We start from the raw sequence: 133,795 nt of genomic DNA, 5'->3' as shown, positions 1-133,795 counted from the left end.
ATGCGCCTTTTGGCATCATCTGCTCCAACACCATGTGAGACTAGGCTCTAAGGAAAGCTGTCTCGGGTGTGGACCAATCAACTTCAAGGACAGTGCATACATTATCAGAGTTATGTTTTTTGTTTGCATTATGACTGCAGGTATTGTGGTCTATGCAAACATGACTCCTTGTAAAAAAAAGGTGTCAGTCTTGTTGTCAGATAGAAGGGTAAAAAAACAATTATCAGCAGATGGGTCGTGAACCTTATTTAAACTGTTATAATTGTCCGAACCGGTTTTTATTGCAATCCACGTAACCGCATTGGAAAAATAACGGTTTAAACCGGTTACCGCTTTACCACACGTATAGCATTGCCAAGAGCAATTAACGCAACGTACCCCCACCCCTCCTTTCAATTGAGAAATTAATCAAGTTGCCGTTTCTGAGAACCAAAGCATTTGTGTGAATCAGGAGAGAATTCACTACTGACATTCCGATGACTTTCGTCTTAACAATACCCAAAAGCAGCTATTGTCCCAGTTTGTACTTGTGGATTTCTCACACTCTGAACAAGACCATTCTCCAATGTGTATTTGCAACAATGTGGAATGCATCTTCTTGGTTCTTTCGGTAAAGTCACGTAGAAAGGAAGTAATAAAATAATAAAAAATAATTCTCACGACGTTTCGGCCACAACACAAGCAGCCGTCCTCAGGTGAAGACCAGGTCTGTCGAGGCGACAGCGTCTAAATGAAACACCACCACGCTTGGAGCGTCTATTTAAGCTGGGTTGGAAGGGGGGGAAATGCGCACAGCAGCAGATGTTAGTGTAAATGCGTTTGGTATTACCTTAGAGTCGCGGCATCTCTTCAGAAAGGTGAGAGACTCGATTAGCTGGAATGCATCTAAAATACCCCTCTCTCTTTCCCCCGCAATAATAAATGGGCAATACCACCACAGTGAGTCGATCGGCAGGTCTGCGTGTGGCCAGGGTAAAGTGTGGGTACATCCTGTGCTGGATTAAGGGGCCGTCCATAAATGACGTCACGCGATTTTGGACGATTTTTTACCCCCCCCCCCCCCTCGTTACACGGCGTCACAAAAAGTCAGACCCCCCTTCAAATATGACGTCACAAAGCTCTGCCACCCCCCCCCCTAAATAAAACATGCTTCAAATCGCTTTAAACTATTGTCATTGTAGTGCGTATATAATGTGGCGCTGCACTCTGATGTTGTAAGAGAAAATATTTATTAAAAAGTATATTTAATTAAGTAGAACGTGTTGTCTATTTATTTAAAGTTGCGCATTTTGATGTGACGTCACATTTCTCAAACCCCTCCCCCCTCGTCACATATCGTCACAAATGTCTGCCCCCCCTCCCCCTCTAGGTGCGTGACGTCATTTATGGACGGCCCCTAAGTTAGTGCGGGCCTGTAGGATATGTTATAAAGGGGCCCTAAAATAAAATAAAACACGTAAATATTTAAACACACATTTTTTACTTGCATTGTAAAGTAATTGTATGTTTTCATTTGCTATACAGCCAGATAATACGATAAATCGCTAAGCTTAAACACCCAGTCGTTCATAAAAGTCGAAGGCGGTATAGTACTATAGTAATAGAGCAAGTGCAGAATCACTGAACCGGAATTGATAGCTTGAAAGCATGAGGCCGTTGAAAGTGCTGCGCCCTTGAAAGTGCGGGGCCCGTAGCTACACACTTTTGCTACACATGTAGCTACTTTTGCTACACATGTAGCTACTTTTGCTACACATGTAGCTACTTTTGCTACACATGTAGCTACTTTTGCTACACATGTAGCTACTTTTGCTACTGGGATAATCCTACACTGGGTACATCCACAGGCGGCCCCTGTTGGCCTTTAGTGCGGCAAACGACAATACACAACACGTGACACCCCCCCCCCCCATCATCGTTGTGCTGCTGTCAAACCCCCAATGGTTTCAAATGTGACGGCCCTCACAGTGATGTCGTATCAGCAAAAGTGGCCCCCGTCTGAAAATTAGTGAAAAGCATTGCTTTAGATGAAGAAAAGCCACGTGTATATACAACTATTAACCTGTAACGGCGGTCGCCTTTTTTTCTGTTGACTTTAGCGTCAAACTCAACGGGAGGTTAATTAATTGTTTGGCTTAGTGTCGATGGGTATCGTACATTATCAAGTGTTTATCGGGAGACTTAAACTGATTTAGAAATGTTTAGACCAGGGGTCGGCAACCAAAATAACAAGAAGAGCCATTTCTTTCCAATTCGGTACAAAATTCAGTATTTCAAGAGCCGCAATGCATCTGAGTACATCCGTACTCATCGTCAAGAAGCAGCCCGTAAAGAGCCGCATGCGGCTCCGGAGCCGTAGGTTGCCGACCCCTGGTTTAGACCAACACCGTCTGATAACTTTCACGCAAAGCCGCAATTATAATATAAATGTCCCCCCAATATATTGATATAAAATATATTTCTGTTTATATTATTGTGGTTATGGTTGTACTTTATTAATCCCTAATCTCTGCCATTACATACAATAAAACAAGAAAAGGTAAAAAAAGAAAAAACAGAGCAATGTAATACAATACACTATTAGACATTATTGTAAAAAAATTATTAAAAGTCCTATCCTATGTGTTAGTGAATTTTTATTTTATTTTAGACAGGAAATGTCAGGAAATAGTTTAGAATTTTTTTCTGGGGGGGACCCCCAGACCCCGCTGGAAGATTTGGTCCCCCCCAATGTTGACTCCATGGCTACGGCCTTGCTTTCACGAGACGCAAAATACAGTAAAAATCACATTATTATCAACGATGTATACATGATACTATATATATTTTTTTACACAGTCGGCTTTCTCAGCGTTCTAGAGTTACGAATCTCGACTCACCGGCCATATCGCCCTTACACGCACGCGCTTAGGAATGAGTCAGTTCGTTGAATTGTGCTGAATTTATCTTTGGAATCCTGGGCATTCCTGTGATACCAATCATGAATGTGCTGGTGCTGGCGGTTAGATGTGGTCCCGGTACTGATGCTGGTGATGATGCCGGCGGTTGTATTGATGGTTGTGCTGGAACTGGTGACGGTGCTGGTGGTGGTTCTGTTGGTTTTTAGAGGTAATTTTGATGCGGTGTTGGTCATGGTAGCAACGGTGAGGACTCATCTTCTTGGTTCTTTCGGTAAAGTCACGTAGAATGGAAATAATAAAATAATAAAAATAAAACATAATGAAATAATTCTCACGACGTTTCGGCCACAACGCAAGTAGCCGTCCTCAGGTGGACTCTGTCTCCTCGACAGACCTGTTCTCCACCTGAGGACGGCTACTTGCGTTGTGGCCGAAACGTCGTGAGAATTATTTTATTATGTTTTATTTTTATTATTTTATTATTTCCATTCTACGTGACTTTACCGAAAGAACCAAGAAGATGAATCCCTGCAGTCACGAAAGCTTTAAATCGAAACGGTGAGGACGTTTTGGCAGTGGTGGTTTTAGAATTGGGTCTATTGGTGGCGGGGTGGAATGGTGACTGCGGTTCACGCACAACTTTGCCATGAATTCGACCACTTGAGTTCACTACCCGATCACGGCTTTCACACCAGCTGCGAGTGCTGGCCACCCCCTTCATTGACCAGCGTGGTGATCTACTCGCGATCAAACAAACCATCATGACCGAATGGCCAGGCCAGAGACCTTCATCCAGCGGTAGATTGATAAAGGGATGCATATTTTTATTTAAATATATTATTATTGTTTCGATTTAAAGCTTTCGTGACTGCAGGGATTCATCTTCTTGGTTCTTTCGGTAAAATCACGTAGAAGGGAAGTAATAAAATAATAAAAATCAAACATAATAAAATATATATTATATTATTTTATTATGTTTTATTTTTTATTATTTTATTACTTTTATTACTTCCCTTCTACGTGACTTTACCGAAAGAATCAAGAAGATATTATTGTTGTTGTTTTTGGTGGCGCTGGTAAAAGCAGGGTGCTTTTCTCCACCACCACCACCACCAGCTCCTCCTCCACCTCTCCCTCCACCCGCTTTTGCTCTGAAGCCATGCGACCGGCCCAGCGGGTGGTGAATGGCCCCTAATGGGTCCCAATGACACGGTGCATTGCGGCCGCTGTAAAGTGGCAGCTGACCCGCATGGAGCCCTGCGGGGGGTGAACCCGTGGGGGGCGGGGGGGGTCTTCGGAATGGGGCACAGGTGCTCCTTCTTGTCCGCGATGCCCCTACTCTGATGCCACTACGCCTTCACGCCGCAATGTTTATGTTGGCCGGCCGTCACAAATGGATTGGTCACCGTGGCTGTGTATTCAGGTGGCCGTACCGGGCTCATTGGCTGTCGTTATATGTATACGAGGCTGTGGGGGTGGTGGTGGTGGTCGTGGGACGGGAATGGCTGTTGAGACTTGAAGGAGATGGGTGAGAAAGCGATGCATGTTTGGAGGAGAGGTGGGGGGTGGTGATGGTGGTGGATAGATGCTTTCACGCACACGTGGTGTCAGGACAACATGCAGTTTGTAGGCATACTGACGTGGCCGGATTCACATGTTGAGAAAAGTTTAAAATTGGTCCGATTTTTTGAGAAAAATTGGCAATGAAACAATGCGTTTTGATTATATTATTTGGCTGCTATAAATTTCCACGTGACAAGCCATTTCGTTGAGCTATCGTTTGTGACCAGGTCACTTCTGAAAAAGAAGCGAATTGCACAATGGGCTTTACCTGGTAAAATAAAATAGTTTATTTTTATACGTCCATTATTTGTGATTTCCTTGCCTTTCCCTATACTTTGCACTCCTATCGTGTTTTTGTATTGTTTGTTGTTGTAACGTTCTAACCCGCCCCTACTGGACATTTGTGAATAAGGGCTTTATAGCTCATCGGATTACTCCAGTATAAATACATATTTTGATTATGACTGGCTGCTACAACAGATTTATTTGTGTGGCTACGCAAACGCATTTGCGTTATAGGCTTGCAACACCGGGGTTAAATAGCCGCAACCATTGATATTAAACAACGTTAAATAAATGCGTGTTGCTACATGCGGCACGTAACTTGCTTAGATAAGTGATGTCTGATTATGAACATACATGTCCACTGTATACACACCATTATTGTACACATATAATTCAATGTCATTTAGAAGCCTTCTTGGTTCTTTCGGTAAAGTCACGTAGAAGGGAAATAAAAAAAATTAAGAAAATAAAACATAATAAAATAAAATTATCACGACGTTTCAGCCACAACGCAAGCAGCCGTCCTCAGGTGAAGAACAGGGATGTCGGAAGACGCTGTTTTTCCGACAGACCTGTTCTTCACCTGAGGACGGCTGCTTACGTTGTGGTCGAAACGTCGTGAGAATTTTATTTTATTATGTTTTATTTTTATTATTTTATTATTTCCCTTCTACGTGACTTTACCGTACGAACCAAGAAGATGAATCCCTGCAGTCACGAAAGCTTTAAATCGTCATTTAGAAGATTTATGGTACATTATTATACATTAACCCGCGTGTTTCACGTGTAACTAAACAGGTTATCGCGTACACATTTTTTTCTCACAATTTATCCGCAGCTGTCCTTCTGTTCCATGTCGTACTGTAGAGGCAATACGGTACACCTGGAGAACGCATCGCTTTTGTGGAGCCCATTGCACGCTCGGCCACGCTTCTCCTTGTACTGCGCTGTAATATGTATCGTCTATCGGTGTGCGAGCAAAGAGAAGGCTGATTTTCAGCAAGGTCACAGAAGGCCAACGTGTGAAATTATGGCCGTGAAATGTGGTCAAGGCACACAGAGGACTTACGCCACGAGTTTTCATTTACATCGAGTAATGCATACATCTTTTCGGCCATGGTTTTATAGCCCTTCTGTAACAGTCCCACCAACTGGAATTTTATTGTGTCTAGATCAGGGTTTACACCATTGGAACCTCATTTGCCAGTAGCAAAATATGATAATTGTTTTTTTACCCTTTAACCTGGCAACAAAACTGACACCTTTTTTACAAGGAGTCATGTTTGCATAGACCACAATACCTGCAGTCATAATGCAAACAAAAAACACAACTCTGATAATGTATGCACTGTCCTTGAAGTTGATCGGTCCACACCGATCAACTTCAAGGATTATGACTGCAGGTATTGTGGTCTATGCAAACATGACTCCTTGTAAAAAAGGTGTCAGTTTTGTTGGCAGATTAAAGGGTAAAAAAACAATTATTAGATCAGGGTTCTTCACTGATTTTCAAAGACGGATGGGGAGGGAGGGGGCATTTTCGCCGATAAGACATCAGTGCGAAGGCCGCCACACATTTGAAACCATTGGGGGGTTTGACAGCATGATGGGGGGGGGGGGGGGGATTCACATTCGTGTATTGTGGTGGGGGGGGGGGGTCGCACGTCAGAGGTCCGGACTGAAGGCCACCTGGGGTCTACCAGTGGCTCGCGGTCCTAGCAGTGAATAACACTGGTCTAGATGATATACACAGAGAGCACGGGAGGACGTCCATCGTGGAGATGGAGCGATTAAATCAGTTCATGTGCCGCTTCGAGGTTGGGTCATGGCACGGTAGGATCGTCAGATGTGGTGTTGACTTGGGGATTCCTTCATCCAGAAGCGGATTGATCACGTCCAATGATGACGGTGATAACATTGTGACGGATTTAATATTTGCTGCTTGCAAAAATAACATTGTTCAAAATAAGTGCACACACACCTATGTAGCTTATAAAATATTAAACAAATCTTTAAGCACTCTATCAGTTAAAATGCATTATTGATAGGATGCGCAGATGACTTTATACAGCAGTGGAATGACAAAGTGATTAAATTATATTTACTTTACAACAGGACCATAGTAACATATTATACGACACGACGGTTATTAGTATAACTACGTGCTATTAAACTGTTCAGTGAAGAGGATTTGCATTCATAGCATAGGCTCGTGTTTGAATAGTATGACCCGTATGCAGCTTCTTCAAATTCTTTTGTTGGATTATTTACGGGGGGGGGGGGGGGGAGATGGGCTTTACTAAAACCGTGCTATGTTTTTACGTATTCTATGTTGTGGGTATAAATATATGTATTGTATATGCCCTCTACTCGTGTATAGTAGTAATAATATAAGGTATTGCCACAAACAACAGATGATATATTCTGATTTAAAACCCACATGCCTGAAATACTACTGTACACATATGTATATACATGCAGAGTCAATGCATGTGCAATGTTAAAAATATGCAGTTTAGTACACGTAGTGCATACTAAGATAATACAAAAAAATGTTACAGCCTTTTTTGTCCGCTGCTGGATGAAGACCTCCCCCATGCCCCGTGTCTGTGGTGAGGCGGGGTGAGGGTTTAACCATACTTCACCACGCTGGTCAGATAAGGGGAAGGGGGTTTGTGATTGAAAGCAAGAGCAGTTCGGATATCACTGGCCACTGATGTTAGCCGTCGCCGAGAATCGAAAACAGATGGCCGAGTTGAGGACTCATATGTGCGCTAACCACTGCGCCACTGCTCCACGCTGTATGTTAAACTATTCGTAAGTTACTGAGTATTAAATGTGAACATTAAACACAGTACACGAACATTTTGAAAAATATATATTTCTGAACACATTCAACCCATATAGGCATAATTTAAGTACATATCTATATCTGCATAACATATTGTTATATTGTTTTTATTTAATGTATTGTATATTTGACAGTCGTGTGTAGCGTGCGACTGTGTGCACGTGGCACATCACAGTGTAGAGATCATCCCATTCGGGTCTGTATAAGCTGATTCGTTTTTTTATACCCCCACTGATTTCGAACGCCTGTCTTACTTTGAAAACTGTGAAAGCGGCGACGTGGCCTACAGCGCGTTCACCACGTGGCTAGGTCTCGCGGTTCGACTCCAGCGGCCGCCCTGATTATTACTGCGAGTGAAATAACCGCAATTCTTACGCGGCCCGTCTGTTTCACATTTGGACGTTAAAGATCTGCCGACGTCGTTCACAAGTTACCCAGTCGTCCCAAATTTTCCGAAAATTACTCAGTGGGGATTATGCGAAGCTATCATAGCTCCCCGCCGACTGGAAGACTGATGGCCCCAGGTCACTGCAACAACAGAGAGTAATCCTGGGTCTCTAGAGTTATGACCTGGTTAAACAAAATATACTTACAGAGCAGAGTGTCAACATGTTGAATGTATTGGGATTAGTGGGAGGCGTGCAGATGCTTTTAAATACAATGTTCTTTTAGTTACACCGTAATTTCTTCCAAATAGTTGAGTAGGGTATCTATGAATGCATTGCCCTGTATTTCTTGTATATAATTTAGTCACGAATTTTGTGTCTCGAGCAAGATTATTATCGGCTATACTTTGCATTACGAATGCAGTATATACACATGCGTTTATACGACATGGAGTCTATTCTATGTACATGTAAAATATCGCGTGAAATCCGAATTGGAATGAAAACTGATAATAGTTTTTTTACCCTTGTATCTGGCAACAAAACTGACACATTTTTTACAAGGAGTCATGTTTGCATAGACCACAATACCTGCAGCCATAATGAAAACAAAAAACACAACATATTATCAGAGTTATGTTTTTTGTTTGCATTATGGCTGCAGGTATTGTGGCAAACATGACTCCTTGTAAAAAAGGTGTCAGTTTTGTTGCCAGATAGAAGGGTTAAAAAAACAATTATCATATTTTTTACTGGCAAATGAGGTTCCAATGGTGGAATGAAACTATCGCGCTTTTCTCTGCCGCGTGCATACGGAGTATGCGGTGAACAGTTGCTGTGTGGATTGAAAGCAGTGAAATCAACTCGTGTGCATCGCAGGATCATGAGAGTTGGTGGCGGCTTGGGGAAGGCCTTCATCCAGCAGTGGATTGACCATGGCCGATGATGATGATGATGATGCAGCATATACGCCAGATAAAACACGCGCTCACGATACGCTAAGAAATGCAATCTTGCGCGGTTGTGACAATGACTCCTGCTGTGTTCGACAAGGGTATCCTAATTCCCTTTTAGTCGCCGATACACTTGTTTAAGTGGCATTAAGTCGACTACACTTGTCACGACAATTTACACGAACGTGTTAATTGTACCTAGCGCGTGGTCACGTTGTTTATGATACAGTACAGGCGACATACGGTGGTTGCGCAGTGGTTCGCGTGCTGCGCTATGAATTTTCTGCGACTTCAGAAGCAGAGTTTGATTCCCATCTGTGGCGAACATTAGTGTTCATAGTGAATTGAGCAATAGACCGCACGGATGAGTTTGCTCGTGTTCGCTGTGCTTGTGCACAACTGCCAAACGCGGCTGCATCACATCACCGAACAATTCGCTTCCTTAGAACGCTTTGAGTGAATGATTTGTAATATTCTATGGCGTGTGACAAGCATCGCATTCATCTTCTTGGTTCTTTCGGTAAAGTCACGTAGAATGGAAATAATAAAATAATAAAAATAAAACATAATAAAATAATTCTCACGACGTTTCGGCCACAACGCAAGCAGCCGTCCTCAGGTGTAGAACAGGTCTGTCGAGAAGACAGAGTCTGAATGATGAGGACGGCTGCTTGCGTTCTGGCCGAAACGTCGTGAGAATTATTTTATTATGTTTTATTTTTATTATTTTATTATTTCCATTCTACGTGACTTTACCGAAAGAACCAAGAAGACGAATCCCTGCAGTCACGAAAGCTTTAAATCGAAAAGCATCGCATTCGTTCAGGGGTCGGCGAAACCCGCGTCTCCAGAGCCGCATGCGGCTCTTGTAAGTTCTGCTGCTTCGTGAGCGTCATTTATTAAGGACCGCCGTCTAGGATTTTACCACACAGTGCATTGCGGCTCTGGACATATTGAGTTGTTTTTATTTACCGAATTAAAAAAAAATGCCTCGTGTTATATTGGTTGCCGACCCCTTGAAATTTCGCCCCCTTCCACAGTTGTCCATTGTGAGTGCGGCACATCATGGGAGCGGAGCACGGAGCAGAGAACTGAGTGGAGCGCTGAGTGTCTGTTTTGACAGGATTTGCATTCCACGGGCAAGGAACGTGTGACGGGGGTGTCGTGGTGGTGGTGGTGGTGGTCGCTGATGTTGGTGATGATGTTTGTTCAGCTGAAGGGGCTCATCAACGGTACTTAACACGGGGGTCATAAAACGACACACGCCGTCAGAAGCCACCGTGGATGAATTGGGCGAACTCCACTGCATCAAGGGAGACTTCATATGTGGGTCCCTAAAAGCAAGACGTAGCCTGAGATTAAATAAAAATAAGCTCCGGTAAGGCGTAGAGGTTTTCGCGCTTGTGTTGAATAGCTTCTCTGCAGTGTCTTTTGGTTGTATCGCGTGTTGGTCGGAACGATATCCAATGTGATGAGAGCATCTTTAATTCCATCATGCAGGTTTTTTTGGGTTAAATCGCGTAAATATATAAATGTGTCGTTAAACCCGCCACCACCCGACACAAACAATTAGTAAGGGTTGTCGTTTAAACAGAACATGCCAATTCGTTGCTAGTACAGCACACCGGTGTGTTGGAGAGCAAAGCCACAACATTTAAGATCTTAGTACGACGTTTCGCCAGTAATTACAACTAGCTTAATCATTATGAACGAAACGTCGGACTAATATTGTAAATGTTGTGGTATTGCTCTCCAACATACCGGTGTGTTGTACTCGTAACGAATTGGCAGGTTCTGTTTACATGACAACCCTTACTAATTATCTGTGTCGGGTGGTGGCGGGTTTAACGACGTTAATATATTTAACAGCAAGCGTGCTGTGACGGTTCCAACTGAAGACGGAAGCTTGTGTTGCCTCCGAAACGTCGTGATTTTTATTTTATTTTTTATTTTATTTTACTTTCATTAATTGTAATTTGAATTTTTTACCTACGTGACTTTACCGAAAAAAACCTAAGAATATAATTAAAACACCCTGTATTATGGATGATTTTGGTCGCGAAAGCCGACGCGTTAATCTTCAATTCCGTTCCCGAAGGAGCAGCTCCCTAGCACGTGGGGCGAAACGTTGGATATAATTCGGAACAACATGCGGGGACAACCCGAAAACACATGAGAGGACATGTGTTATCTTGTACATACTCGCCTCTTGGTTGTCCAACACGAGTTCAAAGCTTCACTCATGGGATAAATAAATAAAAACATACTCTCAAGTTATCGTCAAGATATCAGTGCCTTAAAAGTAATAATTATATAATGTCGGCCTCCCGCACGCTACGTAGAGTCACGATGCATTTTCAGTCCGTTAAGTTACTCTTGCAAGATACTCTGTCAATCCAAAGCTGGATTAAATACCTCCCCATGCCGTGTTGGTTACGGGAGTTGTTTGACCACTCATCACCAACCACGTTGTTCAGTGCGGGTTGATGAAGGGGTGGGAAAGGGGGGGGGGGATGGAGGCAGCAGGGACAGGTTCAGATGTCACTCACCACTGATGTTAGCCGTGGTCAGAAATCGAATTCAGATGGCCGGGTTCAGAGCGCAGTGCCCCCCCTCCGCCTTCAGGGACGCCACGGTGGTGAGATGGGAACTACCTCGCCTGGTATACAGGAGTTTCGTGTGCTCGATCCCGACCCTAACGCCTGCTGTACATTTGGAGTTTGCGTGTCTCTCACTCTCTCTGCCCGTTATTACGTGGATGTTTCTCCGGGTCCTCCGGTAAGGTTGCCAGTGAAAGTTCAACTCTATTGTGCCTTCAAAGGCTCAGCATCTTTCCTATGATGCAGGCATAATGAGACATTCACTTTCCTTTCTTTAACAGCATGAGTATCTTATCTAAAAAAATTCATATTGTAGATCTGTAATATTATAATGACTCTTCATAATCCTCTCAACCAGCACTTCACAATCTCTCAACTGAAGCGAGGCGAACGTGCATTAAGTCCACGAAGTTGTCATTTCTTTTCAAGACTTCAATACAAATGGGAATTCTCTGTAAATGGGAGCAGAACCGTTCCCCTGGGGTACGGCGTATCAGGGCGACCGTCCTGGGCCCCGTGCTTTGGGGGGCCCCGCGCTTCGACATCACGGTGACGGCCCTGATTGGGAGCAATTATAAATATAATAATAAATTACCCCTAAATACTTTAAATACTTGAGACGTTGCTATAATACTCTTCAATGCAAGTGGCCCAGTGAAACATTATATTGAATACTAATTATAAGTGACACATTCAACATTTTATAAAGTAGTGCGGCAGCGGCTTTGGGAGATGACCATCCAACAGCGGATTGAACGTGTTCGGTGGTGATTAAGGGGTGAATTAAATAAATACTATTCACTATGAGTGTTAAGTGGCTCCAACTGACTATAAGTGCTGTACATGTACAGCCCTTTAGACAATCCACTGCTGGATGAGGGCCTCCCCACGCTGTGTGTGTCGTATGTAATCTATGTTGAACTTCTTTCATACCCCGCGTAGCCAACCGTGAGGACAATTTGACCATACTTCACCACACTGCGTAAGTGCGGGTTGGTGAAAGCGGGTAGCATAGACGTATAAGATATATAGTACAACGGCGTATTGTGCTGCAACTCTGACAACTTTAAGCATTCTACATGTATATATGTTGTGTGTGTACGTTATCATGGTTAATTAAGCGCAAGCAAGGTGCCCTGAGAGCAGAGTTATAAAACACTTAATAAGTTATATTTCGATTTAAAGCTTTCGTGACTGCAAGGATTCATCTTCTTGGTTCTTTCGGTAAAGTCACGTAGAATTGAAATAATAAAATAATAAAAATAAAACATAATGAAATAATTCTCACGACGTTTCGGCCACAACGCAAGTAGCCGTCCTCAGGTGGAGAACAGGTCTGTCGAGGAGACAGAGTCTGAATTAATAAGTTATACATTCCAGCCGTTCTCAATCCACCAGTGGATAAAGGCCACCCCGTGCTGTGTCGGTCACGGGGCTGTTATTGATCTTACTTCACCACGATGGTCAAGCGTGGTGGGTCTGAGCCCACCCCCTCCCCCTAGGACAGATTTAGATATGACTCAACACTGATGGGTCGGGAATCCAACTCTGCTCGGCGGTGCAGTGGTTAGCAACGCGCTAACCACTGCACCACCGCCTCTACCCCCACCCCCCCTATTCTGCATACGTGCCGTGGGACATCTGAGCCAAACAATTTTTTGGACGAAGACTTCCGCACGCCGGATCCGTCGTGGGGGTGTGTGGCTGTTTGGCAACGCTTACCCCACTCTGGTTCGTGCGGATTGGCAAAGTGAGTGGTGGTGGGTGGGTGGGTGGGAGGGGGTGGTGCGCACAGAATCGGTTCGGATGATCATTGTCACCGATGACGCTCGTGACCCTGATGCGGGTATCGAACTTGGGCTGCTTGGGGTTCGTTGCTTTGCGCACTACCCCCCCACCCCACCGTGCGTTCCTCCGCTCCACCGCAAAGCTATAGACGGCGTTGGAGGAGCGTACCGAGACGTCACCCCGTGGCTGGCCTCACACACGTGTCTGATGATGAATCCACGTGGAGCCGTGCTACGCTCGCCCGGCCAGCCCCATCTATATATTGACCTCCCCCCACTGAGCTCCCAGCGGCAGTGAACGCAAGCCCTCCCCGCCACCGGGACCCCCTCTCCCTCTCTCTCTCTTCACAGTCCCTCTCTTAGAGAAAGTCGATGCACGTGCGTGCGTGCGTGTGTGAGAGTGTGGGGATAAATTCACGGCACAACCGGCGTCGCACCACGCGCACCACTCTCTAGCATCGCACCGCGGATGCTCTGTCGTTGAGATCATCGTCAACATTTACTATCGTTAACAGCCTCGTCGTTATTGTTATCACTCCCAACGATTGGCAGCAGTATCACGATCATTTGTGCCATCATCGCTGTCATCATCAGCACTGTCATTATCATCACGACCACCATCATCATCCCTCTCGCGTTTGAATGCAGCCATGTTCCGCGCCGCGCTGTACCAAAGCCCCTTGCTTCAGACCGACCTCCAGCTGCAGTCCGTGGCCGCAGCTGCAGCAGCTGCTGCTGGCTATGCGGGAGACAGCAACAGCAGCGGCGCTTCCGAGGAAGACATCGGTGACTGCAACAACCCTGGCCAAGACGACTTGAGCTGCACGGAGTCGGCGAGGCGCGCGCATCAGTGGAGCAGCACGAGCCTGCATCTGCAACACAATCATAACCATCATCATCAGCAGCAGCAGCAGCAGCATCATCATCAGCAACAGCAGCAGCAACAGCAGCAGGAGGTGATGGTGCCGTGCGGACCGCAGAGGCGAGCGGCCAATGCCCGCGAGAGGGACCGAACGCAATCCGTAAATTCCGCTTTCACGGCTCTGCGGACTCTCATCCCCACCGAGCCGGCCGACAGGAAACTCTCAAAGCTGGAGACGCTGCTGCTGGCATCAAGCTACATCGCGCACCTGGGCAACACCTTGCTGGCCGGGCAGCCTTGCGGGCAGCAGCAGCAGCACGGCGGAGGAGGAGGAGGGGGAGGCGTGCAGGTCACCCGAGCGATGCAGGGATCGACAGCATCGGCGGCAGCGACGGCGGCGAGTATCTGCGCAGGGGAGCCGCGGATTATCTGCACCTTCTGTCTGAGTGACCAGCGCCGAGTGGTGAGATGAAGCCCTCGCACGCGGTGCGGATTTCTATGAGTCGCTGTGTGCTGTCACGAGTGCCGTAATGACTAACGGGAAGAAGGGCACGGGACCGGGTTCTGATTCATATTCTTAGGTTTTTTCGGTAAAGTCACGTAGGTAAAAAATTTAAATTAATAAAATAAAAATAAAATAAAAATCACGACGTTTCGGAGGCAACACAAGCTTCCGTCTTCAGGTGGAACCGTCACAGCCACGACAGCTGTATCAAGTAAATGAGAGATTACAAGAGCTACCACTCCGTATATATAATGGTTGAAGAGGGGAAGGGCCAAGTACGGCACACTTTTTATTAATATGGTAAGGTGAGGCGTAAGACTAAGAATAAACTGCATAACAAAATACTGAGCCTTTGTTATGGAGAGGTGCGGTTTGTGACTACGACTAGCCTACATAACAAAAGTGTGAAAAAAGAAAAAACTAAACCTGGTAAAACAAAACTGGCTGTCTATCAATAACCTGTAATAGTTGTCTGTCAAATAAGATGGTCCAAATAAGTGTAGTTAAATCTTTTTTGCATGGTTAATCACATCTTTCCAATGCATTTGCCCACCGTTGATGTTGGCCGTGGTCTGGGGAATGTCGAATTCGGGTCACCGGGTTCATAGCGCACCGCGCAAAACGTTCCTTCGCGCCACCGAGTCATCCCGAATTTTTGGTGTGCGAACATTTAGTGCTTGGAGGTTTAGTAATAGGTTTTGACCCTTTCAACTGGTACAAAAACTGACACCTTTATACAAGGGATCATGTTTGCAATAACCACAACACTAGCAGTCAAAATGCAAACAAAAAGAAGCAACTCTGATAATGATAATTATATGCACTGTCCTTGAAGTTGATCCCTTGTATAAAGGTGTCAGTTTTTGTACCAGTTGAAAGGGTAAAAACCTATTACTATATTTTTCCACTGGTAAAGGAGATGTCTCATAGTGTAAATGCTTGGAGGTTGTTTGGCCATACTTCGCCACGCTGGTCACTGTGGCTTATGGGAAGTTGGGCTCAGGAGGCGTTAAGTTATCACCGATGTTAGCCGTGAACAACCCTCGTGACCGACACGGCATGGGGAGGGCGTCACCTAGCAGTGAATTGACATTGGGCTGAAAGTGAGTCGTGCTTGCAGTAGAGGCGGTGGGGCAGTGGTTACCGCACTGTGTTACGAACTCGGCGACCCGAGTTCGATTCCCCGCTACGGATAGAATCAGTGGCAAGTGATATCTGAGCAAGGTCCTGGCCGCATTGACCGACGTGGTTAAGTATGGTCAAACAGTCTAGCAACCCCACCCCAGAACCGGTGCCGCTTAAGGAGGTCTTCATCCAGCAGTCGATTGAAAAGAAGTATGCAAATTATTTGTAAATGTGTTAGTGCTCGAGGTATATGTGTTTGTGTGTTCACATGTTTTCACCTCTGTGTGCGTTTATGCTTAACTCAAAAGGTGAACCTGGAGGGCATTGCAATGGTGCACATGTTTTACGAACATTGTCTTTTACCACAAAATATACAACTCACGTTTCGAGCAATTATCCCTATTCAGATCCTTCTTGGGACTCCATAGTCAGGGCCATTACCCGATAATGTTAAGCTGTTGTTGTTTCTTTACGTTACAAGACGGGACACATCGTGTACGATTTTTAATTGAAGGTTGAGTGAACGATGCATGTGAATGCCATGTTTGTGTGTACACCTGTGTTTAAATGTTTCAATGCCACACTACTAATTGTCAGACTTTATACGTACACACATTATTATAAGGTTGCTGACCGACTTGTCTCAAACTTTATGATAAGTGTTTCATATAATTATAGTATTGTTGTTTAGTAGTTCTTGTGAATGTGTATGCAACTAACACTTCTAAGCATACACATTTCACTAATTAATACAACTGTTATCACTTGTGAACACACGTTTTTGTGAGGCGTTAGATTCGTTGTAATGAGATACATAAACCGTGTAAAGGTGCTTGAGACTCATTCGTCATTCCCGCAATCTGATTGACAGTCTGTATGTTGTCGATGGTAGAGGAACCTTTTTAAACCTATGCCTCATCACCTGCTTGCAATGATGATGAATACGATATATACACGGTCGAAACAGTATAGGGCCTACGCAAAGAGGCTTTTTGTAATCTCATACAATACATCGCTAACTAATTGTTTTATAACAGTTAAGAGGTCTGTATGTCCTATCATCATCAGCAGCAGCCATGATCAATCCACTGCTGCATGAATGCCACAATCCGTCTCGTCCCTGCACATCGCTCCATCTCCGTAGCGGTGTGACCTCAATATAACAACAATACGTTCATATAGTGAGTGGGGTTGTGTTTACGATGGACAGCCGGTAACACTTAAAATTTGGGAACTATAAAATGATCATTAGTTAATGATGTAACTTTCAATGTAGATATATATGCATCAATATACAGTACACATCGTACACCGTTAAAGCAAAACAGAAATAAATTAATTTCTCTGTCCCATCTCCCCAAAAAATAAAATGTGTGTTTAGCCTCATCGGCCTTCTAAACGTACTGTATATTAACCAGCGGCATTTGTTCTAAGTATAAAAACATGAAACATTCGACCGATTTTGACCTTCTAGGTCTCATCAGTAGTCAGGCTTCCGGAACAAATATCGCTGGTTCACCAGATTTTATTGGTCAGAGCACAATCTCTAAACTACAGGGCCCTGTCGATGCAACATACAAGCATGTGAATAGTACAATACCTACATTGTACATGCACATTTAAATATTAAAAGGGTTACGCAAAGTGTCCCGATAATTATAATTTGGCAGTCAAATCTTGACTTAAAGCTTTCGTGACTGCAGGAATTCATACTCTTTGGGTCTTTCGGTAAAGTCACGTAGATATGTTGAAAGAAAATACGTAACAAAAACTACGACGTTTCGATCGCAACACAAGCAATTGTCTTCTTTGAACCTATCTACGTGACTTTACCGAAAGACCAAAAGAACATAATTTGCCAATTTACTACATCATTTTATGCGGTTATTACAACGTTGATACATCACTGAACATATTGTCTGCTAATTTAACTTAGCTATATTCTTCACAACGACTCTAATGAATCTTTTAAGTTGTGTATCACGATGTAACTTTTTGCGCCCAACTGACAACCGGTATTGTAAGGGGTTAGGGTCAAGGCCGTAGCCATGGAGTCAACATTGGGGGGGACCAAATCTTCCAGGGGGTCTGGGGGTTCCCCCCCCCAGAAAAAAAATCTAAATTTGAAAACGAATTTCCTGCCTAAAATTTTTTAAAATTCACTAACACATAGGATGGACTTTTTATTTATTTTTTACAATAATGTCTAATAGTGTATTGTATTCCATTGTTCTGTTTTTTTAGTTTTTTACCTTTTCTTGTTTATTTGTATGTAATGGCAGAGATTAGAAATTAATAAAGTACAACCATAACCAAAATCATATAAACAGAAATCTATTTTATTGCAATATATTGGGGGGACATTTTGAGCATATTTGAATATTGGGGGGGGGGGGGTGTATGTGTGTCCCCCCCCCCAATATATATTATAATATATATTTTATAATATTTTATAATATATTATAATTACGGCCTTGGTTAGGGTCCTTGTCTATAATGACAAGCATTTCACCAGCGTTGATTCAAGCAAACCTGACTGATGAGACACTGTCGAAACCGGCCTAGAGTTTGCTTACCTTGATGCTGCTGATACTATTCACTGCTATCAGGAAGGACAATGCGGCTGATGAGTTGTTTAAGAAATACATGATTTTTTATTTACAGAGACGGAGACATACTCCGTATTTATCTTATTATTCAAATGTAACGATTATACGAACAATATAGTGTGTGTTAGTATCACAGAGCTCAACATTACATAGTTCAAATGTGCACCTGCTTAAGCGCTAAAGTTTTTAGCTTATTTCATAGGACGATACGAGGATATTCGTTCCATTTAAAAGCGCTCTTCAATGTCCCAGCATGATCATGGCAGTCGGGCTCATGACACGGTGAAGGTGCTGAGTGGTACACATGGCCACGTAACGTTTGGGAAGCCCTGTAAGAGTGTAAGGGAACCAATACGGGCTGATATAATCAACATCATCACCACCACAATATGGCAAATATCAATGTGTGCTGATATAATAATCAATTAGCAATCATCAATAATACACATTCATCTCCATCATCATTAGCGTCTTCATTAACATCACCATTATTAATAATACACATGAATTATTATCAGTAATTAAGCATGCTCAGTCATACATATTCATATTAATCATAATAATACATGACACACATCTACCATGATAATCCATCCATCATCTTCATGATCGATTATAAAAATAATTATCACACATCAATCATCGTAACACTGTACATCAACCAACATCGTTTATGAACGATTGACAATCATAAATCCGCATCATCACGTTCATATATCGATCAATAATTATCAACGTCATCATCATAACACGCAATCCAATCATCATCACGTTCATATATCGATCAATAATTATCAACGTCATCATGGTCATCATAACACGCAATCCAATCATCATCACGTTCATATATCGATCAATAATTATCAACGTCATCATGGTCATCATAACACGCAATCCAATCATCATCACGTTCATATATCGATCAATAATTATCAACGTCATCATGGTCATCATTACACGCAATTCAATCATCATCACGTTCATATATCGATCAATAATTATCAACGTCATCATGGTCATCATAACACGCAATCCAATCATCATCACGTTCATATATCGATCAATAATTATCAACGTCATCATGGTCATCATAACACGCAATCCAATCATCATCACGTTCATATATCGATCAATAATTATCAACGTCATCATGGTCATCATAACACGCAATCCAATCATCATCACGTTCATATATCGATCAATAATTATCAACGTCATCATGGTCATCATAACACGCAATCCAATCATCATCACGTTCATATATCGATCAATAATTATCAACGTCATCATGGTCATCATAACACGCAATCCAATCATCATCACGTTCATATATCGATCAATAATTATCAACGTCATCATGGTTATCATAACACGCAATCCAAGCATCATCACGTTCATATATCGATCAAAAATTATCAACGTCATCATGGTCATCATAACACGCAATCCAAGCATCATCACGTTCATATATCGATCAATAATTATCAACGTCATCATGGTCATCATAACACGCAATCCAATCATCATCACGTTCATATATCGATCAATAATTATCAACGTCATCATGGTCATCATAACACGCAATCCAATCATCATCACGTTCATATATCGATCAATAATTATCAACGTCATCATGGTCATCATAACACGCAATCCAATCATCATCACGTTCATATATCGATCAATAATTATCAACGTCATCATGGTCATCATAACACGCAATCCAATCATCATCACGTTCATATATCGATCAATAATTATCAACGTCATCATGGTCATCATAACACGCAATCCAATCATCATCACGTTCATATATCGATCAATAATTATCAACGTCATCATGGTCATCATAACACGCAATCCAATCATCATCACGTTCATATATCGATCAATAATTATCAACGTCATCATGGTCATCATAACACGCAATCCAATCATCATCACGTTCATATATCGATCAATAATTATCAACGTCATCATGGTCATCATAACACGCAATCCAATCATCATCACGTTCATATATCGATCAATAATTATCAACGTCATCATGGTCATCATAACACGCAATCCAATCATCATCACGTTCATATATCGATCAATAATTATCAACGTCATCATGGTCATCATAACACGCAATCCAATCATCATCACGTTCATATATCGATCAATAATTATCAACGTCATCATGGTCATCATAACACGCAATCCAATCATCATCACGTTCATATATCGATCAATAATTATCAACGTCATCATGGTCATCATTACACGCAATTCAATCATCATCACGTTCATATATCGATCAATAATTATCAACGTCATCATGGTCATCATAACACGCAATCCAATCATCATCACGTTCATATATCGATCAATAATTATCAACGTCATCATGGTCATCATAACACGCAATCCAATCATCATCACGTTCATATATCGATCAATAATTATCAACGTCATCATGGTCATCATAACACGCAATCCAATCATCATCACGTTCATATATCGATCAATAATTATCAACGTCATCATGGTCATCATAACACGCAATCCAATCATCATCACGTTCATATATCGATCAATAATTATCAACGTCATCATGGTCATCATAACACGCAATCCAATCATCATCACGTTCATATATCGATCAATAATTATCAACGTCATCATGGTCATCATAACACGCAATCCAATCATCATCACGTTCATATATCGATCAATAATTATCAACGTCATCATGGTCATCATAACACGCAATCCAATCATCATCACGATCAGGACAGTCGGTTGGCACAAGTGTCGACAGCTCGTTTGTCTTCACGTAACGCCAGGGGTTTACTCCCAAACAACTTCCCACAGCTGCCACCGTGACACGGGGCACCCCATTATCCCCGGGAGGGTGATGATCCAAACCCTCCCTCCCGTGCCTAACTACACTCGACCCAGATCCATTGCAATAACAATTACCCAGTTATTAATTACAGCCCCCGCCAAAGAGAGTGTGTGTGTGTGCACGTGTTTATCTCTGTGTGTATCATTCAGAAACCAGTCTATGGATTTTTTTTAAATTAGCTAATTTGTCAGACGCTGTCGCCTCGACAGACCTGGTTATCACCTGACGACGGCTGCTTGCGTTGTGGCCGAAACGTCGTGAGAATTGTTTTATTATGTTTTATTTTTATTATTTTATTACTTCCCTTCTACGTGACTTTACCGAAAGAACCAAGAAGATAGCTAATTTGTGTTTGCCTCGTCTCAGTCGGTTCTCCGTCCATTGAAATCTGAGCTCAGTCCGTAGGATGATTTACATGTGCATTTGTGTGACCTAAGGTGACCCGTGGGGGTGTGCAAGCACTGCAGTGTCAGAGGTTAGGAATATAATACTGAGCGGCCAAGAGCTGCATGCCTATAGGGATGTACATATGTTTAATACATAACACCAACGGCGAATGAAATGTATGCAGTATTATGTAAATATAACATGCATGGCGTATATAGTGTAATTCTCATTTGTTAATAAACTATTGCGTCGGTTGTGGGGGTTCCTTGACCATACTTCACCACGCTGGTCAACGCAGGTTGGTAAAGGAGGAGGCTCAGGATCTTCCCTTTGTTAATGCTACCCCCTACCCCCTCCCTTTGATGCTGCTGATCCTGCATAATGCATGGGCATAATATGACTTTGAAACCCCCCCGCCCACCTCCTACTCATTTCCCATGAATATGCTAAATTCCTCTTGATATGCACATTCTTTTGTTAAGGCGCTCTTCTTCCACCTCCAACCCAGCTTATATATAAGCTCCAAGCTTGGCAGTGTCTCATTCTTCACCTGAAGACGGCTGCTTGCGTTGTAGCCGAAACGTCGTGAGATAAATTTTATTATGTTTTATTTGTATTATTTTATTACTTCCCTTCTACGTGACTTTACCGAAAGAACCAAGAAGATCAACAGTTAGTTGTGGCCGGCAGTCAAACTCAGGTCGGCGGCATTCATGGCGCAATGCGCCAATCACTGCACCACTGAGCCTCCTATAGCGTGACATACAAAATCAAACATGCCTGGATGTACTCGTCATATTTTTCAATGTGTACTCATGCATATGGTCAAGAATAATAACGGAATGACATCCAAGGAATGGAACACGCGATACATTTAGGAGATAGAGCAATGAAATCGGCTCGTGTGTAACGCTTGGGTAGGCCTTCATCCAGCAATGGACTGACCTTGGCTGATGATGATGATGGATGTATTAATTCATATCAGTATTCTGCTTGGGGAGCGGTGGTGCAGCGGTTAAGCTCGCTGCGCGACGAACCCGGCCACCCGAGTTCGATTCCCGCCCACGGCCACGAACACCAGAGACGATTATCTGAACCGGTCCTGGGCCGCACCTAGGTCGACTCAACCTCAAACGAGTACCTGGTGCGGTGTGTGTGGAACATAGCCACTGGGGAGGAGACAAATGCGGCACTTGCCCTCGAAGTCTGTTAAGACGATGCGAGAGTTCATTGTCTTCTTTGTCATGAACATTCGGTACACTTTGTTGCGCCCGCTGCTTTGTCTTTCGTTCGCGGATCTTTCCCCTCGCTGTTTGTGAACCCCGCACAGTAACCACTATGGGCCGGGTTCATCAGGGGGCACTGACGACACGTGGGGGACACACCTTGCCGTGAGCTCCGCCGTGTACATCGTGCACAGGGCAAAGGGCAAAGCAATCGATCCAACTCTCTGTAGATCGGTGTTCTTCATTGCCATTGGCGGCCCCCTTGGTGGCCTTTAGTGCGGCCTCTGATGTGCGGGCCCCCGACAATACACGAATGTGAAAAGACCCCCCACCCCCCCATCATGCTGTCAAACCCCTGATGTCTTTTCGGTGAAAGTGGCCCCACCTCTGAAAATCGGTGAAGAACACAGCTCTGTAGGGTGTTGTGAACATTGGGTTAGTTTCAATGTTCACAGCCGCCAACATGGTCATCATCATCATCGTCGGTCGTGGACATTTGCAAGCCAGCCCTCGTGTCAGTCGTCTGGGTACTGCGGTCCCGTGCACCCTGGTTGCTGTTGCACCGCCTGCACACTCGATAGCTACGCCACTCTAACCGGTCTCCCACTGATAAGTCAACGGTGCGCATGTATTTTACGGAGTCGAGTACGGTGGTCCGGCTATAGACTGGACTCGCGTGTTTTGCGGTGCAAGACCACCCTTAGCGTAGTCTCACACCGCCACTAGACAATCTCGCATCATACACACCCCATTTTCACGGGAAATTTTATACTAACAAAACAAAAAATGATGTATTAATGACGTCTCACGGAGAACACACATTTCATGAGATGGAAGGTTTGATTTTAATGTCAAAAGCAAAAAACATGAATCTCTTTTCATTACAACACCTGTTTTAAAACAGGTAAATGCAAAATTGCTTTTATTAATTTGTCGTACAGTATAACGTTTACATAAGTACACGGGGATTGGAGCGGTGGTGCAGCGGTTGGAACACTGCAAGATTCAGATGGCGAGTGCGGTACCGTGCTACGGCTGCCATCAGTGACGAGTGAAATCTCAACGGATCTTGGCCCCTTTGCCACTTTCACCAGCCCACACTGACCAGCATGGTGAAGTATGGTCAAGCAACCCCCAAGACCGAAAATAATTGGAAAGGCCACCGTCTTCCAGTGCATTGAGAAAGGGGGGGGGGGGGGGGGGCTGTCATTTAATAATATAATTGTTTCGTAAGTGTATTGGTATCTGGGTCCTTCATTATAATGAAGATTGCGAGGAAATATGTTTTTCGTGTTTGTAGTATTCCTGTGTACATTTACAAGCTCTTTTAAAACGCGAATTAACTCGCCGTATGTCAACAACAGCGATGTATTTTGCTTTTGCCATGTGATTGCTCTTCGTGCGTGTGGCGCGGTGCGTTTGGGTCAGATCGCTTGAGCATCTGCGCTGAACTGATTGACACCGAGTTTTGTACAAGTCTTCCTTGCCAAAGGACAATTTGAAGGCCTCACTCTGAAACAATGGCATAGGAACGACAACCGATAGCACAAGAGCCAAAACGCACGTCCACGCCTTTGGTGACACAACTGCAGCCGTCGTAAAGTGTCTTTGTGTCTGTTGCATGTGTGTGTTTGTGGGTTTCTTGGCAGGGCAGGGATGCTCCTAGAAAAGGCTGCAGCCAGCGATGACCTGGACGGACGCTACCTTTCTCGGAAACCCACAGCAGTTTGCGGACGCTCGCGAATAGAGAGGAAGGTATAAAATGTTGACGCAACGGACTCCCGTGACACATGGTACCTCACCGCGGGTGATCGCGAACGCGCGTGCATCTTTGTCACCACCAAAGCGGCGTAGCTGCCGAGTGCGCAGGCGGTGCAATTGCACCGGCGCCCCGTGGGCTTGACGGGGCCCAAATTCGGAGATACGAAGAAGGAAAAATGCGGACGCGTACGTGGAGGGCCCCATTTCACTGCTTGCGCCAGGGCCCGTGCCAACCACGCTACACGCGCTACTGGGTGACCCCTAACGGTGCATGGGGTCAAGTGATCCTCCTGCCGTGGACATTTGAACCTCCGTCTGTTGGAGCCGGCACTAAGAGCCCTTCTACAGTGAACGACACTTCCTGGAGGACCTCTGACGTGCGTGAGAAACCTGCCCTGCGTACCATCGCAGACTGACGAAGTACAACAACAACAAAAACCCTGCAACGCATTTTGGCCAAGCGCTGGAACAAAGTGTGCCCGTGCACGGACGCGGATTTTTTCCTTAGTCTTCTGATTTATTTGCTGTTCCATTGTCGCCAGCAACAACTTTCCCCCGGCTTCAGCCGGTGGCGGTTATCCCGATGATCAGCTGGCTGATTTATAGGTCGCGAGGTTTTTAAGTGCTTCATGTTACCTGACGTGGAGCGATGATTGACGTCGCCGTTCAATCGTGTTGTTTTGAATGCGTTGGTTCTGGTATTGCAATGTTGTCGTGCCTGACTTGCCTCTGCAATAAAATGTACAAGTCCTGTTTTTTAGTACAAGAAGCGCTGCCACCAGCCAGGGAACACTTGCCCGAGTGTGCGAGTGGGCCTTAAAACGCCAGGTGCTCGGACCGTTTCACAGTAAACATTAAGAAACAAACTTGTCTGGGATTTTTGGCCCAACACTTTATGTTTGAGGTTTTATTAGGTTTGAGTGAAGTGGTTTACGAACAGATGGGTCACATATGCCCCTGAAGAGGCGGGACCTGTCATCATGGGGTGCCAGCTAATATATTGCGCACCGTCGATTCCCACATCATCATAAAAGTAAAAACTACCTTTTGGCGATAATGTAATCGTACACTCGGTTTAACTCCTCCTCCCTCATTCCGATGTCACAGAGTAGATCGAAGTTCACAGGTGTGCGGTTTGTCATCGCCTGCTTTGTTAAAGCAATACTAACAATACACGTGTCTTTTCGTACAGCTGAGTCGAGAAGCTTACTGCCGAGATAACTTGCAAACAGCTTAATTGGACTAACGTTTACCAATAATAAAAAAACTAACGGAATTGATGGAAAGGTGGCTGAAAGTATGGAAAAGGAGAAGGAATTAATAAAAAAAAAGATTTGGGGCGAGGGGGGGATAACAACTAGCCTCTCTTTCTGTGGAAATTTAAATACCCTTGGACCAAAGTTTAAGCTGAAAACGTTTAGTCTCCCTTGGTGATTGGGAAAAGAAAAAAAAGAGTTATGGCCCTGCTACCAAATCATCACAGCCCATTACAGCCCGGAGCAGTGCTCTTTGTCGAAAGAATTCAAGCTGAAAACAACACGAATCTCAAACTGCTGCTGGGAATCCAAACTGCGCAGTGATAAATTGTGAGGGTTCTGGGAACAGAGGGATCCGGAAAGGCTCTGCCAGTGTGGCCAAGTATCGGACTCAGTGGCACACTGTAACATAAGTTTTCCATCTTGGGCCAAATTTTGAGAGATAAAAAAAATGAAGAGATGTCCTCAAGTGTGCTGTTAATATCTTTCCTGGCTTTACAGAACATTATTATTTTTATTTGGTTAAAAAGGGTCCCTTTGGCAATATAGTTGAGGCAAATATCTTTAGCGAGCAGTCTCGCAATGGGATTTGAACTCGTTGCTTTATGTTCACGAGAAAAACGGTTTGCTTACACAGGAATTCCAAAACCTTCACCACCCGAACATTGGTCTACCTTTCCACGTTCACCGATCTTTTCCAGCGAAATTGCCGAAGGTCGTCGCAATCCCAACATCTGACAGGTGGTAAACGTGGGGGAAAGAATGTGAAGCTCGTTGAGTTGGAGAAGCACCGTGAAAATTCATCCTGGCGTAGAAAACTAAAGTAAATTGTGCACAGGTTGCACAACTCGATTATATAAAGTGATTAAGCATTCATTAAAATATATTGTGAACTCAGCCAGGCCCCCATAGTTCTTCTTATGGGATAACACAATTACATTATTTACAACAACAACAACAAAAATCCGCTTGCAACTACTTAAAACGTAACAAAAATGGATTATGATCAATTCAGTTTGTCAAATTCTTAGGTTTATTCGGTAAAGACACGTAGGTAAATTTTTTATTAATAAAAGTAAAATAAAAATAAAATAAAAATCATGACGTGATTTCTATTTTATTAATTTTAACTTTTTTACTTTTATTAATTTTAATTTTATTTTTTTTACCTACGTGACTTTACCGAAAAAAACCTAAGAATATGAATCATTGCAGTCACGAAAGCTTCAAATCTAGAATAAATTTGTCAAAGTTGATTGACAGAAATGCATGCAATCATTTCAGTGCAACACTTTAGTTTGCCTCGAATAGTTGACTTTGGAATGTCCGCGCATTTATTTGCGTGCGATGCCCTAAACCTACCCAGCGCGTCACTTCATTTCAACACGACCTCGACCGCCAACGCGGGGCTCGACGCTTTAAAATGACCCGCTTCGTCTTGCTTTTAGCGCCCGTCCCACCAAAGTCAAATGCCCTTTCCAGCGCTCACAGCTCGCTCGCTGCGAGATTTTCGCACAGCGCAGGGGGCCTTCGTCGAGCACGGTCGGTCTCCGCATCGTGGCTCACCGCCACGTGGCCAGCTTGAACAACCCTTGACCTGCCGACTTTGGGTGCCGAAGTCGATGCGGGAGTCGTTCCACGTGGTCCGCCCCGCGACTGCTGCCCCCCCCCCCCCCCCCCGTGGAGAGCTGTCCCGCTCGTCTTGAGGCCCACGCTGATCTCAGCACACACCGGCATCGTCACCGTCGCCGTCGTCGCTGCCGCGTCTCCTCTGGCGTGGTCGCGACCCCAGTTCCATTGACGCTCACGGGCCAACACCGGTGACGATTCTCTGAACCGGTCCCGGGCCTCCTCTAGGTCGACTCAGCTTCCCTCGAATGAGTACCTGGTGACATGTGTTAACATCGCCACTTGGGAGACAATTTTGACTGCGAGTCCTACGAATTGCGGTTTGGCAGGAAATATAAATGATCCACTAACTTTTTTTTCTATCACTGCAATCATCTTATCTCGATTAATTGGGTACTCGAGGGGAATATTTTTCACCTGGCATCAACACTGAGTTTCTAATGTTAGTTCAACGCTCAGTCACTTATTTTGCTGCTCGGGCCTCTTGCAGTGACTTAGAAGGGCCAGTTGCAGTAACAGAAGAGACTTGGGTGTGTGTGTGTGTGTGGTTGCCCACCAAAGGTATTTGAAAGTCCTCAATCAGCCCCTCAGCAAGGGAAATACTATTCAGCCAATGTTTAAACATTACAATGTAGCCACGGTATACAGCAAGACAAACACACAGATTCCGGGTGAGAGAAAATACATCCAGGCAATGCGGAAGGTCACAATCAACTATTGGCAGCAGACTTTACAACACCGGGAGAGCAATCCGTAGTGTGCCGATGTTGGTCAGTCGCAAACGCACAGCAGCCCTCGGGAACGACGCCTTCCTCCACACTTTCTCGGGCCACGGGGGTTATTTGACCATTCACCACGCTGGTCGTGTTCAGGTTGGTGGTGAAGGGGGCTGGAGGGGGGGGGGGGGCGCCCAGGACCGGTTCGGATATCACTCGGCACCGCCGTTAGCCGTGGCTCGGGATTGAACTGGGGTCAGCAGGTTCATAGTGCAGTGTGTGAATCATTGCGCCACCACGACTCCCCCTTGACATCTGGTCACGAGATTACATTTTTGGAACGTGTCTTTGACGAAGGGTTATTCGCTCTGTATGATGTGTATATCTGTTAATGATTGATGTTGTTTTGTTTCAAGATCATTCCTTGTTTTGATTATGCCTTTTGTTGCAGTTAAGATTATTTTGTGATGCTAATTGCTTGCAATAGCTTTCTCATTCAATGTATGTGAAATAAATAAAAAATACTATATTTTACGAATGTTGAAATAAAATCTAAACTTTATTCTCATTTGAAATTGTATATTTTTTTATTTGATTGGAAATACGAATTAAAAAATCCTTCAAAATAACAAAAAGCATTATTTTAAGTATTGTATCATTTCACTGCTACATGAAGTCCTCTCCATTATTTTCAGTAATGTGGGGGGGGGGGGGAGGGGGGGGATTGTTTGACCATACTTCACCACGCTGGCCAGTGCGAGGGGGGTGAAGGGAGGGGGCTCGGATGTCCAAAAATGTATTCATCTGCAACTTATCCCTGTATCAATATTTAAGATATAACACATTCTATCTCCATTGGCAGTCCGTACAATCCACCTGCGGTCGTGTTAAGGGCGCCATCTGCCCACGCGCACATTTCATCTTCCAACTCAACAGACGACGCCGTTTGGTCAATTCCATTTTTTTGCGGATTATCAGGACAATTTTCGCTGAGCATCCCTCAAATCACGGCAGGTTGATTTGGTTTTTCACAAACTCCACGCAAGAGTCAACGTAGTTTTGTTTTCGCGAGCACCGTCTCATTGTTGTACGGTCTTGTTCATCCTCTTAGATCAAAAGGAATATTAGCATGTAAGGCAATGTATATGAGTCATAAGTACCACCCCTCCTGATTACCACGGATGCGCCTGCAAAGTTTCCGCACACCACTTCCTAAGATCTCGCAGGCCACCAGCATGCCGCTGACCACAGAGGTCGAGACCCACTTCTCTAACCCACGTGTTCCAACTTCCCGTCCCTCGGTCGAACTCCAACCACGCGCACCTCTCTCCATGCTCGCTACCCTTGCACGCTCCTCAGCCTCGCGTTACATTTTCTTCCTCCACGTTTGTCGCGTCTTCAATCCACGTGGCGAAATGAACAACATGCGCGCAGCTCACGGGCCAGCATCGCCAAACACCGCGTTCCTCGTCACGACCGCTGCAGGGCTGACGGCAGTGGGAAAGTGTGGTGATAGCACAATGGCAAACACCACTCGCTGTCGTTGTCATTGTGCTACCACGAGGGTAAATGTTACGCGATTTAGCGCAATAAACTCCCACTTAAATTTCGATTTAAAGCTTTCGTGACTGCAGGGATTCATCTTCTTGGTTCTTTCGGTAAAGTCACGTAGAAGGGAAATTATACAATAATAAAAATTTAACATTATAAAATACAATTGTATTTTATTATGATAATAAATAAAAAAAATAAAACATAATAAAATACAATTGTATTTTATTATGTTTTATTTTTATCATTTTATTATTTCCCTTCTACGTGATTTTACCGAAAGAACCAAGAAGATAAACTCCCACTTCTCACAATGGTGGCGTGTACGCAAGCATCCAGGCAAAACAACATCTCAATATATTGTTACATATATATTTAGATATATAAAATATCATTTTTTTTAATGTATACACTTGCGTATATATTTTTTAGTTATATATGTTTTATATTTTAGGAAGCCATGGAAATACACGTTTGGGAGGGGGGGGGAGCTGTCTCTTCTAAAAGGGGCTTCCATAACAAAAAAGTTGTCACCACATCAGCGGCGTGGCGTGCCTGGCGTGGGCCCTGTGTGTGAGGAACGAAATGGGCACCCCCCGCCCACCCCCTGTCCACCTCCCACCCTGCACCACCCCCCTGTCCACCCTCCCACCCCCATGTCCACCTCCCCCACACCACCCCCCTGTCCACCCCCCCACCCCCCTGTCCACCTCCCACTCTCCACCACCCCCCTGTGCACCCTCCCACCCCCATGTCTACCTCCCCAACCCCCCTGTCCACCTCCCCCACCCCACCCTCCTGTCCACCTCTCCCACCCCCTGTCCACCTCCCACCCTCCCACCCCCCTGTCCACCTCCCCAACCCCCCTGTCCACCTCCCACCCTCCCACCCCTCTGTCCACCTCCCCAACCCCCCTGTCCACCTCCCACCCTCCCACCCCCCTGTCCACCCCCCACCCTCCACCACCCCCCTGTGCACCCTCCCACCCCCCTGTCCACCTCCCCAACCCCCCTGTCCACCTCCCACCCTCCCACCCCCCTGTCCACCCCCCACCCTCCACCACCCCCCTGTGCACCCTCCCACCCCCCTGTCCACCTTCCCAACCCCCCTGTCCACCTCCCACCCTCCCACCCCCCTGTCCACCCCCCACCCTCCACCACCCCCCTGTGCACCCTCCCACCCCCCTGTCCACCTCTCCAACCCCCCTGTCCACCCCCTACCCCCTGTCCACCTCCCACCCTCCCACCCATCCCCCAACGTGCTCGTGGCCCAGCACCTGGGCCACTCAATCCCCTGGGCCCCACGGCGCAGCTACACTGCCTGCACACCCAATAGCTGCGCCACTTTATGCGGTCACCCGTTAATAATGATCATTGGCAGCATCATCGCCATCATCGCTAAGCAAACGTGATGCGTGTATCTACTTGGTCAAGTAGTTAGCACGGGGGGTCAACAGATCTTCAGCTCCGGTGCAGCATGCGGTGGTGACTCTGCTATGACTGCTTCGTGACATTATTTAGCCACTTCCTGGAGTCGTGGAGTTCTGCTACTACTAGTACATTTCATTAAAGTGTGTTAAATAAAAAATAAAAAATTACTTATTATTATCAAGGATCACCGCTGTCTCGTATTCTAGCGCTGAACGATTTGGGGAAATATTCTTTGGGGTTTTCGGTAAAAGTCACGTAGATAGGTTCCTGCAGTCACGAAAGCTTTAAGTCAAGATTTGGGGAAAATATCTAATTGCGATTTCTATTTGAAATCGATTAATCGTTCAGCCCTATCGTATTCACCATACAGTGAAATTTTGACACGTTGAGTTGAGTTGTTTTGTTATACCGAATTCGAAAAAAAAAGTGTCCCTTCTTGTGAATTTGCTTGTCGATCCCTGAGTTAGACTAATGGACTCGACTCGCGTGTTCAGCCGTGCGATGCTCACCCACCCATCCTCACACCCCAAGCCTCACGCCGCCACTCAGCAACCTCGCGTTACGTGAGAGGCATGGCGACATGCATGCTTAAATTTCGATTTAAAGCTTTCGTGACTGCAGGGATTCATCTTCTTGGTTCTTTCGGTAAAGTCACGTAGAAGGGAAGTAATAAAATAATAGAAAGAAAACATAATACATTATATATTATATTATAATATTGTTATTATATTATTATATTATTATTTTATTATATTATTTTATTATGTTTTATTTTTATTATTTTATTACTTCCCTTCTACGTGACTTTACCGAAAGAACCAAGAAGACGTGCATGCTTATTCAACTTACCGGTCGCGACCCCATTCTCGCCCTGCTGCGTGACGGCCTCCCAAACACCGTGCGAGATGTGAAGGCCATTTGACCATACTTCACAGGGCCGGTCCGTGAGCTTGTTGACGGTGGGTGCAATATTGAATGTGGAATTGAAATTGTTTCTGCACTGCCCTCTGCTGGTCAACCGCGCGGCGTGGCACGGTTGCTGCCTATGGCAACCTGGTAGTCACCCATCGCTGTCAACGATCAATGCTGCTTAGCTTTAGTTTCAGTTTCATTTATTAGGTATAGCCCTGTGAGCCATTCGGCTCTTGAATCGGGTGCAACCGCAACAAACACAAAACAAAAACATGAACAAGAAAACATATTAAAGTGACTACGCGCAAACAGAAAAATCCAGGAAAAAACTGCAAAGTCTTCCAGAAAAAGCACCGTACACCAACGCTCTGTGCAAAAATCCCAGTGGGATGCAAGTCAAACAACAACAACAAGAACCACAAGACAACTTAGATTAAAGCCATCATTCTTACTCCGCACTACAACAAACAAACATGGCCAAACCAAAAAACTTTTCGAAATCACCAAAATAAAGCCATAAAAGCAATGTAACAGTGATCATAGGAACTGTGACTGAAATTTCACAATAAACGACATAAACAACATGTACCACCAAAACCATGTAGCCATAAATAAACTGGCTGCATGAGTCACTCCACAACAACAGGAGCATCAGTAGGAGTATCAACATTTTTCAAATGCACCTTTAAAGATCAGCGTGCGAGTTCTTACGAATATCTGGCGCCTTCTGGGTGACGCTGACAACAAACGCGAGGCTACTCCTGGCGATGGGCGCTGTGAGCAGAAGGAGGAGGAAGGAGGAGGAGGGCTGTCTTTGAATCACCTCGACACCTGGAGCTTGTGCATCACCAACTCCGGACAATGGTGCTGAAAGGCTTGGAAGGCTTCCCCTCCATTTATCTCGCAGTCTTTTATTTGGCAGCTCCTCGCCTAGATTCCCAGAGCTGCCTCGCTGGCTCTGGCGGACGGATGTATCGCACGGACGGCAGCCGTGCGATCGCTTTAGCATCACGAGACACACAAAAAGAAAAACCTCCAGCCATCCTCTGCAAGTCCCTCGGCACGCACCTGAGTCCCAGCAGCACGCGCTGCCCGCGAGCGTGACGGGCGGAATGAGCGTGCGAGCAGACGCGTGGCGCCTCCGGCCTCGTTACACTGGAGCGGTGGCGAGATCATCTTCTTGGTTCTTTCGGTCAAGTCACGTAGAATGGAAATAATAAAATAATAAAAATAAAACGTAATAAAATAATTCTCACGACGTTTCGGCCACAACGCAAGTAGCCGTCCTCAGGTGGAGAACAGGTCTGTCGAGGAGACAGAGTCTGAATGGGTCTGTCGAGGAGACAGTCTGAATTCAGACTTTGTCTCCTCGACAGACCTGTTCTCCACCTGAGGACGGCTACTTGCGTTGTGGCCGAAACGTCGTGAGAATTATTTTGTTATGTTTTATTTTTATTATTTTATTATTTCAATTCTACGTGACTTTACCGAAAGAACCAAGAAGATGAATCCCTGCAGTCACGAAAGCTTTAAACGGTGGCGAGATGTTAACTCCCTCGCCCGGTGTGCAGAAGGTTCGTGGGTTCGATCTAGACCCTGACGCCTGCTGCTGTGTATTTGGAGTTTGCGGTGTCTTTCTCTCTCTCTCTCATCATCACGGTGGCAAGGAGATGTTAACTCTCTCGCCTGGTGTGCAGGAGGTTCGTGGGTTCGATCTCGACCCTGACGCCTGCTGCTGTGTATTTGGAGTTTGCGGTGTCTTTCTCTCTCTCCTTTCTCATCATCACGGGGCAAGGAGATGTTAACTCCCTCGCCTGGTGTGCAGGAGGTTCGTGGATTCGATTCCGACCCTGACGCCTGCTGCTGTATATGTGGAGTTTGCGTCTCTCTCTCTTATCATCACCACGGTGGCTCGGAGATGTTAATTCCCTCGCTTGATATACAGGAGGTCGTGGGTTCGATCCCGACCCTGACGCCTGCTGCTGTATATAGTCTCTATACCCGTGGTCGCTTGGATTTTTTCTTCAGGTTCTCCGGTTTTTCCCTCCACATTTATAATCAATGTGCGCTTCGGGTATTTGGCTGCTATAAATTTCCACATCATGAGCCACTTCGTTGGGCTATAATTTCTGGCCAGGTCGTTTCTGGAAAAGAGCTATACAGCTCAGTAGGCCTTACCTGGTAAAAAAAAAAGATACGTTTTCGTTAAGTTATAAATGAAAGCGTCTCTCCTCTCAGTGCTTTACTACGTATCGGTGATCCTGAGCCCAGGGATGGAAATTCCACATTTCCATTTCGTGGCGAGTGCCAAAACTCCCCACATGACAACCATTTAAATAAAAAGGTGATTTTTTTTTTACCAAACTTAATCGAGATTGTGCTAAAGGCGGATTGTCACTAGATGAAGAATCTATTTAAATTGCTTGCGAAGAGATCAATTTACGTGCCTTAGTATTTGAGTAAGGCCCACGGAAGCAGGTACTGTATTACAGAACTACTTCTTAGAGCTCTTCAAGTGACCTCTGACCCAACACAGTAGGGAGTAACACGTTCCCACCCACTCTTCCTGAGAAAGTAATGTTCGTCGCATCACAGTCAAGCCGACACTTCAATGCTCAGAGCTGGAATTTAACTAAGTTACGCACGGAAGCAATGTTCATGCGTTGGTGTTTTCGCGTGCAGCAATCGGCTACTGTGCTGGGACCATCGGCTCACTGCACACTTGAGAACTGGGTTAATTCGTGGACAACTCCCTGGATTTTTACCCAGGATCTCAGCGGTGCCGGCTCTGTGCTCTGACCTCTGATCCACCCGGCCACCTCCCACAAAGTGGGACTTATTTGATCAATGCCTGAGGAGGTGATGGGGGCCGGTCGACCCCTGACCGGGACTCAAACTATCATCCTTCCAGCTGTGAATTGAGTACTCTGCCAGCCCGATACGGAGAGGCGTAGAGAAGCTTTTCTGGGTAAACACATCAACTATTATTGTAACTGTGCAAATTGGCTCAGTGGCATCCACACTGACCACCAACTATGCAGCCGTCTGTGTCAATCTTTCTAAGCCCTGCCTGCCGTATAAAAAAAACGATGCTACTATTCAAAAATTTGGCACGGTCTTAAAACAAAAAAATATGAGCACGCTGAGGCGGTCAAACTGGCATCCTCTGAGCAGTGCAGCAAGGAAGACAGCCAGCAAAAGCCAGCGAAAGTGTGATAAAGTGAGGCAGCCAACAGGCGTATAAGCAAGTGTTTGAGTGAGCCAGTGAGCAATCAAATGAGCCAGAGATGGTGAGCAAGCCAGCGAGCCAGTGAACCAATGCACGAGATATAAACAAACCAATAGGTCAACCAGCAAGTCAGTGAGCAGACAACAAGCCACTGATTTAGACAGTTATTGAGTCAGCAAGCAAACCAATTATTTAGCCAGCCATCCATTGAGCCATCCATTGAGCCATCCATTGAGCCATCCATTGAGTTAGCAAGCCAGCCATTGGGCCACTGTCCCAGCGGGTGAGCTCACCGCGTGAGGCAGCCAAATGAGCCGGAGATCCAGTAAGTGACCATTACCAGCAAACCACGGTGGGGTCTGCCGTCCGGTGAGCCGGCGAGGGAGGCAGCGGGCCAGGGAGCGGACGAGCGAGCTGAGAGAGAGAGAGGGGACGATGAGCGGGTTGGCGAGCGGGAGCGCTCTCAACGCCATGAAATCCTGACGGCACTGATCTCCCAGAGGAGCAGAGGAAGCTTTCATTTCCCATCTCCCGAGTTCCAGACAGCTCTGTGTCTGCGCTATCTCCGGCCCCGTCGGCTCAGAGTCCACGGCGTCGTCTTTTATAGTTTCTCAACGTTGGGCGCTCGCGGCTTGGCTTCCTCTCCTCTTTCTCAATCGCATTTCATTTGTCTTGTTGGAGGGGATGGGGGGGTGGGACCTCATTTCTATCGTACATGTGTGGAAATGTAATATGAATGCGCAATAATATTTAAATAATAACAACACGGTTTTGTGCCAATTTGCAAGTCAATTGCTCAATTTAATATCGATTCATTCTATGTACCATGCCAAAAGCGTATTAGCGGTGCTTAGTTGATTTTACGTTCCAAAAAAAACAAAGTCAATTGTACATTGCTCAGCTCCATGTCAATCAACTGGTGGGTAAAGGCCTACCCATGCAATGTCAAATCATGGTGTTGTTTGAGCATACTTCACCAAGCTGGTCAGTGTGGGATTGTGAAGACTGGGCCGAGGATCAGGTCAGAAATCACTCGTCACTGATGTTAGTTGTGACTTGGAATTAAACGCAAGTTGCCTGGTTCGTAGAAAAAAAATGCACTAACCACTGCACCACTGTTCCGCACTCAAATTGTATGAGAGCATAGTAATCTTTCTAAAAAGAATATTGATATTGCAATGGATTATTTCCTGCTAAATACAGTTGTTGGCAATTTTTATGATATTTAAATGAACGAGTGTCGCTTTTCCATGTGCCAGAGTGTTGCATTGGGGGTGGAGCGGTGGTGCAGTGGTTAGCGCACTCCGCTCTGCGGCGTGCATCGAATCCTGGTCACGGGTGGCATCATCAGCGGTAAGTCGTCCCTCAACCGGTCCTGAGCACCCGCCTCACCAACTTGAACTGTCCGGCTTGGTGCAGTATGGTCAAATAAGTCCTATTTCCAACAGAGGCTTCCATCCAACAGTGGATTGGCAAGGGCTGAAAACAATGTATTTTACTGTGACACAGAGTAACTGGGGTACAGCGAAGCATGCCCCTGGGCGTGAAGCTGTTGGGTAGGGGATGTAGGTCTGTTCGGGATTGGTTTCGTTGTGTCAAGGGCACACGGTGGCGAGATGTTAACGACCTCGCCTGGTGTACATGCAGTCATGGGTTCGATCCCGACTCTGACGCCTGTATATTTGGAGTTTGCATGTCTCTCTCCCTGTGGTCGCGTGGATTTTTATTCAGGTCCTCCGGGTTTCCCCCTCCATATTTGGCTGCTATACATTTCCACATGATAAGCCACTTCGTTGAGCTATTGTTTGTGGCCAGGTCACTTGCGAAAAAGAGTTATGTAGCTCAGTGGGCTTCACGTAATAAAATAAAAAATAGTTTCGTTGTTTAGTTTTTATAGTTTTAGGTTTACCTCCTGGACGGGTTCCTGGTATGCCGTGTTGCTCTGCTGACTAAAAGAGTTTCACCTCATCACGTCACCCCGAATGGCACGATCAGTCCACGTCAAACGCCACCTAATCCCAATTAAAGCCAGTGGATTTACACGTTTGTGACCTTATCCGTTTTTTTATGTACAAAAATGTACTTGGCTTCGAAATCCACCCTTTCCTCCACTTTGTCAGTTGCTCCTCATTTTTATTGCTTATTTTACTCTTGGTTTCTGCCGTTTTTTCCACTATTGATATTACGTTTTTTTAAAAAAACAAATAATATTTATGTCTAACGCTTTCAAAATGTTTTTATTTTTCTTGCGTTTATACGTCTCACGAGGGCTCGCGTGTTATTTAAAAATGGGTGAGATTTATATGGGATTACTTTTCATTCCTTCAGATGGGTAAAGTATTTTTTTTTCGTTGAATCGCTTCAAGAAGGGTCACCCATGGCCAAACGGTACTTGGCATATTTAAAAACGCTTAAAAGTTCAGACCAATGTTAAACACACACAATAGCAAATATCACGTGATATTTTGGAGCATACTCTTGCATTCAATTTGTTTTCCATTCAAGCGCTTAACGTGAGATTTGAGCGGTAATGCTTGGGTGGAGTGGGGGCGAGGAGGGGGGGGGGGGATCAGAAAGGGGCATAATTTACTGTTTTTAAACATTTAAATGAAGCAGCTTTGCAAATGTTTGGCCCCAGAGGGTTGTGGGATAGCTGCTGTTTCCTCCCTTTGAGGCAGCCGTCACCTGTCACGTGATTGGCGGAGGGCAGTGGGGGGTAATCTGGTGGTTTCTTTGGAAGTGGAACTGGTGGGGGGAGGGGGGGGAGATTTGCAGGGAGAGAAGGCAGTGGGGAGCAGGGGTGACCAGAGGGAGAGTGGTGGTGGGGGGGGTAAGAGAAGATGGGATGGGGGGGGGAGAAGGGAAGGGATGGGAGCGGCTGGGCCAGAGGAGATTCTTCTCTGAAGGAAGTTATAAATCAGTGGCTCCGTCTGCCTCCACATGCTCCCACCTGCTGAGGGCCGGATGAGTTGGCTATAGGAGGGTGGAGGGGGGTCAAGACACATGGTGTGCCGCTCCAGATTTTTTGCCGATGTACTCACACACCCGGGGCACTAAAATGACCGTCGTGTAAAAAACACACAAGCAAATAAATGAGCGGGGGCGCGCGCGGCACCGTCGCGTATATATTTATTGAAAATGATGCTTCGGGAAAAAGAAAAAAAAACTCGGGGGGTGGGGGGTGGTTGGGTGGCCCTGTTTGCGTGGCAAGCTGAGACAGACACAAAGAGAGTCCTGATTAGGCACGGTGAATCCGGCCGATCGTTTTACCCAAGAGGGGAAGTCGACACTTTTACACGCCGTTGGTATTTGAGCGAGACTTGTGAATTTCAGGTTCGCTTAAATGTATGAAATATTGCGAGGAGCGTAATTTAATTAACATTCTATTTTGCGATAGACTGTGAAAAAATATTAATGTAATCTGAGAACCTCCCCCCCCCCTACGAACTCACACACACACAGAATACTTTACAGCTTTTAAATTTGTAATATGTAATAAAACATCACGGGATCGTGGCATGTCATCGAAGATGTGCTTCGCTATTTATTTGTAACATCTGAATGGGTTTGCGGACCGTTTGTGACACCAAGTGAGACATATTCGCGTCAAAAATGTAACTTGTTTGTATTTAAAAAACAAAACACGCACGCACGTACTTGGTCTGGTGAAAACAACAATCGCGAGTTTAGCAGCAAGCAAGACAAATGTGTTCGTGTGTGTATGTGCGTTATTAAAGCACAGATAGTTCAGTTCTGTCTAGATTCCGGAAGAATTTTTCAAACATCTGGAGAACAGCTGCACCCACTCTACAGGTCGGTGGAAAAAAAATGAGAACCTGGTGCTGTGGAAGGATTTACAGAGATATTACGCAGTTCAACAAATTTTCACTGTGGATTAGGCTCAGTTCCTTTTGCACTAACGCACATGTTGCACACAAGGCCCTATCCGCCCAAGCTCACACCCATTCTCCCAGAGAAATAGTCCCCCATGAACACTTCCAGGATCACAATATCCACCACCACCCACCCACCTACTAACCGCTAAACCTCCCGTGAAATGCTTACCATATGTGAAGAATAAAAAAAAAGGCCAGGTTTGCTGTTTCCGCGTGGGGATGCTCCAAGATAAAATGGAATGGGTGAATTCCCCGCAGGGGAATCACCGAAAAAACGGTCAATGGAGATAAACGTAAAAAAATGTTTTTTATACACAAACACATTGTAGTCGAAATTACTGTTGGCCATTTTACATTGATCCTCGTCGCACTGATGGTTTTACAGTCTTGACTTTTGGCAAAAAAATCCCATGGCATCCGAGATGAATTTGATACTTTTTTTTCTGGCGTTTAAAACTTTGGATCCTTTGATAATAAATGAGGCTGACAGTTTTGACATCTTTACGCCAAAGCTTAGAGTTTGAAAATATGTTGAGTAAAAAAAAACACAAAATATTACATTACACATACATACAAAGATTACATTTATTCCACGTTGTAATCATACAACTGCATACAGTGAAAATATGTGCTTCGATTATGCCGTTAAATAAATACATATAAATATTGGCAAATGACAATCAACGGCCTCATCCAAACTGAAAATGTTTTGTGATACTGCAATGGCGGTGGTAGAAAATCACAAATAACTAAAGACTCAACACATCAGTCAATAACACAGTCTGAAAAAGAAACATGTCATAGGCGACTTTTCAGACAATGGTCCTTCTTCATAGCAGAGAGAAATGTGTTTGCTGACCTAATTGTCTGCACTGTTGAGCCATAACCCCTTCATATGCGTGGGCTATCTCCGGGAACCGAGGAATATGCAAACCATTCGCGAGTAAGACGACTTATTTGTAACATTGTCTTGAAACTCAGCGAGGCTTTCGTGAGTAGATACATAACGTATTAGTATCATTAGCATACGACAAACAAAAAAGGACATCCGCAAACGATGCTGCTGATGATGATGATGATGCACGAAGCAATGCACCGAGAAATTGGAGGCGACACGCATGTGCTGTCCCAGGGTCTCGCGGCTCACAGCAGCTGAGCGTATGACCGATCGCTGCTCAAACCTCACATTCATCAACGTTCACCAACGTCGGAGCGGAAATCCGCGGAGGGTTTCTGGCTGTTGTGCAACCCCGGCGACGTAATTCACCGCCGGCGAATTACACGCACGCTCGGGTTCGCACGCATCTGCGGGCGCATTATCGCCGTGTGAGGTTACGGCTGATATTTTACGGGGTGGTGGGGGGGCCCATTCGTTCGTCTTGCGCCAGGGCACCGAACGCGCACGCGACGCGGTGCGAGTTTTTGTGTTCCGTACACAGCGCAACTAGCGCGCGCCCGGGGAAATGTAATCGCGACGCAAACACGGGGCACATCGACTTACTGCCGTGAGTGTGGGTTGTCTAGATTTGAAGCTTTCGTGACTGCAAGGATTCATATTCTTAGGTTTTTTCGGTAAAGTCACGTAGGTAAAAAAATTAAATTTAATAAAAGTAAAATAAAATAAAAATCACGACGTTTCGGAGGCAACACAAGCTTCCGCCTTCAGGTGGAACCGTCACAGCCCGTCAGCTGTAAAAAACCTGAGAATATGTGGGTTGTCTGTTTCTGACGTGACACCTGCACGCAACAGACTGGCCACGGTGGTTGTGGCCACACTGGAAAGTCTGAGCAGAGAGAGAAGGAGCGCAGGCTAAATAACTATTGGGAGAATTGGCATACGTTGGTTAAAGTCCATGGGCCCCTGGCGTTTTGCTGGGAGCATGCCGACTTTCTGGTTCTCTCTCACTCTTCGTGCGTTTTTGAAAACCTACACGTAGCTGTATTTTTTAGGAGTAACCCCCTTTACAGATATTTAATATCTAATACAGCTCCGGAAATGAAATTTTGGCCTGCGCTCCAAGGTACATCTGTAGACATGCGTGGAGAAGAAGAGTAGCTCTGCATTTGACCTGTGTGGCATTTATGGCTTTGAGGTCAGTGCGAAAGGTCAACTTAATTCATTGTGAAAGCATTTTTTAAAGAACCACATGACAGTGCTGCACGTAATGATGTCAATACATAGAGCAATGTCCAGTTGTTGCCTATTCAGCAATATATCAATTGGATTGCCAATGCACTTATACATTCATTAGCAATCCATCTACCCATCCACCCACACATTAATTGACCCACCTACCAATACATCCATTCATTACCTTGTGAAAGACCCAACGCAGATCCCAGGATTTGATCTTCCACGAAGTTCACGGTCCGCCCTAAATCGCATCGGCACAAACCATGGCAAATGCGGATACCTGCTGCACAAATGGAAATTTAAAACTCTCCAGTGTGCGACTGTGGTCATCCAGAACAGACCGTACAACATATATCGACGCAATGCCCGATCCACAAATACGAAGCAGACATCGCAACGATAGACACTCTACTGCTTGTCTTGACGCGCTTCTCCGGCTTGACCACCTGGAAAGTGAAATCGTCGTTGATGCTCTGCATCTACATCCGCCGTGCACAAATAAGAAAAAGGCGGCTTAATCGTATTTTATTAATTTATCCACCCAGCAGCATAACAAAAGGCGGCTTAATCCTAGCTGGCTTATCTATATATGCCATCTACATTACATAGGCTCAGTTCCAGCAGCAGTACTGACCATCTCACAACTCCTCCTCTCCCGCGGCCCTTCCTGGCTCCTCCCCCCTTAACCAGTATATAAGGTCGTACCTCTTGGGATTTCTCTCCACTTGATACAGATTTTTTGCTGTGACAGTTTCACCTGAAGACGGAAGTTTGTGTTGCCTCCGAAACGTCGTGATTTTATTGCTTTTATTTTTTATTAATTTTAATTTCATTTTTTACCTACGTGACTTCACCGAAAGAACTAAGAGTAAGAAGTAGATTATGTTTAAAATCCACGCATTCACCGGTCCATGCCTTCAAGAATATATCTATTCGTCCACCTATCCGTCCATCGCGTTCTTTCATCTGCCACAGCATGGCATAACCGCCCAGAATGTTCACATTCACATTGTATTCCTTCCTTCTGGCGATACTGCCTCACACGCTGTACCGGCTTTTACCGTTCACTGCGCAAGCCCCTGGTGGGACAGACAGACAGCAACTGGCAGGAGTTCCCCGGGGCGAAAATGGTTCTCACACGTAGTGAGTTTGGTGGTGGTCCTCGTCCGTTCACAGATGGTTGCGCAACCACATCGCCACCGTACCCTACTTGGTGTTTGTACCGATGTCCATTGCCCGAGAGGCCTCTCGTCTCAAGTTGTTTTTGGCTGCCGTTTGGAATTTCCCCGACATGCAGAAAACAGCTCTGTTGTGCAACCTTTGTGGTTGATGGGAAGCACAATTTGGAAGGTTCAGTTGAGTTGTACGCACATATGTGTGTAAAATAACAACTGAAAGGTGTACAAAGAAGCATGGGATGGCATTGACAGACGTAAAGAGGAACGCGTGGATTCGAGAACATATGCCGGTTATAAACATCATTAAGACGGGTGAGAAGAGTAGCGTGGACTTGGCCAGGACGATGGCCGATGGTAAAACAAGACGATGAAGTGGCAGCCGAAGAGTTGAACATGGAAAGAATGTCCGCCGAATAGACGGAGAAATGCAATCAGCTTGTGTCCAGATGCTGGGTAAATTGTTACACCACGGATTCAGTAGCAACTTGAGAAGGTTTTCATCCAGCAGTGCCTGACCATGGCTGATGATGATGATGGTGGGAAGATGCGTTAATAAAATAAAATGTACAGAACTTTTGGCAATCCACTACTGGATGAAGGCCTCCCCACACCGTGTCAGTTATCGGGGGTTGTTTGACCATACTTCACCACGCTGGTCAGTGCAGGTTGGTGAAAGGGGGCTCAGGACCGGTTCAGATATCACTCGAGAATACAACATAATAATTTACATTTATAAGACGCAATTTACCCAGGGATCTCAATGCGCCATGCACGAAGTTAGGGCATATACATACTACAAAGTCCAGAGTCCAGTAGGTCATACATGGCAAGTGTAGGCCAGGCGAAAGAGATGAGTCTTTAGAGAAGAGCTAAACAGTGCGAGTATGCTCTCCTGTCTAACCACGGGTTTTCTGTGGCTGCAAATCTAAACTCAGGTGGCCGGGTTCATGACACAAGTTTTCTAACCACCGTGCCGCCCACCGCTCCACCACCTCTTGACATTACATATTGATACTCTTTGGTTCTTTCGGTAAAGTCACGTAGGTATAAAATAAAATTAATCACGACGTTTCGGGCGCAACACAAGCGTCCGTCATCAGGTGGGAAAGCATGACGTCGTGATTTATTTTATTTTATACCTACGTGACTTTACCGAAAGAACCAAAGAGTATGCATTCATGCAGTCACGAAAGCGTCAAATAAAGATTACATATTTACAGGAGCAAATTCTTCCGGCCAAAAGAAAAGTTAATTTGTATTTATGCTGGAGAAGCCAAACGTCATCACGCGCAACACAACATTTAATAGGCTTATGCTTTGCACATTTCGTCCGGACCAGTTCTGAGCACATCCGTGAAAGTCTTCGTCAAGTTTCCATTGGAGTGGAAACTCCGCGGCATTGTTAATTTAGTGCACTCAAGTCAGCGCGAAGACAAACATCGCTCACAGCCAATTAATCTGAGCCTCCCCGCATCCCCCCAATACTAATTAACCCTAATACCGAAATTGACACATCTGCTCACGGAATTATAGCGCGATAGTTTAAATTGATTTACAAACGGTGGGGGGGGGGGGATCCTCTTGTCGATTTCATCTGGCTCCATGCGCTGTGCATCGATTTTCATCCACGTTTACTTAGCCGAGCGATTTGACTTGATGTGATGAATCTGTTACTCGGGGATGGTGAAGCCCAGGCTAAGGGGCTCTAACCTCTTTTTTTTGCAGAGAGATATTGTATCTCAGCGGGGCTGTCGCCTGCTGCTAGACATCAGGTGAGTCAATGTAATCACTGTTTATCTCTATCTCTGGAGTTAACTGTTGTTGTTGTTGCTGTTGTTGTAAAATTACTCTGGCGTTGGGATATATATAGGCAGTGTGGGGTTACCGTCGGGATTCTGATACGTGGACTCACTAGATGATGTCGGGTCATTGACACGGTTTTAGAATGCAGAGTTATTCATACAGATGACACAGGCAGATCACCCCCCCCCCCCCCCCACCGCATTCACCCATTCATTCATTCATTGCTGCGTGCATGAACACGCATTCACAGCTCGATAGCGCAGCCACATCTCATCACGAAACAATTCAATCAGTGCACGCATTGGCTGCGGACGTTCTGAATGCGCTCCCCTGGAGTTTCCCCACCAGAGCTCCGACGTGGCTTGCTGGCTCCCCCTCGTGACAACCACCAGGAATGGGCTCTCACGTTTAAATAGCACGCCTGAGGTCCCGCCAAGCTTGAGAGAGCGCACCCCTTCTTCTTGGTTCTTTCGGTAAAGTCACGTAGAAGGGAAGTAATAAAATAAGAAAAAAACATAACAAAATAATATAATTCTCACGACGTTTCGGCCACAACGCAAGCAGCCGTCCTCAAGTGAATAAACTTCAGACTCTGTCGCCTCGACGGACCTGGTTTTCACCTGAGGACGGCTGCTTGCGTTGTGGCCGAAACGTCGTGAGAATTGTTTTATTATGTTTTATTTTTATTATTTTATTACTTCCCTTCTACGTGACTTTACCGAAAGAACCAAGAAGATAAACAGAGCTGTTAGGATGCTGTCTTTCCAACAGCTCTGTTTCTTCACCTGAGGACGGCTGCTTGCGTTGTGGTCGAAACGTCGTGAGAATTATATTATTTTGTTATGTTTTTTTATTATTTTATTACTTCCCTTCTACGTGACTTTACCGAAAGAACCAAGAAGATGAATCCCTGCAGTCACGAAAGCTTTAAATCGAAATTTAGAGCGCACCCCTGTACAGATGCAATGCGTTCATCATCACCATCATAAGTAATGATCAAATCCTCTGCTCGATGAAAGACCTCCCAACGCCGTCGCCACACGACCCACACCTCAAGATCCCACGGTGCAATCATCTACCCGGCACCTGCACACGACGAGATGATTTCACTGCGCGCACTCTCTCTTTCTCTCCGTGGTGGATGTCTCTCATCGACATTGCCCCCCCCCCCCGTTCCTTTAGCTTCAATTCCGTTGCTCTTCTTTGCCCAGCGGCCATCACTCCTTGTAGCCACGCGTCCTGCCCAAGCCCACTTACTTTCCTGAACAGTTTAAGGCAGTGGCTCTCTTTGATGTGGAGTGCACGCACGCCCTGCGGGTGCGAAATGCCCTTTCTGGGGGTGTGAGACATGGGCAGATTTTTTTTTCAGAAGGTCGACAACTCAAATTAAGCAGGGGGCGCGTTAAGCACAACTTACTTTGTTTCATCAAACCCGATGTATTTATTAACATTGCACATTTTTGTTTACGATATAGAACCAAAGGGTGCGAGGCTTGCTGTAAAGGTTAAGAAGCGCTGAGTTTAAAGGACATAATTCTAGATTTGAAGCTTTCGTGACTGCAAGGATTCATATTCTTAGGTTTTTTCGGTAAAGTCACGTAGGTAAAACATTTAAATTAATAAAAGAAAAATAATAATATAATTATATTTTTCTTTTTCTTTTATTAATTTTAAATTTTTTTCGGTAAAGTCACGTAGGTAAAACATTTAAATTAATAAAAGAAAAATAATAATATAATTATATTTTTATTTTACTTTTATTAATTTTAATTTTTTACCTACGTGACTTTACCGAAAAAAAACCTAAGAATATTTAAATGACGTCTCTAACCTGCGCGTGTTCTCTAATCCGCGTGACTCCTCTCGCCGTCTCTCCGAGTCACAGAGCCGTTTTAATTTTATTACAGCAGTTCGTTGTGGCAGAGGGCCCTGACTCACGAATATTTGAGGTTGAGAGTTCTCATAAAGGTTCGGGGGTTGATCAGACTTTTTTTTTATTTTTCTCGGGTAGTAAGTATATCATGAGCGCCAACCACCCTGTGAAACTGTGGTACAGCTGATAATTGTTTTTTTACCCTTCTATCTGGCAACAAAACTGACACCTTTTTTACAAGGAGTCATGTTTGCATAGACCACTATACCTGCAGCCATAATGCAAACAAAAAACATAACTCTGATAATATATGCACTGTCCTTGAAGTTGATTGGTCCACACCCGAGACAGCTTTCCTCATCTGGTCCAACCCATGTGAGACTAGGCTCTAAGGAAAGCTGTCTCGGGTGTGGACCAATCAACTTCAAGGACAGTGCATATATTATCAGAGTTATGTTTTTTGTTTGCATTATGGCTGCAGGTATTGTGGTCTATGCAAACATGACTCCTTGTAAAAAAGGTGTCAGTTTTATTGCCAGATAGAAGGGTAAAAAACCAATAATCATATTTTTTACTGGCAAATGAGGTTCCAATGGTGTGGTACAGCTATCAAGTGCAGAGGACTTGCAGAGCTGCGGCGGGGTGGGGGGTTGGGGGGTACAAGTCAAAGGAGGGCCAGATGCCGGGGCTAGGAAGAAGGGGGGTGGCATTGGACAGGGGGTCCCACTTTAGTTCCTTTGCACCACGGACCATGCCAGCTATGCTCCACTGCTTTCTGTGGGATATTAATAGTGGCCGACCTATGGAGAGAATGGTCGCTTCCGTAAGAATGTAGACTTTCTACTATAGGATCAGGACCACCAATAACAGAGACGAGCAATGTCCACGTTTTGTTGTGAGCCTAGAGACAACCTCTTTTCGATATGCCGTACACAGCTTTTAGAGTAGTTAATGCCATACAAATTGCCGTACATGTTTAGTAGTGGCGGCCAAAAGGAGGAATGCACCGCATAGGATGTCCACTGTGGAGATGGAGTGACGAAATAAGCTCGTGTGCACGTGCTTGGTGAGGGATGGCGACAGCGTAGCGAGACCTTTATCCAGCAGTCGATAGATCATGGCGGATGATTAGTACGTGTATTGTGCTGAGATTGGTAGGCATAATGGTTCGTCCGTTTTTCAAAAAATCCCAGTTTCTTTCCCTGTTCATCCCCTAGATTTACTCAGCCTAAAATGTTGCAGTGTAAGAACACTATGCACTAGGAACACAAAGGTTATGATGCCGCTCATACATCACTGTCTTGCGTAATAGGTGCTTGTTAACAGAACATGTCCTGACAAACACACGTTAGACTAAACAGTACATCTTTGTCGTTGTGCCTGTGCATGGATGTGTGCCAACTGGGCACAGTTAGCGCAAATGCCAATCATCTAAGTTAACCCATAACACCTGGGTCTGTCCCATGACCTCCAGCCAGCAGCAAGCCTTCGACATTTCACGTAGCCTCGGAGTGCACCTAGCCTGGCACAAGAGGTGTGGTGCCATCACTGTCAATTAGCAGCAAATGGCATCTGCTGCTGTTGATGTGCGTGTGTGGGGAGCGGTAGCACACTGCGCTACAAATTCGGCGACTCGAGTTTGATTCCTGGCCATAGGCTATAACATCAGTGGCGAGTGACATCAGACTCGGTCCCGTCAATGCCCTAGGTTGACTCAACCTTAAAATAAGCAGTGGGCCCTGTGTTGTTTTGGCCACACCACCCACTCTGTGCACTTTGCTGGACTTAATAGGTGCTCACTAACAGCACGTGTCCAAACATTTTTTTCTGAAGGCTATATGGGGGACCTTTGTGTGAGTGTGTGTCTGCATTCATGTGTGTGTGTAATTCGGGTAGTCGTAAAACTTGAGTGTAATTTGAGAACACTACCCTGAGGATGTACAGTGCTGTATTTGAGTCTGGAACTCGTTGGCGAGATGAAAAGCAGGAATGTTATGATTTAAAGGCAGGGCAGTTATCTGCCGCATGTATTTTTTTTTACCCTTTTAAAAAATATTCCCCATAATAGGTGGGACTATGGGGTGGAGGATAGAGGCAGTAGTTCGGGTTATGGTTACATCTATGAACCCAACGACCTGAGTTCGATTCCTGGCCACGTCTAACGTCGGTGATTAGTGACACATTAATACATTCTGGATATGGGCGTCACAAAGACAAAGATCTCCCCGCATAGCCTTAACAGACTGTTGGGGCAAGTGCTGTTAGCGAGCACCTATGACGGCCGGCACGGCACACGAGGGGTTGGTGGCCAGCACGACGTCCGGCCGCCTTTGTCTCCCCAGCGGCGATGTTTACACATCGCACCGGGTACCCATTTCAGGCTAACTCAGCCCAGGACCGGCTCAGAAAATCTGGACGCTAGTTCTCTCACCCACAGAGCAAAAATAAAATGAGGACTAAAACGAATGCGTACACGCATGGACGTTTCGCTCCACATGCTGGAAGCGTGTGCAGCTCCTGAAGAAGGATCCCTGCGCGTGGAGCGAAACGTCAGACATCGTCGCGACCAACACGCGGCACATCCGGAGAGCAAAATGAATCGTCACAAATTTGTGGTCGCGATGCCATTGGAGAATCACTTCCTGTTGTCTTCCTCTCATTAGTGCCATGTCGTTTGCATTGTTTACAATCCGTCCGTCTCGTTCGCACAGTTTGTTGACGTTCGCGGATCGTTTGCCTTTAAATAGAAAATTGGCGACGTTGATGGGCGCGTCTCGAGCGTAAGAATACCGCACGCTTGAATCGATTAATCCGTGCGTTGCCTCGTTGCCTCTGGGAAAACCCTTCGCGAGCGTGTAACGAAGACCTCTACGGGATCTCGTTCTTAGTTGACAACAAGGCTAAGTCGTGCAAAACCGGAAAGGTCGATTTTAAAAAAAAAACCGCTGTCGTAAAAACAGACCGCTCGCAGGAATAACAAAAAAAACGAAGATGAGAACTCACCTCCACTCCGTCTTCAACGTTAAAAAGCTTCGCTCTTTGACATTTTTCAGCCAGAGATGAGCCGAGCAATGCCGCTACATAATTTATAAATACGGATCAATATGAAGGCACTTTCACTTGATTGACCTTTTTTTTTTTTTGCTCAGACACCGTCGCTGAATACGCGCGCAACGCGATTTAACGCTGAGAGGGGCGAAAGCGTTTCCGATCGCCGTTCAAAGCAAATTCGGACCGATTCGCTTTTTCTTAATTAGGCCTTCCTCGCATTAATTGCGGTGGGTGGGGGGGGGGCTGAGTGGGGATAATTGGAAACGTGCTTCGCTCGCCCGTGTAATTCCCGAACGTTTGAGCACTCTATGTGCCCCGTGCAGTTGACCCTGTTACCAGAACGCTAAACCTGCCACCACCAGCCCCCCTCCTCTACCAGAAAAAATTAACCCGTAAAACAAAGTTTTTCACTATAAATCCTTTATATGCGTGGCATCGGTTTTATTTTATTATTAATTTCTGTTTTTCTTGAGTAAGAGTTTCATTTTTATCACATTGGTATTTTAAATTAAATATGAAAAAATTTTTTCATAAAAATTGGAAAATTTAGGAATTTTTTTTCACGAAAATAAATTGTCACGCACAACGAGTCTGTGTGCAAAATGTCAGCTCGATTGAATCACGGGAAGTGGGTTAAAAAACGACCGAAAGATTTGCACGGTCGTAAGCGCGCAAGCAAGCAAGCAAGTGAACTTAATATAAAGGATTTAAAAAGCAAAAAAGATTTCAGCGTGATAGCGTGCTCACGTGGGCTGGGTGGGCCCAGATCATTTAACATTTCGGCCACAATCATGCTTGCACGTGTAATTGTGTAGCGCAAACCAACACAGAGCCTATACGTAACGAAAGTTGTTATTTCTAATTATGTATATGTAAATATATTGCTGTTTTGTTGTTGTTTAACAAATATATGATAGATGGATGAGCGTTTGAAATAATGATGCACAAAATGTTTTATTTTGCCATGCCTTAATAACAATAGCAATAACAAAATCACTTTTAATATTCGAAGGTTTCCTTTAAATGTATTATTTTTGTCATTCGCAAAACTGAGGTAGCTAAAATAATAAAGACGTGATACAAAATGTACAAACTAAATAGTAATGTTTTTATTTGTATAACGCCGTGTTGCTTTGTTGAGTGGTTTCGTGGCATATGCGATAACAAAAACAATCTTACTTAGCAGGAAAGCGGGCCAAAAATAACTGCTACAGTTTATTCGGGTTTGGTAAAAAAACAATCTTATCAGCCAGCAGGAAGGCATGCCGAACAAACCCTGGGGTTGCCTTTGCTGGTTGCCTATTGATTGAACAGTGAAGTAATAGTGATTACCATTATATGAGAAACCCCCTGAACACACATTTTATTACAGCTTTGTGTAAATGCTTTATCTGACTAGAAATCCGCTCTGAGATGGCTTCTGTGCCCACGTAATGACGTGGCAGGTGACACTTTTGTTATAACTGAAAGAAAAAAAACATTTCACATATTCGTATTGTGCATAGACATAATGCGTTACATTAATAAAAAAAGCACGTTTGAAAATAAGATAAGGATAATCACGTAAAATTGCAATAAACCACGCGTGTGGTTATGAAATCATGATCGTGCAATATCGTAAGACGCGAAATTATATTGCGCTGTTTTACGTTTCGAAAAAGGACGTTCAATTTAGATCGAAAATTTACAGCGCACGCCTTTGCATTGCGACGTTAACTGATGGTAACGATCACAGTGTGGCGTATATTTTGCTTGAATAATTCACATCGTACAGTACATTTGTCAAACCAAGTAATGCCTCTCCTTTTCTGCTAATCAATAACTAGCACAAACATAATGTGCCTGCCCATCCTAATTCATTTTCCATTGCTTTAAAGACAATAGTCGCATACCCTTACCCATCAAGGTGCCCGGTCCGTATTTTCCCATTTTTTCTTAGATGTTCTAGTTTATGGAATTACATTTTTTTAACATAGCAATGTTTGCATTGTTCACGATCAAAATTTGTGATTTTTTTTTAAAAGCAACAACTTACGAAGAGTTAATAAACAGGCATTCTGTGTAAGCAATGTTGTTTTTGTTACAGTAAGTATATGTACGTCCCACTGCACATGTACAACAATTGTGTCAATCCACTTCTGGATGAGGGCCTCCCCATGCCTTACGGGGTTATTTGACCACAATTCCCCACGTGGGTCTGTGCAGGTTGGTGAAGGCGTGGGGCATAGTCATGGGAGCATAGGAGTACAATACAACAATGCATTTTCCTGCGTCACCCTCTGCTGCCCACCACGTAACGCCACAGCCCTATGCCAACCTGTGTGTGCATGTTGGTCACCCATCAACGCACTTTCCGAGCTCAAACTTTGCTTGGGACATGACGAGATTGGGCCTATTCACGGTCATTAGGTCATAGGTTGAGTTTTTTTTATTGTATTAGTTCCCATAAACCAATTCAGCAGTTTCACATCAGGTTATTACCATAATTTAAATAAATGTACAGGATGTGTTTTTTCCCCTCTTGTAATGTTTGCACAATGCTCTATATAAAGGAAAGGAAATATTTTTGTTTCATATCATCTATAGTATCTACACATTTTCAGTTTTCAAGATACTGCATTTGGCATTCTAATATCATCAGCAGCCTTCTGTCATATTTTATCCACCGCTGAATGAAGGCCACCCCACATTGTTGCCACTCCACATTCCGTGATGAAACTATAAATATATATGTATATTGCCTCCCCATGCTCCTGAACTAACCTCATTGCTCTATCTCTGCGGTGATTTTCCTCTTGACTTAGGTCCCTCCCCTGACTGTCATTCCATCACCAGTCTCGTCCATCGACCATCAACCCTTTCGGCCAAGTCGTGCCCAAACTCGTTTACTTCTCATAGCAGTCAATCTCACATGTCTCTGATTTGCATTAGTTCTCTGATCCACGCATTGCTCTTTATTTCTCTCGATACAATTATTTGTGAATGTTCTGATTTTGTTCCATTGCCTTTGTCAGTGCCCATGTTTTTGATGCGTGTATCAGAGCAGGTGGCATACTCAGCGGGCTAAAAACTGTCTTCTTTAGGTGCGTTACTATATTGCTCTTCGTGGGCAAATTCTATTTTTAAAAAGCACTCCAGCTTCCTCTTGCTTGCCCTTTTATTGAATCATTTTTTATCCACCTTCAGTAGTTGCCTTTAATATGTGTAGTGTAACTGCGCCGACTAGCGGCCAGAAGTGGCAATTGCGGGTGTACCGTCTGAATGGGCACCACCGCCTGGTGCTGTCTTTCCGACAGACCTGTTCTCCACCTGAGGACGGCTGCTTGCGTTGTGGCCGAAACGTCGTGAGAATTATTTTATTATGTTTTATGTTTATTATTTTATTATTTACCTTCTACGTGACTTTACCGAAAGAACCAAGAAGATGAATCCCTGCAGTCACGAAAGCTTTAAATTGAAATTTTACAAATAATCTCCTTTATTTCAACAGCCCTAAAAGTTTTTCCCTGCAATATATTCAGACGGTGTTGGTGACAATTACTCTTGTGAATGTATTCAGCCTGTGCTTTTTCACCGTTGGTAAAGTGATACGTACTTGACATTTTATTTCAAGAAGTTGCAGTGATTAGTCACAGAGAGTGCATGAAGGCTCATTAAAAATTAAACAATGCAAAGTATTATTTCTGAATTTCCAACTTAGTGTCATTTCCCATCATGAGACACCAATACGATATGTTATCGAGTTTCGTTTTCAGTGAACTTATACGATTTTTTTAAACTACCCTGCTGAATCCATCATGTGACATCACCCAGCTTCATATACCGACACGACTGACACTATTTATCTCTGTCTCGGTGAACTGCAATTTTTTTTAAAGCAGGCCAGTTGGCCAAAACATCGATACCTTCCATTGAACTCAGCGACAGCGTAAAACAAAATGTGGCATTTTAAAACAACCAAATAGTACGTGGTTGTACAACACAACAAGATGTGATACGTTACCAACGGCGCACACTTCGAAACGTGCCTTCTCGTCTCTCTTTCCTCCTCGTGAGCTCTGCCTTGGCAGCACATTCTGGCCTTAACTTCAGCATCATTGAAGCATTGCGTCTCTGACATTTTACTCAAATTGTCTAACCGGTGAAAAATGAGACCAACCATTTCCGGTGGTGGGGCAGCAATCGACATCTTTGCATTCCACAACGTGTCGCCCGCCGTACTCACGCCCTCCCACGACCGAGGAACACGCGTTCCATGAGCGGCGATAATTCGGCGGCACGCGAGGATGGTTGGAGGGAAACGATTCAGTGCCTCTTAGCAGCCGGGAATTCATTCATGCAGTGGCTTTAGGGACTGTGGCCCTGGGAATTGTGTTTTTATTTTTTAGGGGCCTCTGAAAAAATAAAAAAACCGCAGCTTTTTAATGGCTGAAAAGCAAGCCTGTTGCACGATGACAAACGTGAAGAGGTAATTTAGTGAATTAACATCATGATGTGTAACCAACGCAAAAGAAGATTTCTTCACTTTGATTTGTCGATACATCGATGTATCGTTACAATTCGTATATAAAATTGAAAAAGTACAGGACCGAAATAATCGAAGTAAATAACAAAGGATGTTTGGCATAGTGCAAGGGTGATGGTAAGACAGTAACGGGAAGAAATTAAATATAGAAAGAGCCCCCCCCCACCATCAAAGCGAATACTCCCAGAGCTCCCATCAGAGGTTGTTGTGTTTGTCCGTTGCATACGGGGCAGGCATATCGTGAGAATGCCAACGTTTACACCAAATGTTTTGGGCTAAAATCCCATCACAGTATTATTATTATTCTGCTAAAACGATGCGCTCGCCTGTTGGGCACCTTGGGGCCGGCTTCAGGTGGCCCATTTAACAAGACCTTCTGCACAAGAGCGGGACCATTGTCCGTGTCTGTCACGGATAAATTAGCAACCCGCAGAACTGGCATGCGCGTCTCGGCATCGTACAAAAAAAACCCCTCTCTTACTGCGTCTTAAAAAAAAAAGTCATCATGCTGAAGATTTGCGTTTCCGTGGTGTGGGAAAATGCACGGCATCAGAAGCCGTGGGAGCGCTATGGGGGGGTTGGGTGGCGGCTTCTTTTTTATGCCTGCGCTGCCGTTACACACAGCTGTTGGGCTAAATGCTGTTATCACGCGCTGGAGAGAGAGAGAAAAAAGGAACAAACTCTTCCTATGTTGGTCAGTCACGCACACCCCTTAAGGCACCTCATTACCAGGGGCTGACAGAAATCGGAGGAAGTCCTCGCTCCGTTTCACTCACTTGGTGTGTGCTCGTTCAATAACGACAAGGGGGGGGGGGAGGGTACTTCACAAAAACTGAAAGTAGCGCAAAAACGCCCGAGTGCCTTTGCAACCCAGTTTTTTGGTTTTGTTTAAATTGTAAAAAAAAAACAACCGCTGGCTATTGTTTGGAATGAAAGCGATGTTGTAGCTTGCGCGGATCTAATTCCAGAATGCTCATTACTCTCTGTCTCTATCCACCCTAACGAGGCGTGCGGATGTTGTGTAATCCTATCAGACACCGCTGAGTGTCAGCGCCGTTACTGTTTGCGCACATGTGCACGCGTGTACGTGCGCGTGCACGCGTGTGAGTGAATTATAACATAAGAATGGACAAAGGTTTTTTTTGGTGTGTGTGTACTTTTTAACCCTTTCACATTTGACTGCAGCTTCGGGTCTGATTATATGGTGATGCCAGTAACCAACTCACCCACAATTTGCCCGGCTTCGCAAGCTAAGCAGGTTCGAGCCTGGATAATGCATTTACGTGTGGCCACCACGAAAAAAACAGGCGCTGCAGGTTGCGGGCGAGCTACGTTGAAGGAAAACACATTGTTGTATCACACTTCTATGCTCCCGTGTCTGTGCTCCCCTCCACCAACCTGTATGTATCCACATGGTGGCGTATGCGGCAAATAACCCCCACGATCAGCCATGCCATGGGGAGGCTCTTATCCAGCAGTGGATTGACAAAAAGGGCTGTACGTGTATATTTTATGATAGATAAAGCGATGATGTATATTATGGGGGACTGTAGTTCAGTATTTAGTAAACGTCTCTGATTCCAAGGGACCTGGGTTCAATTCCTCACAATGCACACTGCCAGCGGGCACGCAGCTTAATTATACGCCAACATCCAATTTCTTATAAATTTTTATTAAAATCTTCACCGTATGATAAACAAAACTACCCCATGTAAGGAATTTGATCGTGGCTCTAAGCTCGTGGCTGCATGTGTAATTCCACTCGATGCCATTTTGAATAAATTGTCCACTGTTTTCGTCTGTCCAGTTCTAGGAAAATAAACATGTACGTGGCGGGGTTGTTTTAGCATTCCCGTAGGCCACAATTTTGTGTCTGTTCCACACATTTAAAAAAAGTATACATATATATAATATATTTTATTTTACATGCCTTATAAATATCTAAGCAGCTCAAGAATCTGCACAGGGCAAGCGTATAAGCAACACATTCAGACAAAATAAATAATGAAAGAAAATTAAAAACAGGAGCACAAGTTTGGGAATAATTTGAGCAACCCGTCGCGACACGGGTCGTCTCAACGCAGCACAAATGGTGACTTATACTCTGATCGACTGCACAATCAAATCAATGCGTTTGGTATTTGCACCGTTAAATCGCGAGGCAATTGACTAAGGCGCTATGTTTCACAGGCATCGTCTGCAGTCGTTTCACAGTAGATTGCTATGTGCTCTCCCAATTGAGTACATTTTCAAATGTAGCAAAATTTGGAGCGTGGCGCTGGCACACGGGACCTATCCTTTTGAGAATGTACTGTATGTACGTTGAACGTCTTTTGCACCGTACGTAGCCAACCACGCTAATCGGAGTTGCGGGTGAAGGACAACAAACGAACACACACAAAACAGTTCTAAAGAAATTCGTTTTCAAACTAGATTTAAAAGTGCATAGCTCCGGTGGCTTCCTGATAACATAAGAATAACGTTACGGGAACTTTAACGTGTGCTGTGGTATATATGTTTACAACACACTGCCATATTAACCAGGGCGGCTGTGGGGCTCGAACCACGAGCCCCTGCATCAAGGGGAAAAGACTCAACAGCTGGGCCACATCACCCGCCACGGCCATTGCTTCAGTGATGACTTCAGGAACATCTCTGGACTCGCGATGGCAATTGGGTTGAAGATGGAAGAGTCAAAGGGGTAGCAGTCAAAATGAATCGACGGCATCGGAGACGAGGAAAGTGTTATATGAGGGACGAGAGAATCAGGAGTGCGGAGAGCCAGGAGGAGCGGCAGCAGAGGGGAAGGAGCGATGTCCCACAGTTTGGAGGTTAATTTTGGGCTTCACAAACAGATCTAGGCCGTTATGCTGACTGTGCAATCAGGCGAGTGAGATGGTATATATATCCTGTATTCTGGTATTGAGTTCGATTTCTGGCCACTGCTACCATCAGTGGCGAGTTATGTCTGAGCCGGTCATGCCCGCCCCCACCTCCCTCCACCAACCCACATAGACCAGCATGGTGAAGTATGGTCAAACAAATCCCCATGACTAATATGGCATGGTGAGCACTTTATCCAGCAGTGGCTTGGCAAATGGTTCTCAAGAGACATAACTAACCCAAGTATAGCTGCACAGGTGTGGGCTTTTATACAAAGGCACAATTTCATTCGGTACATAAGTTACACATCCTAATAATGTAATCCAGCATAACGAGCCTTCTATTTTATTAACATAGCCATTTAACGGTTTCATGTACTGTATATGCTCACAATTACTGGCATCTGGATCAGAATGCAGGCCACTTCATCATCAATGCCAATACAGTATTTTCAATTCACATGTATGCGCCACTCTGTATACTTTAAAGTGTACGTTTGGTGGATGAAGTTAAAACCTGGCCTGGATTCATCGAGACAATGCTGTACTTGAGACACACACGCATGCAGCAGTAGCGAGGTAACTTTAAGAGGGAGTACAGCAAATTTGCTTCCCACTTATCTGTTCGGGCGTATGATTTATTTGGTGATGCTGCATTGGCAGTGGTGCACAAGCCACTTAAAAAATGCTATGACGAAGGACCATTGTTTGAAACGTCGTCTATCAGTTAGTTTTCATTTAAAGTGTTCTCCCGGTGTGTGCGTGTTTTCTCCAGGAACGCTGGTTTCATCACGCATGCGTAAACACTCGCAACGGGATTGACTGTCCAAACATCACCATGGAAGACACTCACGAAAACCGTCTCAAGACTCAGCGAGGACTTCGTCACCGTCTCATAAGGTAATGGCAATCCTTTGAGCATGTTCCATCCACTGCTGGATGAAAGCCCTCCCCAGGCCGTGTGGGTGTTTGAACGTAGTCCACCCTGCTGGGTCAGCGTGGGTGGGTGAAGGGATTCAGAGATATCACTCACCACTGATGTTAGCCTTGGCCGGTAATCAAACTTAGGTTGGCAGGTTCATAGCTCAGTTCGTGAATCACTGTGACATTATAGCACTGTCTTTGAAATAAAATTAATATAACCCAACATGAATGCACTCTGTTAGAGCAACATTTTTTTTCCAAAAGCAATTTCTCTCTATTTCTACCTATTTATTTTGTATTGCTACACAGTATACTACACAGTATACAGTATACTGTGCATACTACACAGTATACTACACAGTATACTGTGTATTATATGTTTTATGTTTGTATGCTGTATATTTTGCATCCAATATCTCACGAGAAGAAGTGGCTCAGTTCTCAGTAGCTTCTCACCTGGTTGTAAGCAGAGAAGTAAGGGTAATATAACTACATATACTTTGTTTTCCATCCACATATTATCGTCTACATAAAACGTATAACACATTTATCAATAACACTGCCTTGAAATATATAATAGGCAACGTTTCAGGAAATGGCCCTTTTTGAGAGCACATACAACAACGTAAAAAACTAATATCTATTGCAGCAATATTCACCACCCGTTTCAGCGTGATTGAGTATGCCCGACACCACAGTTTTACGAACATTTTTCCCTTATGAAGTTGGATAACCTATTTCTCTGCAATAAAAAAAAATAACGATTACAGTCCGAATTCGTCGACATTATTCTCAAATAAAACAAACACTAGTGGTTAAGCCATTTCCCACATGCTGTATTAAAATTGTCTGAAAAGTACGTCTGCAGCCGTGCAACTGTCCACAGATCACGCCTATATCCAGATCACCCTCCGTGCGCTCCCAGGTCCACATAAACTAAGCAGGGGTTGGGAGTGCACGGGAAAGTGTCTCGCAAATGCCACGCGTTGTCGGCCTGCAAGTGATAGGTAGCCAGGAGATGGTAAAAGGTAGCCAGCAGATGTACAGCAAATGGATGGTTCAGTCCATGAGAAGCTTGGTTACATCGCGTATGAACGTGTTTGCTATTGCTAATCTGATTTCTTCCCACGCCACTCAATGCAGAGCCCTCCTGCAGATGAGTCTTGAGACTCATTGAGACTTTTCTGGATAGAGGGCATTTCCGTTGACATTGCTATTAATATTGCTGTGAAGGCCGATTGCCTGAAACGTCACCTATTATAGGGTTTTTTTTTCTCTTTAGGGCAGTGCGATTGTGGAATGTTTAGATTTTGTTTTTGCCAAGGCAGTATCACAACTTTAGGGGTCATTTGCCAATTTTTTTGGGGGGGGGGATTTAATGAAATATTTCACATGGATAATCTGTTGAAATGGAATACCTCGTTTGCAAGAGTGACCCAGACCAGCATGTCCTGAATAAAACAGTTGCATTGCGTACGAACATATTATTGCTCCTCGTAAACATTTTCTTTTTTAACAACCTAAAAGTCCTGGATAAATCTGCAGTGACTGTTGTAGAGGATGATGGCATTAACAGACTAAGGTATGTAATAAACACACCGCCTATACGCATATGCAAAAACCATCAACAATTCCTGAACAACAGCATTGCCTTCAATCTCCATAAAATAAATAGATTTTTTATCAAGTGGCAACAGCAGCACAAACTTGCAGGACCGGTGTTTGTCGTCACTATAACTCATACCTACCAACCCATATGATTTACTCCGTATTTTTGTGCAGGGAAATTTAATTTTCAGGTCCATATGATGTACAGCCGTTTCAATACGGGCAAAACAATGTTTTGTCTTTTTTTTGGTGTTTCTCCCTTGTGATGGGACATTGTAGGATGGACGTTGAGATTTATAACGGCACGGGGTGACCAATACTGTCTGAATTGTTCTGTGATAAGGTAGGCACTGATAAGGGGTTGACAGGTATGATAACTTAATTATCAACTCAGTATCATCACCAATGCTCACCGATGCTAAATCTTCCCTTTGCAAACCCATATATGTGGAGTCCCCACTTTTTTTTATAATATGGGGCCCATTTAACTCGGCCAATGCCAAAGATAATGGACATCTATAAATGACGTGAAGACCATAGTTGTCAACCCATACAGTTTACCCCGTATTCTTATACAGGGAAATTGAGTTTTCAGGTCCATATGGCGTCCAGCCGTTTCAATACGGGCAAAAACATGTGTTTGTCTATTTCATTGTGTTTCTCCCTTGTGATGGCACTTTGTAGGATGAACGTTGAGATTTTATAAGGGCACGGGGGTGACCAATAAGGTCTGTAATAATGTAGGCAATGATAAGGGGTTGACATTAATAACGTAATAAGAGCGTTAATAAAAGTAGTATTAATATTCTGTTGTGATGGGTGGGGGGGGGTAATGTTTTTTTAAATATCGTAAGTTATAGATATTTAACGAGAGTTTGGGGGGCATATGTATTTGCCTATCTTTGATAAACTTCGCTTTTATTTTTTAACCCGTTCGGCCACTCCCTTAAATAAGAAAAAATAAACGACACGGGCCGTGACGTCACCTCCCCCGCTGTTTGTCCCAAAAAATCCCTCCCACCCCCACCCCCCACGAGCGGCGATGTCCTTATATGGTCAACATCCGCCTCCCACACTGAGAGCGAGAGAGGTGGAGGAGGGCTCGTCCAATAGGAGCCGCCGAGTAGGGGTGTCGAGGGGTGGGCGGTTTGAATGGGAAGGGCCAGGGCGGTGTTGTCGTGCCCACGCCCCGGACACGCGCCAACTCGGCCACCCCCCCCCCACCCCACTCCTCAGCACGAGTTGGTATCGTCCGCGTTATGAATGGGGAAACTTTTAGCGTTGAGAGCGCGCGGTTGTTGCGGGGGGTGGGGGCAGCCGCTCCGGACTGCACTCGCGCGGCGTGAATTTAACCAATTAAGCAATTAACAGCGTCGGTTGTTGCTGTTTTGGTTAGCTGCGGTGGTGGTAGTTGTGCTTGGTGGTGGTGGTGGTAGCGGAGAAGAGGCAGTGGAGACGAGGAGGAGGAGGTGGAGGAGGGCTTGCGCTTGGGTGTCAAGATGCCGCGCGTGGTTCCCGATCAGCGGAGCAAGTTCGACAACGAGGAGTTCTTCAGGAAGCTGAGCCGCGAGTGCGAGGTGGGGGGCACGGGGACACGCGGGGGGCCACTGGCGGGGACTGCCGAGACACGGGGACACTTGGGGGGCACGGGGACACGCGGGGGGGGGGGGGCACTGGCGGGGACTGCCGAGACACGGGGACACTTGGGGGGCACGGGGGCACGCGGGGGGGGGGGGGCACTGGCGGGGACTGCCGAGACACGGGGACACTGGGGGTACAGGGAGACAGGGGGTAGAGGAGAGACTGGGGGGTACAGGGAGACGGGGGGTAGAGGAGAGACTGGAGGATACAGGGAGACAGGGGGTAGAGGAGAGACACTAGGGGGTACAGGGAGATGGGGGGTAGAGAGACACGGGGGGGGGGGGGTAGAGAGACACTGGGGGTGTACAGGGAGATGGGGGGTAGAGGAGAGACACAGGGGGGTACAGGGATACAGGGGGTAGAGAGACACTGGGGGGGTACAGGGAGACAGGGGGTAGAGAGACACTGGGGGGGGGGGGGCACAGGGAGACAGGGGGTAGAGGAGAGACACTGGGGGGTACGGGGAGACGGGGGGTAGAGAGACACTGGGGGGTACAGGGGGGAAGAGAGACACGGGGGGGGGGTACAGGGGGTAGAGAGACACCAGGGGATGGGGGTACAGAGACACTGGGGGTGTACAGGGAGACAGGGGGTAGTGGAAGGACACGGGGAGACGCGAGGTGCACGGTGACACACAGCCATCAATGGTGATACAGCAACAAGAGACAAGAAGCCGTGGACTTGGGGACGGGGCGAGACACGTGGACAGAGAGAGACACGCCAGGCGGGGTGGACAGAGAGAGACACGCCAGGCGGGGTGGACAGAGAGAGACACGCCAGGCGGGGTGGACAGAGAGAGACACGCCAGGCGGGGTGGACAGAGAGAGACACGCCAGGCGGGGTGGACAGAGAGAGAGACACAGACGTGGAGACACCACGGGGAGACACACGGCGGAGTAGGGAGACAGAGGCACTGGGAGAGAGACAGGACGAGAGGGGGATGGATGATGATGGACTGTCACAGGAACGCATGGAGACCGGAGGCATATGGACAAACAAGGACGCTGAAGGGGTGATAGAGATGGGGGACGGAGAGACACAGACAGCGAGACACACAGTGGCACAAACAGAGACACATTGACACAGAGACAAATTGACACAGAGACACACAGTGACACAGAGACAAAGAGAGAGACAGTGACACAAACAGTGAGACACGGTGACACAAACACAGACACAGTGGCACAAACAGAGACACAGTGACACAAACAGAGACACGGTGACACAAACAGACACAGTGACACATACAGTGACACAAACACAGACACAGTGACACATACAGCGAGACACAGTGACACACAGAGACACGGTGACACAAACACAGTGACACAAACAGAGACACAGTGACACAGAGACACGGTGACACAAACACAGACACAGTGACACAGACGGACAGCTGTTGTCAGCAGTTGTCCGTCTCCGCTGGCTTAGACGGACGGAGTTTTGTGGCCGTGAGCGGGAATCGAACTCGGGTCGATGAGTTCGGTAGCGCAGCGCGCTAACCGCAGCGCCACCGCTCCTCACGGGAAGAGCACGTGGACGAACACGTGGACGACCATCACGACCACGTGGACAGATGTCCACATGGACAGATGTCCACATCGCTACGGCTACACGCGTGCACTGGTGCTGGGTAGCGGGAACTCGCCCCACTTGCAGAGAGGGCAGCGGTTGCGTTGTGGTTAAATTCTGCGTTCGGTTAACTTTGAGTTTGCTTGGGGTTAGTGCGGTGGTTGCCGCACTTGGGGTTAATTGTGTTGGCAGCTGATCGTGGGGCATTCATTCAACGCGGTGTGGTGGTTTATGTTGGTATCGTGGTGTGGTTCCGTGGTTGTAGCGGTCAGCTACGAACCCGGTGGCCAGAGTTCGATTCTCGCGCACGGTCACCAAACACCCAGTGGCGATTGTCTGAAACGGTCCTGGGCCCGCTCCCTCTTAGGTCGACTCAGCCTCAAATGAGTACCCGGTGCGGTGTGTAAATATCACCACTCGGCAGCCAACCCCCTCGTGTGCCATAACAACACTTGCCCCAACAGTCTGTTGCAGGATGTACACGCGGGATCTTTGCGTTTGTGGTGAACTTTAGGTGTGGTTGAGTTCAAATGTGTGGTCTGTGTGGTTGAGGATTCGGTTTCAATGAGGGGTCCACTTAGTTTGGTGCGTTTGGACACGGCAGACGTCTGACTTTGCACTTTAAATACATACTTTATATGTACTATCAAGCCATGTAAACACACGTGTAATTCAAACACGCGTCTCGAAGTTCAGGGCTTTTGTTTACACAACATCGCCCGTATTTTAAACAGATGAGATGGCGAACGCACAACCCACATCCCATGTATATATCTCTCTCTCATCCTCGTGAAAGTTCAACTCTCGAAGAGCAAGTCATTTGCAGAACAATTGTCATCACATGTATCGTAAATATATTGTTATTTACTTAATAATACGTAGTCATAAGGGGAAAGCATCCTTTTTTACCGAATGCAAAATATTGTAGTCTTACATTTACATTATGTAACATTTGTTTTTTCATCCCCTTTATTACTACGTTAAAGTATTATCTTATTATCCATTAATTGCAACACGTGTAACACAACATGATAGACGTTCAATTTCCTCTTTAATCGTGTGAAATTGCCTCGTAGATTTGGAACAGAAAACGTCAACATTTAAACCATTGGTTTCGGAATAGACAAATGTGTACATGTATCTGCGCATGTGTATTATTACAAGGTAGACTTTACCACTACATATGAAAATACATCGACAGATCCACATCTAAAAAACTTAACGGCTGAGCGATTTGCCAAATCCGTGGTGATGAAGACTTTGGCAGTTTTTGTTGCCAAAAATGTTACAACAAAAATGACAACACAAATTGAGGCCCATCCTGTTACAGCGAATGTTGTATGCTATCCCACTTATAGGCTGTTAGTATTATTTTAAAATCTTAGAATTTTTACAGTATTTTACTTACCTGTATTATAACTGGAGTGGCCTAGCAGTAGTTGGAACACGACACTATGAACATGATGAAATGAATGATGTGGCAAGTGATACCTGAATCAGTCCTCTGCGCCTGCTTCACCAACCTGTACTGACCAACATGGTGAAGTATGGTCAAACAATCCTCACATTTGTCATGCCGCGGGGTGGCCCTCATGCACCAGCGGTGGATTGATAAAAGACGTGTACATCGCAATAATTGTGTATTATATTTCCAGTATATTTATGTAAAGTGTGGAATGCGTTAAAAACATATCAATTCAAATAAATACATAAACACACGTATGCACCAAAATACGCAACTTCATTTAGCATGTTTTTGACACTACATGTTGTGCTTTATCCTAGTAAGTACTGCCACAATTAGCTACTTTAAAATCTCACATCATTAGGGGTCGATCACTCCGATTGAAGCGTTTGCGGTAGAGGCAACCGCGTTGCCAGGCGCTCGCTTGACTGCGCAAAGGGCTCATGCGAGCGATCCTCATGGCTTGTGTTTGTACGTCTGTGCATGTGCGTCTCGGCCGCAGGTCAAGTACACCGGTTACCGGGACCGGCCCCTGGAGGAGCGGCAGATGCGCTTCCAGAGTGCGTGCCGAGAGGGTCGCTCAGACCTGGTGAGTGTCGAGCGAGCGAGCGAGCGGGCACGCGGGCGCACGCGAAGACAACGGCTCCCTCCCGGTGTGGCCTCTGCACCGTTGAGGCAATTGCTGTTCGCTTGTGGTGCAGCAATGGAGCAAGCGTTTTGGTCTTGATGTGTGGGCGGTAGTGTACAACTACGTAGTAACACAAACGTAACACATTCGTCAACACTTCCCATATGAGGAAAAAAAAATATATAGGTGATACTCTCTGGTTCTTTCGGTAAAGTCACGTAGATAGAAAAAAAAAAGAACACGACGTATTGGTCAACACAAGCGTCCGTCATCAAATCTTCAAATCAAGATGTATAGGTGATGTTGAAGGCTATAACCCATCTTCATAGCAAAACTCCCATTCGCATGGTTGGCTACGTACGGCGCGAGAGAAGTTCAACGTACATACATACAAACTGTTTCCTGCAGGTGTGTTGTTAGAAAATGTGTTGCAGGAGAGGCGATGTTGTGGTTATCGCACTGTGCTGCAAACCCGGCATCCTGTGTTAGATTCCGTGCCACAGCCAACATCAGTGGAGGATTTAACAGAACCAGTCCTGGGCCTTTCCATAAGTTGGCAGTCTTCAGTAATTACTTGGTGTATTACTGAGAAGACAAAGGCGGCCAGGCATGGTTCTGACAACACCAACCTCTTATACACTGTGCCGGTCTTCGTAGGCGCTTTCTAACGTGCACGCATACATGCAAATGCATGCACAAAACACACACACCCTTTGGAACACGGTTCCCACATTATCTGTGTTGACTGTTTAGGTCCGTGCAACAAATTCTGCGCAGATGTCTTCAAGAATGCATTGCTGTACTACCATCTTCTAGCCACCTCTCAAATCTTGCCTACAACATTCGGTTTTCCAAAAATTCTCACTTCCATGCCCCAATTTGCTTAGCTTCTGAGATCTGATATGAGATCGGGCATTTTCATGGTGACTTGGTCGTAGAATTCCCAGGCCTACGTTCAAGACACCAGTTGTCAATATTATTCAAGGTCAGGAATTTCAGCCAAGTCGTATTAATTGTAGAGCAGTGTTATAACCACTTTGTCACCACTCCGCAACACGCGCGTGCAGACACGCGCACACACGTGCGCACACGCATGCTTCTGGGCCTCGGGGTAGTCAGGCACTCGCGGACGCGTACACTCTCCTTCCTGCTTCAAACCTTTATCCCACCCTGCAGGCATTGCACATGCTCTGCCCTTACCACAACAAGGATCCTACTTTTAGCATGAAAGCGGAAAGTTTATAACTACGAGGATGAAGAACCCACAAAAAAAATGTGGGCCTCTGTTTTATCACGGTAACAGAGTATTTGTCTGTGTTATTAGATCTGCGTTCGTACGGTAGATGCAGGCACACGTATTTGAAGAGTAAATAAAAGGAAAGGTTGGGGTTTTTTTTCTAACTAAAAATACAAAGAATTGTATTTTATTATGTTTTATTATTATTTTATTATTTCCCTTCTACGTGACTTTACCGAAAGAACCAAGAAGAAACAGAAAGCCGTTTAGGGTTTAAAAAAAAACATTTTGACAACCAATGTGGTCACGTGGCTCGGATGAAAAAAAATCTAATGATCATAATTTGTGGGCAAATTAATCACATTCTGTGAAGTCACTTTCTCCAACATAAACAACTTCCTTGTAACCAAGAATTACTCCATGTAGTTAAAAAAGTCCTCCACTGACAAAACAATTCTGAATGCATATTAAATAAAAACAAGTCGCGTTTAAATTATACATCCTTATAAAACACGTAGTTTTATTGTATACTGTATATGCTTTATAAATTGACATTTGAAGTGCAAAATATTTGAATTTCAGTTTAGGCTTCAATAGCACTCTTTGTTTTAAGAGCAAATATGTTTTCTTCACGAGTCATTATTGATTACGTACTTGGCGAAATGTATTTACTATTATGGCCTTTCGGTGTTTTGAGAACTGTGATGTTACGAAGCATTGTTTATAATCCAGCATTGCTGTTGAAAACACGAGCTCACGGCTAAATAAAACGACTGTACTACAACCATCAGGAATGTTGTGAATCGCACATGGGCAAGGAGTAGTGGAAACACACGGCAATTAAAATAATGATGTAGAACAATGCGAAGTTTGGAAATATATTTTGCCCAATTAGCCTTCTCCAGGCCAAGGTCAAACGGTTACCAGCGATGCTATTTAACGTGCGTGTGTCATGCCTCCTGTTTGGAGCCGGTGGAGCCCATGCCACCTGTGTGATGACGCATGGTCCTCTGATCCCCACAAAGTCCCTCTTGTGCACCTGGCAACAAATATTTTGAAATCCGCAAACGTGTTGGTAAATCAACACTTTAATATGATCGCTCGAGCCACTCGCATGTTTGTTACATTCAAAAGAATCGGCCCAAATGTATCACCAAGTTGAGGTCCCAATTTGGCAAAAAGCACGCTCCACAGCAGTTTTTGTGCAGCTCTCTTACCGATAATTGCGCGGTCCGGAGGTTTTTGCTCTTAACCTTTGCGGTGCTTGGCAAACACCGGCATTTGCTGTTCGGCATAAAGCAGCACTCGGTCCATAGCATTTCGTCTGCCGCTCTTTCTCTCTCGGTGGCATCCGTTTGGTGGCTTTCAAGTTCATTAGGGCCTCGCGTTTCGTCCCGTAATTATTTCCATTCGCCCGTTAGGAGCACGCTCGAAGCGGCGTGCCCGCTTGCATTCGCATTATTTATAGAAACCGTAAACGCTCTCTGGCAGCCCTTCTGTCATTTAAAAAGGAGACATGTGCTCGGTTCGCCGGGTCGTGCGGTTAACTTTATACGAGGTCCTCCGCCACATGGAGCAGCGTCATGACCGGTCTGCGTCAGTCGTGTGCGTTTTGTGAGGGGTTTAGAGCACGATTTTTCCCGGCTTCCTGAAACGTCTTCAGTTCGCCCGGGACTTGATATCAGAGGTTTAAAAAAATATATTTACTATAAAATTGTTTTGGTTTTTAATGGTACCGTAGCCTGCTTTGATGAGAACAGCCGCTAAAACACGTCGTCCTGTTTTCGGGTCTTCAGGATGGAGTATATGGTGTGTTATGTTCTATGCTTCGCTGTATTTGAACAACATTAATTCGACAACAAATACTGGAGTCGTGGTTCCTAAGTCTTCTCGACTTGCAGACCACTATATACCCTTGAAACATTTTCACAGAACCAACTTGCAATAAAACAGATAGGTGTTTTGTGAAAGCGAATAAATTGTACCCCGAGGTCTTGCTTGTGGCCCACCAGAGGTCTGCGGATGACAATTTGTAAGCCACCGTTGTACAGTTGCAGCATTTTAAAAATAAACAGAGAAATAGGATTTGGTAGAATTAAGAAACAGCGATTTATTCACTTTGTGATTGGCCTCACATTTTGAAATGAAACGAGCATCCATTACGTAGCGCTGCTACGCATCCACATGTGCGCTTTTTACCATCTATGACATTCTTACCCATTGTGGACCAATGAGAAAAGAGCTTTTGTATGCATGCCCGGTACCCTATGCTTCACGAGAATTCTACAATGAAGTTGCATGTTTCTGACACGCCGAAACTATTCTTCCTTGTTCCTATATTTTCGTCACTTCTCCGACATCCTACTTGTTATACTGTAGTGCATTTTTGCGGTGTTTTCGATGGGTTTTGAATGTTGAGTACGCACATTAACGGGAAGTCTAAACGGCTGGGGTACGCGACGTAACATTTGTAGCTTGCATAGCTTTTCACTCCCCCCCCCCCCCCACAATCCTTTTTCTGTAGTATTTGTAGTATTATATGGGCAAGTGCAGCGCGAGGAGTTGCGATAGCCTACTTGTGACTGCGAGGTTTAGGGTCCGTGTGTGGAACGATGTGGTTGGTGTCTTCTCTCTCTCGAGTGTTTGGTCACTGGCTTGCCGTGTTTAATGAGCGATAGGGATGGAAAGTAAGAGAGCAGCAATTATCTATAGAAGTGCCCCCAATAACCTCCACTCCCGCACTGATTGCTGCTGTTTATGACACCAATAACGGGCTTCTGGTATCTTGGTGTTTCTCCCACGACTTTGTGAGCGAGAAAAACAACGTTCAAAGGAGCGGTTTCAGATTTGCAGTGGAAAAGATGAACGCTTATTGCAGCTGGGCAGAACGGGCTGGGCCCATTAAACAATCAGGCGTGCCCTCGTTCACAAAAGGTCATCGTTAATTTCGCAATTTGGAGTCTTTCTCGGCAGAGATTAACGGTTTGAATTGTAGGTGATGCGTGGAAATCAAGACGGAGTTTTGAGGGCGACATGAGTTCACACAGACTCATTACTGTTTTTCAATATTCAACACGAACATCGCTAAACGTTTTTCTTGTGCACAAACGTCTACTGCTGTTAGATGTAACACATGCCACGTACATTATTGATATGCGTTTATGTAAATAGAAATTCTACAATATCGTATATTAGGGCTGTATTAGTCCAATACAGCATATTAGCCCTATAATAACGTATTGATTCAAATATATATTAATATTTTTTTGCATTTACAATACATGCATCAAATGTTGCATGTGTAGTGACTGTTCTTGTCGAAGAACCACGTCTCTAGCCACGCGGTTCGGGACCCAGCTTGTGGTCCGGGATCCAGCTCGTGGTCCCGGCCGGGATAGCGAACCGTGTCTAGTTCTGCCCGTAGCGTGGCGAGATGGGCATTCTAGACCCGAGCGTAGGTTGTGTTCTGTTGGCGCTGTTGCGTTAAATAAATATTGTTGCTCCCAAGTTAGCGTCTGCGACTCGGTTGGACTCGCTACATGCAACAAGTTAATTTTCTCCGATTCGCATGTTTTGTTTTTAATGAATGATGTGACTTCTGCAGCCACTTGAGGTGCTTAAAATGCACCGCGACATTTACTAACAAAAGTAATAATAACAATCCATTGTTGAATGGAATCAGATCGCCTGGGTGGCGATTTATATCCGAATCGGAATATGTATTTGGTTTGGAGAAATCCGATGAGCGATAAAGCTCGCTTTCACAGATGTCCAGTCGGGGCGGGTCAGAACGTTGCAACAACAAACAGTACAAAAGCACGATGCAAAGTATAGGGAACGTAAGAAAATCACGAGTAAAACATACAAATGAAATAACTACTTTTATTTGAACAGGTAAAGCCCACTGAGCTATTAGATTATTTTTCAGAAGCGACCTGGCCACAAACGATAGCTCAACAAAGTGGCTCGTCACGTGGAGATTTAGAGCAGCCAAATAATCGAAATAATCGACACGGTGTATACATGTGCATGCACAGTGTGTACACGGGTTTCTGAAGGGTGGACATGAATACAAACTGCGAACTGAACTGCGTGGTCCTTATCCAGCAGTGGATTGACAAAGGGCTGTACATGTATAACTTAATTCACAAGTCGTTTATTTTACCACGGTGTACCGCTATTCAAATTCTTTGCACCAGTATATATGTAGTAAAAGTATGTATATATGTAGCGGTTGCATGTAGACAACATTAACAAGAAGATGTCCAAAATACAAAAAAAATATTGTACAGTTACGGGGAAAAGTTGTTCACAGATGCTCATTATTGAAGTTGCATTGAAGATGGGTTTTTTTTGTAAATATGCATTGCGTGCATACGAGTGGGAGTAGCTTAAAAAAAGTGAACCACAACATCTGGATCACAGCGGATTTGTCAGCTGAATTCCCTTTGAATTGAGTGACTGTATGGGCACACTGAGTCACTGGTGTTCTGAGCATTGACTCCCTGCGAGACACGAACTTTTAAATATGACTCTTGTTGTTGCTTTTACTGTCGGTGGACTTCACCAGGCTACACTATGAGACCTCCTTTACCAGTGGCAAAATATAATAGGTTTTTACCCTTTCAACTGGTACAAAACTGACACCTTTATACAAGGGATCATGTTTGCAATCACCACAACACAAGCAGTCAAAATGCAAACAAAAATTAACAACTCTGATAATGATATGCACTGTCCTTGAAGTTGATTGGTCCACACCCGAGACAGCTTTTCTTAGAGCCTTTTGGCGTCATCTGGTCCAACACCAATGGAGACTAGGCTCTAAGAAAAGTTGTCTCGGGTGTGGACCAATCAACTTCAAGAACAGTGCATACATTATATCAGAGTTGTTTATTTTTGTTTGCATTTTGACTGCTTGTGTTGTGGTTATTGCAAACATGATCCCTTGTATAAAGGTGTCAGTTTTGTACCAGTTGAAAGGGTAAAAACCTATTACTACTTCACCAGGCTACTTAACTTTTTAAAATGTAAAATATGTGTTAGTGAGGTACGTTAAATATATATTTTTTAATATAAAGACGGTAATTTAAGGCAGATGCGATTAATTACATGTATACACGTGCTTCTTCAGCAGCATTCACGTGGCACGTTGTGCTTCTTGCGGCAGTTTGGCCTCACAGATTCTCCCGCCAGCTCAACAAGAAGGGATTTGGTCTCTGGCAAGCATTCACGATGGGTCGATTTAACAATTGCCTACAGATTAACAACTGTGGATAATTTCACTGGTCAACACACTTTTTCTGGCATAAGGTATTTCAACGGGTTTAAGGTAAGTTTTGGGTGCTGATTCCAAATCTGGCATCAGTTTTTGTCTATCACATCAGGTTTTTGAGATGTCAAATATTGCATTTTCAATAAAAACTGCAGAAGAAAAATATTAAATAAATGTGGATATCTACATAAAATTATATTATAAACACACTATCCTAAAATTACAGCACCATATTTTAACACTAAAGCAGTCACTGACTCACAACAACTTGCAATCATAAGTGACAGAGTTAATTTCGGGTAAAATCAATGAAAATGGGGTATACCGATAGCATAAAATGAGATGTGATAGAGCAAATCTGAGATCAGATTTGGAATCAGCACCCTGAAATTAGTCTATAACAGCTGCAAAAGTCCAGGCCAGAAAAAATAGTTTTTTTTGTTGACCAGTGTAATCATCTGACACACAACGGTCACATATCACACACATTGTCAAGGGGTGTACTAAGCTGTCTTGTGTTAGAAGGCGTGTTTGTTTGTTAATATTTAGTGGAATGATTAGGTAATTCATGAAAAGCATTCCTGTACTCAAAATGTGATTTATCTCAATTGTGTACGAGGCAGAGTGGTAGCAGTAAGAATTAGAGTTAGGGTAAATTTTTCTTACCAAAAAATTATCTCCACCCGCAGGGAGCTAGAGTTCGTACAGATCACCCATCAAATGTTGGGCAAAGAAGAATCCGCTGTAAGTGTACGTAATGCGGCAACTGAGCGAGGAAAGGTGGTGAATATATTTCCAAAGGTCTCCCATTTACCTTGGTGAGAGTTGAGGCAGGCATCGTTAGCGAGCACCCCATGTTATATGTGTACACGTGGACATATTCATGTGTTGTCATTTTTGAAAAAAGTTTTGCTTATCGGTGGGCATATCAAAACAAAACTCTTGCCAACAAACAAACAACCAACCAGCCCCAACAGCAACGTCTCTTGTGCTTCAAAGTCACGGGGCAACTTGCAGAGGCAGTGTAGTGTACGCAGTGGTTAGGTAGCTACTCTCGAACACTAAATCCAACTACATTGCCGCACCGGTAATCCATCGGGTAATCCAGAGACAAATCTGTTACGCTGCTCTGACGAGTCATGTGATTGGTCATCGTTTCAAACGTGAGGTTAAATGGAACCTGCAACATTGTTACATTTTGAATGACAGCTAGGGATGTAACCAACGTCTCGCTATTAAAATCAAATCTGAATCTCACGATGATACCTTGAATCATGTATGCCAAGAAGTGATTATATAAAATTGATGCAAATTATATGCAAGAAATATGCTAATAGTACATTTAGGCAGATGGTGCAAACAAAACTGGTCAAAGAAAACTAACCAAATTGAGAAACGCTGCAAAAATTTGATAAAAAAGGATAGATTCTTGAATGGATTCGCAACCGAAAATTGTGACAATTTATATGCACCATGGGGGCGAATTATTACATGCCTAATTACAAGGGCTGTACACCATGGGCACCCTTGCAAACGAGATGTTCCATCTCCAAGGGATTGTCCAAATAATTGTTTCTTTAACAATAAATAAACTAAATTATACCCATCAGGTGTTGAACAAAGACGTATTTCTCCCTAAGCCAGACTCACGCCCATGGCTTCCCCCGTTTAACGGTGCCACCAATTATTCGCAAACGTAATTACGATTGTCTTGTAATTGTTTGCCCAGATATACATATACAAAGATCCCCCGTATACCCTTAACAGAGTGTTGGGGCAGTTGTTCTTAGCGTGCACCTATGAAGGCAGGAACGGCACATGAGGGGGTGGGTGGCCAACACCACGCCCGGCCGCCTTTCTCTCCCCAGTGGTGATGTTTACACATCACACCAGGTACTCATTTTAGGCTGAGTCAACTTAAGGGAGACCCATGGCCGGTTCAAATAATCGTCACTGGTGTTGGACGCGAGCGGAAATCGAACTCGGGTGGCCAGGTTCGTAGCGCAGCGCGCTAACCGGTACTCGAACGCTCCCCGCAGATATCCAAATTTATATATACACACATACACACACACGTGTGTAAGGTTTGTTCGTTTTTTTTTCCTTCCCCCCCCCCACCTTCCAGGCGTTTGTCGCCACGGGCACGAACCTGTCGCTGCAGTTCCTGCCACCCACCTTCCACACGGAGGGACAGCGGCCGGCGCCCACGCGCGATTACGTGGACTTTGAGAGGGAGCAAGGAAAGGTGATTAACGCGCGCGCACACGCCCGCGACGACACGCTCGCGCACAGGATGCACGGAGACTCTCCCCCCACCCGCCCCCACCGGGAGCTGCCTCCGTTTGACCACTGCCTAAAGCTGATGTGGGAGATATCTACCCTCGAGCAATCGGGGATCGTTGACGGGCTCGAGCAGGACTTGGCTTGGATATAGGAGGACTCCCCCATCATTGACTTGTTCTTGATTAGGCCCTCTCTCATCTACGTACGTATGTACGGTGAACTTCGTTCACACCGTACGTAACAAACCGTGCTAATTGGATTAGGGTGGGGGGGAGGACAACATACTAAACACAAAAAGGAGTTCTAAAGAAATTCGTTTTCAATCTAGAATATTTAAAATTGCATAGCTCCGGTGACTTTCCTTATATCGGAAGGAAGAGCGTTCCAGGCGGCTGCAGAAGCGCATCTGAAAGCGCCACGCGATGCAGTGACCGTCTTTGTTCGCTGGGTAGCCAAAAGCCGCCACTGTGAGGATGGCCGGAGTTTATGCGACTATGTGACCTTGCCCCACCATTCCACCCCCCCGCCCCACTTTTTTCTACTCTCCTCTTTGTATTCTCCTTACCCCACTCTTTCATTCTTCCTTGCGTCTCTACTCATACTTATTTTCCGTAGATCACTGCCAAGCGCGTTATCAATGTGTGGAGACGTAAACTCCGGTTCTTTTCTCTGTTTGTGCTGTTGTTCGAAAAAAAAAAGAAATTCTAAAACGTGGAGAAAAGCCCAAGTTTATCCGACAATGGAATGCTGGGACAGGTGCTTTTCGCGCAAGTCGATTTGGATGGTAGTGCCAGCATATTTACATTCCTGCATGGCCACTTTTATCTCCCCAGCCGTTGATAGTGACCGTGCCCTGAGCAATGCAATCTTATTAAGCTTGAGGCAACATGTGAAGGGAGCTGTGGGCCAGGATTAGATGCCGGTTGCTTGCAGCATGCACGAGCACGAATTAAACGCGCGCGCTGATTTTGTTTCTTAGCGCTGCTGTGCGTTCAAACCACTAAACCGGCACGCCCCCTCTATGTAAACAGACCCACACATGCCGTGGTTACAGGAATGTACCGTGCACACCGTTTGCGCAAGGGGCAATTAAATCGTCAGTTTAATTGCTTGTGTTGTCTTGAACACCGATATACGTCAATGGTGATTCGGTTGGGTGAGAATGTGCAGCCGAGGGCTGAGAAAATCCTCAATCTCTCCTCGGTGCCATCGAGAGTATTAGCAGGGTGATACATTTATAGATACATCACCATAATTATATGGGGAAATTATAGAATAAACACTTTTTTTTAAAAGCTTCAACGTCTCTCACCAACCTCAGTACTCTTATCAAAATATGTAAACACTCTCCTCTGTAAGATATGGAGCCAGCCCTTTCACAATATTGTTCATTAAATTATCCGATGAGAAGAAAGTGTAGCACATTGATCATTATTATAAATCAGTGGGGTATCCATAATTGGGTCACCCCGTTTCCAGCTAAACGTCTCTCGGTTCAATCGAGACACAAGAGAGAGACACCCACACACGGCACACACTTAGAGCTGATTAACAACGTGAACAAATTGCTGCAATGAATGCAAAATTATTTTGACATTTCAATGCACTCGCGTTGCACATTCACGGACGGTAAAATGAGACTCTGAAAAAAAAGTGCATTGTTGCATATTCTGGGGAAATTTGGCAAATTTCCACCACACTGTTCCGGGAATTTGAAATGGTTTTCACACAGTCCGCTCAAGACCCTTTGCCATTTGACCTGCTGTATAATGCAACGTCAGCCTTTACCACTTAGCGTCAAAGCCTCTTGCGTGGGTTTTTGAAGCCTTGGGCTCCCACTTGGGCAGTATAAGGACGTCTCATCTGTCGGACGATCGGCCCTTGTGATTAGTCACGTGCTTGCCTGCAAGAAACAACTGTGTGCATTGACACATCTGTGGTTGTTTTTCCTGTTGTCAATACATCCTTCGGCACTGGTGGCTAAATAATTATAACTTAAAAAAAAATGATTTAACGAGTTAAATTGGGAATGGATGCAAGGGTAAATAGTTATTGAGGGAAAGAGTGTTGGTCTAACTGAAGCAATGATGTGTGGTGATTTGGTGGATGTATATGACGTTTCATGGGAAGTGTCTGGTAAGACTATATTGATTATGCTGCCTTCACCCGTGATTTGATGAATCGTCATAGGTGCTTTCAAGGATCAATTATTTTTGTCTCGTTTGGAGGATAGTTTATACCGTCTTACTCAAATGTCCCATCTTGGTTTTTTTTTTCCATGAGCCGAGTGATGTAATTTTCATGAATTGAGAATGATTGATTTTTGCATGCTAAATTCATCCTGTTTTTCCGGGGGATTAATAATAAGATGCAGTCAAAGTGGTGTAAAGACGATGCTATTATTGGTGTCTATCCACGGACGGCCGCGCGGATAACAGGAGTCATGTTGGGATTTACTGGTAGCACACACCTCTGCTGCCTCCCCTGTCACGTGGTGAAGACACAAGATTCACTGCTTGCAGAACTTAATGTTTGATTGTTCAATTACATGTTCTGCTGGCTCGGGACCGCACCATGAAATCTCACGAGCAGGGTCCTAAGCGCCAGTGGAGGGGAACTTTTCCCTTACTGGGGGCCGAATAGGGACCTTCAAACACCTTCCTTTGCCGGGCAACCCCACATGAACAAGCTCGCACCTCCGTATTATCCAGTAATGACGTGAAAAATAATGAGGGCTTTCTACATAACTGAGCAACACGGAGTATTGCCAGGTAACAAAAAATGTTCCTCTCGTATCCGAACAAGGTGGCTATTGCAAGGATGCTTGCAGTGACAAATAAATATTGTTTAATAATAATCATGTCAACTTGTAGCAAGCCGCACAGTGTCCGCTCTATCTCATAGAGAGAGAATGACTTGGCAGGTGTGAGGAGCCACAGACAAGCAGGAAGGCAGCCACGCGACGAGCCGGTCCCAACAATTGCCCAAGGTCTGTGGTCCCTCTGTATATTGAGATGTTGTCGGCCAATGAACGCGTGTTTACACGCGAGAGGAAACCGGGGAGGGAGGCCTCGTGTGGCCACGGGCCGTTTGAAGTGAAGTCACGGGTCTCATTCGTCCCTTGGCCCAAAGGTTCCCCACCCCTTCACTCGTGGTACCTGTACTATTGTAACAACTGTCTGGCCTTGGCCATCGGTTAAATTCGTTGCCGGTCGCATGGACGCTGCCGCTGCTGCTGCTGTTGCTACAGCTGAGTCACGGGTGGCGTGGTGCTGCTTGCGGTGGCGGTGATCGCGGTGCGGAACGGTGGCCGCCGCGCAGTCGTGCTGTGAAGTGGCGGCCGTGCTCGCGAGCGGCGGGAGCTCCAGGCGGGGAGGGGGGGGAGGGGGGGGGAGGGGGGAGAGGGGGGGGCCCCGCTTAGTCACCACCACGGAGCCGTCGTGACCGATCTCGCACGGCGGCGGTCCCAGCTGAAAACCGCCCTCTGAGAACGCGCACGCCACTGATGGAAATAATGCCCGTAGGTACGCACCCGAGTACCGCAATGGTAATAGGGTGATGTTGTGTATTCGGTCGTGGCCATGTCCGCGTTACGTTTATTAGCGCGCATTGTATATGGGCAAAGGTAAATTCAGGAAAGCTCCTCCAGACAGCTGCAGACCACCTTGTTGGGAAAGCGCACAAATGTGGCGAGCGGTGTAAATCCTTGCGCGCGTAATTGCACCCACCTTGATAGCAATGTGACTATCGTTGTACATTATTCTGTTATGGGCTATAAGTTATCACAGTGCGGTGCTTGTGTTACGCACGTACGTGGGTAATTGCAATATTTTGTTTAAAAAAAAACCACGCTCCCACTTGCAAACCGGGCCTTTGGGAATAGCGCTGATGTTTGCAAGTTATAGTCCAGACCCTCGTGGTCGTCATAGCATAACAGCCTCATGTCATTTTTCTGTTATCGTAGCACAGTGCTTGAGAACGCTTACATTTGTGGGAATATTTATGCAATATATGTTTTGTATCTAATCGTACGCATATCAGTAATGGAAATAATGTAGTTAAAATAATAAATACTATGTTATAGCAATAGTGCATCTGTTCCATGCACTATGTACACATATATTGTCAGCTGAAAACTGCCCCTTTCAAAACGATGATAACGGTGCTTACATATATAACAGTGCACTTACTCCTAGTGTAATGGTACGATTGTGTTCTCTATTACTCTACCGTGATGTTGTTTAATGTAATGCCGCTCTCAACTGCGGGAATATTGCGACAGGACAGCTCCTCTTATCCGCGACCCTATTATCCGCCACTCCAATTTTCCCCTACTCCTATTATCGGCGGCCCTATTTCAACTTGTTATCCATAATTTTACCGATCATGCACAGCAAAGCACCGTCCTCATTCCCGTTATTTTTTCTCAGATAGGAGTCGTGCGGCAAATTGTGATCCCATTATCTGTGGGGTTATCCGTGACCTTTTTTTACCCCTTGGATAAAAGGAGTAAAATTGTGGATAACCCCATGGATAATCATGTCTGTGATATTTGGTTTTGATGTATAATTGTGGATGATATGAGAGGAGTCCTTCTGTATTGAGAGATACTGTATAGCAATCTGATATTAATACTCGGGTCCTCTATAACAGCAGCACTACTCTCACTTTTATTGGAACCATGAACAATATATTCCATGAATATGATGTAGGCAATTATGCCCGATGCTTAATTGGTGCTAATTGTCATAACCACCCCACAGTGCCTACAATTCAAACAAATTTCCGACTGATTTAAAATTGTATTTACGTGGTGGTATTGGCTTGAGGATGCCTTCATCCAGCATTGGAATGATCATGGCTGACGATGGCTGCTGCTTTCAAATCCGATGAGTTATGAAGCTCTTTTTAATGGCATTCATGACACGAACTAGAACTAGCAATCGTGTCCACTCATTAGCAATGCCGTGAAAAACGCCCACGTTCATGTGCTGCGTAGGGTCGTACATATTTGCGGCGGTGACATGTCCTCGCGGGAGCGCGTTCATCACTTGCTGCAGAGGCTCACGGTTATAATCCAGCGGCAGCCCTGGTTATTATCGGGGGGGGGGCATTAAGCAAAAAAAAAATACACCGTCTGCTTCGCGGTGGGCGTCAAAGGTCGCGTGACGTCATTCGTAAGACTAGGCCATTGTGTGGCGGTGTCGTGGTCCAAAATTTGCAATATGTGAAAAATTACACTGGAAATTGGTCAATTGGTATATTCATTGTCCCCCAATACAAAAACTTGGCAGACCCTCCTCGTGAGGTGTTTCTGGGTAAAGAAGCATAATAATGATAATGTAATCGAGGGAGAATGTGAGCAGCTCCTTTCAGTTCTTAAAGAAGCTTCCATCGTGTCAAGTGAAACGTCAGACATGCCGAACGGCACGCAGATCCCTCCGAAACCACATCTGAGAGCTACGTGAGCACATCTGGGAAAACCTGTACAATGTGCAAAAAAAAATAATCCTGATTTGTTGTTTCTCTCTTTGCGTGCTGTGTCACACAGATGCAGAGAGCACACGATGAGTATGCTTATTGTAAATTATGAAATATGCATTGTGAGTGGGTTGGCAATGCGTGAATCATACAACAGAATTTTTTTGGGCGATGAGTAATGTGCTTTGTTGCTCATGGGAGTCGTCGGATTGTGGTATCATTGGATGTGCAGTGAACCTCAGTTTGTGTGATGGTGGTCGTTGAAGAGGTAACGTAAGAGAAATCGGAGCGCACTTGTGCAAATTTAATTGTTAGTGTTGGAGGAACACAACAGAATGTTTAAATGCACAGCAGTTAGAGAGCACACCTGGAGCAAAATGATGAAATTGGCGGGCGAGAGAATTTGAATGATGTTGGACAGTTTAATATGATAATAAAATGCACTATACCACTGTGCCTAATGCAGAACGTTGGCAACTGGTGCCCATTACCTGCAGGGACGTGGATCCGAAACATTGTCATCGAAGAAAATTGTACAAAAATTCAAAAGTGTGCAAAGAAGCATCATCAGTAGCATGGAGTGGGAGGACCCTGAGTCCACCGTTGAGTCCACTCAGGAGACACTCGGTGACACGGATCTGCCACTGAGCACAGTTACATTGCGAGACAGACAAAGGTACACGTGGATCAGAGGACACCGCAAATTAGAGACATCGTCGTGGCTGTGATTGAATGTAAGTGGGGCTTGGCCAATGGACGAGGATGCTGATGGAGTGACAGCCAGTGGGGAGGGATTTGTGCCGGAGAGGTACAACGATCCGCGGAGATGGAGCGATGAGGTTAGCTCACGTGGAGTACCGCCATCACGGAATTGTGGGGAGTCGCGATACCGCGAGGAGACCTTTATCCAACAGTGGCTAGAACATGGCTGATTACGAACAATACTGCAGGCGTATTTACCATAACAATATGTAACGTCTGCTTTACAGTGGACATTAACACCCCCCAAGATGTCATTCGCAAGAGTAGGCCATTGTATGCCGGTAGCACCTTCAAAATTAGAAAAAAAAGCCGCAAATTTCTCGATTTGGGATATACATAGCAATCATCGCCACATATCGCAAAACCTTGCCAGGACCCTCCTGTGAGGCGTTTGTGGGTAAACAAGCGTGAAATAATAATAACAGTGATGATTCATAGTTTCCTGCTTGTATGCAGACAGGATGGATCGCAGACAGGACAAATCACAGGCAGGATTCGGTCATCGGCCTTGCTGTTTATTAATAAATGCTCAATGTAAATGGTTGGACGATCATCAGATATGTTCATCGTGGCCCAAGAAAAAACTTGGCTTCGGTGTGTAGATTCTGGCCACCCAAGCCAGACTTGCTCCCCAATCAGGGGCCGATTGCCGTGTAAGTGGTTACAATAGATTAGGAAGCAGAGCGTAATGCTGCTGTTGGTTGTGGTTTATTCAGATGGTGCACGTGTGTCCCGGCTGACACATTGCATCCAGGTCGGTCGGTTGGTCTTTGCAGGTGTGATGTTAGGTATTATTGTACTGATCATTATTATTAGAATAATTATTCTTGTTTGTCCCAGGAAAGCCTCGCTGAGGCTCGTGCCTCTTTCAGTAGGGGGGCTCCTGTAAATTCGATTCGATATAATAATAAACTACTGTAAATTCCGTTCACTGATATGTAATTTTATAATGTACGTGCAATGTATGTACACTCATGAATCGCATAGAAGATGCTAATTATGCCATCTGTTAAACCAGGAAAGCCTCGCTGAGTCTGAAGACTTTTTTTCAGGAGGGGTCCTGCTTGGGGATGTTTGGCCAATACCGTGAATGAGTGTTTGACATGTGGAAGGAAACCAGAATACCCGGAGAACACCCCACATACACGAGAGGGTGACACCCAACACTGCCACCTCGAAGCTAAAGCCACACAACTGCTTACCTAGATTAGCTTCAGAGATCTGGTGACATCAGGTATGTTTGCAGTGATTGGTTCGTAAGCATGTGAATGCTTTACAAAAAATAGTTGGCTGCACACATGTTCAGGAGTGTTTATTTAACAATGGCTAGATCACAACACGACAAACTTGGACTCATCTTCTTGGTTCTTTCGATAAAGTCACGTAGAATGGAAATAATAAAATAATAAAAATAAAACATAATAAAATAATTCTCACCTGTTCTCCGCCTGAGGACGGCTGCTTGCGTTGTGGCCGAAACATCTTGAGAATTATTTTATTATGTTTTATTATTATTTTATTATTTCCATTCTACGTGACTTTACCGAAAGAACCAAGAAGATGAATCCCTGCAGTCACGAAAGCTTTAAATCGAAAATTAAACTTGGACTCATTGTTGGTGTTCCCAACACCCTGTATCTAGCTGTCTAAATGTAACTAGTGATGCTTGCAGACACCATGGGAGTCCAACCAATACGACGGAGGCCAAACAAAACAATTTACAAAATGTTTCCTCTTCATCAGACATGGTCAATCCACTGCTGGAGAAATACCTCCCCAGGCCATCACCATCTCTCTCACCTCCTCCAATGTAATACATTCACCTGGCCACCTGCGCACGGGTTGATGTTAACGTTCCATCTCAGACATTTCTCATACATCATGGGTATTGGAATAAAAGGCAGAGCGGTCATTGTTCTGAGTACAAGAGCCAACCGTGTTGTGTTAGCACGCTATGGGAGGTACAAGAGATAACCATGTTGTGTTAGCAGCCTATGGGAAGTGGACCGCAGTCGTACACAAAGTCGCTATGCTTGAACGAAGCCCTGTGTCGTACATCGGTTTCAAGGAAAAGCACGTATGCTAGATTCATTTTCAGAGTTTTTTTGTTGGGTACCATGTTTCCACCATAACCACACTCTGGTAAAGATTAAGGATTGAGCTTTGTTTAAAGCTACGACTGAATCGAAACAAATGAAAATAACCAATAAGCACATGGATAAATGAACTAAGCCAACGTTGATTATTACGGACGCATTTTTATTGTTTTGTTTGACTTTCTCGGAACGGTCGTGTTTAGTGTTTACATCTCGGAGCCAAGTCGGTGGTGACTGCCCTTGGGCAAAGCAGTGCTTGTCATATTAAAAATAGCACTTGAATTCTGGGAGACTAAAACGTTCTACAAAGCTTATTGCTGTGCATGCATCGTCCATGTACGTCTGAAAATGTTTGCGTCTAAATTTTATAGCCCTTTGTCAATCCATTTCTGGGTGAAGGCTTCGCCATGCTGTATCGGTCAGTGCGGCTGTGTTGACCAGCATACGTCACAATGCTGTTCACTGCGGGTCGGTCAAGGGATGTGGGGGTGGGAGCTTGAATCGGTTCAGATGCCACTTCCCGCTGATTTTGGCGATGGCTGGGAATTGAACTCTGGTGGCCTGGTTCGTGTATCTATGTTGAACTTCTTTCGCACCATACGTACAGCACAGAGCCTTCACCACTGCACCGCCGATCCACTTGAGCATATTTGCGTGTACGCTATACAGTCCGCACATGTATGCTGCGCCAAATGCAAATGCCCTTCTTTTGGTAAAATGTGTGACAGATTGGATGACGGCAGGCTGGTATGCGTCTCTAAACTTACAATGGAGATACTTTTACAATAATTAAAATATTTTATATAGTCAATGTCTGTTCAGGCAAGAGCGTTTTTGTTCCCTCTCCCCTCCAGCCCCCCCCCACCCCCAATGAATTAGGGCTGCTGCCGTGGTGTCACGGTTGGCACGCTGGACTCGCAATCCCGCGAGTCCACTGGTTCCGTTTCATCTCCCGGTGCAACAGATCCACCTATGAGCATGTTTATTTCATTACCGCCTCCTCTTCTGTGCGCCCAGCAGCAGCAGCAGCGTGAAAGGGTAAAGTGTGGGTAACTCCCACCGTTTTAGAGACGTCCGGCCAGTTGGTAGAATAGGCCCTGGTGCCCTCTCATCGATCCCTTCTGCAAACAGTGGCGTTGAGTGAGTGATTGCAGGGCGGCACCTCTACCGTTCGCAGTTTATGGAATTGGCGAAACATCCAGAACTAGAACCCTTGTGAAACATAGTCTTGAGAGTCTTGAGATTTATTCAAGTGCTGTTATGATCCACATGCACTGAACCCGGCTGAACTTTTGGCCCGTGGTTAGTCTTTTTTTTTTAGTGGAAACCGAAAAAAACATTTTCCAACCGCGGTTAAGGGCCGCTTCTTTTCAATTCGAGCGATAGCTGGAAATTAAATTACTTGCCTGTGCGTTTCCAGAAAAGTGGCTCAATTAGTCTAGACTGTTGCACTGTGCGTAAACAATTTACTGCAACGAAACTCGCATTGCTACTTGCGCCCTTGCACACATTCTGGACAGCACGCGCACAGTAAGCACGGCTGTATCTTCTTGGTTCTTTCGGTAAAGTCACGTAGAAGGGAAGTAATAAAATAATACAAATAAAACATAATAAAATAATTCTCACGACGTTTCGGCCACAACGCAAGCAGCCGTCTTCAGGTGGAGAACAGGTCTGTCAAGTAGACAGTCTACTTGACAGACGGCTGCTTGCGTTGTGGCCGAAACGTCGTGAGAATTATTTTATTATGTTTTATTTTTATTATTTTATTACTTCCCTTCTACGTGACTTTACCGATAGAACCAAGAAGATGAATCCCTGCAGTCACGAAAGCTTTAAATCACGGCTGTATCGTTGCAGTCATCCAAACTGGGAGTGTGTTTTGTAGACAAAAGCCCTTTTTGGCATTTACCTGATGGGGCTGCACCACCCACGTTGTTCTGTGCATGTTTGTGAATCCCTACAGACTCGTTTTGTGCTGCTAGTCCATGTGGTGTATTTATTTATTGCAATGTACATTAGCCTGTTGTACGATTTTATGTAATATTGTCAGGTGTTGTGCCCCTAACTCGGCATCTTATTGTCTTAATGGATCACCTGCATGGGAATCATTTTACGTAAGTCTCCACAACAGGATGGGGCGCTTCATCTCCGCTTCTGTACCTATGGTCTAGAACATATTTCCGCTTCCATCACGAACAGTGCAGTACCTTTAACACTTTGTAACTATCAAATTGCGTCGCAACATTGAACATAGGTTTTTTTTTAAACGTGCCGGCTGTCCGTTCAAGAAAAATCTGAGATGGATTGTTGACATTGGTCCTTCATTAAAACCTTTCCGGACAGCCGTTGGTGATTAAACCGGGAAATGATAGTCTCACCCCGGCCATCAGTGACTCATCAAAGTACCATCACGATTGATTTATATTCTGCATTTAATTTGCTTAAATTCCAGCTCTGTTTGACTATTATTCCTCGAACTTTGCTCTCGGTGGCAGAGCAGGTGGGAAACTGCAGCCCCCTGTTCATGTGGGGGCAAAGGTCACCTGAATGGATCTCAAGAGAAATCTCCCCGATATCCGCTATCACAAATGGTCGCACTGCCCTGCGAGACTTCCGAGTGACGCAGATAGCACGATTGAGATAGCATTGAGGGGCAAAAGATTATCTGAGCTGAGTTCTGCAATCGTGTGCTCACGAGACTGCTGGAGGAACGGCCCTTGTTAGAGGGCAGCTCTTGGGAGCACCTTCAGAGGATATTTGGCCTACTCTTCCACGCTGGCCAGAAATTTTGAAGCGTTGGGAGTACCCACATTTTATCCCATCACACAATTTTCGGATAGGCTGTGGTGTCGTGGTGGCGAGATGTTAACTACCTCGCCTGGTATGCAGTAGGTTGTGGGTTCGATTCCGACCCTGACGCCTGCTATATATTTGGAGTTTGCATGTTCTCCGTGGTTGCGTGGATTTTTCTCTGGGTCCTCCCATTGTCTCCTCCACATTGAGAATCAACGTGCGCTTAGACTATTTGGCTACTATAAATGTCCACGCAATAAGCCACTTAGTTGAGCTAAAATTTGTGGCCAGGTCGCTTTTGAAAAAGAGCTGTGGGCCTTACCTGGTAAAATAAAAAATAGTTTAAATAGTTTAGTGTCCCGAATTTCTACTGCAGGGTGGCGGCGGGGGGGGGGGGGTGATTCAAGAAACGTGGCTCATTGTTTGAACTGCCGAGCGTTGCGAGATCGAATTCAAACAATCCGACCCCTGGAGCAAGTCCAGTGTTGCTGAACCGCTGTGACATCGTCGCCGATGGTAGGTGGCCGTGAGCTTGCCCCGTCAAACTCGTCCCCCGATAAACTCGTGCCCCGTTCACGCGGCGGAGGCGGGGGCGACGCGAGCAGCGGCAGCCTCCATAGAGTCGTCGTCCCCCCCGCCCCCCAAACGCGTCGCGAATTTGGCACGGGCGCGTGGCGGCCGTGAAAGTCGCCGCTTGTCTGCCCGTGCGCGGGGCGGCTCTCCTCTGCGTGCTGGAATGCTTCGGTCGCGATGGGCCCCCCCCCAGTCTCCTGATAACAGGAATTTCTTGTTCCTCGTCAGCGGGTTTTAATGAGAACAAAAAAAAAATCACCGAATGTACACGCGCGCGTGCGAGCGAAACGTATATAAAATGAAATAAAAATTGGAAGAGAAAACAAAACGCGAGTGTGGAAGTTTCCAGGGCAGACGTCGCAGCCATGCACGTGTGCAAAAATACAAAGGCGGTGGGGTCCGTGGGGTGCCCGCGGTTCTTCCGCGAACAAATGAAAATAATTCTCTGGCGCGTGTGTTTTTGTTTGAATGATCTTTAGTTGTTGGCACGTTGTCCCACCCCCCCCCCCACCTGTAACTGTTGCTCCTGAAATGCCCGCCGTTGTATTCGGTAACGCGAACATCTGGAAAGGTGTGGGGGTCTGTGCGATTGACGCACTGCGCTACACTCACCCAGCCACCCGAGGTTTGAGTCCACGTCACGGCTGACATCGATGGTGCATCGAGTGACATCTGCACCATCACTGAGCGACCATCCCACCCCCCCACTTCACACAATCTCTCACAGACCAAGGTGGTGAAGTATAGTCAAACAACCTGTAGATTGGCGAGGCTCTCATCCAGCAGTGAATTGAAAAACGGCTGCAAAAATATTACTTCGTTATTTTCTAAAGTGCACCATCTCTAATGCTTTAGGCTGTAGGTAAATTTTATGACCTTGACCGATTACATTTGACCTTGACTGACAAATTGGAAATACTTCTGACTCGCAGCGGAATGAGGAGGAGGAGGTTCTCTACAAAGTGTCTTCATCGTAACCTCATTATTATTGCTGAGCATTTGTGATTATTACCTTGATCTTCGCAGACAAAAGCAAGGGGAGGGTATATTTGCTTAAGGCGTTTCACAAAAGCCACGTGTGTGTGTGTGCGCGTTTTGTGTTTGGAGTTGGGGGTGAAGGGAGTTGGTGCATAAGTTGGGTGTCGGGCGTGAGACTGGAGACAAGTTGTGACATTCATGAATGGCTCGCTCCGTGGCCAGACAATGTGTCACTTTGCAGGCTCTCGCTATGTCTGCTCGGGGGAGGAAAAAAAACAAACAGAATCCGAGAGCGCTCCAATCAAGAGCTAACGGAATAACATAAAACTCCATCCTTGGCCACAACCCGCATGGGGGGCAACGCATAAATTGTCTCTGCAATTATGATGAAACAGTTGTATGTCGGATTGAGAATGACTTGACGACACGAGAGAGATTGGAGCCAGAAAGATGTGGCACTGCTTTGAGCATATTGGCACAAGGGGGAAAGTGGAAACAAATGACGAAATGTGTAGTCGACACCTACGGGTCATCTGCTCATGGATCGTGATGATCATGATGATGTAGGTTTGGTGATAGGGTGGGGGGTTGGATTTAGAATTGCTATACTGTACGAACTCAAAAAAAAATATGGAGCTCCGTTTTGCTGCGAAACTTGTTATACGAGGTCATGGTGACACCGCAGGGAAAGAAAACGCAATGTCGAACGTCCGATGCTTTTTTTGAGACATCCACGGTGCGATGAGGGTATCCCGTCCGTCCAATACGGTATCACCGTACCTTTACATTGAACACCGGTCGATCGTCGGTTAATGCCGATGTTCGAAGGCTCGCTCGTTCGCTCGCTCGTGCAAAGTGTGGAATGCAGTCGGAGCAATAAACCTCCAAAGTGCCAGCCCAGCGTTTAAAAAACATTCTGCCGCAGGTCGTCGTTGTCATCTGCCTGAATGGTCAAGTGCCTCTTACAAAGGACACCCCGATCAGAGCAGCCACAGAGGCTGCTATAGTCCACGGGCTGCCAATGCATTAACACATTTGTCATCGTGATAATGAAATATCATGTCGATGCAATTGAACATTTGAATGTAGGGAACGAGTATTACATTATCTCTATTGATCCCGGCCGCCGGTAATGTTGCTGTAATCCTTTTCTCATTGATATCATGTATTTATAATATATATATGTTCACGTGTATTATAAACTCATTTTTATATATGCATGCATGTAGTATACCCATGTGTATAATGTATGCAGACTTGTGCAGAGTGTCTCGTCCAGGGCATTGATATCACTCCAAACCTCCTTATTTAAACATCAGCCTTTAATACAACTGAGCCATTTATGAAACCCAGCAGGCCTAAAAGAAATGTTGTGAGGACAGTCCTCCCCCCTCAACGACTCTAAACGAACACACGTGCTCGTATGAAAACAAATTGGACACTGCAGTCCTTTAGAAGAAGTTCTATATGAATTTCAAAACCCTGCTTTGCACTTTCACGGCCGTCTGGAACGCTCTTCCATCCGACATGAGGAAGCTACTGAAGCTGTGCACTTTTAAATCTAAATTGAAAACTCATTTCTTGAACTGCTTTTTGTGTTTAGCTTGTTGTCCCCCCCCCCCCCCCCGTACCTGCGTTTAGCACGGTTGGCTATGTACAGTGCAAAAGAAGTTCAACGTACATTTGAGTGTTCTAACCTCCAAAGTTTTAAAACCCGAAGCAGGGTTTGCACGATTATGACAGGGCATGACACCCTGTGCACATGGAGAAGTGGGTGTAGTTGAATCGCGAGCGTGTCGGTGCGTGCCATCGCAGTTTAATAAAAATGCCAACATGCAAAAGTGAACCCCCGTTGCTCGTGTGTCCGAAGGAGCCAGAATTTCCCTCCAAGTCGAATCGTGGTTATCGTTTCGCAAATCCCGCAGCCCGGGAGTTTTTTTTGCTTTCACGCAAGTGGTGAGTCTTATCGAGCGTTGTCATGCTCACAATCTGCAGTTGTGCACCCAGAATAATTTGCTTTCAAAAATAACCAACGCCATTGGCAGTAATTTTTGTTTACAAAAATAAACTTTTACTAAAATGCACCCACTCGTCTGTTTTTCCACACGGTACTGTGCGTTTTGCCTAAATTATTATTTTGCTGTTAAGCAATGTAAATTGAAATAAAGAATTATATAGTCATGTGGTGGATTTATTAAGCCTAGATTTTCGTGACTTAAAAAATAACTCTAGAAACTAATCCTGAAATGTGTTTTATTAATATCTAAAACTGATGCCCAATAACAGATCCCTTTCTCAGTCTCAATTATGTTATATAATGAAGGTAAACGTTTTTCTAGTGGGATAAGATTTGCAAATTCGCACTTTGTGGTCATGATACACTCCTTGTAATCCACCGACTTGAAGGTGGGGTTGGTGGACCACGCAGAGATTAGAGCCAGCTTGAGAAAATGCTTGCAAAGTAGCAAGCTGGTGCCGATAAGGAAGCAGTAGAGCAACGAGGTCCCCACCCTAACTGTTTAAGTTTGAATGATATCCTCTCATGTAGGTGGGGTTTCTCCTGCAACTCTGCTTTTTCTCTCTCGCATACATTGACCAACCATCCCAAAGCAAAATGCTCCTTTTCGACGAGCCTTGGCACTCGGTGATACTTTCGTGGGTAAATAAAGGAGTCTATGCAACAAACGAGGTATCTCATGGGACCTCCTTTGCCAGTACCACAATATACTAATAGGGTGTTTCCCCTTTTTTTCTGGAAACAAAACTGACACCTTTTGCAAGGAATCACGTTTACATTAACCACAATACTTGCAGTCAAATGCAAACAAAAAACAATACTCTGATAATTTATGCATTGTCCTTGAAACTGATTGGTCCAAACCAGAGACAGCTTTCTTTAGAGCCTAGTCTCATATGGTGTTCGACCAGATCACGCCAAAAGGCGCACAGTTCAAAGACAACGCATTATCAGTAATGAGAGCTCGGGGATGAGCAGCTACATCATGGGACCTCCTTTTGACAGTACCAAAATATACTAATAGGGCTTTTCCCCTTTTTTCTGGCAACAAAACCGACACCTTTTGCAAGGAATCATGTTTACATTAACCACAATACTTGCAGTCAAATGCAAACAAAAAACAATACTCTGATGGAGCTGCTCACCCCGAGCTCTCATTACTCTGATAATGCGTTGTCTTTGAACTGTGCGCCTTTTGGCGTCATCTGGTCGAACACCATATGAGACTAGGCTCTAAAGAAAGCTGTCTCTGGTGTGGACCAATCAGTTTCAAAGACAATGTATAAATTATCAGAGTATTGTTTTTTGTTTGCATTTGACTGCAAGTATTGTGGTTAATGTAAGCATGATTCCTTGCAAAAGGTGTCAGTTTTGTTGCCAGAAAAAAGGGGAAAAACCCTATTAGTAAACGAGATATCCTTTCAATGCATGTTCAAACGTAGAGAGATGCATTCTCGGATCGCGAGAGGTTGCGACGGCTTGATGTAAGGCCTTCATCCAGCAGTGGATTAACCATGCCAGAGATGGTGATGACGACGACGACGATGAAATGTGGTCGGTGTGCTGAACGTTTCGTTTGGCCTCCGCGGAGGGAGGAGGGTGACGTGGCTTGCAGTGCAGCTTGACGGATTCCGCAATTCATTTCCTGCGTTGTGTGCGATGCAAAGCGGCGGGTGCTCGTAAAACCGAGCCGAGCTGTGTGCGTGCGGAACAAAATGAAAGCCGTCCTATTCATTGACAGCAGCACCGCTCTTACTGTTGCCTCACTTACACGCATAGCAGGAATGGCACATTCTACGTAGGAAAAAGACGACGCGCCATAAACGTGTGCCTCGTGTCAATAAACCTGGACGCGCACACAAGCACCTAACCGGATTATAAGATACACTCTCCAGATTTTTGTTTTTAAAATAGAAAAAAGTGCACGATAATCAGCAAAATGCGGGAGTAATAAAAAAAAAAGTCGACCCGTAATTTTTAACCATCCCCAATATATAAAAATAACTATTAGAGATTTATTTATTTACATTTAAAAAATATTTGCCGATGTGAATTGAATGAAGCGCTTCTGAACATCTACTTGCCTTTTTTTCCCTTCCCCTCCCCCCCCCCCCTCTGCGTTGGAAAACATTGAGTCGCGCGTTGGAAAAAATGTTGTGTCCGCATTAAGGCGCCCCCGCCAAAGCAGCAGCAGCAGCAGCCGTCCTCGATCGAGAGGGAGGCAGGCGTGTGTCCGCTCCCACCGGGCGCGTTTTAACGGAGGGGGACGCGGCATTCGTGCGCAAAAGCCCTTTTGAACGAGCGGTTGGCGGAAATTACTCTGGGCTGCAATTGGCGCCGTGTTGAGTCCAGTACACAAAGGGGGCTTCAACTTTCTTCCGGAGGGCTCTACACCTCAGTGATCGGTTGCGAGAGATCGGTTGCGAGCGATCGGTTGCGTGTGACCAATCGCTTACGCATGGACGTCTCGGCGACCGGGAGAAGTCCACGTAAAAGCGGGCAATTAATTTGCGTGATTTCGTGAACGGTTACCTATGTGCAGTGCGGTGGCTTCTGAACCTTTTTTTTCCCCACTCCGGCGGCACTCGAATTTGGGCCCGAGTGGTCTGGATGAAGATCGTGGGGGAGGGGTGGTGCTGACGGGCCTGTCTTTTGTTGCACTGTGCTGTGACCAATGGGGAGGGGAGGGTGGAGGTGGGGGGGTCGATCGGCCACTGAACGGCACGGGGGAGGAAGGTTTGTCTGTCCCAGCTTGCGAACAGCGAGGTTCGTGCCTCTCCTTTAATTCCAAAAGCACCGCGGCACATCTGGCATACCGGTGGTGAAGTGCTGACATTGCACAACTACTTTTTTTACTAATTGATTGTCAATTTAAGATGCTTTATAAGCTCGTATAATACCTTCTAAAGTCTCATCACCATCCGCCCTGGTCATTCCACTGCTAGATGAAGGCTTCCCGAAGTCAGTGCCACCTCTCACGATTCTACGATGCATTGCTTGTACAATGTCTCATCTATAATATAAAAAAACAGGGCACAGTAGCTGTAATAATAAGTAACATTTTTACGGCAAAGGATGTGTAAGGATGTGCATTTTGTACTATTCCTCGTAACCTCAGTTTAAAATTCACACTGAAGTTCTCTGTTCCATGTTTGTGCAAATTCTCATTTTTAAACTAATTTTGTATCAGCCACGTAGAGGCACCCACGTGTTTGTTGCTTGGACCCACTATGAAAACAAAAATTATAACTGCGCACAGTAATTACAGGCATGGGTGCAGACATTGGCATGATTGTTGTTCTTAGTTACAAAGCAGATAAGTGCGTGAAAAGCAAAATGCAATACGGAAAAGGAAAGTTGCTGATAAAGAAGAACTTCTGGCCCAGTCCATCAACCGCTACCGTCTTGGGTCGTGCAACCTCCACTCGCACAACACCCTCGAATTCTAGATTTGAAGATTTCGTGACTGCAAGGATTCATATTCTTAGGTTTTTTCGGTAAAGTCACCTCGTACACGTCCCGGCGAGAACACACGTGCAGTACAATACCCAAACTGCGAGGGAGACTTTGGGTTCATGCATGTTACACTTCACTGCTGGATAAGGGCCGTTCCTGTGTGTGTGGATGGATCATGATCCTTTCCTGTGTGTGTGGATGGATCATGATATTTGACTATACTGGTCAAATACCGGTTTGTTCATTGGGGGGTGGGTGGGGAGTACAGTACAACAACGGATTTCGTTTCCTTGTCCTCTGCTGCTCACCACGTGGCATCGTAAGCCCCATTACAACCCGGAGCTCACCCAATCTAAGCCCTATCCAGTCTCAACCCCGCTTGGCGTCCAGAGATGCGGTCGTCATCGGACCTTGGATAGTAAACCTTGTATTGACGATATTCGGTGTACAATACAGTGGCTTTGTTAAAATAACCTCTGTGGCCCTGTCAACTTATTAGCCCTTAAACTTCGCTAATTCACAACCCACCCCCCACACCACACACGCACCAACCCCCCACCACTCCCCATGTTGGCTGCTTACGGATGTGGCGAGGAGTGATGGGGGCTGCGATAAGACGGGGTGGGAGCCAGCACAGGAAGGAAGTTGCCCTATGCCTGCGCTGTTGTTGGTAATAAGTGCTGTTTGGACGGGTTTCTAAAACAAAAAAAAAATTGCCCCGTAAAAAAGTGGAGCTTCGCAAATAAATTTAAAAAAGTAGGAAAAAGAAACGCACACCCAAATGAAAATCTCCCAACCCGTGGCTCGCAATGACAACTCATCTTGAAGACGACGGGCAAAACATCGCGTTAAACATTTCCCCGTGCTCAAGCCATTTGTCCCTTTGTGCGATAGCGGTGCCGTGTTTTTTGAAAATCAAAGTTTCCTTATTAAGAAAAGCCACAATAGCATTAATATTGTACGCCACGCGCGTGCTTGCCATGTTGGAGCTCGGCATTGGTGGCAATAGACCACTCGATGGTTTAAACGAGGACTGCACGCGGTGCGTGAACATCGCAGCACTGGGGAGACAAAGGCGGCCGGGCGCATTTCTGGCCACACCATTCCCCCGAGCCCCGGGCATTGTGCCAGCCTTAACATGTGCCCCCCAACAGCACATGTGCTCACCAACAGCACATGTGCCCCCCAACAGCACGTGCCCCCCAAAACAGCACATGTGCCCCCCAACAGCACATGTGCTCACTAACAACAACAACAGCCATTCGCCACTAAGTGGCGGTGACGTCACCACGACGCTTGTGCCAGGCCATGTGCACCTTGAGGCTACCACGTGAAGTGTCGAACGCCCGCTGGCAGGAGGTCACGGGGCAGACCCAGGTGCCTCGGGTCGACTGACTGAGATGACCGAGATGACTGGCTCACCAACAGCACATGTGCTTACCAACAGGTTATGGGGCTATACGAGGAATCGTTGTGCGTGTGTGCGTACTATGTGTGTCTACTATATACACACATCTCTCTCGTACCATTTTTTCTTTCATTATTTGTTAATTTAATCCTTTTTTAAAATCCTTTATATTAAGTTCACTTACTTGCTTGCGCGCTTACAACCGTGCAAATCTTTCGGTCGTTTTTTAACTCACTTCCCGTGATCCAATCGAGCTGACATTTTGCACACAGACTCGTTGTGCGTGACAATTTATTTTCGTGAATTTTTTTCCCCAAAATTTTACACTTTTTAGGAAAAACAGAAAATTATATTAAATTACCAATTGCTTAATGGTGGCAGGCAATCATCTGACCCATAGGTGGCAGCCATCTCAAGCCAGAGGACGAGAGGACTCTAGCCGTCACGCATATAAAGGATTTCGAGTGAAAAACTTTGTTTTTACGGGTTAATTTTTTTCTCTCCCTGCAACCGGCGCTCAAGTTGGTAATGAATCATGATGTACTCAATTCTGCCCCATCCTTTTCCCTTGTCGCTGCAACACGCGTGGATGCCGTGGCGACTATTATTTCTCTTTTCATGTTGTCGCTTTGCGAGAGACCAGCAGCGAACAGGGCAGCCGCGGGTGTAAGACGCTTGGCTTTTTCGATGGCACGCCAGCGGCGATATCTCGCTGCTGATGATTTTTTTTAGTTTCCATGTCGCGGAGGCTACTTAAGCTCACGGCAAATTGCGACAGCCTGGATTTATATAGCTCTTTGCGACGGGGCCTTTTAAATTGTGTAAATACAAATGGAAGAGGGATGGGTTTGGTGGGTGGGTGACATTCCATTGTTTATTAGTTTACAGCTGCACGGGAAACTTGTATTTCATTGGGTGGGGAGGGGGGGTTACTCTTCTTCCGTTTGCCTGTTATTGTCGTGCGAGATGAGAAACGGATGGCTCAGCCGAAGAAGAGGCCGCGGCAAATCGAGACCACGGGTGGCGTGAGATCTTTTTGTAACTTTCGGTGGCTCGCGCGCCTCCTCCTCTCTTTGCTCGACGTTTCGAAACCGGGGTCTTAAAAAATCCACACCGTCGCCGACAAAGGAGAGATCGGCCGTCGCGACTTTTGGTGGGGGGGGGGAGAGTCCGGCCGATGTCCGTGCCAAAGAAATGATTTGGGGAACGCCCCGTTGCTGCACGCTGCTGCTGCTGCAATTTGAACCGTCTGGCGTTCCCAGCCACTGAATCATATAGACGAAGAGAGAGAGAGGCGCCTTCAATTTGCCCCACCCCACCCCCCACCACCTTTAAAAAAAACGCGATGCTCACCCCCAAGAAGCGTGCACCATCGCGAACTCTACAAAGAACACTTCACGGCTGGATAGGGCAGCGTCGTCGTTGAATAATCAATAATGGATTGGGACGCTTTGAAAACGCACGTGGCTGCCTGCAAAGCACCTTTTAATAAGGGCAACTCCTTTAATGTCACAATGCGCGCCTGGGGTTTTTTTTTGGGTGCGCGCGTGCGTGTGTTCGCAAACGGCTCGCAAATTGGCGCTAATCAGATTAACGGGAATAAAATTTAATCATCGCTGTTGTTAGAAGGAGAGAGATGTGTAGAGGGCTCGGGTGGTGGTGGTGGTGGTAGTGGTGGTTGGGTGGGGGAGACACCGGGTCGCTGTACCCGGAGGCTTACTCATGCCCGCTCGCTCGGCTTGTAATTACCGTCTAGACCGCGCGTGTGTGTGTGTGTGACCGTGGTTCCGAGTGGCTCTTCGCTCGTTAAGCCACGTGCAGGAGACGGGACGTGGGGTGGGTGGTGCCGAGGTTGGGCGCGTGTTTGCGCCGTGTGACTCAGTGGAGAGCAGGAGATCAAAGCGGCCGCTGTGGCGTTTGATGATGATGATGGTGGTGGTGGCCTTTAGTGTGTGCGACTACGGCGGATGGACGGGATCGGAGAGGCAGGAGTTTGGTGTGGATGCGTGAGTGGCTGGGGAGGGTCATCGTCTTTGTAAGATGCTCCACTCCCAGTGGCAAGACGGAGCGATGTGATGGCAAAAGAAACGGCGCTCCCTCGTTTAGTAGGAACGGTGCTGCCTGCGAGCTTTCAACTCAGCATCGCCAATCGTGGTGGATGTGAGAGCGAGTGGGGAAGTCTGCCGAAGCAATTTGAGAATATCGAAAAGCATTTGTTAGCGGTGGTCGACCAACTTTACAGGCCTTTGGTTCTTTCGGTAAAGTCACGTAGATAAATAATTTTAAAATATAAAAAACAAAAATCAGTACTCTGGTTCTTTCGGTAAAGTCACGTAGGTATAAAAAAATATAAAAAACAAAAATCCATCCTCTTTTGGTTCTTTCGGTAAAGTCACGTAGGTATAAAAAATAAAAAATATGAAACCAAAAATCCATCCTCTTTGGTTCTTTCGGTAAAGTCACGTAGGTAGAAAAAAATAATAGATCACGACGTTTAAATCGCCACACAAGCAATCGTCTTGAGGTGGATTGCTTGTGAGGCAGTCGGAACGTCGTGATCTATTATTGATTCTACCTACGTGACTTTACCGAAAGAACCAAAGAGTATAAAAACCAAACACTCACGACGTTTCGATCGCAACACAAGGGGTCGTCATCAGGCGGAGGTGATGACGGCCGCTTGTGTTGTGATCGAAACGTCGTGAGTTTTTAAAAAATATTTTGTTTTATTTTTTATCTGGGCTCTATGGAGGCGCGTCCTTAAGCGATGAGTCGCTAACAGGGCTGGTCGTTAAGAGGGCTTCTCCTGTATGCCTGAGATAATATTATTGGTTCTTTCGGTAAAGTCACGTATAAAACATAATACAATTCTCACGACGTTTCGGCCATAACGGCTGCTTGCGTTGTGGCCGAAACGTCGTGAGAATTTTATTTTATTATGTTTTATTTGTATTATTTAATTATTTCCCTTCTACGTGACTTTACCGAAAGAACCAAGAATATGAATCCCTGCAGTCACGAAAGCTTTAAATCCTGAGATAATGTTAACGTGGATATATAGCGCAAACTGTAGGAGTAGAAGTGGTGGAGAGGGGACACGGACTGGGTAGGTCGTGATGATGTGCGTCATCAAGGGTTTCGAGTATAAGTTCAAGAGGTGTATTGTGCTCGTAGAGAAGGGTTTTTTTAAAAATGAAATACGAAAACCACTTAGGAAAATTAAAGAGGGACAGTGTTATTAGATGGGCGTTTGAGACGGCACTAATGGCTGCATTACTGTACAGATCAGAGAGCTGGGTCCATCATACTCTTTGGTTCTTTCGGTAAAGTCACGTAGGTAAAAAATTAAATAATCACGACGTTTCGATTGCAACACAAGCAATCATCATCAGGTGTGAAAATCACAGCTAGAACATTTTCACTTTCGTAAAAAAAAATTCACTTTAGTAAAAAATTTCTAGCTGTGATTATTTTATTTTATTTTTTACCTACGTGACTTTACCGAAAGAACCAAAGAGTATGGATCCTTGCAGTCACAAAAACGTCAAATCTAGAATGAACAGAGAGCTGGACTTTTAACGGAGCATCCAGAAAAATAAACTTTGGTCCTTTCAAGAGAGTTGCGTTCGATGTTTGGGAACCGAACGGCAGTATACGTTACACAACTTTCAAGTTCTGAACGAATGCAAATGACAATAAAGCGTTGTTGACGTCATTAGAAAGAGGAGGTTTGCGATGGGTGGTGGGACACGTGATTGGCCTAAACATTCAAGAATAATCTTTTGTTGACAAGTCTGGAGACTCGGGAGATAAATGAATAAGTTTAACATGTCTCTGCAACTTCTGCGCCATCATTTCATGTCAGAGATGAGATGCGTTGGACGAGGTTTCCGTTCTAGACCTGCAAGAAAAACAAAATTTAATAAACTGCATGAAATCAGACCCTAACCCAAACCATGCTGAGAAAATAGCCATAGCTCAGGCCAAAATTACCTTGCAATAAGAGCACTGGCTATTTACAAAAATTATACGTCTCCAGTTTATTTTCTCAAACCAACAGTCGACGTGCAATAATTCAAGAGATCTGTTGACATATTTGAGCCAGGGATACCTCTGTAAGAAGAAAAAAATATCAGTATAATTTCATATCACACGTGTGATGTACATAAATTATCTCACATTTTTAATCTGGGTCGATCGGAGCATGAGGCTCTGCAACGTTATTGTCCGTGTTTCCCATTGTGCAGCTCATCAAGGTCAGTCGGAGTGTGAGCACGTGTGTGTGCACTCTAACTCACGATCATCAGTGTAATCGCTGTATGTGGAAACTTCTATAGGCCACCAGAGGTACAAGACCAAGGCATAATTAAGGCTTATGGGCTCTTCCCATTGATCTCATTAATGGCAGTTGTAAAGTAAGTTTGTATGTTTTATGGGGCCAAATGATTTCCGCAAAGTGAACTCGCATGTTGTATTCCTTGTACCAAGCCTCCTAGAATTCTGCGTCATGCTAACTCTGACGAAAAATTCTGCCGTGCGTGCGAGTCTTGTGTGCACGATGAGGCTTAAACATATCGCAACACATCTGCAACAGCAGAAAAAAACACATTAGTCACGAAATAGCAACAGTGGAAATGATGATCACCAAAATTTGGGTAGAGGATCAGCTCAATGAGTGTTAATGTTTTCTTGCACACGATGTATTCCTAAACTGATGTTTACATATTATGCAATTAAAAATGGTAACTATTAATATAACGAATATAATAATATACATTAGGAAACTCTATAATAAAATGTGAATCCAGTGAAATTACTGAAATATTTTTGTTCTTCATTGGCATAAATACATTTCTGTAAATGTTTAAAATAAAACTGGCTATTCAATATAATGCAATATTACACCGTGAATAAAGATTTTTGTAACGGTTTTATTGCCCATGTTATTTTAGAGCAGCAATTAACCAGTGTCTTTCCTGGATCGACTCAGAATGATTTCTTGCATCTGGGGTCATGACCTCCTGAACGTTATAATTTTCCGTTGATACGAAACACGTCAAGCCGTGGCTTGTAATTACACTACCCTCCAAACTAACTGCAATCAAGTGTCCAAAAATTACGATAATTATCATGAGTTATTCGACATTTCCTGGCAAAAATAATGCATTCCACTTTTATGTTTCCTACATCCATAGCTAACCTCAATGTTGTTTATATTGTCCGTACTGCAGTTATTTATTTAACAATTACCGTCGTTTATTAAATTATAAAAGATCCGGGAAATGTCAATTTTGCATCTTGTGCATTTCTACGGAGGATGACCCTAAAATTGCAAGAATAATTATTGCACATTAACATAATCGGCTATTTATAATTTCAGAATCACGTCCACCTTTCACACGCGGAGCAATGTCGAGCGGCTAGCTCGCTGAACCGCTAATCTCAATAGGCCCGGTTTAATTCCTGTCGATGCGCACCCATTGTTCACCTGTTCTGCGTCTCTTTTCGGCCAGCTCAGCCTAAAACGAGAGCCTGTTACAGTGAGCAGAGCATCAGCAATGTGAAGATGTACGTGGCTGAGCACACCCCTGCGTTTGTCTCCACAGTTCCGCTGCTTACATGTGCTCGCCTTAATAGGCGCTCGCTAGCAGCACGTGCCACCTAATTTCACCTCTGTAAAAAAAATGGCATCTTAGTCCACGTGTAAATCTCGGTGCGTTGGTTGCTGCTTATCCGAGGTGCCGTTCCTGACCGCAACCGCTCTTCAGCTTGTATCAATGTTGGGTAAACACGATTTAATTTACTACTTTATTTACCCAAGAATGTCAGTGTGTAATGCGCGTGACGTCACTTCACATCGACCAGCCCCCCTCATTAATAATCATGAACAGGTGACGTTTACTACATCGAACACCCCCCCTCATTAATAATCATGATCAGGTGACATCCTCCAAATGGACACCACCCCTCATTAATAATAATTAGCGGGTGACGTCACTCCACATGGGGGGGGGGGCGAGGCGCCTCCTCCCCCCTCCTCGGCGTCAACTCACAGCCCTCTCTACAAAGGCAGAACCCTCACGTCACGATCCCCGTAGCGCTGTTGAGGCATCGAAGTAAAAAGGACGTCGTGATGAACAAGGGATTATAACCTTTAAATGCAGTAGGTCTGTGTCACCGCGGCCTTACAAATTGCACACGAATTGATGCAATGAATATATCAAGTCGTGGTCTGCTTTTCGCTTGCAAGTTTCAGATTTACTGCAATACACCCGTCCTTGGACGGGCAAAAGGCGAGTTTATTATAAGAGTGTACCTTTGGTCGCCACTGTTAATTGTCCGCACGATTAATTGGAAAATGTATCACAGCTCATAGTTGCAAGGTGACACGAGGTGCGTTCCTGCTGCTATACCCCCCCCCCCCTCAGTGCTGGATTTCTGAGTTTTGGGTGTAAACGTTTGAAAACCCTCAAACCCTAAAGGTGCCCGAGTCTGGAACGCTGTGACTGTTAATGCCTTCATACACATTCGTGTCTATGATGTAAACGTCAAAAATGAAACGGTAACAATATCTCCCATTAGCAGCAGTTGCACTTTAACAACTCTGGCACCCCCCCCCCCCCTCAGCCAGTCTACATAACAAAGGCTCAGTCCTTTGTTATGTAGACTAGCCGTAGTTTCAAGCCGCACCAACCTTACCATAATAATAAAAAGGGGGCCTGTCCTGGCCCATCCCCCCCTCAACCAGTATATATACGGGGTAGTATATCTTGGAATTTCTCATTTACTTGAAACAGCAAGCGTGCTGTGACGGTTCCACCTGAAGACGGAAGCTTGTGTTGCCTCCGAAACGTCGTGATTTTTGTTTTATTTTTTATTTTACTTTTATTAATTTAAATTTTTTTACCTACGTGACTTTACCGAAAAAACCTAAGAATATGAGTCCTTGTGGAAAGCCAACGGAGGCAGTCAATCAAAAGTGCGTGTCCAGATCCCTCCCTTTAGTAAATATTACGAATGTCCTCTCGTACCCCAGGTATCCCTTGCAAAAGAAACAGCCCATTGTATGTTCAGTGGCCCTCAAATGCTTCTGTTTCGAGTGAATGCAATCTGTGCCTTAAATGAAAGTTTAACCGTACAAGTGATAAGAAAATCTGACGCTGTAATTTTATCAATGGTGGTAGGGTTATTGGTGGACTTTGTGGTAGGCAAAGGTAGGCCCAGTGAAATAAACACTTTAGTTTATCTACGGTGGTATTAAACCGTGATAATTAGTCAATAAATAAATAATTCGCCATCCTGCTGGTCGTTGCGGGTTTGTTGAATGGGGCCCGGCACAGGACCCGTACAGATATAATTCGCACGTGGCATCCTTGACTGGGAATCAAACTCAGGTGGCCGTGTTGATTGTGCAGTGCACCAACCACTGCGCCACCGGCTTCCATTGAAAGAAAATAATGTTATCACGTTGGAAATTAAATAATTGGCTTTATCTGTTATCACAATTGAGTCCAAAGTACACTTTTCATTTTCGCGTGGGAGAAGCTGTGCAAGTCACAGTCGCAGCATTCACTGGGGATGGTGACATTTTCTTGGTTTTTTCGGTAAAGTCACGTAGAAGGGAAGTAATAAAATAATAAAAATAAAACATAATAAAATAATTCTCACGACGTTTCGGCTACAACGCAAGCAGCCGTCTTCAGGTGAAGAATGAGACGGCTGCTTGCGTTGTAGCTGAAACGTCGTGAGAATTATTTTATTGTTTTATTTTTATTATTTTATTACTTCCCTTCTACGTGACTTTACCGAAAGAACCAAGAAGATGAATCCCTGCAGTCACGAAAGCTTTAAATCGAGATGGTGACATTGTTTTACAGGGCAGTACTTGCATAAGCCACTTCTAAACCAGCCTGGCACGTCACTCCACGTCGCACACATATGGTCAGCTCTCGCTCCACACATATGGTCAACTTTCACTCCACACATCGGGTCAACTCCGTTTTTTGCGGGTAGATGATCCAGATTGAAATATGTGCTTGGGGAAAAATGTATAAAATCTCTATGCACGCCGGTATAATTATTAGCAGCTCCTGTCTTATTCTTTGGTTCTTTCGGTTAAGTCACGTCTAAAGATTAAATAATAAATTAAAATAATAGCATATTACGACGTTTCGATTGCAACACAAGCAATCATCATCAGGCATAAAAGAAATAGCAACAAAAATCTAACTAGAAAACTATAGACAGACATACAAGCAGACAGACATCACAAGGACACACAGAGAGAGGACACATATCGGCACAAAGAGAGGGGTCGTTTCTGTGACGGTCCCTTAAATATAGAGAGGGGGGGGGGGACGGAGAGAGGGAGGGGGCAGAGAAAATTAGCATATCAATGAGTGGACGGCAACGTGCTGCTGCGCAAGTAAGATGATGACGTGGCACGGCACGCAAGCTTGAAAATTAGGAGAAAGGCACACTAAAATTAAAAAACCTCGCAAAATATCGAAATGTGATGTAATGCAACACAGAGAATCGGTCAACACACAATTAACGCATAGCCTGGTTGATTACGTATTTCAAAGATTGCTAAGTTAGAATTTAAGTGTGAAAATTCCAAAGAGAGGACACAGGCAGAGAGAATAAATAGCCAGAGAGAGAAAAAAGATAAGCTTAAAACTTCCCCGTAGAAGTGGTTCAATCTTAAATTCCTGCAGTCACGAAAGCTCCAAAATTAAGCTCCTGTCTTGTTAAGGGTCAGTGACCACAAACGGCCACAGCTGAAACGATGACTTTACGGAGTTTTAAAAACGAGACGGGACACTCCTGGTGTCGTCTGTACTCCCATTCTGTGTGAAAATAAAAATAACGATATACGTTTCAGCCTAATTTATATGTGTTTTGCATGATTCGAGTTGTGTTATCTGGACCACCCCTTCACCCCCCCCCTCCACTTTCACCAGATAACTGAGAGATGCCTGTAGTTGGTGGCTGTGTGGATTGATATCGCCAATACGCTGGATAGTTGTGAGCGACTTGTGCCAGTCAGTGGTTGATAATTAAAACTGTTTTGTTCAACAACCGCACACTAACCACACGGTTATCTGCTGCAAAGAAGCAAAATAAGTGTGGGTTTAATCCTCTGCAATAACAAGATCACAAATGTGACGTTTGGTTTTATTCGCTAGTTTTTATTTTATTTCAGCGTATTACTTGATTTCACTTGTGTGGGTTTAATTTAATCCAGCAGCAATGCATAGAACGTACAATTTAATATGTGACATATAGGCTGGAGCAATGGTGTGTATATTATGTATGCAAGTGTGTGTATTATATATAGTACTGCAGCAGTGTGAGAACTTAAACCGATGTCGTCTCCGGGAAAGGTCACAGAACGGAGTGACTTGTTTCTTTTAAAGCAACGACTGTACAAGGTTTTCCTAATTCACACCACCACGACCCTGTGTTTATTTAACAGATATACTGTACGTGTAAGTCAAAAAAAGTTATTTAACGCACCATCCAAAAATTTCTGGGCAGTGGAAAGATTACCTTTTCAGAGTCAGAATATTCATTTACGCTGGAGGAATCCGATTAGCTATGAAGCTATTTTTCACAGGTGTCCAGTAGTGGCAATCATATGAGAATAAGTGCATTGATGTTAGGTTGGTTGTACTGAAAAATTAAGAAATACCGTGCCCGTGTGTGCAATAGTGTCATAAAAAAGAAAGTCCCCGTGTAGCCTGTAACGATGTTGGGGCAAGTGCTGTTAGTGAGCACATATGAAGGCTCGGAACGGCACACGAGGGATTGGGTGGCCAACACCACGCCCGGACGGCTTTGTCTCCCCAGTGGCGATGATTGCACACTGCACCAGATACTCATTTGAGGCTGAGTCGACCGAGGGGAGGTCCACGATCAGTTCAGATAATCGTCACTGGTCTTGGCCGTGAGCGGGAATCAAACTTGGGCAACCGGGTTCGTCGCGCAGAGCGCTAACCGCTATACGACCGCTCCCCTCAAAGCACACACACAGGCACATGCACACATACACACACAGGCACATGCACACACAAAGACAAAGATCCCCCGTATAGCCTTAACAGACTGTAGGGGCAAGTGCTGTTAGCGAGCACCTATGAAGGCCGGCACGGCACACGAGGGGGTGGGTGGCCAGCACCACGCCCGACCGCCTTTGTCTCCCCAGTGGCGATGTTTACACACCGCACCAGGTACTCATTTAAGTCTGAGTCGACCTAGGGGAGGCCCAGGACCGGTTCAAATAATCGTCACTGGTGTTAGCCGTGAGCGGGAATGGAACCCGGGTCGCCAGGTTCATAGCGCAGCGCACTAACCACTACACACAGACACAGGCACATGCGCACACACACAGGGTGAACCAGCCTCTTTAGCTTCCGTCATCTCACCGTACGATCCGTCTCGCAATCGCCTCAAGTGCACTACTTGTCTCACACAAGGCATGGCAAACGTCGCTTCTCTGGTGCAACTCCGGCCACCTGGAATTCACTCCCTCAGACTAATGCCCATGGACTTGCAGAGACTCGCACAGAGACCCAGAGACTCACGCAGAGACCCAGAGACTCACACGGGGATGTGTAGACTCGCACCGAGACGCATTGACTCGCACAGAAACCCCTACAGATTCACACGGAGACCCAGAGACTTAAGTCAATGGCCATGAGTTTATACGTTCACAAGGACGAACAAATAAGACTTTGTGCATCTCAGAATGGTGACTCAAATGCAACTTTCGATCACGTCATACAATCAATAGGCTAGACGCATGCATCTCTTGTTTACCAGTTTTAATGTATACGTGTGTATTTGTGTGTCATTCCTTGGGCAGCCCGAGTTACCCATTGCACGTTTTATTGCTGTGCTCCCATTCAAAACAGCAAACCACTGCAATCTGCATTTTGAGATTGAAATGCACGCAGCCATTTTATCACCTTAAATTGCCTTGCCTAATCTTCAACCTTGTCTGGTGGTTGCACATTCACTCGTGGCAGGCTATCTATCCAATTGACTGCGACAGTATATCAGTAGGTGAATTGCATCAATAAAAGCACACGGGAACTTGCATTTAACAATCATTACTATCGTGAGTAAAACACTAAGGTGGGGTGTGATGGGGAAGGCCTTGGTAAAGTGGACAGAAAAAGGAACAGGGGATAAAGAGTGAATCAAGATGGGCAAGACAGTGTTGTAAACATAGCAGGGAGGATGGTATTAGCAGTATTACAGCAAAGCCCAACATTACAGAGAGTGGCGTAGCTTCATCGTCGAGGTCACCAACACTCAGGAACGATAAGAGACGGAGAGATTATTAGTATTAATGCAGCTCGGTGCTCTAACATGGACCTCGTAATGGCATGAACCTTGCTCGTTGTTCAGTGTGAGCGAGTCTTTACCCCTGGGTCCCCTGCCGTCTTTTGCCATCCACGGTGGGCTGGCCAACGTTTTTCTCCGCCTTCGAGAAAGCCGCTTTTTCGCAGGGGGGAGATATTTTGCGGTGAGCGAGATGCCTTGCGAGTCGAGCGGAAATCGCAGATTGTGCCGGAGCTCGCGGCCCGCTGCCGAGTAACGACGCCGGTGGCTACGGCGGCGGCGGTGGCGGGCGGGCGGGCGGACCGTGCCCCCGGAGGTCCCGTGGCTTCGTGCACGATGGATGGAGAGAATCCATGTGGCTGCGTTTGATAACCCCCACCCCTCCCCCGTGCGATCGCAGGATTGAGCTGCCGGGCCGGACGCAAGGCCCGGCCAGACCGCTCAAGCGTCCGTGTGAAATTTAACGGAGTGCGTGCATGTGTGCGTGCGCTCGCACTCGCGCACACGTACCCATGTGCGTGTTTGTAACCTTTTTGCGTATTTGTGGAGTGGTCGCGCAGAGGTTTGCGCTCTGAACTGTGAATCCCAGCCGCCTGGGTTAAATTTCCAGGCATGGCTAACATCGGCAACAGTGTAGCATCAGAACGTATTATGTGTCTCCCCACGGCCAACTCGGCCTTAAACGAGTAACTGTTGTGGTTTATAACCACCGCTCGAGGTACTGGGCCGGATGCATTGCTGTCAAAACCTCTCCCTCGTACAATGTTGCCCTAAATAGGTGCTCGCTAATGGCACTGCCCCGCTAGTCTATACGGCTGCCTTTGTCTATTTGTATATGTGTTTACGCACTTATTTTGCGTGTTATAATAATATACGATGGAGAGTTGGGAATGGTGGCGCATGGCCGTGTGATCCAGCACTGAAAGCAAGGTTTGGTTGATCAAACAGATTTGTGAAGATGATTGCTTGTGTTACGATCGAAACGCCGTGATATTTTTATTATTTTTCTATCTACGTGGCTTTACCGAAAGACCCATAGAATATGTCTCCCAAACCCGTTGGGCTGTGATGTGGCCAGGAAACAGCAGAACATCAAGTGGGTTTTTTAACCCATCTGTGCGAACTTCTCAATATTATCCTATTATATGAATGCGTTTTCTCCCAAGTTCTCCAATTTACTCCCATATGCAATGCCAGGACTCATCAAATAGGAATGGCTTGGACAATCTTGAGACTCAATAAAGCTTTTCTTGATGAAGAAACGACCCTGCAAAACAATTTAAGATTTTCTTTTATATTTCCTTCCCTTTCCTAAGCAAGACTCACAAGACTTTTTTCAGGAGGGTCACGTTCATTGTTTGCCCGATTGCCTTTCGAGTAATTTTGGATGTGGGAGGAAGTGGGACTTTTGAGCCAAAGCCCATGGGTGCAAGGTGATAACACTCGCACACCACACATGTGGCTTAAGGGTAGCAACCTACTTACCAAACTGCCTTCTGCAAGCACATTGCTGCCACGCAGATGCGGGCGTAATGCACGCATGAGCCGGATAAGGTCTCCACGTGAGCCACCAATTCGAATTCCGGTATCCAGAAGAGGGGGTTGCATGCAGGCTGAAACATATCTTGGCATAATTGTATTTTATATCCGTGCATTTAAAGGATTGCAGCTAGAAGGGGTTAATGTGCGAGCGAGCCAAGTCGGGCCAACGCCTCCAAGTAACAGAAGACCTCTCCCTCTCCACGCCTGCGCCCGCAATTTTAAGCTACACGCACTCACGTGTAAAGGCACTTGGCCTTTGTGTATTGTGCAAAAAAGCATCGGCCTTTCCTGAAGAAGTGCATTGTGGTCCTCTTGTCGTCGGTCGCCCACAACATATGGTTCAGCGAATGTGACCGATTGACAGGCAGCAGTGACGCAGTGTTGGACAAGTGTGGACCGGTTTTGTCTTTGTTAGGACTCATCAGTACTACACAGTCACCGACGCTCACTGCTGGAAAGTCTGCTTCTGGGAACCGGTGAATTTGGAGTAACCGTGGCGCCAATTGGCTTGGCTAATGCCAACACCAACAACCGAATATGTAAATAGGGAAAAAAACCCCATGCCTGCACTCGCTCATGAAATGGATGACGGGCGTTAATTACACACAAATGTTAGTTACCGCGTCCGGCTTGCTGGGCTTGCAGGGATAGATTGATGGGGCAGCAACTGAGGCTAATCCGCTCCAGTATATTGGTGTCGAAAGACGTCTGTCCTGCTTCAATGAGCCTTGAATGGTTGGGTATCTCCGTTGGTGGTCCTGAGCCAATGGTTCAAAATCCTGGTCCATGTCACTCAGAGGAGTCTCTGTTACGTGGAACAGTTTCTCAAAATGAACACACGTCTTCCAGAACGACACAGTGATCATAAACGTGTATACATTGACTTGCTGTGCAATCATTTAAGATATATTAATTCGCATCCAAACAATGCATCAAGTACACACACGAACAAAGGGATGCGTTATATGTCCATGCTCAGTACTTGTAGTCGTACACGCATGTGCATGTACTTACCTATGACTGAATCGCCCTGATCCTTCCTGATCTTGTCGGATTTTTTAAGTACTGTAAGTAACTTGGGAGGAAGACTCCCTGGGAATAACAGATGTTGCAGACTTTGGCTTTCAGATGGGACAGGAGTTTGCAGTACAGCAATGGATTTCTGACTCCATCTATTTGAAGCTTTGAGTGTTATCCCCTAATATTTGTTGGTTTTTTCTACCACATGCCAAACACTCATACGTGAAACTTTCCGGTGTAGGCGGCCCTCTTGAGAACGAGCCTTCAGCCCTGCGTAAAACTCTTCCCGGTAAATAAATAGTATCAAATTATTATACGCGCAATCGTCATCGAATCAAATCGGGACATTAACTAATTTGCATGCGTACATAAGCTTTGCGTAAACTCAATACAGCACAAATATGCGTTGGGTGCTTTGTATAACCAAACAAGTGAGCACACTCCCCCCATGATGGGAGCATTTAAGTGTAAACGTTGTGGCTGCCGATGTTCAATAACAGAGCTCAGCCCTTCCCAGAGATCTGAAATTAACTCGAACTAAACAATTTTTTCATTTTACCAGGTAAGGGGCCCCACTGAGTTCTATATCTTTTTTTTCAGAAGCGACCTGGCTACAAATGATAGCTCAACGAAGTGACTTATCACGTTGAAATTTATAGCAGTAACCAAATACTCTAAACGCACGTTTCTAAACGTGGAGGGATTTTGTTTTTTCCCCATAGAAAAATCCACACGACCACAGGGAGAATGTGCAAACTCCAAATATTCAGGCGTCAGGTTCGTGATCGAACCCACGAACTCCCGTACATCAGGCGAGGTCGTTAACATCTCGCCACCGCGGCGCCCTTGCAATCTGTTTCCAATGAAAGCATCGGCGGGGAAGAGTGTACGACGAGGCTGCGGGCAATGGTGGCCTGGCACACTCCATGATGAAAGGACGCTTAAAAACTGACGCGTGGCCGCTGCCAAGGAGCTGTGTCGCCTGAGTTTTAATTTCCGTCTGCTGGGCGGTGGCGCTCACCCTCCCTTTCGCCCGCCCGCCTGCCTGCTCGTCTGCCCGCCCTCACGACCAAAAACTCTCGCCCTTCCTTGCCTTCTCTCTTGCAGTTGTTGCTGCTGCTTGCTGCAGCACGAGCGGACAGATTGGGCCCTCTAAAAGCAGTGGCCGTGGCGAAAAAGCGCAGGCTTAATTTCTGTTGGTGAACACGCCGGCAGCAGCTCGTTCACTGGCAGCGTTGTTTTAGCTCCTGGAATCCGTTTAGGACCCCGATATCCTGACGGTCACGTGGGGGGGGGAGAAGCCTTGCGGCTAAACGGTTGCTTTGACGTCAGCCTCCTCGTTCGGTGGCGGCTACCGCCTCTCTGTCTGCTTCTGCCTTCAGTCCCACACAAACACTGACCCCCCTCCCCCCACAGCCATCCTCCGCCACCCACCGTCCTTACTCACCCAAGCCCGCCTCTCTACGGTTCTTCTGCCAACCTGGGCCCATAAAGGGCAGTCTGCTGGCAAACTTTGATTTCGACTTGGCACAACTTAAGGGAGTTCAGAAATGTCTTTCTTCGGAAAGAGGCTTAGTTATTACAAGAGATTGGCTGTTCTTGATTTTTTTCATCTTTATATATTTTTTCCCCTCTCTTTTATTCTCCTTGGGGGGATTTACAGTAAAGAATTCTTTAATTCCTTAAGTGGCGTCTGCCCGTTAGTGTAAGTACTCTTCTATACGGCTACGTTTCTCGGTTTTTTTTGTTGCGTTCCGAAGCGGTACCGCGAGTAGAGTTGGTGGCACAATGACCGCCCATGGAAAAATCAGGACAGTTGAGAGAAAAAAAAAAACACTTAATAATATTCTCTTGAAATTTGAGTTAGAGGTAGAACTTTTATTTAATAGGTACTCGTGTAAATTGGAGAAACAAAATGCAAACTGCGCCAAGCAGATTTTTTTGCCTTAAGTGAACCTTTCCAAGTTCGAGCAATTTAACCTTCTGTCTGACGTGACAAATGCTCACAATGCTCCATTAACCCCCAAACTCTCTGAATTACCGTAATTGCTATGAAAATAAATGAACGAACTTCCATGTCGTGGCAAGGTTAGTGAACCAAGCACCGATTGCTGACTTGGGCCTAAATCAATTTGGTAGGAAAATCACTCATTCAGGTTTCTAAGTGAGAAAGTGATAGATAAAAAGAAAACTCAACCATCTCTTAACATGCTCGTCACATATTCGTTTTTATTGACATGATTTGAACTAATGAACCCGAAGAGTGCTTGCTTTGGCGAACATCTTGCCAGGGTGCAATGATGCATTGATTGATCGATTAATAAGGATTTTTTAGTTTAAGATACGTGCGTCAAATTGCATGCCTATGAATACTCTTTTTTGTCAGCATATCTTGTATATGAAGAATTCACATGACCCTGGTAGCAATGAGCAGCCGCTAAATTTAACACGGTGTTAAAAAAAGTTGCAAGTCCTTGAATCAAATTGCGGCCATGAATTGTGACATTTCATTGGATTGCCCGTTGCATGATCCATGTGTTGGCTCTGCAGGTTTTGGAAGGGAAAGCTTTTCTGCCACGCACGATGGAAACATGCTGCCTCCTGCAATCGCTGCCCTCTTTCCCCTCCCGGTGTTTGGGCGTTCCCTGATAGCATTCCCACCTCCGTTTCTGTGCAGGTTCACCTGAAGGCGCCTATGATCCTGAACGGTGTGTGCGTGATCTGGAGGGGCTGGGTGGACCTGCAGAGGCTGGACGGCATGGCCTGCTTGGAGTTTGACGAGGAGAGGGCACGGGTAAGGGCTCAACCTTCTGACCTCGGGTTACGAGAATGAAAACAAAATCGCGGTCGATTGATTACATTGGTCAAAGAATGAAATAACTCAATTGTGTCCCTTATTTGATTACGCGGGGAGCTTGCGAAGCCGTTGGGGGCATTTATTCGTTTTTGTAAAAACTTGCCTATGTTGGCTAAAAAGAAGAGTGTGGAAGGGAGAGGGAGAAAGCGAAAGAGGCCGTGGAGTTTGCATAGCCTGCCAGCGAGCTTGCCCGCCTGCACACCCCCAGGTGCATTGAACAAAACTCGTCTTTTTCCGACGGGCGTTGGTATCGATTTTGAAGTTCCTCCTGTTCATACCCGCCTGGGCAGCCCGCGGCTAAATTACCGCAGCCGTCCGTCACAGGCCGGGCTAGCGGCTCGCTGATGGCACAGTAATTGCATTAGGAGTTGCAGGGGTGGCGGGGTTTACGGAGTGGGGGGAGAGAGAGGAAGCAGGGAGGGACCCGGCAGCTGAGCACATCGGACACGACAACTGGGCCTCGTGGCGTCGAGTCGGCGCCGGTCCGATGCTCGTAGGGGCGGCACCCCTTCTCCCGGCTCATTCCCCCAGACCCAATGACTCGCTTCATCTGGCGTGTCCCAAGTCCCCTCCAAGAACGATTTATGTGAATCAAAGATAATGAAAGCGTTTCGAGGTAGTGGGAAATGAATTAATGAATAAATATGATTTTTTTACGCGGAATGGCCTAGTTTTTTGTAAAGCAAAACTCGTCGGTTTAAAAGCGGTCTGCTTTGGATTTTTTGTCATTAAAAAAATGTAGTTATGGGAGAGAACTTGAGTACCTGGAGAAAACATGTACATATGAGGGGTTAACAGACATCCATGCATTGCCACCGTCACACGCCGTGAAACTGAGGATGGCATTTTGTTGTGTGCGTGCTTTTGTTGGCTGTTTACCGAAGGGTGCAGCAAGTTGTTTGCTTGTTACCGATTAATCAACACGTGGGTCGTGAGGCTGAACAACAAAAAACAGCGGCACACTTTCGCAGAAATTAGATGGCCAACTCGCAATCTCTGTGGCGCACTTTTGGACTATGTGGCCACGGCGGCTTGAAGAGAGTTTGATAAAAAAAAATCTTTAGTCGTTAACCGTTGAAAATAAAAATGTATTTTTTTTTGCGTGTGGACGAGCAAAAAAATAAAAAATAAACCCCGATGCAATGCGGTTTTCAGAGTAATCGCTCACCTCATGACTCGGGTTCATGGAAGCATTTGAATGCAGAAATAAGTTTTGTTTGAAATAAATGAACCATTTCAGAAACATGGTACTTAAGGTCATGATGGAGAAAAACAAACTCCGTATACAAGTGCGATTGGGCGGGTCTTCCTGTGGAATTATTTGCTTTCTATCTTTCCATGAAGACACACACACACACACACGGTTTATATATCTTGGCTCTAAAGGGCACTTGAATTGATGGATGTTGCAATAAAAAAAAGACACAACGTACTGTATCTTGACTTGGGGCTCTTTGTAGTTGTCAACAAAATAACACCCACCTTGCATGGCGACTCTATAATTAAATGGTAAGAGGCATACACATTGCTCAAGAGTGTATCTAAAATTGTGAGAACCCGTACGAGATGACAGCTCAATTTTTTCCCCAGTTGAGACCTCGAGAAAAATGTAAACGTAAGGCTCTTTCGTCCATCCATTGCCGGATGAGGGCCTCCTGACTCCGTGTGGGTTATAGGGGTCAATCGACCATACTTCACCACGCCGGTCAGCGCGGGTTGGTGAAGGCAGACAGCATAGACACTGGGAGCATAGAAGTACAGTGCAGCAATTGATATTACTTCACGGCATTCTGATGGTCCACCTTCACCCCCTCCCCCCACCCGGCCATGTGGCCCCGTAGCCTATAGCACCTGTTACGCATGGTGGTTGCTCATCCAAGCGCTATCCTTGCTCAAACCTGCTTAGATTTGAAAGATGACAAGGCTGCGTGCATTCTGGGTGATGTGGTCATGGTTCTCTGGTGGGAAATATTTATCAAAAATAACATGAAATTCAGCACATTCATCATATCTAAAATGTTTACTTACAAAATGCAGTGTAAGGTGAGTTCTAAACAAAAATATAAATCAACAGCCCTTTGTCAGTCCACTGCTGGATGAAGGCCTCCCCCCGCTGCCGCATCGGCCATGTTTGACCATATTTCACCACGCTGCTTGGTGTGGGTTAGGGAAGTGGGGGTGCCCCTGACTGTGTCAGGTGTCACTCACAACTGATGTTAGCCATGGCCAGGAATCAAACTCTCATTTCCAGGTACGTAGTACAGTGCCCGAATCCTTACACCGCCATCCAAACCAAAATATGTTGATATTCATTGAATTTTCCGATGGCCAAACCACCCGAAATGTGCCTGATCGCATCAGATCTCGGAAGCGAAGCAGATTTGAGCCCGGATAGTGCTTCGAAGTGCAACTACCACGTGTCAAAGGCAGGTGTTGTCGGCTTCCGTGGGGCTACGTTGTAAGCAGATGGCAGTGAAGCAAAATCAATCGTTTGAGTATTCTCCAGTGTCTGTCCTCCTACCCCTTCTTCACCAACCCACACTGACCAGCGTGAAGTGTGGCCAAATAACTTCTATAACCCGCACTGGCACTGGGGAGACCCTCATCCAGCATTGGATTGACAAAAGGGAATTTACGTATACATGAATGGAATGTTATTAAACACCTGTGAAAGAAGTTCAACATACACACACACACGAAGTTACTTTATTCGCCACCTGTATCAGTCTAACATAGCATAATTCCTGCAGCTATTCTAGGTTCTTTCTTAATTTGCCTCCTCCTCCGACTCGGACACCCTTGTGAAAATCCCAGAAAATGGCCCTGTGTGGCACGATCTCCAACGCTGGGCCAGGGGGCCCGGCCGTGCCGAGCCTTTGCGAAGCCCCACAGAGGGGTAATGGATCCCCTCATCTATAATTCAGAGGGCACCTTCGGAGAACGGCTCTCTCCTAAAGTCACATTGAGAGCCGGTCGCCATGTCCTTTCTTGTCCTGAGGCCCAAATGGGAGGACTGGAAACACCGAGGCAGTGTTTTTTTTTAGTGCTGGGGAAATTATTCTGAAACTGCAATTGCGCAGTGGAAAAGCCATTTATATTTGTTTTATTATTATTATTGTTAAACATATGCAGTGGAAATCCTGACCCCAACTGGCTGATGCACCCGCATATGCACGTAGGGCGTGAGTGTACGTGGAAACGTGCGTCTGTGTACCCAGCGATCGTAAGAACGAGACTTATTTTCAGTTGAGTTCTACTTGGCATATTTGGCCATTGTCATTTGGGGAGAGTTGCTTTTTTGTGTGAGGATGACCAGAGAAAGTCGATGCATACAGAGGAATATGATACATTAGTAGATATTACCATGATAGCTGTACTGCCGCCTTTATGCACAATATTGCCCAAGGTAGGAGTTTTACATCAAATATATGCTACTCGCGAGCGGGATGAAAGTTAACGTTTAGCTTGTCAAATAAATTACTTTAGGATGCATTGCATTTTTAAGGTGAAATTACTAACGGTCCTCATACAGTTCTGATCGGAACACTACTGTACACAAAATGCATTGGACATGGCAGACGATGCCGGTCGTAAGATACAATTCCGTTGTGGAAAAGGGTAACTTATATTATTTGAACACATTTTGATGAAACTAAGCTGGGGATTTCCTCCAATGTTTTTTTATTGAAACCCAGAAACTGCAATGAGATTGGAAAAACTCTCTAGTTAATAACGGTAGCCATGTGCGGCTTTCGATGAGAATAATTTTCTTAACCTTTGCCTATGGCTGGCAGCTTCTCTCTCCGACAAACACATGCCCACTGTCTCTACCGAGCATCTGGAGACGCGGTCGCAGTTAGACCCCACGTCAATCCAAATGTCAACGTGTTGCCTAAATGTGGCGCTGTTTAACAAACGCGTAAGAGCAACGAAACGGTTTTCGAAGTTTAACACCGCAGCGGTGGCGGGGATAGGTTGACGTCGACGTTGGAGCTATAATTGCAAGCAGCCCAGAATGTGATTCCCTTTGTGCAAACATTCGCGACCGCGATTACATTTTTATGTGCGAGCCGGCTGCCGACGCAGCGTTCCCGCACGGCTGCTCGTTAAACCAGCGGGGATCGGTTACGGGCCCCCATTGATTTGCGATCGTCTCCCGGAGGCCCCCCCCCCCCCACCGATCGGACGGACGGACGCGGGGCCACGTTTTGAGTGAGCGGGATTTTTTTTTGGGTGACGTTTCTGCCTATTTCAGCACCGCCCAAAAATAATTGCGCGCCGCCGTCTTGGGTCGCCAGCTTCGTCGCGTGTCGCGAGCGTGCCGGAGTAAAAAAAAAAAAAAAATTCGAGTCGAAAAATAAAACGAGAACAAAAATCGCAGTTTGCACCACGTTCACGGTTATCTCTTGTGAACGATTTAATTCAACAAATCGATTGGCGCAACGTTGAACCGTCCTTAATGAATAGGGCGCGGTTAGATGCTTTTCCGTTTGGAGAAACGGACCGGCAGCCCACAGCGTCACGGTAGAGGTGCGCTCGCCCGCTCGCTCGATCGCTCCCCCACTCGCTCCCCTTCTCTCTTGCGACGGTTGACACTGCGATGAGCAAACAAGAGGTACGTGCGTGCCTGCGTGTCCATGTTTGACAGCGCCAAGTCGCTGTGCCGCAGGCAAAGGCGTCAGTCCTGCCGTCGGTGCCAACAAAATGCATTTGGCGCGCACACGTGCTCACGCACGCACGCACACAAAAGACAAAGACAAAGATCCCCCGTTTAGCCTTAACAGACTGTTGTTAGCGAGTCGCACCTATGAAGACCAGAACGGCACACGAGGGGGTGGGTGGCCAGCACTACGCCCCGGCCGCCTTTGTCTCTCCAGTGGCGATGTTTACACACCGCTGCACTACATGCACACACGCACAAAAAGATCCCCCATATAGCCTTAACAACTTGTAGGGGCAAGTGCTGTTAGCAAGCACCTATGAAGGCTGGAACGGTACACGAGGGGGTGGGTGGCCAGCACCACGCCCGACCGCCTTTGTCTCTCCAGTGGCGATGTTTACACACCTCACCGGGTACTCATTTGAGACCAAGTCAACCTAGGGGAGGCCCGGGACCGGTTCAGATAATCGTCACTGTTGGTGTTGGCCGTGAGCGGGAATCGAACTTGGGTCGCCAGGTTCATAGCGCAGCATAGCGCTAACCGCTACACCACCGCTCCCCACGCACGCACGCAAGCACAGCCCCGCCGAAGATCACTTTACAGTGGGAGGGGCCCAGTGTGCAGACCGGTAGAATTAAAAGGCATTTGTGCAAATCTGTGCAGCTCTTTGCGTGCCGAACGGACGTGAACCGGATTGATCCGTGGCGTTCGTTTCAAAAGCATTCTGCTGCATTTAAAATTGGAGGTGTTTGTAAATGGACAATTTAATTACCGTGGGATGTGTTGAAGTGGATTTAAAAAAAATTGTTTAGTGGTTATGCTCGGCTGGAAGTTAAATCTGAATGAAAGCGAAACTTTGCAAATGTGCAAAGAACACGTAATCTATTTTGATATTTATGTATCCAGGGAGTTTTCAACAAGTCCCAGGTTGCTCGATCAAGATGATCCTGCAGTTGGAATGTTTATCATCTTATACTTCAAGGAGTGTTTTTGCACGTGAGAGGTTAAACCACCTCAAGGTTCTGAACAAGACAGATTCACAAATCCATTTGCTCTGCTGCCAGCCTCTCGCCCCACAGCTCAGCAGCTTCGTGAGATCCACAGATCCACATTGTCCAACCAACCGTCGCGGCCTAAGCGCTGGCTTATACTGCACTGTTGGTCTACACGATCGTGCCCAGCGAGAAGCAGAAGGGTTCATCCTGCTATGGATATCATTGTTAACGTTATCAATTTTCTACTGCGTAGGTGTTCGCGCTTGGACTGTGTAACCCTCCGATGTGTTGTCGTGTTGTGGCGCGTCCTGATCGGTATGGTGTCTGACGTTTCGCTCCACGTGTTGGGAGGTCCTTCAACTGTTGAACGAGCTTCCTTAAGGAGCTTCAACCTTGCGGAGCGAAACGTCGGACGTCGTGCCGAACAACCACGCGGTCCAAACCGGAAATACAGGAGAGCTGTTACGAAGTTAAACATCTCACAAATGCGGCCGATGCAATGTGTCCCCCTTTAATGTTCTAAGTGTTCAAATTCTGCTCGCTATCCTTTTTAGCCTTTTGTGAAGAGTCGCATTGATTAAAGCTTAGTAGAGTATAAACTTTGCTGCAATGCATTAGCATATGAGCCCTGTTAATAATTGATGAAGCGTTGGCAATTGACACCAGTGAGTGAAGGGTGTAATTGTAGCAGGGAATCTGTGTAGCTGCAATTACCGCCCCCATCAAGAATCCAATGCAATTGGCAAAGTTTCGTCCCTGGTAGTGATTGATGCTGCTTGACACGTAGCTTCATAAGAGATGGGGGGGGCGGTGTAGGGGGAAGTGCTGATGCAATGGTTAGCAAATTGTGCTATCAATCCTGTGACCTGAGTTTGATTCCTGGCCATGGCTAACATCAGTGGTGAGTGATATGGTATCGCCTTGCCTAGCCCACACTTACTAGCATGGCAGAGTACGGCCAAATAACCCCCCACGACCTGCAAGGGACGTGGGGATGCTTTCATGCAGCAGTGATTCGACAAATGCATTTACATTACAATAATTTTCACTATTATCATATATAATAGCAAATTGCAACGTGCCGCACAGTATTCACTCACTCAAGTAGAGAGAGAGAGAGTGACTCGGAGGCACGAGGAACCACCGAAAAGCGGGAAGGCATCATCCACGCAATGAGCCGGCACCAACAATTGCCCAAGCTCTGTGTTCCTTTATATATAGTCACGTGTTATCGGCCAATTAATGAGCATTTACATGTGGGAGGAGACCGGAGCATCCGGAGAAAATCCACACGTGCGAGGGAGAAACACTGTATCCCGTAGAGATAGAACAAGCGGATTCCACTTTTTGCTGGACTGCTTTCTCCAGGCAAGCCCCGGGGTATGGCACATCGATGCTCATGAGTAGGAAGTTCCGCAACATTTGCGCTGCAATCCACCAACCCTCTCATTCGTGCACCACCACCGTCCGGCTATAATATGAACTTAATGACATGGGTTGCATGCTGGCCATTTGTGCAACTGTACATATGTTATTATGCCATAACAAGTTCCCATTGTATTGTGAGTTTTTGCCTCTGATGCAGTGGGCTGGCTACATTTTGATGAATCGACTCTGTGTTATTATCATCCTCATGGGACCTACAAGTAAACATGATACGGGAAAAAAAACAACCACACGCTTTCAATGAAGAGCAAATTACGTCATAAATAAAATAGATGTGTTCAATTATTTTGTTTTCCAGATAAACCTTGTGGAATCTAAGGACTCGTTTTAAGGGTGGCCCATCATGGCATGTTTACCGGTTCACCGTACCGTGTTCGTCACCGCGTGGGAGGCAATCGGACAATCTCGGAGTAAACACGCGAATGGGAAGGGGGGTAACGCGGGAGCGCTGTGCAAGTCGGGGAGTAACCTACTTGCTCCTCTAAGCACATCCGGTGGGCGTATGCAGTAATTCCCACGTTATGCACGAACTTGCTATCCGAGATTTTGGTTCTCCACAAGTCGCATCTAAAACGCTGCACGACCGCATCGCGAGAGAGAGAGATAGAAAGTGATGAGAGTGCATGTAATACGAGAAAGTGATGAGATAAAGTGATGATGGTGCTACTGCGTAGCATCATGATGCTACTGGGAAGTAGCATCATAATTTAAAGTAAGTTAATTTCAAAACTATTATTTCATACTTGATATTCTTTTTTTAGTTACTTTATGTTTATTGTCACCATTTTTGTGTTGTGATAATTTTGTTGTATTTAATAGCTAATTTGTGTATTCATTTAAGGTAATTAATTAAAAAGATAGGTTTTCATAGGCCAATATTAATATTCGTGGTTTCCACCTTCCACGCCGCCAATGGTCGACCATGAACCGAATCGGGACCGGGCATGGCCGATGCGCATCAAAGATTCGGTGGCTTGCAAGTGCGGCCAGGAATCCCAAACCATCGACCACGTCGTAAACACTCCGCCGCTGCTGTTTAACTCCTTCAAAGGACGAGATCCACTCGGTTTCTGAACAGACAATTGAGTGGATAACAAATCTAAAACTACGTCTTTTATCCGCTGCCATTAATCCATACGAAAGAAGATTTTTCGCGAAATTCGCTATTCGCGAGCGTCTCCGCGAACGTCTCCGCGAACGTCTCCCTCGCGAGTAACGAGGGAATCCTGTACCAGAAATGATAGACGTAACCTACAAACCCTGCCTCCAAGTGTCTGCTTTACGCATGTGCACCTCTACATGATGGGAATGTTTTGTGTGTGTCCATTAAAAACACAAGCTTTCAAATTCACGCAGTTATTCAAGTAAGTGCAGTTTATCCGAATACACATTTTGGAGGAGGAAATCCACGGATGGAATAAAAAAGCTTTTGTCCGTTCGAAAAATATATCCGACGTGCGAACCGGTTAATTATTTTTAAATTTTGTCGAAGGAATGCATTTAGGCTGAATAGGTTTGAAGTTATCCATAATATAGTTTTTTTGTGTGGGTTATATTTCGTAAATATAAATGCGTCGTTAAACCGGCCACCACCCTATACAGCCAATTGGTAAAGTTTGTCACGTAACAAAACTTGCCGATTCGTTACGAGTTTAGCACACTGGTGTGTTGGAGAGTAAACCCACAACATTTACAATTCGAGTACGAACGTTTGAAGTTGGGGTGTTTAATCAGACAGCTCTACTAACTGTGAGGTTATTGTACCAACGTCGCATTAATCAATGCACACAAGGCCGGTCGTGGCTCCTAAAGGTACGTCATTCTTTCTCGGAGAACATGAAAGTTGTTCAACGTATTCACGTAGAAACAGAGCGGTTTGGATTCAAACAAGTTTAATAATTTCTCCTGCATATTAACGGAAACCCAAATGACCGTTACCATTCACTGCCAGACTTAACCGCGGCATGGGCCACTCCTTTTATATAATAAGAAATATGCGTAAATCAATGCACTTTTTTTCGCAAACAAAGTTTTGTACGGTCGTGGGAGGGGGGGGGCGGCGGAGTAAGTGAGTGAGAGGCAATGAAAAAGGGGTAGCGGAGCCATTGTGTTGTCGCTCTGAGCGCCTGCAAACTTCTGGGATGGTGCCAGGTGGTCCATCTCCCGTTTGCTTTTGTTGGTGGCATGGGCTGCGTCACGACATGACGGTGTGGCGTGTCCCGGCACGGCGCAGGAGCGCGTTACTGAAACATGGGACTGGGCGGGTGACTTAGCCAGTTATTGGGTGGGTGGGTGAGTGGATGGATGCGTGGGTGAGTGGGGAGCGGTAGCGTAGCGGTTAGCGCTCTACCGCTATGAACCCAGTGACCCGAGTTCGATTCCCGCTCACGGCCAATACCCAGTGACGATTATCTGAACCGGTCATGGGCCTTCCTTGGGTCGACTCGGCCTCAAATGAGTACCTGGTTTGATGGGTAAACACCACCACTGGGGAGACAAAGGTGGCCGGGCGTGGTGTTGGCCACCCACCCTCTCCCGTGCTGTGCCGTCCCTCAGATGCTCGCTAACAGCACTTGTCCCAACAGTCTGTTTAGGTTCTACGGGGGATCTTTGTATTTGTTGTGAGTGAGTGCGAAAGTAGTTGGGTTGGTGGGCTGATGAGTTGACTGGGTTGATGGATGCGTGAATGAGTAGGTGGGAGAGTGGCTAAATGAATAGAACGAGCAAGTGGTTGCTTTGGTCAGCGTGCCGTCAGCAACAATGTTGGAGGACAATGGGCCATGGGGACAGAAGGGGCATCTTGCAACCCGGCAGCCTCACAGATGTAGTGACCTGGCTGTCGCTCCTAAAACAAAACAACCGAACACAGAGGTGGCTGGTGGCTTCGGGGGCTCGTAATGCCTGGCGTCACATCACTGGGCCAACGCCATTAACAACCTGGGTTCAAACCCCAACTTCCATAAAACTGTTTCCAGGCGTTCATTCGTAGCAAATGTATTGATCTCAGTTTGGTCACCATTTGAATAAAAAAAAACTTATACAAGTGCATGAAGGTATACTCTGGCACAGAAGCTATTGTGTACAGTACATGCTTAGATGTTTTTAATGTGATGAAAAATATTGAACGAAGCGATCGTCTTCGAGGTTGGAGGCACGGTCGTGAGTGTGCGCTACGAGGAGAAACCAGGAGTCCTGCGATGCGTCTTCCAGAGTCGTTCCCCAGCTTCATGATGTGTTGCTCTGCCGCCTGTAACGAGTGTATAGGTAGCCCTGCATTCAGATGACTGACCACTGCTTGTTAATGAGTGTTCATATTTACATTGTACTATATTGTTTTTCACACCAAGTATACTTCTTAAATCTTACCGTAATTGTCTTTTTATTTTGTGACGTTCCTGCCATTGCCCTTTGAGTGGCTTTCAAACAACGATTGCCTTCTCGCCAAATCGACCATTGTGTGTATGTACGTTGAACTTCTTTCGCACCCTACCTAGCCAACCGTGCCAATTGTAGATGCCGAGGAGATACAACAACCGTAAACACAAAATGCAGTTCTAAAGACGCGAGTTTTCAATCTAGACCCATCCGCCTTCCGATTGGACGTCTCGCGCGTGCTACGTGCGCGGATGGAGCCCGCGGGTTCGGGCGTGCGCGCACTCTCTCCCGGTTTTATCGCCGTGTTCTCCTACTCTCTCTTCCCCGTTCCCTCGCGCAAGCAAGCAAGCAAGCAAGCGCCGGGCTCGGCTATAATTAATTCATGCACCCGGGCAGCGACCACGCTTTGCTCAGGAACGTTGCCCGGGCCGCCGATCGATGGGACCGGGGGTGCTTTTTACCGCGAGCGGGGAAAATTAAATAATAAAAAAGCACTTCAGCATATTAGCCGGGGGGCCTCTAATGCGATTTGCATCGACTGCTTTAATGGAGTTTGTTTGGTACAAATGTTTTATGCCCTCTCCATGTTGGCCTGCTTGGTTCGGGTTCACTTTATATTTTGTGTTTTGCTATTTATTCGTAGCCGCCGTTTCAGAGATGACCTAAATATACGTCAAACCGGCAAACTTTGTGAGGATGTAACTTTTGTAGCAGCTTCGGTCGGTGCCATGGCGCAGCCGTTAGTACCCTGTCCAATTAATCCTGAGACGTGAGTTTGATTTTTCTTGCCATGGTCGACATGAGTTGCGAATGTGTATGCGAAACCGCATCTTGGGTCCCCCACCTCACCAACTCACACTCACCAGTGTGGTGAAGTGTGGTTGAACGGCCCCTGTGGAGAAGCCTTCATCCAGCTGTGGATTGACAAAGGGTCTGACATTTTTGAATGGTTACCTTCGGCTTAGAAGCTCAAAAACAGCTCCAACATTTTTCTTTGACTTGTTGTTGGAGACAGCATTTTGCAACGTAAAAATGCAATGTGATGAAAATATCGTACGTTCGGAGGTAATACGTCAACAAAATAACTTTTTGGTTTCATCGTCACACGTTGAATTTGATTAATAATGCAGTACCAATGTCGAAAATGAATACGTTAAACGCGTGATAGATTTACCTAACAAACTAGAGGATTTGAACTCGAAACGTAGTATTGTAGAGCGAGTTCAGACGACCGTGTTCAGGGGAACAGACTGTGTGACCACTCAGGTGTGGGTCTGGGGGGCGGGGAATGCACTTCTTTGAGTCACGTGTGTTCTTAGTCCAGCCTTGGTGTCTCACGTGCATAGCCTGGCTGTTGATTTGGTCCAGACTTTCTATGACTTGGATCTTGGGAGAGGGGACTGGGGTCCTGTGGGATATCGGAGGGGGTCCTGGATTTACAGGTTTGGCTTTATTCTGCAGTTAAAACCGTCATGGCCATGAGGTCCTTTTAAGTGATTTGCGCTTGTTTGTTAAATATTTAGGGCCAAAGCCATGTTTATAGGAGGAGGGAAAAGTTTGAGTATTCCTTTCCAAGTAATGCATAATTTATTATGATGTGAAACTTGAATTACGCTTGTTTCAAAGCACACAGCATACAGTGTTATGTATAACGTGCAATTTTTTTCTTTCCTGGGCCAAAATAATTAGTGGCTTTCCTTTAGCTTTACAGGAAGTTAGCTGTGTGTTCGGTTTTCCATTTTTTGCCCAAGTTGAAAATCTTTACCATTGAATACTGCTGTTTACAAAGAGACACGGGTCGTATCATTGAATTTGTTCATGTTGGGTGAGTTTGTGGAGTCTCCTAGTGATGTGTCTATTTTTAGTAAGGAGTGCAGTGTTTGATTATGTTTGCACAGCCTAACTTCATTAGGCCTCTAACCGCTTGTTTACGAATGTCCGTGGGTTGTTTTACTTTACCATGGCCAAGCGGAATGGCCCTGCTAAGCTGCTCACAGATGCTTCATTCACAAAGAGGATCCCTAGTTGAGGAAAACGTTAGTTTTCTCTATTATTGTTATCGAGTTATTTATTCGGAAAATCCTCACTGAATCTTGGGACTTATTTCCCGACGGTTCCTCAGTTTGGATGTTTGGCTTGTTGATGAGTTATTCACTTTCGGACAGTCTGATGTGTTTTCCGGTTGTACTCTGTGTTGCTTGGCATGATGTCCCAACGTTTCGCTCCAGGTGCTGGAAGCTTCTTCGGGAACTGTCTTAAGAAGTTTCTGAACTGAAGAACTTCCCGTTCCTGAAGAAGCTTCCAAGCACGATGAGCGAAATCGTCAGGCATCATGCCATACGACACGCAGTACAAAACACAACAGGACCCTGCGGGGTGGGCTGGTAGGAATAATACTTAGTACCGGTACAGAGATATCGACCAGGTATAGAGGAGTTAAAGAAAAAATTACTGTATTCTAGTGTAACGTTAATTAAAAGTGTTTGTTTTGACAAGAAACGCTGTGAGATTTAGAGACTCGTAGTCTTTCATTTCCAACACCACCCTCAACACCACCCCTCCCACGGACGGACGGACGGACGGACGGACGGACGGACACATTAATCTATTGGTGGTCTGGTCCACTTCGTTCCTACCAGTATCAGAGAGCTATCCTCAGTACAACCATGGAAACCTACACGGCCGTGGTTAATTTTCGAAAGCGCAGTAAACAACCGGCGAATAACGTCCCTTTCGGAAGATGAGACAACCCCTGCCGCAGTAGCCACGGCGTGAAGTTGTCGTCCGAGATATTGGGGGAAGAGGGGGAGGTCCTGGCGACCGGCAAACCTTGGACCCGCGGATCGACGACCGTGTGTGCCGCCGTTCTCCACGCTCGCTCAAGCTGCCAAAACCTTATCATGACTAAAAGTAAACAAGCGCGCTGGAATTTGCTCGGTTTAGATTCAAACAGGCAACAGGTGGTCGATGACGGGCAGGTGTTGGAGGAATTTGATTGGTGGCGGCGACATTTTTCCCAGCGTCCGTCATGAAGCATTCTGGGAGGAATGGCTGCGCCGTCTATTGCCGTGCTCGAGTCTAAGAGGCGGCCTTGATTTATTATTATTTTTCATCGCGGGCTACTGCAGACATGAAGGCGAGAGGCTTTGCTGATGATTCCTGAGATGAAACCGGCATACAGTTGTTATATTGTCCTGCTGCTGTCTAAAAATAATAATGACAATTTTGACTCTTGTTTCAGTTGGTGGCCTAAAAGCGAGGCTGCGCGCGATACACACGCGCAAGTATGGGCGATGTCACGTGACATGCAAGGCATGATGGGAGGACCAATCCTATGGTCACAATCGTACCATTGGCTGTTTAGAAGTCGCCCTGTGTGTGTATGAATACTCTTAAAAGTGGGTGAGGGTTGTTATTGTTCTGAGAAATGTGATTTTTTTATGGCCTTTTCTACAATAACCTGTATTGTTATCATCAACCACTGTCTACTGCTGGCTAAAGTCCACCCCATGCCGTCAGAAATCCATCTCACTCCTCTGCGAGAGTCCTCTTCTTGGGTGCAAACTTTCCTTTGTGGGTCATACCACGTTGCTGTCCATTGGCTATTATCCCTTCTCGTGATGTATCCTGCCCAGGCCCGCTTACTCTCATGAACAGTCGATATGAAATCTTTGATTTGCATTTGTTCTGTGATCCATGTGTTCCTATTTCTGTCGCTTTGAGCGTAAATTCCAAGTATGCATCTCCCGATGCACCATTCGTGCACTTTTGAGCCGTCCCATTTTCTTTGCTTTTTTTTTTACTAAAATGGAATTATTACGATACACGGCTGTAATTATGATTTACATACTTTTTATTAACCATACAATTGTCGGTTTACTCGTCATGCATTTCTTAAATATTCGCAGTAGAGAGGAGCAAAAATTACGAGAAAAAAAATAGACGTTTATTCATGTGGAACCTCAAAAAATAAAAATCTGAAAAGCATGTGGATATGACACGTGGCACGTGTGTGATTTCGCTGTGTGTTGTGAGTCAGTCCCCACTCTTTTAAGTCTTATATTCTGCCGTGTCCTCGTCTGAATACGACAGTAACACCGGTTTCAAATTCCACAGTTTGTCAACGCACCTCGCATCTCAAGATGCTTTTACAAAAATTAAGCAAAAAAAAATCACATTCGCTAGAGAAGGGGGCAATGGGGATGGTGGGGGGGGTGGAGACAGGGCAGGGTAACGCGGGGACCGAGGAGAGGGAGCGACGCTGCAGCACAGCCCAAGATGAAGCAACCAGGGCCCGTCGTCAACAGCGACGACGATGCTGATGACGAGCTTCGGGGGCAGCCGTGGCAGTCGGGGCAGCACCAGTGAGTCAGTGGGCAGTGTACATGGACCAATCTTCATCGCGGAACGCTATTCCTCCAAACCATCCCTTAGCCTGACTCCGAGGTACAAACTTCTCCGCCGAACACGGATGACGGTCAAAATAACGCGTGGACTGCGTAACCAGCTGAGAGTTCATTGAGACAAGTCGCTGTTGGGAGGCAGACCGGCTGCGTGAGTGAGGGTGAGCAAGTGCACGTGGGCACGCACCCATGGGTGGGTGCGGCTGCATATCTGCGTGTGTGTTCGTGCTGGTGTCCGTTACTATACAAGTCTTGCCCTGCATTCTGTGTGTACGTCTGTGTTTTGTGCGCGCACTGTGCATTGCAGCGAGTGGTGGGAGAGTGCTTCGCGCGCTGCGTTACAATTATGATGACCCGGGTTAAATTCCTGATAAAGGTGGCTGCCGAGTGTTGTGTGTGTGTGTGTATGCTACACTTCCATAATACAGGTTTTTTTTGGGTTAGATTCCGTAAATATAAATGTGTTGTGAAACCCACCACCACCCGACACAGCCAGTTATTAAGATTTCTCACGTAAACAAAACATGCCAATTTGTAACTAGTACAGCACACCAGTGTGTTGGAGAGCAAATCCACAACATTTACAATCTGAGTACTCAGATTTGGCATGTTCTGTTTACGTGACAAACCGTACTAATTGGCTGTGTCGGGTGGTGGCGGGTTTCACAACACATTTATATTTACGGAATCTAACCCAAAAAAAAAAAAAATCTGTATTGTGGATGATATTGGTCGCGAAAGCCGACGAGTTAAATTACGTCCAACTTCCTTCGCACCATACATAGCCAACCGGCCATGGTGCTGGCCATGCTTGTGTGTACCCTGCCACCATCAGTAATGACCGCACTTGCCCACAGCACTCATGCCAACATCGCAACCAGATATGGGAACATTTGCATTCTCGTCAGAGTGCGTGCACACTGGCATTTGCTGCGCCGCGCGTTTGTGGGAGCGACTCCGCAATTCCGCGGGAGAGGCATTTCAAGAACAATCTGTTCACACTTAACGCGGTAATAAAATGGGCGCTTCTATGCGCGTCGCACCAGGCAGCTGCGTGAGAACGTTTAGGAGCTATCAAAGCCCAAACAAACCATTCTGTTAAATCGTGTGATAATAAAGCCTCATGTTTCTCGCTGCAATTTTCATTGCTGTAAAATTGACCCCTTACCAATCCTTCAGGGCGCCATTCCCAGCCTTGCCAAAATGGTATTCCCCAATACTTTACCTTGGAAGGGGATTTAGCATGTAACACACTCTTACCCCTTTTTCCCACCCCCCACATCTTATTGCCAAAGCTTACAGATGTCATTTGTACACACGTAGCCATACGTACACGAATGGCACCTCGGGTTGGGATTATACGTAGCAACCTTCGGCCGCAACTTGCGAAGGCTTGGCGGGACACTCCTGAAAGAAAGTTCACGAGACTTGCTGAGGCTTCTATCCCTCCGGCGAAAGAAGAGTGCACAAGTGTTGTCATCACATCCACGCCTCTATTTAAGGAACGAAACAGGTGGACCTCTCCACAAATCTGGCTGTCGCCTGATGAAGCTAGTTGTAATTACTGGCGAAACGTCGTACTCAGATTGTAAATGTTGTGGCTTGGCTCTCCAACACCGGTGACGAATTGGCACGTTCTGTTTACGTGACAACCCTTACTAATTGTCCGTGTCGGGTGGTGACGGGTTTAACGACACGTTTATATATTTACGCGATCTAACCCAAAAAAAACCTGTACTATGGATGATTTTGGTCACGAAAGCCTACCACGTGTTAAAATTCTGTAATACTGCTTCTCGTGTCTTTATGAGCAGTGTGATGTGGTCAGAGCGCCCTCTGCGGTAACAATCCGCCCATTGCGTGGGCTTTGTGTGCCGTGCAGCAGACGGGTGGGGGGGTGTTGGGTTCGTGCGAGACTTGAACGTTGTTGTGCTCTGTCCCACGCGCCGGTGGCTGCGAACGTAACCCCATTTCCACACCCCCCCGCCATTTAGATCCAAGTTAGCCGAACAGTGACAAAAAATGCCCCGCGGAATGTTCGCATCCCTTGCGCATTTTTTGGGTTGTCCGTTTCATGTTTTGTGTGCGCCGACGCCGCCTGCATGGGATGTGACCTTTGCTGCCAACCATTAAAGCGACGTTTTTAACGATAATAGTTTTAAAAAATATAACTATTGTTCCCGCCGTGTCGGTGGTTGTCTGGACGTTGCATCGAGAAGCATGTTTGTGTTCGCTAACGCAGTGTCAGCATTTACGAACTCCGGGGTGGGTGTACGCATTGTAATGCATTATACAGAGGGTGGTCCAAATTCTTTTTTACATTTATATGGGACTATCGTTTTTAATGAAAAATAACGGTTAATACATTGTAACATGATAACAAATGTATGTTAATCGCTTCAAAAAGTCAGAGTCTCTCGCTTGTTCGCCATCATTGTCAACGCGTGGCTGGAATCTTCTCCAGGTGGTCTCCAGAGTCCGGAGGCACATGTCACGTGGTATTGTTGCAAATTCTCAGAAGTGTTAACATGTTTTTGAAGCACCCTGCATTATCAATGCCATTCTGCGTTTGGCTGCTCTTTGGCGGAGAGCTTTTGCAGGGTGCTTAGCACACGGTGCTAAGCACACGGTGCTTTGCGCCCAGCAACCTGGTTTCCATTCTTGGCATTTGCAAAGCGGAGCAGTGACACTATACCTCGGCCTCTACTACGTTGGCTTGGCTTGAATTGAGTACCTGGTGCATTACGTAAACATCAGCACTGGGGAGACGCAGGAGGCTGGGCACTGCTCACCACAATACTCCCTCGTGTGCCATACCAGCCCTAATAGGGGCCCGCTAACAACATTTATTTTTTGTCCCCAACTTTCTACGGAGGCTATAAGGGCGGCAGGGGTTGGGCAGGGGGGGATCTCTGTCTTTGTACTTCTTTGTCCATTTGTACATGCACATGTGTACATGTGTACACATGTGCATGTGTCTGTGCTTGGGGAGCGGTGGCGCAGTGGTTAGCACGCTGCGCTTCAAACCCCCCGGCAGAGACCCGAGTTGGATTCTCACTCAAAGCCAACATCGGCGACGATTATTTGAACCTGGTCCTGGGTCTCCCCTAGGTCGCATCAGTGTTAAATGAGTACACGGTGCGATGTGTAAACATCAGCATTGGGGAGAAAAAGGTGGCCATCCGTGGTGCTGGCCACCCACCCCATCATGCGCCGTGCCGGCCTTCATAGGTGCTGCTCGCTATAACAGCACTTGCCCCAACAGTCTGTTAAAGGCTCCGCGTGATGGGTGGGGTGGGGATCTCTGTCTCTGCGTGTGTCCGCATGCATGCAGCAGGAGGACCTGTTGGCCCAGCAGGCGTTTGAGGAGGCTCGCAGGCGAGCGCGCGACTTTGAGGACCGGGAGCGGGTGCACCGCGAGGATCTGGAGGTCAGATAGAGCTCTCGGCGACACACGGCGGCGTCGGCGACACACGGCGGCGTCGGCGCCGCCAGGCGTGGCCTCTCGGCCCTCTCTCAGTGCTGCATCCCCCCCACACCCCCCCCCTCGTTGTCAGTGGGGTTCAACTGCTGATGGCAAGTGCAGTTAGCGCCCGTTACGGACTTGTCGAGGGTGCGAGCGTCGACGGAGTGCTTCTGAGTGTAACGTCCGAGGCTGATTCGATGTGGTGGGGAAGTGGTAGATGGATTCGGATTGCCCATTGGGTGTGCGTGGCTAGGAATCTTGAGCCCCTCGTTGCACTGGGGTCCGCGAGAGGTCAGTTTGCCCAATGGACTCGGGCGCATATGGACGCGCGCGCGTGTGAGTTAGTGTGTACGTGATTACACGTGCGTTACACGCAGAACCGTACAAGATGGAATGCACCGTTCATCACGAATTACTGAAATCCGATTGTAAAATAAAATTGTCATCTTCTGTTTCTGACAAAATGGTGCACGTTGTTTCTGTTAGTATTCAATGCTCAATAAATGTCTCTAGTACAACTACAATGGGCATAATCGCGTGTTCCTATGATTGTGTGCTTGTGGGTATATGTTACCGTGCCTGATTTGGCTTGCGCACAATTGCACCTGCGTGTGTGCCTGTGTCAACGTGTGCTACGTAGCAGATCTCTGTGTGCACGCGCTTGTTGTGTGTGTGTGATTGTATGTTCGCGTGCGTGTGTTTGTGTTCCGCGTGTTTCCGTGCGACTGTGTACGTCTCCATCAGTGTGCGTTTTGAGATTGTACGTGTGTGTGCGTGTCCGCATGTGTGGTGTTTTTATTTTATTTTTTTGACCCAGGGGAGGAGACACCCGGACACGAGTCCCAACTCTGGAGGCATGAACAGCGCAGACGAACTCAAGCTCCGCTAAACGAAACCAAGAACCCCGATAAATATCACTGCCTGAATATAAACGGAAAAACTTACAAAAAAGTGTTTTATGGAGTTTGAAAGGAGAGCAAAAAAAGCTAACGAAACTGCGTTGGATTCTTTTAACTTTTTAAACAAGATGCCCTCTATTGCTTCCTTTATATTCCTCTTCTAACAGTCAAAATGTAATTTCGCGAATATAGAGAAACAGCGTTTAAGCAGCTGGCGGCGGGCACCTGGGCTTGTCCCACCAGCCGTCATCGTGTTGAGAAGCCTTCCGTGGGGCAGCTGCTTGACGTTTTGCCCGCTGCGTTCATCACACAGGGACAGGAATAAACTTGTGCACGAGGGGGAGTCATCTGATAGATGCATTGGCTTTTATTTCTTGAGGGGGTGGCGGGTGGGGGAGAAAGGTGCCTAGAATCCATACGAGTGCATTGTTAACTGATAAAGCGCCAAAAAAGATATATATATATATATAGAGAGAGAAAGGCATGTAACATGATGAAAGAAACGAGGACTTAGCGTGCATGGAAAGTTTTTTTTTTCTCCTGGAGATATTTCCGAGATGAGTAGAGTGACCCTGTGGATGAGCAACAAAGGGCAAGCCGTGGCTGTGATGTCGGATGTAATTTTACCCCCCCTCTCTCTTTAGACTGCTCGTGATCAATAACTGGAAGCCTTCGGGAATCTCGGTCCCTAGCATCCCCATGCGCTGCGACGTAAATAACCTCGGCAACCGACCTCGGCGCAGATGTACAGATGCGTTGCAGCGATCTGTTTTTTTTTCTTTAAAAGTTGATACGAATAATTCAGTTTATTCCGTGACGCGGCGTTATAAATCGTCTCTGTATCACGCTTCGGACTGAGCGGCATTTCGCTGTGGATAATCGCAGTCTGTTTACAATTCTTGTTTTTCGGCAGTGCTCGGGATAGGGGGGAATGAGTTTAATCTTGACATCACATTCACGTGGGCAGTTTTCACCCGTTTTTGGAAATTAATGACGCAACAAATGAATTTTAGAGCGATGTATAAATAAAATAATTAGGTGTTTAGCGACGATCTGTATTCCCAGTTTTGCCTTGCTGCAGTTTGGCCAAGACATTAATCTTTACTGACAGTGGGGCCTTACACAAACAAGCATAAGAGAAAGTAGGATTATTGTGATGTTTCCTCAATTGAGTTATTGCAGGTACGACCAATCAAATATTTAAAAATGTATCATACCTGGACCTTTTAAAAGCGAACACGACGGGTAAACATACGCTTCACACGGGAATGTCTGATTATTATTTTGTGGTTATATGAACGTTGTTCTTTATTTCAAACTCTCGGCCTTTTCAGAGCGGGTGTGAATCTTAACTAATCATCTCGTTCCAGGCTTTTGTCCCTGAGGAGAAAACCGTTTCCCCTATTTTTGTAGGGCCCAATTGTGCTTTAAGCGCGAGTAAACGTTTGGGATCAATGTGTATTTATTTTCTTCTAAAAATATTACCGAATATCACACGTTAAGTTAGTCTATCCCCGTATGCTCGGGTGGTGGTGAGGGGTATATATTGTGGGGTGGGATCTATGCTATCATCAATCGGTTTGTAATATTTTTATTAGAACGAGATAGCATCGGTTTGTAAACGTAGTGGATGTAAATTATTCCCTTTTTTATGACTTCACAAACTTTTTTTTTTAAAACGAAGTGAAAATAATTTATCTTTTAAAATCAGTGATTATTGAACATTTCCACTTAATTCTTCACAGCCCAAAATACAACTCATCCAATTTATTGAAACTTAATTGACTCTTCTTTCTCCATGCACGTGGGGGGGGGGGGGTTACAGGAATTAGGTATTTTTTTTGCGTCTGCTAAATTGTGGCGCTGCATTTGTTGATGATCTAACGCAGTTGGGTGAGTTTTACATTATCTCTGTTTGGTTTCCCCGGAAACCCCATTGGCTCCATTTATGGTGAAGTTTGTATTTGCCCCCCCCGCTCCCCCACTATTGACTAATGCACAGCAGATAACAAGTTTAATAACGAGCCTACAGTGCAAAGAGAGGTCATTTGAAGTCTAACTAATCATCTCGTTCCAGTGGGTGGTGTACTCTCTGACATAAACAAAGAAAAAATGCGAAATTAGCTTCGTTGTCAAAAAACAAGCAAATGTTCTTCAACGTTGAGCCTAAATTGTAATTCCTTTTTTGCGGGTTAAAATTAGCAGCCTTTGATCAATTAATTATTCTGAATTATGTAAACCACACAATTACTACAGCTGTGTAGTTCTATATAGATATCATGCAGCAAATTAAACAGCATACACATCCAATCACTTAGTTTAAAAAAAATATTATTTTACGTGTCACTTCAAAGCAAAGTTCAGCTGTCGCTTTATTCGATACGTAACGTAAGTCCTAATTAGTTTATTTTATATTTAGCGAAAGATGCCCCCGAGGAATGGAAACCAATCGTTCATAACCACGAGGAGGGAGGCCTCGTTTCTTATCAGATGCGAACTGTGGACGGGTCTTTGCCTCCAATATTTTTGTTGTTGTTGTTTGGCAATGGGACCTCGAGTTGTATGTTCATCATCACGTTTCACCTTTTTTGAATACCCCTTTTTTTGAATACCCCCAACGTGAATCCAACGTTGTGATGGTTGTCCTTCGTATTACCCTTCCGCATTCGCGTATCTCAGCTGTTACAGAAACTGCCATTGTCTGTTTTGCACTATTACGTTTTGTTTTTTATATATATGTGTGTGTTTATTATTATTGATTTGTACGCTCTTTAGTTTATACGATAGATCATCGCCATGTTTGACCTATGATCAAAGCTTTTTCGTGCTCGTTTTTAAGTAAGTCTCGTAGGCGGACGCTTTGCTGATGTTCTGATTTTGGCCTCGTGTGTGTGTTGTTTTAACCCTTGCAGCGGCAGCAAGCATGGGCACGTGAGATGGAAATTTAACGCCACCACTTATTGCAAATCTTACTCGCGTACGCTTCTTTATGGGTCTCACTGCTGGAAATCAAAAGCACAATTAGTAGATTGTGAAACTGAAATATGTTGGTCATGATATTTGTATTATTTTGTATTGTTCATCTATAGGTATGGGATGTGGCTTGTGCATTCATTGTTGTTAATTTTGCTTAAACTGTTGTACGGAATGCATTTGTGTAGCCTGCATCTTATAGCCACAGCGTTCAGGAAATATCCTTTCAAACAAGTTTTACGGGGAATCAAATGCAGTATTAAAATAAATCCTAAAGTGGAAAATTATACAATCCCTAAAGCTAGATCCGTTAACAGATATACAGGTCCAATACAAAATAGTACATTTCAAGAAACATTGAAGGATGCACGTAAATAGTTATCACTGTACAATATGATCTTTGGAAATTTGTTTTAATTTGCTATTAGAAACAAAATACATCCCACGTGACACGGTAAAGCGTTTAAAACCACTTGAGGATAACAGTGGTTGTGATAGAGTACTATAAAGCCGAAACCATTTGAGAATGAGATAATCGACGTTTGCATTGCCTGGGTATAGGCATCGGAATTAAGCATCCTGCAAATCTAGACATGATGTAGCGGACTTGATTCGCTGCTGGGCACGCGGCTACATTGAAATAAAACGGAGTAGGAGTGCGAGCGAGTCTACGAATGCCACCAGTGTCCAATGAAAATCATATCACTGCCCCTCGTACCCATTAAGGCTTTTACATTTTAAATTGTTTGGCTATTTTCACATCTGTTGCTCTTGCAGCGTAGCCCAACCCCGCCGGTCCTGTTCACAAGATCTTTTCGATGTAAAGCTTTCGTGACTGTAGGGATTCATCTTATTGGTTCTTTCGGTAAAGTCACGTAGAAGGGAAATATTAAATAATAAAATAAAACATAATAAAATAATTCTGAATGAGACGTCTGAATGAGACGCTGTCTCCCCGACAGACCTGTTCTTCACCTGAGGACGGCTGCTTGCGTTGTGGCCGAAACGTCGTGAGAATTATTTTATTATGTTTTATTTTTATAATTTTATAATTTCCCTTCTACGTGACTTTACCGAAAGAACCAAGAAGATCTTCCTTTTCTTTTAGCAGTTGTGCTCTCAACCTCAGACGCTCCATCGGCTGCTCCGTGAGCAAGTGGCGGGTGTCTTTGGGTGAGCGACCGTTTAGTCCGGTCGCAAATTTGGGCGATTGTCTTAAAACCGAACAAGCAGTAGAGAGGAGAGGTGAAGAAGGCTTCTGACGGAGCTTCGTCTTGCCTCCCACCACCGCCTGCCCCCCCCCCCCCTCTCGTCAGCTGCGGGAGAAATCCCTGCGGCGAGATGCGACGCTGGGACTGTCTGTGGCCCTTTGCGAATTACGGTTTTAAATAGGGCTCCCCTCTGCCGTTCCCCTCCGCCGTTCCCCTCCGCTTGTCGCCACGCAGTGTTATTTTGTTGTTGTCCAGTTTTTGCTTGGGTTTAATAAATTTAGATTTAAAGCTTTCGTGACTGCAGGGATTCATCTTCTTGGTTCTTTCGGTAAAGTCACGTAGAAGGAAAATAAAAAAAATTAAAAAAATAACACAATAAAATAATTCTCACGACGTTTCGGCCACAACGCAAGCAGCCATCCTCAGGTGAAGAATCATCAGAATTATTTTATTATGTTTTATTTTATTTATTTTATTATTTTCCTTCTACATGACTTTACCGAAAGAACCAAGAAGATGGGTTTAATAAGTCAAAAGGTTCGTTTGACCGAGTTTTAACGATTTAACTTTTTGTGTGTTAGCACAGTTTCAGTCTCTCCCCCCCCCCCCCGCCCTATTGTTTTTGTATCCCATTCCGGGC

General features: G+C 45.5%; 2 protein-coding genes across 3 annotated transcripts; both read left to right on the top strand.

The window, feature by feature from the left end:
• Positions 1–13,626: 13,626 nt before the first annotated feature.
• LOC133340473 (basic helix-loop-helix transcription factor scleraxis-like) lies at positions 13,627–27,619 on the top strand. The gene is made up of 2 exons (XM_061548748.1): positions 13,627–14,650; positions 24,582–27,619. Exons 1-2 carry the CDS (start codon positions 13,976–13,978, stop codon positions 24,618–24,620), a joined length of 714 nt encoding a protein of 237 aa, XP_061404732.1. The 5' UTR covers positions 13,627–13,975; the 3' UTR covers positions 24,621–27,619.
• Positions 27,620–60,553: 32,934 nt separating this feature from the next.
• On the top strand, positions 60,554–133,491 carry CBFB (core-binding factor subunit beta). 2 transcript variants are annotated; one of them, XM_061548782.1, is made up of 6 exons: positions 60,554–60,867; positions 64,471–64,557; positions 73,234–73,353; positions 109,547–109,663; positions 127,944–128,036; positions 128,890–133,491. In XM_061548782.1, the coding sequence occupies exons 1-6, from the start codon at positions 60,790–60,792 to the stop codon at positions 128,959–128,961; spliced, it is 567 nt and encodes a 188-aa protein (XP_061404766.1). In that variant the 5' UTR covers positions 60,554–60,789; the 3' UTR covers positions 128,962–133,491. The 2 variants fall into 2 exon arrangements, with proteins under 2 accessions (XP_061404766.1, XP_061404765.1); XM_061548781.1 differs by having other exon boundaries at positions 60,558–60,867; positions 127,941–128,036.
• The last annotated feature ends 304 nt before the right edge of the window (positions 133,492–133,795 follow it).

The sequence above is a fragment of the Lethenteron reissneri genome, chromosome 9 (genome assembly GCF_015708825.2).
Source record: "Lethenteron reissneri isolate LAM-NWPU_2019-01 chromosome 9, ASM1570882v1, whole genome shotgun sequence".
In the NCBI taxonomy this organism is placed as follows: Eukaryota; Metazoa; Chordata; class Hyperoartia; order Petromyzontiformes; family Petromyzontidae; genus Lethenteron; species Lethenteron reissneri.
This window is presented reverse-complemented; position numbering and strand designations above follow the sequence as displayed.

What these genes read in the sequence shown, in the direction of transcription:
- LOC133340473 (XM_061548748.1), top strand. Translation starts at nt 13,976, where the DNA reads ATGTTCCGCGCCGCGCTGTACCAAAGCCCCTTGCTTCAGACCGACCTC. An exon ending in TGAGTGACCAGCGCCGAGTG is followed by an intron (nt 14,651 to 24,581) that starts GTGAGATGAAGC and finishes GTTTCTTGGCAG; the next exon opens with GGCAGGGATGCTCCTAGAAA.
- CBFB (XM_061548781.1), top strand. Translation starts at nt 60,790, where the DNA reads ATGCCGCGCGTGGTTCCCGATCAGCGGAGCAAGTTCGACAACGAGGAG. An exon ending in TTGACGAGGAGAGGGCACGG is followed by an intron (nt 109,664 to 127,940) that starts GTAAGGGCTCAA and finishes GCATGCATGCAG; the next exon opens with CAGGAGGACCTGTTGGCCCA. An exon ending in TGCACCGCGAGGATCTGGAG is followed by an intron (nt 128,037 to 128,889) that starts GTCAGATAGAGC and finishes TTTTTGACCCAG; the next exon opens with GGGAGGAGACACCCGGACAC.